A 134,933-nucleotide genomic window follows, 5' to 3' on the forward strand; every position below is an offset into this window, starting at 1 on the left:
GAGCCCTTACAAGACCCCCAGTCCCCTCAGCCCGTGTCGACTCCTCAATAAAGGGCCTTGGTGGTGGTTCCAGGTGGCCTGGCCCATGGTCTCTGCGCCTGTCGTGGGTTGCGCAGGTGCTCTTCCTGCTGGACTCCCTGTGGGCGTGCAGGACTGTCCAGCAGGTCCCGGGGGCCCAGCGGGACCCTCCAGGACAGCACGCGTGTCCCCAGGGCCGAGTACTTGCACCTTTGCAGAGGCCCCAGGCTCGTCCTCGCCCCGTTCTGTGGTTCTGGGGCTCTGGGTGCTGAGGCCAGGGTTTGTGTCTACTGCAGGGCAGGTCCGGGGTCTGTGCTGGGTCGTGGGGCTCCTCCAGCTGGCTGGGCCCCATCCTGCCCTCTGACGGTCGGCTCCTCCCACCCCGCCCCAATCCTTGACCCCTGCCCTCCCGCTGACCGGACAAGCAGGCGGCTGGGGCGGTTTGCTCAGTGAAAATCCTTTATTGAAACAGCCCAGGAGCCAGGCACCCTACCCCTGGACTGTTTCCTCACGCACTGTCGGGGGAGGCGGGACGGGCGAGGTGGACGGCCATCGGCTCTGCTTCCTCCACTCCTGCCACAGTGTCCCCATGGGTACAGGGCATGAGCACACATGCACGCACAACTTCACACATGTGCACGCGCTTCACACGCCTGCACATGTATGCACATGCTCCACGTGTCCTCACACATGCCTGCACATGTGCAGGACCCCATGCATCCCCACACTCACATGCCAGCATAGTGTGCACCCAATCCCCCCTCCCGCCCCCGTCCCTATGTTCACACATGCATACACCTGTTCACATGTGAGTGTGTGCCTCTGTGGGCTCTGCATTCACGTACTGCACGTGCCCACACGCACACGTGTCCTGCCCTTGCTGGTGTGCTCGACAGGACGTCGGTGGCCCTGGAACGCTGGGTCCGCTCACAGGCGCACACCACTGGCACGTGTCCGTGCTCCCGGGGTCCATGTGCACATTTGCACACTGCACGGCCCCTGTGGCCCGGCAGGCTCTGAGCCGGTGCTCGCCGCCGGCCCTGCACCGAGCGGGCTGTGTCCCTGCGGCCTCTGCGGCTCGTCCACACACCAGGTGGACTCCTGGACACCCTTTGACGCGTCCTTCGGCCGCGGGCCCTGAACTCGAGATCCTGGGATGTGACGCGGGCCCAGGGTGCCCGGTCACCATCTGTTTGCCCACAGGGACTGGCTCGGTCGGGGCACCCAGTGCTGCACCCTGCGGCCGGCTCCCCACCCCTGCTGGGCACACGGCCTCCTCAGGGACCCGCGGTCACCACGCCCAGTTCGGGGGCACCCTGCCGTCGGGGCCACCCCTCACCCCTGCACGCCCACGTGGAGGGTGACCGGGCGCTGCATCTGCTCTGCCTGAACGAGCGTTTGGCCGTGTCCCATGGGGGGGTGCCGTCGCCTTGGCCACTCTGACGTCACCTCGCCACTGTGGCGTCACCTCCTCGCGGCTCTGACGTCATCTCACCCCTTGCCTCCTGGCCCGCGCTGCCGCCGCCTCCCTCTCTGACGTCACCCTCGCCCGCGCTGCCGCCGCCTCCCTCTCTGACGTCACCCTCGCCCGCGCTGCCGCCGCCTCCCTCTGACGTCACCCTCGCCCGCGCTGCCGCCGCCTCCCTCTCCGACGTCACCCTCGCCGCGCCTCGCCCCTCGCCGCCTCCCGGCTTGCTAGAACATCACCTCCTCGCAGCTGCCGTAGTCGCTCTCCACCTGGTCGGAGCCGGCGTAGTGCGGGGGCGCGGGGCGCTGGCCGCCGCGGCCGGGGGGCAGCGCGACCCCCGCGTCGCCGTCGGCGTAGGCGGGGCCGGCGCGGCGCGGGAGGCGCGCGTGGTAGTAGCTGACGGCCGTGTACTCGCCCGCGTACTCGCGCGGGTACTCGCCCCCCGGGTACTCGCCCGGGTACGCGCCCGGGCCCGGGGCCAGCAGCGCGTCCAGGTCCTGGTGGCTGTAGCGCGGCGGGAGCGGCGCCCGCTTGTTGCCCAGCTCCAGGGGGAAGGGGAAGCCCCCGTAGGGCACCGGCTGCGGGGGGCCCGCGTCCTTCCTGCAGTAGGCGGGGGGCCAGGCCGTCGGCGCGTCTGGAAGGCAAGAGGGGCAGGTGAGCGCCCCCCGCCCGCGCTGGACAGGCCCCACCGGCGCAGGGTCCCTGAGCCCCGGGGGGCCCCCGCGGGATCACAGGAGGGGGCGAGAGCCAAAGGGCTGCCTGCCTGCCGGCACCGCGCGCCCCCCGGGAGGCCAGCCGGGGGCGCCGAGGCCAGCCCATCCCCGCGCGGCACTGGACCCTCCGGACCTTCCCGGCTCTGCATGGCTGTGAGCTGCCAGCTGCACCCGGCTTGCCCCGCCCTGGCCCCTGGCCCCTGCGGTGACCCCTCCCATTGGCCCCGTGACACCGAGCCCCTGGCGGTGACCGGCACCATGACCTTGAAACCTTGCTGTGGCTGTGGGCCCCGGCCCTGGCCTCGAGCACTGCCCGCCTCGCCCCGAGGGCCCACGGGGCCCGCACTGACCCAGCGCCTCGCCCGACCAGGTCCTCTTCACGCCGGCCTCGGCGCGGGACGGGGGCGCGGCGGGCGGCAGTCGAGGGGGCACGCTGCAGACCACCGGGCGGTGCCTGGAGCTGGGGCCGAAGGTGACGAGCTCGGAGGCCTTGCCGGGCTCTGCGTGGGCCAGCGGGTCCCCGGCGCCGGTGCCCAGGGCGCCGAGCTGGATGGGGGGCGCCTGGGTGCCCACGCCCACACTCCTGGCCAGCAGGTCCGGGTCCTCCCTGGCCACGGGCTTGTGGGCGCGGCGGCGGCGGCGGTAGAGAAGCAGCCCGGCGGCCGCGGCCAGCACGAGCAGGAGGGCGGCCCCGAGCAGCAGCAGCTCCTGCTGGCCCCAGTCCCCACTCTTCACGGCCGGGGTGACCAGGCAGCTGCCCGCTGCGCAACCGCGGCTCTCAGCGTCACACCTGCGGGCAAGAGAGATGCGCTCGCAGCAGCCCCAAACCGCAGGCCCGCCCCCAAACCACAGGCCCCGCCCCCAAACCGGAGCCCCGCCCCCAAACTGAAGCTCCACCCCAAAACCGCAGACTCCGCCCCAAAGACGTAGCCCCGCCCACACCACAGCCCGCCCCAAAGCCATAGCTTCGCCCCAAACAGCAGCTCCACCAAAAACTGCAGACTCCGCCCCCCAAACGTAGCCCCGCCCATGCCGCAGGCCCACCCCAAAGCCATAGCTCCGCCCCAACCGGCAGGCTCCGCCCCCCAATCGTAGGCCCGCCCCCAAACCGCAGGCCCCACTACACACACCAAGGCCTCGCCCTGCACCACAGGCCCCGCCCACACGCGGCCTCACCCAGACACCCGTGTGGGTGGAATGGCCCTTCCTGGGACCCTGCACCCAGCACCCTGCACCCAGCACCCTTTGCCATTAGAATAACTGTCACCTAAAGGATCCCGGAGAGGGAAATGCTCCCTCACCTAGCATCCCTCACCCAGCACCCTGCACCCAGTACCCTGCACCCAGCACCCCTCACCCACACCCAGCACCCTTGTTTAAGAGGTGGGTGCGCTCCAGAGAGGTTGTTTGGGACCCGGTCTCCGTGAGTCAGGCTGTCCCTGCTGGTGCCCCCTTCCCCTCCCTTACCTCTCTCCCTGCTGGGGATACGGGCAGCCGCAGGGGGCGCCCCCTGGAGGTGTGCAGGCCACTGGGTCCGGGCAGTCGGGGGAAGAGCAATTCTGTCCCTGCTGGCACTGCTGCCCCCAGAAGCCGGGGGGACACTGGCACAGGAAACCTGGGGGCACAGCAGGCAGGGCTGGGACCCGTCGGATCCCTCATGCAGCTCAGAGGCCCCTGCCCCGGGGTCAGCCACCCGGAATCCCCATGGCCTGGAGGAGGTTGGCCAGGCGGGGAGTCGGGGCTGGGGTCGGGTCAGAGCAGAGGGAGGTGGAGCACCCACGGGCCCTGGGGGGCGCCCAGCACAGCGTCCCCTTCGGTTGCGTGCCAGGTGCGAGATGCCCTCACACAGCCTGTGGGCGGGAGCGAGCCTCAGAGAAGCAGGGTGGTCCCTCGGGGCCGGGATCCAGGACCTGGGTCGGGACTGTGACCCCCGTGGGTGCCCCCCGCCTCACCTGCTGCGGGGTGCGGGGTGCACTGGCCTCCGTTGGCGCAGGGATTCGGGCTGCAGGCTCCGTCCTTGGGGTCCGGGGGGCAACAGGGGCTGAGTGCCCGCCGCTCCAGCCAGCCGGCCTCCGTCCTGCCCAGCATGTCCAGGGCTGCCCCGTTGATGGCCACCGCATCCAGGCAGCCCTGAAAGCCGTGGGAGACCCGGGGCAGCTCTGGAGGCAGCAGGTGGCCACCTAGCACCAATTCACTCTCCGGCCGGGGGCCCCTGCAGCTACCCGGGACCTCCAGGGTCGCGCTGCTGCCGTCCACCTGCAGGCTGGCCACCTCGCCGGTCACCTCCAGCCGCACCGCGTGCCACTGCCCGTCGCTCAGGCGCCGCTCCGAGGACAGGTTTCCAAGGTAGCCCCCAGGGCAGTGCAGCTCCAGTCTCAGTGCCCCGTCCGCCAGCTGCAAAGGGCCGTGGTCAGCCAGAGGCTGTGCCCCCACGAGCACCACCCGGTGCCTACGGACCCTGCTGTGCTGGGGGGGCGTTGGACCCAGGGTCAGGCACTCCTCGCCTGTGGCCCCCTGGGCTGTCCATGTGCTCTCAGTGGCTCTGTCTTTGGTTGGGGGGGGAGAGGGTGGGTGTGCGGGAGGGACCACTCCTGGCGCACTTGGTCCTGCCGGGCTTGGGGGACCCCGTGGGGTGCCGAGGATCACACCCCGGCAAGTGCCCTCCCCGCTGTCCCCAGGGCCCGCCCCCGCCCCCCCCCCCGCCCCGTCCCCGCCCCCGCCCCGCCCCAGCTCTGCGTGACGTAATGCGTGAGACTGCGCATCGCAGCCTGCGGGCGTGTGGGGGTAAGGCCTGTTGGGGGTGGTCCCCCAGCCGCCTGGCCCGGCACTCGTCCTCCTACGGCCCTGAGCGGACTCACCTGCAGGGACAGGCTCACCGGCCCCTGGACCCGCAAGACCGTGGCCTCTGCCTGCCCGGTCCTCAGGCGGAAGTGGGCGTCCCAGGCCGGGGCCCCTGGGAGGCGGTACCGCCCGATGCTCTGGCCTCTGAACTCTGCTGCCGTCCCTGCAGAGGGGCCGGGGGTCACCGCGGGCACGTGCCACAGCCCTGCACCCCCCAGTGCCGGCCGTGACGTGGGGAGGGGGCCGCGCTCACCGTTGCAGCCGCAGCGGAGCCGGCGGTGCCGGGGGCTGAGCACGCTGATCCGGGCAGTGCTGTAGGGGGGCCCCACTACTGGTTCCAGCTGTACCGTCTCGCGGCAGGGCAGCGCCCGGCAGCCTGCGCCCTGGCAGGGGGACATGGGCACGGCCGCCCGCAGTTGCACCCCCACCGCCTGCTCCAGCTCCGGGGCCGAGTGCGAGATGGCAGCCGCCAGGTCCTGAAGCTGATGGAAGGTTCCGGAATGGCCCTCGAAGACCAGGAGCATGTCCACACCGGGGCCAGCCTCAGCGGGCTGCAGGCTGGCCAGGTGGATGCCAGCGCGCCCCACGTCCAGCCGCTGGCCCAGGAAGCGCTGGAGGTTGCGCCAGTGGTCGCTGACCAGCTCCTCGGGGCTGAGCTGCTGGAAGCCCAGCCACATGCTCCGCTGCAGGGCGTCCGGCTCGGCGCGCCACACGTGCACGTGGACGCTGGCCGTGGCCGCAAAGTTGCCATCGCTGACCGTGACGTTGAAGGCGTGGTGGCCGCACGGCAGGCCTTGGGCACCCAGCACCGTGCCGTCCGCTGGGCCCACCGAGAAGTGCGTGTTGGGGGCCTCCGCCCCCAGGCTGTAGGTCAGCGTGTCCTGGGGGTCACGGTCGGTGGCATGGATCTTGCCCACGAGGCCACCCGGGAACTCGGCCTCGCCGAGGGTGATGAAGATGTCCAGGGACAGGGTGGACGGCGGGTAGAGGCTCCGCGCGATCACACGCACGCTGACCGAGGTGGAAGACGTGAGGGCTGGTTTGCCGCTGTCGGACGCCTGCGGTGGTCAGCATGGCGTCAGCCTGGGCCCCGGGCAGCCCCTCCCGCGCTCCCGCCACCGGCTGGCTCTCGGCGCATGTGTCCCCCGCGAGGAGCCACCTTGCACCCCACACTGCCGCCCTTCCAGAATTGGGTGAGAAGAGCAAGACCCCCTCCACGGTGGCCGTGGCACACCCTGAGGGACCCCAGGTGCTGTCGCTGTTTGCGACCCCCTCGTCCATGGGTCACAAGAAACGAGGGTCGGGGCATGAGGCACAGACAGGCGACGGGCAGTGGCCTGCCCAACCAGGGTGCACCCTCAGTGGCGACAGCTGTACCTGGGCATGTGCGGGGCCCAGACTGGCACAGCGAGAGTCGCCTTGGAGGCACCTGCGTCTCCCCGGAGCCCCTGCCGCCCTCACCTCAATCTGGAGCTGGTACTGGTCCTGGACACTCCGGCTCAGACTGGCAGCAGTCAGAAGCCGGCCATCGGGGGTCACCTGGAAGACGGAAGCCTCGTTCCCTCGGGTGATTCGGAAGGAGAACGGGGGTCCGTTCTCAGGCGAGTCGGAGTCACTCAGGACCAGCTGCAGGATGTGTCTGCCGATGGGGGAGTTCTCCTGAGGGACAGGACCGCCGAGAGTGGGTGAGTCCGGCCCCTTGCGTCTCCGACCCACCTCCAGGCGGCATGCACTGGGTGCCCCCAGGCACTCATGCTGCCGTCTTTCCATCCATCATTCATCTCACTCATCTGTGAATCCGTCCACCGGTGCCCCCATCCACCTCACCGTCCATCATTTCTACCTGCTGCTCACCTCTCCGCCTAATCCACCTCTCCGTCTCTCCATCCACCATCCACCCATCTCTGTCTGCCCACCCCTCCACCGCCCATCACCCACCCACCCCTCCCCACAGTTCCCCGTTTACTCATCCAGTGTCCATCCATCCATACGGTCATCCGCTCACTCACGCGTCCGCCACTCGCCCGCCCACCCGTCCATCCTTCCACCCTCCATCTGCTCTCCCATCCATCCTTCCATCCTTCCTTCCGTCCACTCACCCGCCCAGGGGTGCACCCTCCCACCCCCTCATCCATTCCCGATGCCTCCTGGCCCTGGGGCTCCCCGGGGCCAGCGGGGTCCACCTGGCAGGTGCCCCCTCCCACCTGCACTGTGGCGCTGTAGTTGAGCTGGAAGAATCTCGGCGGGTTGTCGTTGACATCCAGCACTTGGATGGTGACGCTGGTGTCCTGGTGCAGAGGGGGCCGCCCGCTGTCTGTGGCTCGGAGCCGCAGGGAGTAGCCAGAGGCCTGGCAGAGCACAGGAGCGTCAGCCGAACCGAGGCGCCCGCCCACCCGCGCTGGCCGCCGTGCTTGGTTCTCGGCTTCCTGCTCCCCGGCCATGCCTGATACGGCACCGGGTGGGCAACGCAGGCCTCCCGGGGACAGAATGTTCCAGAGTGCTGGTGGGCGTGCCCGGCCGGGAGCAGGTGCTCCTGGGGCGGGGTGAGACAGTGGGGTCCCCGCTAGCCGGCCGTCCAGTGTGGCCGCTGCACGGGCTGGAGGGACGCAGGCAAGCCCCCTGCCCTGCCGTCTCACCTGTTCCCAGTCCAGGGCCCTGGCCACCGTCAGCTGCCCGTTCTCGGGGTGGACGGCAAAGTGCCCATGCTGGTCGCCTCCCACCAGGCTGTAGGTGATGGCCCTGCCGGGGGCTCCGTCTTGGTCGACCGCAGACACCTGCCAAGGGGAGGGTGTGGGCAGGCAGCCTTGGGGTGGAGGGGCTGAGTCCAGGCGCCGTCCAACATGGCGGGGACATGCCCCAGGCACACCCCTGACCCAGACCTGCCACTTGCTTCCCCCTGGGGTTACCGGGCGGTGCTCTCTGCCAGGCTTTTTGGGCCCCCTGCGGGCACAGCCCATCCAAGCCCACCTGGGAAGTGGACGTGGGGTCTGCAGGCTCGAGGGGAGGGACCCCCCTCTAGTGGACACGAGGCCTTGCGTGGGGGTCCTGGGAGGGGGCGGGGCTGGACGCTGTAAAGAGCCATGGGAATGGTAGGGTCACCCTGCCCCCGCGACCCTGGGGCCTCGCCTGGACCCTCTGTCCAGCCATACCGTGAGCACGACCCGGCCCACGGGGGCGTCCTCCGGCACCCGCGCGTGGTAGGCGTCCTGCAGGAAGCGGGGCCAGTGCTCGTTGATGTCCGTGATGTTGACCACAAGCGTGGTGATGTCACCAAGGGAGGCCACGCCTGTTCTGCTGCCCTCAATGGACAGGAAGTACCTGGGGGTCGTCTCGAAGTCCAGGCTGCCATTGACGTACAGGACCCCTGGAGAGGAGCCGCAGGCACTGAGGGGGTGCGAGGGCCAGGAGAGGCGCCCCCAGCCTGCGGCCTCGGGTGTGAACGCCCTGCCCGGGCTCTGCCTCACCTGAGTGGGTGTCCAGGCGGAAGTGGCCCTGCTCATTCCCGCTGACCAGGCGGAAGGCCGCCCTCTGGGGGCCCGGCCGGGTGAGGGTGTCCAGCCGCAGGACCTCAGTGCCGAGGGGGGCGTCCTCGGGGAGCCGCACGCTGTGCTCGGGGCCCAGGAACACGGGCAGGTGGTCGTCGCGGCTCACCACAGACACGGTGACGGTGCCCAGCGTGGACAGCGGGATGGGGGTGCCCAGGTCGGAGGCGCGCACAGTCAGCTGCAGCGGGGCCTGCGGTGCCGCGCCTAGCGGCTTGTCCAGCCGGAGGACGCCCGTGCGGGGCTCGATGGAGAAGCGGCCGTCGGCCGAGTCGCTCAGCGCGTAGACCACCTGTGCGTTGGGGCCTGCGGGCCGGACAGCCGGACAGCCGGACGGCGGGGTCAGCGCGGCATGGCGGGAACACATGCCAGCCCGGCCGCGGCTCACGCGAGGGCTGCCCACGCCCACCCCAGTGGCCCTGCACCCCTGAGTCTGCTGGACACACGGGAGAGCGCAGACCAGGCCCTCCTGGGGGGCCTCAGGCCACACCCCATAGGCCACACCCCAGCACCAGGCCACGCCCCCAGGAGCTCAGGCCACATCCCCTGGGCACAGGCCACACCTCCGGGATCAGGCCATCCCCATAGGCCACATCCCAGTATCAGGCCACGCCTCCGGGAACTCAGGCCACACCCCTGGGTATAGACCACGCCCTCGGGGAACTCAGGACATCAGGCCACACCCCCAGACTCAGGCCACCCCCATAGGCCACATAGTCCCCCAGGATCAGACGACTCGCATAGGTCACACCCCAGCATCAGGCCACGCCCCTGGGAACTCAGGCCACACCCCTGAACATAGGCCACACCCCTAGCCCTCTCATCACACCCCAGGGCCCAGGCCACACCCCTGGGATCTGGCCACCCCATAGGTCACATTCCAGCATCAGGCCACGCCCCTGGGAACTCATGCCACACCCCCAGGACTCAGGCCACGCCCCCGGGAACTCAGGCCGTGGACCCCTGAGCATAGGCCACACCCCCAAGGTCCAGGCCACATTCCCTACCCCTCAGACCACCACCCCAGGGCCCAGGCCACACCCTCTTCCCACACCTTGGTCAGCGTCGAGGGCCAGCAGCACAGCCACCGGGGCGTGGAGGGTCGTGTTGTCCGAGACGACCACGGCGCAGTGCGGCGGGGAGAAGCGGGGGGCGTTGTCATTCACGTCGTCCACGCGCAAGGTCACGGCCGCCTCGCACCAGCGTCCGCCCCCGTCGGTAGCCTTGACCACCAGGCTGTACTCGGCCTTCTGCTCCCGGTCCAGGGCGGCCAGGGTGCTCAGCTGCCCTGAGAGGCCAGTGCGGGCTGTGTCCAGTGTCCTGAGGCCCTCTACTGGCCCCAAGACCCCCCTGCGCCCGCTCTTCCTTCCGCCCCACCCCCCACCCCACCCGGCCTTTCCTCCTGCCCCTCCAGGAGCCCCTCGCTCCTGGGCCCCTCCCATCCCTCCTGGGCCCCTCCCTCCCGCCCTCTCCTCCTCCCCTCCCGTCCCACCGCAACCACGCACCTGTGTGGGGGTCCATGTGGAAATCGTGGGCGCCCGGGCCGTGCAGGGAGAAGGACACCTGCGCATTGGCGTCCGCGTCTGCGTCGCTGGCAGACACCTGCAGGACTGAGTGTCCCGGGGCTGCATCTTCCTGGACGTGGCCGCTATAGAGAAGCTGCGGGGTGGGAGGGACACCGCAAGGGTCACGGGGGCAGGAGGGATACACTAGGCGGGGCGGGAGCTGAGGGCAGGGGGCGCCTGGTGTGATCATAGGCCTGTAAAGCTGCCCTCTGGCCAGCCACAGGTCCCTGGGGCCTGCAGTGCCACCGGATCCCTTCTGTAGCTGCTCGTGGTGCATACATGCACACGTGTAGATGCACATGTTCGTGTATACACAGTACACAGTGCATAAACATACGTGTTCACACACATGTATAAACACCTGTCTTTGCATACACGGGTGACCATGTGCACATGCGCTCTAACCTGTGCATGGTGCTGACATGTACGTGCGTGCACACAGGCTCACACACACACACAGGCTCACACACACATGCAGGCTCATACACACACACACACGCGCGCGCGCGCGCGCGCGCGCGCAGACTCGCACAGTCCTGTGTCTGGCCACGGGAGAGAAGCTCTGAGCAGCAGCCTCGTCTGCACCTGCCCTGACGGCACGAGAACCGCGGCTCACCTGAGCGCAGACGGGGCTGTTGTCATTCACGTCCAGAACCAGCACCTCCACGGGTACCGACGCCTGGAACTTGCCGTCCGAGGCTGTGACCCGCAGCAGGTGCTTGGCCATGTGCTCGCGGTCCAGGCTGCGCCTCGAGAAGACCGTCCACTCGTCCCCCACTTGGCGAATGCCGAAGAGGCCCAGGGGGTCTCCTTCTAAAGAGAAGGGGCTGGGAGTGTGAGGGGCCGGCTCCGGGCCACAGGCCACCTCCCGCCTGGGCAGGGCATCCACGCCTCCCTCCCCAGGACCCATGTCCACACGGCAGACCAAGAGTCCCTGCAAGGCGGCCAGGGGCTGTGGCCACTGCCGTGGTCAGGGGCCATGGCCACTGATGTTTCTGGGTTCTATGACCAGTTCCGTGGTGGGTACTATAGCCATTGTCATGGTGGGTACTATCACCAGTGCCGTGGCTGTGTGCCATGGCCAGGGCTGTGGCTGGGTGCTATGACCAGCGTTGTGGACAGGGGCAATGGCCAGTGCTATGGCTGTGTGCCACGCCCAGATGCCTTGGGGCCTGCCAGGGTGGGCATGGGGAACTCTGCTGGGGGGGGATCCTGGCAAGTCCCCAGCTTCCCCAGGGGTCAGGGGCTGAGTGTGCCAGGATACCTTTGCCCCCACCCAGGGCCGCAGTTTCCCAGGCTGACCCCCCACCCTGGCACTGCATGGGCTTCTCGCGCCCGAGGGATCGGGGGTCGTGCTCACCGGTTATGTAGCAGGTGACCTGCCTATGGGGGGCAGACACATCGGCGTCCGAGACCCGCAGGGCCACCACCGGCTCCTCGGGCTCCCCGTTCTCCACTACGGCACCCCGGTAGCTGCTGGCCGCGAAGCGGGGCGGGTTGTCGTTCTCGTCAGTCACAGTCACCTCCACCAGCACGCGGGAGGACAGCTGGGCCTGGCCGTGGTCATGGGCCTCCACGTGGAAGTGGTGGTGCTCTGCCGACTCGCAGTCCAGTGGCCGCAGCGTGCGCACCCAGCCCGTCTCGCTGTCCACCGCGAAGAGCTCGTGCAGGCGGCCCACAGGGTCTGCCCGCAGCCGGTAGCTCACCTGGCCGCCACGCCCGCTGTCCCGGTCGCCGGCGGTCACCTGGATGACGGCCGTGCCCGCCGGCATGTTCTCGGTCAGCACCGCCCGGTAGGGGTCAGCCTCGAAGATGGGGCGGTTGTCGTTGACGTCCACCACCTGGACGTGGACGGAGGCCAGGGCCAGCAGGCGTGTGTCACCGTGCGGGCAGTGTGCCAGCAGGTCCAGCTGGTACCACCGGGTGTCCTCGTAGTCCAGCGCCCGGCCCACCCTGAGCAGCCCGCTGTGGGGCTCCAGGGTGAAGGCTCCATCGCGGTTGCTCTCGGGCGTGGCACCCTGCACCAGGCTGTAGATGACGGGCTCGTGGCCCGCCTCCGCGCGGACGGACCCCACGGCCGTGCCCTCGGCGAGGTCCTCGGCGGCTGAGAAGGTGTATAGGGGCTCGGAGAACCTGGGCAGGGCCGCCTGGCTGGGCACCACCTGCAGGTGCAGGCGGGCCTCGGCATGCCGGTGCGGGGGGGCCCCGTCCTGCGCCCGCAGCGTCAGCCCCACGGTGTGGTTCTCCAGCCCCGCCAGGCTCTCCTTCACGCGCACCAGCCCGCTGATGGGCTCCACATCCACCACGGCGGCCTCCTCGCCGGCCACCGAGTAGGTGACGTCCGCATGGCGGCCCTCGTCGGCGTCGTAGGCCAGCACGCGCAGGACGGGGGCGCGGCGGCTGGCGTTGGCCGGGACGGACACGGTGTACTCGGGGGCAGAGAAGCGGGGTGCGTTGTCATTCTCATCCGTCAGGATGACCCTCAGGGTGCAGAAGCCGGCCCGGCCACCACCGTCCCTGGCCATCACGCGCAGGGCCACCACACGCTCCGTGGCGTTCTCGCGGTCCAGCTCTCGCAGTGTGTAGACGTGGCCTCCCGGCCCAATGGCGAACTTCTCGGCTGCCAGGCGGTTGATGATGAGGTATTCCACCTCCCCGAAGGGGCCACTGTCCCCGTCCACGGCTTGCAGCACGGCCACCTCGGTGCCCGCCGCCGCGTTCTCGGCCAGCTCAGCCTCGTACAGTGGCCGCGGGAAGGCGGGGCTGTGCGCATTGGTGGCCGTGGTGTTGATGTAGACAGGCACAGTGGCCCGGAAGGCGCCGTCTGAGGCGCCCACCCGCAGGCTGTAGGACGCATCCAGCAGCCTCTTGCACAGGTTGGGCATGGAGATGACCCCCGAGGAACGGTTGATGGCAAAGTGCCGCTCGGGGTCGCCTGAGAGGATGAGGTAGTGCAGGCGGGCGGCGTCAGCAGGGTCCGCGTCCAGAGCCTGCACGCGCAGCACCGGGTGCCCGCAGGCGGCCAGCGAGCTCACGCGGGCCTCGTACTGCGGCTGCTCGAAGGCCGGTGGGTTGTCGTTCACGTCGGTCACCTGCACGACTACCAGGGTCTCGCCGCTGAGTGGGGGATCGCCGCCGTCTGTGGCCCGCACCCGCACCTGGAACTGCGGGCGGCTCTCATAGTCCAGCTCCCGCGCGGTGGACAGCTGCCCGGTGGCTGCGTCCACCTCGAAGAAGCTGGACGCGTCTGAGTCACCGTCCACGATGTGGTAGGAGATGTCGCGGTTCCGGCCCGCATCTGGGTCGGTGGCCAGCAGCTGGATGACCGGCGTGTGCGCGGGCAGGCCCTCGGCCACGGCCGCGGTGTAGAGCGGGCGGGAGAAGGCGGGCGCGTTGTCGTTCACGTCCTCCACCAGCAGCTCCACGGTGGCCTCGGAGAAGGCGCCCAGGGCCGTGTCCGTGGCCCTGACCCTGAACACGTGTCTCGTCTCGGCCTCGTGGTCCAGGGGCCCCGTGACGCTGACCATGCCTGTCCTGAAGTTGACGGCCACCAGGGCCGGGGCCTGTGCCTCGGGGATGTGGTAGACCAGCGGGTGGCCCTCGGGGCTGCGCGCCTGCGTGTGCAGCACGGGGGTGTCACGCGGGACGTCCTCGGGCACCCTGACGCTGTAGCGGGGGCTCTGGAACAGTGGGTGGGTCTGGTTCCGCACCAGCACCCGCACCTCAGCCGATGCCCGCAGCGGGGGACTCCCGCCGTCACTTGCGACGACGCCCAGGCGGTAGCTATTGAGGGCCCGGTAGTCCAGGGGCTTCCGGAGCGAGATGTCACCCAGGAAGGGGTCAATGCGGAAGTAGGCGTAGTCCTCGGCAAAGGCATAGGTGATGGCAGCGTGGGCGCCCTCGTCACGGTCGGTGGCTGAGACCTGCAGGAGGACATCCCCAGGCTCGGCACCCTCGGGGACCACAGCCTCGTAGGGCAGGTGCTGGAACTCGGGCCGGTGGTCGTTGGCGTCCTCCACGGAGACGCGGACCAGCGCCTGGGCCACGCGTGGGGGCACGCGGCCGTCCCGCACCTCCACGGCCACCATGTGGGCGTCCTGCTGCTCGCGATCGAAGGCCTCCCCACGGGTCCGCAGCACGCCGGCCGAGCGCGCCATGTGGAAGTGGTTGGTGCCATTGAGGAGGGCAAAGGCCAGGCTGTCGTTGGGACGGGCGCCCACCACGCGCAGAAGCAGCAGCGCCCGCACGCCCGGCTCATTCTCCGGCACGGCCGCCTCGTAGGTGTCCTGCTCGAACCGCAGGTCTGTGTGCGTGGCGGGCAGCACCCGCAGCCTCAGCAGGGCCGTGGCCCGGTAAAGCCCGTCAGAGGCCCCAACTGTCAGCTCCCGCCCAGCCCCCAGCCTCGAGGGGCTCGCCACCCAGAGCTGCCCAGTGCCGGGGTGCAGGGTTAGCGCCCCGTCCGCGTTGCCGGCCTCCAGGCCGTAGGTGACCGTGGAGTCTGGGTCGTCTGCGTGCACAGTCAGGAGCCCCATGCCCGGGTGGACGGGCCCCACAACGTCCACCTCGTAGGTCTGCTGGGAGAAGTGCGGGGGACAGTCGTTGACGTCGCCGACCCTCACCGTGACCCAGGCGGGCTGAGGCGCATACAGGACGGGCATCCCATGGTCGTGGACGTACACCCGGAACCGGAAGAAAGCGGCGTGCTCATGGTCGAGCCCCGCGGCAGTGCTCAGAGTGCCCATGCCGGGGTCCAGCTGGAAGAAGCGCAGCACCTCAGGCTCCAGGACCATGAAGGTGAGCAGCGCGTCCCCGGCCCCGTCCCCATCGGCCGCCCGCAGCACCAGCGGGTTGTGACTCTCATCCGTGACCAGGCTGCCGGGCAGGGCTGCCTCGCTGACGTGGCCCTCGAACGCGAGCTGGGAGAACTCGGGCGCGTGGTCGTTGGCGTCAAGGACGGACACGAGCACCGGGATGTCGACGAAGGTGCCGGCCATGCTGTGCCCACGGACCCGCAGTCGGTGGGACGCCTGTGCCTCGTGGTCCAGGCGCCGATGGGTGCAGAGCAGCCCCGAGTAGGGGTTCAGGGTGAAGGCGGCATCCCGACCCCCATCCACCAGCTCGTAGGAGACCTGTGAGGGGGCGCTGGCCACCACACGGAGGATCGGGGAGCCCACGGGCACCGACTCGGGCACCTCGACGAAGTACTCGGCCTGGGAGAAGCGGGGGGCACTGCTGGGCGAGGGGTGCACGTGGACGAGCACCGTGGCCAGGTCGTGCCGCGGGGGCGAGCCTCGGTCCTCTGCCCGCACGGTCAGGGTGTGCTGGGCTGGGCCGGCCACGGGCAGCGTCTGGGCCAGGGTGAGCGTGCCAAGGAGGGCGTCCAGGGCAAAGAGCCCCGCGCTGTTCCCTGCAGAGAGAGAGACGTGCCACGGTCACACCCAGACCGCCAGGGGCTGAGCATGGCGGCCGCGGCTGCAGGGGTTCTCGACTGTCTGAGTGTCCGGGGGACCCCGAGTGTGTGTCGGAAGGTTCGGCCCTGATGTGTCACAGGCCAGAGGCTGCAGGTTAGGCCGGAGCTCTGGAGCCTTGAATGTGGCAGGGAGGAGGGTTCTGGAGGGTTCTATCAGCACATTTGGAAGGGACAGTGGCTATTCCTGAGGAGGCGGGGACAGTGGCTGTTACTGAGTAGCGGGGGAAGGTGTCTGTTACTATGTAGCCCTGGGGAACAGTGTTTGTTACAGTGGTTGTTACTGTGTAGCTGTGGGGGATAGTGGCTGTTAGTGGCTGTTACTGATTGTAGGGGGAGGAAGGTGTCTGTTACTGTGTAGCCTGGGGAACACAGTGTCTGTTACTGAGTAGCAGGGGGACAGTGGCTGTTATTGAGTAGCTGTGGGGGACAGTGGATGTTACACTGGCTGTTACTGTGTAGCTGAGGGGGGCAGTGACTGTTCCTGAGTGGGGGGGGGACAGTAACTGTGACAGTGGCTGTCCCTGAGTAGCACATGCTCCTGCCCTGAAGCGACAGTCCCAGATTCTGCAGTGTTGGTCACTAACTGCGCTTTTTAGGCAATTGCAAACCCGAGCCTTTTATTGCTGCAGGACTCTTAACCAGTTTTCTGTTCTGCTGTGTTTGTGGGGCACCCAGTGCTGGACACACATTTACTCCGACACGGGCACTCCTGGCCCCGTTTTCTCTGGTAGTTTCTGCAAAGTCGTTCTCATAAGGCTTATGTATCGGTTTGTTTTATTTTTACACTTTCTGTTTTCTGATTTAGTGGTGGGTCACTCCTGACGTTGCTCAGGGCTGACTCCTGGCTCTGTGCTCTCCTGACCGGTCAGGGGACCTGACAGGGTGTCAGGGCCAGCGCCTGCCACCCCTTTGCTCTCCTTCTCTGGCCCTGGTCTCACTCCTGAGACAGGATAAACCATCCCCAGATAAGAGGCAGAGCCTGAGTGTCACCCTAGACAGGGTCTGTGTCTGCCATAGCCCCGAGTGTGTGCGTCCCCGCGGAACCCCCTCCCCCCACTCTGTGCCCTGGCCCCCGTGGGCTGGGCTTCCTGCAGGCCTCACCTTTGAGGAGGGAGTAGTGGACGTCGGCCTGAGGGCCCCAGTCACCATCCAGGGCACGCAGCTGCAGCACCTCGGTGCCAGGGGCGGCTGTGTCGACCACACTGGCCTCATACTGCGGCTGGGTGAAGCGGGGCGGGTGCAGGTTCCCAGCCTCCACGCACACCAGCACCCACACAAAGTTCCTCTTGATGGGCATCTCCTGGTCTCGCACCTGGGGACAAGGGGCAATGGGGGGCAGCTTAGACTACAGCCGAGGAGGGAGAAGGGGCAGGAGGCCGCTGGCTGCCGGGCACAGGGCGGGTTCCGGAGACACTCGCTGGGCCCAGCATTGCGGGGGAGCCCGCGGGGCCTTGACACTTCAGGGTGAACCTGGTGTCCCAAGTATCACCACCGCCTCACACCCTCACACGGAGCTGTCCAGCCTGGCCGCCTGCATGTCTCAGGGACAGGCCCAGACCCCTGGACACTGCCCAGATGGCCTGAGCGTAGGCACAGTGGAGCAGTACCAAGGGTCAGCCAGAGCCAGGGGTAAAAGCCGTGTTGCAGGACGTGGCCGGGGGTCCATCCATCACTCACCATCACCGTCAGCGTGTGCTGGGACGGCCCTGGGCCCAGGTCTGCCACGGTGACCAGCGCGCCGGTGCTGGGCTCCAGCTGGAAGAGACCGCTGCTGCCTGGATCCTGGCTGCCGTGGATGGTGTAGATGAGGCCCTTGCCCGGGTCGGGGTCCGTGGCCTGCACGTGGAGCAGCTGCACGCCCGGCGGGGTGTTCGCGGGCACCCGCACCTCGTACTGGGCCTCCAGGAACTGCGGCCGGTGGCGGTTCACGTTGGCGATGAGGGAGACGTGGACCTGGGGGACAGGGTGGTTGGGGACAGGCCCTTGACTGGTGCCCTGTGTTATCCTACACTCTCGGCCCCCATTCACGGAGCAGCAGAGACGCCGAGTGGCACGAGGCGATCAGGCACTTCAGCCGCATGAGGCTGGAAGGGTCGTGGCCACAGACAGGGAGAGCGAGCTGCCCACAGGTGCTGCTGTACGCCCACCTTCCTTAGCCCCACGGGCCCCAGTTCTGGCTTTGTGGCGGCCGCCCCTTCTGGGGGGTGCACCCTGGCGGCCAGCCCTGGAGTTGGGGCCGGGCCAGCTCACCTGCGTGGTGATGCTCTGGGCACCATCGGTCACCGCCACGGTCAGGTTGTAGTTGCTTCGTCTCCTGGTGTCCAGGGGCTTGGCAATGAGCAGGCTGCCTGTGACCTTGTCCACGTCAAAGTCCATGTTCTCGTCCCCACCTGGGGGGATACACAACTCACTGTTCGGGCGGCTGTCCCCGTGGGACCCCAACCCAGGGGGATGCTGAGGCGGTCAGAGATGGGACAGAGTGTCCTGGGACACCAAGGGCTGCCCTTAGTTATGTGCCCAGGGGCACAGGGACACGGCGGGTGAAGACTGGGAGACCCCAGGGCCCCACATCCATGGTAGCAACCGGCTCCCTGACGCGGCAGTGGGGATTCCTTCTCAGCCAGGGGAGCACTTTCTAAACACCTCGTTCCCTGAGACCCACGGCCCACTGGCCACTCCGAACATGGCCTCGGCAGCCCCCAGCAGCGTGCAGGGTCAGCGGCCCCAGGGGGGAGCACATGTGTCAGGTTCTCACGGAATCGACACGTGTTCACGTGTGTGTGCACGTGTGCAGTGTGTGCCGCCTGAGTGTAACTGTGCCCTCACACCCCCACATATGCAGTCTACCCCGGACAAAAGCTCAGGTTAGAGACACAAGGACCTGAGGGACAGGTCACGACAGCCACAGAACTGGCCGTGAGCCCAGCCACAAGCGCACGTCTCCCCTGAGCAGTGCCTGCTCCTGACCTGCAGGGGGCAGCCTGGGGTCAGGTCACCAAGGGGCCCCAAGTGTCCACCTCCCCCTCTGAGGTCCTGGGAATGTAGATACTGTCCAGCTGTGATGGCCAGCAGGCAGTGCTGGGGTCCTGAGCTTCTGAGCCCTCCCAGTGTGGTAGGGGACACCCCGAGTTGCCTGAGACTGGACATGAGGCTGAGGTGTCCCGAGCTGCCCGGGGTCCTCACCCGAGATGCTGAACCACAGGAGTCCGGGACGGTCCTGGACAGTGACCACCCCCACCATGTGGTTCACGGGGTCCGTCTCCATGACGGTGAAGCTGTAGTGGGGCTCCTCGAAGGCCAGTGGGGTGGTGGAGGCCGGTGGCTGCGGGATCCACTCCACATGCAGCCGGACGCTGGCTGAGAGTGCAGGCTGCCCGCCATCCGTGGCCTTGACCTGGAAAGAGCCATGGGGAGGGGTTTCCGGTGGGCGTCGCTGCCAGGCCAGGGCAGCTCTGCCCCTGTGCCGTATCCACCTCCTAGAGGCGGCGCCAGGCCTGTGGATCACGCTGACGGGGCAGCCCCACTCAGCCCTGCCCTGCTGTGGCCATACCAGGAAGGAGGGCCGAGGTGGGCCCTCTGGCGTGCCGGGGGTGCCGTCCACCGGACACTCCCTCTCCTGCGGCAAGGCAAGGACAGAGCTCTGAGAGGAGGCTGTCCCAGGCCCCGCTGCCCCAGTCCCGCAGACCCTCACCGTCAGGATGTTGTAGTCTCCCGCCCGGAAACTGCGGTTGGCCCACACCACGCCCGTGGTGGGCTCCACCACGAAGCCGTCGGCATCACTGTCCTGGATGCTGTAGGTGACGTGGCCATTGGGCCCCGCATCTGGGTCGGCGGCCACTAGCCGGTACAGTGGCCCGGGCGCCCCCAGGCTCTCCGGCAGGCGCACGGTGAAGAGCTTGTGGGGGAAGGCGGGGGGGCTGTCGTTGGCGTCCTCCACCTGCACCACCACCCTGCAGGTGCACCTCTGCGGGGGCTCCCCCTGGTCCTGCACGGCCACCTGTGGGCAGCACAGCTGTCAGCCCTGCCCCTGCCCGCCCCTACCCGCCTGGGCCCAGCAGCTCGCTCGGACACTGCTGGACACTGCCCGTCTCGGTGCCCCTGTCTGTTTGTCGCTGTCCCCTGCAGCTGTGGGGGCCACATCCGAGTGGGCACAGGGGGCCTGGCCTCCTCTCCCACACACGGAGACACTGGGCCACACACTGGGCCTCCTGCCCAGGCCCCAGGAGGTTAGGGGATACCTGTATTCCTGGCTGGGCATTGTGGTCACAGCTGCCCTGAGCTGACCCCGTATCCTGAGCTGACCCTGTGTGTCCTGATCTGACCCCATGTCCTGAGCTGACCCTTATGTCCTGAGCTGACCCTTATGTCCTGAGCTGACCCCTGTGTCCTGAGCTGACCCCCTGTGTCCTGAGCTGACCCCTATATCCTGAGCTGACCCTGTATGTCCTGGGCTGACCCCATGTCCTGAGCTGACCCCCTGTGTCCTGAGCTGACCCTGTATGTCCTGGGCTGACCCCATGTCCTTAGCTGACCCCTGTGTCCAGAGCTAACTAAGGTGATAGTGGTGGTGCCCACCCAAGGAACGCTGGAGTTGGGGTGCATGGGGGGTTTGTCTTCTTTCTCTTGCTCAGCCTGTAGCCCCCTCCAGTGCAGCCCATGACTGAGCTGACCTGGCCTCGGCACTTGGCACTGCCTCCCTGAGGGCTTGGTCCCCACTGACCTCCAGGATGTGCTCCTCCTTCACCTCACGGTCCAGCTGTCGTGCTGTGGACAGGAGCCCTGTAGAGAGGGTGGAGGCAGGTGAGAGGCTCCCTGGGCCCAGCATGCCCGACCGCAGACACGGACCCCCCCCCACTGTAGGTGCCCCTGTGTCCCCCAGTCTGGTGGAGCTGGGGTGCGGACGCCAGGGCCCACCTGTGTCAGGGTCCAGAGCGAAGAGGCCCAGGGCGTTCCCGCCCGTGAGGTTGAACCTCAGCGTTCCCGCTAGGCCGGCGTCGGCGTCCTGGGCGTCCAGCTGCATGACGGGGCTGTGGGGGGGCACGTCCTCCCGCACCACCGGGTAGAACACGGGCCTGGACACGTGGGGCGCGTTGTCATTCACGTCTGTCACCTCGATGTACACCTCGGTCACCGCAGACCGTGGCCTCGAGCCCCTGTCCGCCGCCTGCACGGTCAGCCAGTAGTGGGCCACCCGCTCCCGGTCCAGGCGCTCCAGGGTTCGAATCACACCTGGGGACGGGGCTGCAATCAAGGGTGTGCACACACACCTGCACAGGCGTGCTGTGCCACACAACCTATACATGCATGGCACATGCCTGCACGTGACTGAACATACATGACATATCTGCACACCCACACAACCTGTGCATGCACGACACACCTTCACCCCTACACATGTGTGTCACAGCTTGCACGTGCATCAGACCTGCACACCCATGCATGGTCACACCTGCACACACCTAGACTGCATCAGACCTGCACACACCTGGAATGCAACATGCCTGCAGACAGCACATGCATGACATATGTGCCTGCTCACACATGACTCTTGCAGGTGCCGGCCTGCAGAGCCACGGGGGCACACAGGCAGCGTGAGGGGATTCCTGAGGCCACGGGATGCAGCTTGTGCCCCTCCACGGTGAAGCCCAAAGCTCCCCACAGCCTGGGACTGCGGGCAGAGCCCACTTCCTGCGGGTCCCCAGCGGTAGGTGACAGACATGACGTGAGCTTCTGTCTGCGGTGCCACTGACGCACACATGTGCTTGCACACGAACATGTAGCTGCCCTGGCAGGACGCACTGTTGCACCCGTGTGACACATGCACCTGCCTGCACACGTGTGATGTGTGCAAATCGCAGCACAGATGCATGCACGCACACAGGTGACACACGTGACACACGTCTGCATCACACACACGCGCGCGCGCGCACACACACACACACACGTTCATGGGCGTGCACCCCCGTGGGATGAGCAATTGTAGACCCGTGTGGGACCCTGCCTCCCCGCACCTCTGGCCATACCTGTGTGGGGGTCAATGGCGAAGGCGGCCAGGCTGGTGCCCGCCCGCAGGGAGTACCGCAGCTCCCCGTCCAGGCCCGTGTCCTCGTCGAGGGCCGCCACGGCGAGCACCTCCGTCCCCGCGGGGCTGTTCTCCTGCACCTGGCCCTGGCGCACAAAGGAGGCGAAGCGTGGCGGGTGGAAGTTCTCGTCCACGTCCAGCACGGTCACCTCCACGTGGCACAGGGTGCTCTGGGCCTGGGGCTGCCCGCCGTCGCTGGCCCATACGCTCAGGTTGTAGCTGGCTCGCCGCTCGAAGTCCAGCTCGGCCTCCAGGCTGAGGGCGCCGGTGTCGGGGTGCAGCCGGAAGGTGCCGTGGGCGTCGTCCTTCAGCGTGAACCGCACCTCCCCCGCGGGGCCCAGGTCGGGGTCCGGCGCGTCCAGCAGCGCCAGCACCGTGCCGGAGGGCAGGTCTTCCGGGACCCTCAGGCTGAGGAGCTCGGGCACGCACTGGGGCGCGTGGTCATTGGCGTCCTCCAGGGTGACCAGCACGTCCGCCACGGAGAACAAGGCGAGGCCTTGGCGGGGCTGGTCTCGGGCCTCCACCTTGAGGGCGTGTTGCGGCTGGGACTCCCGGTCCAGGGCGCCTGTGACCACCAGCTGCCCCGTGAGCGGGTGGACGGAGAAGTGCTCCGTGGGGCTCAGGAGCATGTAGCGGACACTACCGTTGTCCTCCGTGTCGGCGTCGTCTGCCCGCAGCTCAGCCACCGTCGAGCCCACGGCCGTGTTCTCCATGACGCTCAGCTGGTACCCGCCGGGCGGGAATCGGGGCGCGTGGTCATTGCAGTCCCTCACGATCACGTCCAGCAGCTTCCAGGAGGACCGCGGGGGGCTGCCCAGGTCGTGGACAGTCACGTTCAGGCTGTAGCCCCGCGTGGCCTCGTAATCCAGGGGGGCGGCCACTGTGAGCTGCCCACTCTCCAGATCCACGTCAAAGTGGCCGCCGTCATCGCCACCGGCGATCATGTAGACCAGCTGACCAGCAAAGCCGGCATCAGGGTCCATGGCTGCCAGGTGGGCCAGTGGGGTGCCCGGAGGTGCCTGCTCTGGCACCTCGATGCTCTGGGGGAAGGGCTCCTTGAAGAGGGGCGCGTGCAGGTTGGGGCGGGGGGCACCGAAGTCGTCGTCGTCGTCCACGCCGACTGCCGGGGGCGGCTCCTGTCCCTCCGCCGCTCCCAGGATGGCCTTGGCGAACTGGGCCAGCACCCCGGTGTTCACGCAGGACACGGGCACCTCGAGGTGGGCGTCCGGCACCACGGTGAGGTTCAGTGTCATGGGCGCAGCATAGAACTTGCCGTCGAAGGCCGTGATCTCCAGCAGGAAGCGGGCAGGGCCCGGCGGCAGGGCACGGCGCAGGGAGACCAGCCCCGACAGCGGGTGCAGGTCGAAGTAGTGCAGCTCGTTGCCCGACACGAACTCGTAGCGGAGAGGCTGCAGCTCGTCAATGTCGATGGCCAACACGGTGGCCACAGCCCCGCTGACCGGCCAGTCGCGGCGCAGAGCCCCCACACAGCCCACCGTCTGGAACACCGGCCGGTTGTCGTTGGCGTTCTGCAGCCGGAGGGACACAGACACGTCGGTCTCCCGGCGGAAGGGGGACCCCCAGTCGGACGCGCGGACGCGGAAGGCGTAGAGCCTCTGCGTGAGCTCGTAGTCCAGGGGCCGGGACGTGGTGATGACGCCCAGGAAGGGCTCGATCTCAAAGGGCACCGCGCGGCGGCCCACGATGGAGTAGGACACGCGGCCGCTGTCGCCCTGGTCCCTGTCAGTGGCCACCACGGTCAGCACACGTGTGCCCACCGGCAGGTTCTCGTCAAAGACGGCCTCGTAGGAGGAGCTGTTGAAGACGGGCGCGTGGTTGTTGGCGTCAAGCACGTCGACGAGCACCGTGGCCGAGGCCAGCGGCGGGACCGTCTGCACCTGCAGCCGGAAGTGCGGGTGCTCGCGCCAGTCCAGGGTGGCCGCCGTGCTGAGCAGCCCAGTATGCGGGTGCAGCCGGAAGAACGAGCTCCCGGGGGACGGCTGCAGGGTGAAGCGCAGGCTGGGGGGGGCGCCGGGCACCCTCAGGGCCAGCACCCGGCGGCCTGGCGGCGAGAGCTCACTCAGCTGCACCCGGTACAGCTCCTGCTCGAACCGCAGGGCCGCCAGCCCGGCCGCGGGCAGGTGGAAGGCCAGTGTGGGGGACTGCACGGCCGGCGGGCCTCGCGCCCGGGCCCGGAGGCTGAGGTTGAAGCCTTCTCGGTGCTGCAGCCAGTTCAGCTCTCTGGCCAGCAGCAGGCGGAACTCGTGGCTGCGGCCGGGCACCACGACGGCCTTAAAGTAGCCGTCAGGGTCACCGGCCACAACCTCCAGGGCGTCGGCACCTGGGGCGCTGGTGTCCAGCAGCACGGAGGCGAGGGCCCCGTCCTCTGCGCCGTCGGCGGGGGCCACGAGCACGGAGGCGATGGTGGGCGTCAGCCGGGGGGCGGGGTCCACGTGCACCGTCAGCCGGGCCGGGGTGCCCAAGCCGGGCCGAGCACGGTCCACGGCCAGCACATGGAACTCGTGATCGGCCTGGGCTGTGGCGCCCAGCCGCCCCGCCAGGGTGACCATGCCGGTGGTGGGGTGCACGGCCAACGCCTCGGGCCGGCCGGGCAGGACATAGTAGAACTCGGCGTTGGGCCCCAGGTCGGCATCCGTGGCGGTCACCTGGCAGATGGGCGTGCGGGGGGCTGTGTCCTCGGAGATGGCCACGCGGTAGGAGGGCGGGGAGAAGAGGGGCTTGAGGTCGTTGCGGTCAAGCACATGCACGGCCACGCGCGCCCGCTGCACCCGCGTGCCCCCGGCCTCGGCCGCCTGCACCAGCAGTGAGTACGTGTCCCGGACCTCCCGGTTGAGGGCAGAGGCACCGCTGCCCGCCCGAGTGCGCAGCCTCAGGAAGCAGAAGTCGCCCACCACATGCTCCTCAGCGCGGAACACGCCGCCCGTGTCCCCCTGCAGGATGCGGAACCTCACGACCACGCCTGGCCGGGTCAGCTGCACGCCCATCCGCACGGGGCTGTCCACGTAGGTCCTGGGCGCCGAGTTCTCGTAGATGGTGGCGTTGTACAGGGCATGGGTGAAGCGCCAGGCCGGCCCGGGCGCCTCCGTGCCCGCCGCGAGGGGCAGGCAGAGCAGCGCCGTCCACAGGGCGCCCAGCATGGCGGATCCCGCGACCCTGGGTGGGGAGAGAGGGTGGTGTTAGGGTGGGGGGCAGCGACTCCTGCAGGACGGGCCTCCCACCCCACCGGGCTGCGCTGTGACACAGGAGCCCAGAGTCCTCCCGCACCTTGGGCGGGGCTGGGGCCGCCCCTCCCCCCTCCCCAGACCCTCCCCGGTTCCCGTCACTGTCACCGGTGGCAGCTCCAAACCTGCCCCAGACCCCTGGCGCCGGCCCGCTATCCCCCGTCTGCCCCCGGGAGAGGCGTGTGGTGAGAGCAGAGGTGCCGGGAAATGAGCAAACGGAGGGTTTAGGGGGAGGGGAGAGAGCAGGACCCCCTGCCAGTGGCCCCTCGGAGGTGGACCGGCTGGCGCATTGGCCCTCCCACTCGCCTTAGGGCCCGCACAAAGAAAGCTCTGGAATGTTAGACGCAAGCCCTGTGCCTGCTCTTGCGGCTCAGACAGGAGAGACCCCCACACCTGTCTCCGGGCAGAGAGGTGGCAAAGGTGGGAAGTGGGGGGGGACCCGGAGCCCAGGGCCTGTCCCAGGGCACGACCCTGCGACCTCACACTGCCAGGTCAGAACCTGGCAGAACCCGGAGGAGGCAGCCCAGCGGCAGCTGCTGCCTGCTGGGATGCCACATTCCCGGGGAAGCCAGGCCGACCAGACCGGTTCTCCCAGTCCCTCAAAGGCAGGCAGCCGGCCCTTTCCCGGGAGGCATCCCCAGGGGACTTGGGGTCTCTAGAAGGTGCCTGACGCCCGCCAGGGGGTCCAGACCACAGACCACCAAGGGCCTAACCGTGGTGGGAAACTGGGGCAAGGTGGGCCCCCTCCCACTGCCCCCTGCCTGAAAGTCTGCTGCCCCCGGCCAGCCTCTGGGAGGAGGAGGAACAGAAGAGCCAAGTCACTGGGCCCTGGGTGGTGTCCGCTGGGTTCTGCACCCCACCCTACCCCAGTGACAGCAGCACCCAGCCTGCGTGCCACCCCCCGGGCTCTGGCAGGCAGCCTGGGGGCCGCCAGTTGGCTGAGTGTTTTGAGGCCACCGCGGAGAGGTCGGCACAATCTGTGTGCCCAGCAGCCCTGGTCACTGCGACTGGGCTGCCCGGGGCGAGAGTGACGCAGCTGCTTCCCAGGGGACTTTCCTTCTAGGCCCTTCCAGGCCTGTCCCCAGGGCAGGCTTGCAAACTGCTGCCCCCACACCCCCAGGCGGGCGCCCCCTTCCCACCCAAGGGACTCTGCGTGTGCCCTAGTGGAGGCAGGTAGCCCCTCTGCCCCGGCCACTCGGGGTCATGGCTGAAGTCCCTGCCGGAAAGACCCCTAACTGGGCAACTTTGAAGGGGCAGTGTCCACGCGGTATCTGTGCCCTGGATGCTCAGGAAGTTCTCAGGGACAGAGCTAGGTGTCTGGGGGCCCAAAGAGCCCCAGCTGGTCAGGGCAGCTGACCACACGTAGAGAGGACTTCCAGCTGTGGCCAGTGTGGGTCCCCTCATCAGAACAGATTAGAGTCCAGAGCAGCAGGCAGGGCGCGGCCAGCAAGAGCCGAGGCCTCGGTTTACCTGTCTGTAGAACGGGGATACTGACAGTCCGCGACCGGTTTGCTGGGAGCGGGGAGGACAGGGCAGGGGGACAGCTCGGGGGGAGCCCCAGGGCTGGAAGGAGTCAGAGGGGCAGGGCAGTCTCCCGGGGCTGGCGGTGGGCAGGGCCATGGAGGACAGACCCCGATCCCGTGACCCAGCAGCAGCCCACCCGGCTCATGGCTCCTCAGGACTCACCCATGTCAGGTCCCCACCAGCTCAGAGCTGGGCTCCACACATGTCATCATACTATACACGTGTGCGTGCAGTCCCACGTGTGCGGTCATACATGTGTGCACTGCACGCTGGGGGACATGTCACATACCATGTCATGCACATGCACACGTGCAGCCCAAGGCATGTGTCACCCCAAACACATGCGTTTACAAGCCAGGCACACGTGCACAGCCACATGTCTACCAGATGCATCCGTGTGCATAGATCACAGGTGTGCACTGATGCCATGCTACACACGCGGAAACACATGCAGGCAGCAACCACAACTCTAGCTGCCTAAATGTGCACATGCCACGTCACATGTGTTCACATACGCCGTGTGTGGCCACACAGGCAGACACAGCACGCATCCTGGCGTGTTCCCGCTTGGGGCCTGCGGGGGCCCTTGCTGCCCCTCACGGACCCCCGCCCTCAGGGAAGCCACCGGCCAGCCCTGCTGCTTTGCTGCCCAGGCTTGGGCTTCAGGGGGGTGCTCGGGACAGCAGGGACATTGGGGCAGCAGTGGACATTAGGGACAGCAGTGGACATTGGGGTTAGCAGTGGACAGTGGGACAGCAGTAGATAGTGGTGCAACAGTGGACATGGGGACAGCAGTGGACATTGGGGACAGCAGTGGACATAGTAATAGTACAGCAGTGGACAGTGGGGACAGCAGTGGACAGTGGGGACAGCAGTAGACAGTGGTGCAGCAGTGGACATGGGGACAGCAGTGGACATGGTATAGCAGTGGACATTGGGGACAGCAGTGGACAGTGGGGACAGCAGTGGACAGTGGGGACAGTAGTGGACATGGGACAGCAGTGAACATTGGGGACAGCAGTGGACATTGGGGACAGCAGTGGACAGCGGGGACAGCAGTGGACAGTGGGGCCAGAATGGACAGTGGTGCAGCAGAGACAAGCAGCGGGACAGCAGTGGACAGTGAGGGCAGTGGAGACAGCCGGACGGGGGCCCAGAGCAGCCCTGCCCCACAAAGAGGCCCGGCCGCTGCTTTGGTTTGGCCCAGTTCCAGGTCAGGGGCCACTTCCGGCCTTGGGTCCTGGGTCTTGATTGGCTCTCGGGACTGAGGCCGTTTGTGGAGTAGGGATCCCGCAGGCTGGTCCCTCAGGAGGGTGTGCCTGGACACGGCTGTGACATACAAGCCCGGCTGGGTCCATGGAAGGCCCCCTCCCCATCCCACGAGCCCACGGGAGCCAGGAGTGGACTCAGAGGCCCTGCAGTCCCTGCCGGCCCCCCGCTGACCCTGACTCGCCCCCAAGGAGACTGGCCCCTGCAGTGAGTGCCATGTCTGGGGGCTGGGGAGCTGGGAGTGTCTGCCCGTGTGCCCGTGGCGTGTCTGGGGCGCGCATGGCTTCAGGTTTAGGGACCCCTGAATGGGGCTGCTCAGGCCCAACTCAAGTGGACGCACTCGTGGGGGAAATTGGGGTGACCTGGACAGAAGTCAAGGCTCTGGGGGGCCCAGCCCTGCACTGCTCCAGGGCGCAGGGTCTCAGGGCACAGGAGGGCACTGCAGGGGGGACAGGAAGGGCACTGCCAGGCCAGCACAGCTGCCACCGGCACAGGAGCGCCCGCCGACACGCACGCACTCGCTGGGCGCCCCACGCTGCCTGCCCCGTCCTGCTCCCCGCGCCCGGCTCCCGGCCAGGTCAGCTCTCAGCCTCGTGGGGGCAGGGAGCCTCTGCGGAAGGTGAGGGAGGCCCCGCCGCCGCTCGGGACGCCAGGGCCACGCCACCCAGGGACACGGTGGACGGCATGGCCTGGGGGCCCACGGCAGGTTGATGATACCCGTGTCTGGCCCTGGACGGAGGGCACGGGGTCTGTGATGGGGACAGTGTGATGGGGACAGTCTGTGGAAGGAGTCTGTGGCACCTTCCTGCCAGGGGGCACCCCCAAGCCCAGAGGGACAGCCATGTCTGTGTGCGTGTGTGCGTGCATGCATGTGTGTGTGTGTGTGTTGTGTGTCAGTTTCAGTGGAGACAGTGGGGTTTGTGCATGTTCACAAGGTAGGGCTCTGCGGCTCAGAGAGGGAGGCGTCACACAGTGACGGGGTCACGCCGTGATGGGGTCACAGTGGTGGGGTCACACAGTGACGGGGCCCTGCCGTGCCATCACCTCCGACCACGCTGCCCCGTGTCCCCCGTCCCTGGCACCCCCCCTTGCCCGAGCGGCCCCGCCCAGCCCTGCCCCCATGGCCTGCCTTCCCGCTCCCCGCTTTCCCAGCTCCCAGGCCGGGCCCGCCCCAGCTTGCCCAGTCACCCTGCCCCGGGCATTCCCCATTCTGCGGCCGCCTCCCCCAGGTGGCCCTCTGGGTGACGCCCCGGAATTAAGCACGAAGCCGCAGTGTGCCCAGAGAGGCGGGTGTGCCCAGGGAGGAGGAAGGCAGGGTGGGACGGCCCTGCCCATGCCAGGTCAGAGGCGCCTGCGGCCCAGGCACAGGACAGACCACCGTCCCCAGCGAAGCAGGGAGACCCCAGGGGCAGTCCCAGGAGCTGGGGCTCGCGTGTGTGAATGTGAGCCCCGGGTGTACCTGTGTGTCTGTGTGTGTGCAGAAGCCTTGTGCACAGGTGGGTGATACGTGTACCTGCGTTTTGTTAGAGGGGTGAGTTAGTTGTTTGCATGTGTGTGCAGGCGTGAACTAGGTGCGTATACGTGCGTGTGTAAACATAGTGTGTAATCTGTGTGCACGTATGTGCCTGTGCGCAGGTGTGATCTGCATAGATGCACGTGCATATGTGGTGTGAGCTGAGTTCATGTGTGCATGTTATGTGAGCTTCGGTATGGGTGTGAGCTGTGTGCACGTGTACGCGTGTGTGAGCATTATGCAGGTGTAATCTGCGTGCATGTATGTGCATGTGCAGTGTGAGCTGCATGCATGTATATACATGTGTGCACATGTGAGCTTGTACGGGTGTGATCTGCATGCATGTGTGTGCATGTATGTGGGTGTGAGCTATATGTACGTATGTGCAGGTGTGCAGGTGTGATCTGCGTGCATGTGTAGTGTGCGCTGTGTTCGTGTGTGCACATGAGCTTGTGCATGGGTGTGAGCTGTGTGCAGGTGCAGGTGTGCGTGTCTGCGTGGTGTGTGCACAGTGGTGAGGTGTGTCATACGTGTGCTGTGTGTCACAGGCTGGACATTGGGCCCCCTGGAGGCAGTTACAGCCTCGGGCTCAGAGCTAAACCCCAACCTTGATCCTGATTGTGTCCAGGGCTCATGCAGGCCCCCTGTCACGCATCTGTGTGGGAGGGAACTTGGGGTGTTGGGAGGGGACCCTTGAGCAGGAAAGGAGCCTGTCACTGGACCCTGAGCCTGCCCACTGCACCTCATGGCTGCACCAGACTGCACATCACTCACGGGATGCCAGTCACACGGGATCCCCAGTCACACACGCTCTCCTCAGTCACACATGGGATCTCCAGTTACAGGGGATCTCCAGTCACATGGGATTACATGGGATCCCCAGTCACACATGGGATCCCCAGTCATACATGGGATCCCTAGTCACACGGGATCCCCAGTCACATGGGATTACATGGGATCCCCAGTCACACATGGGATCCCTAGTCACATGGGATCCCCAGTTACATGGGATTACACGGGATCCCCTGTCACATGGGACCCCCAGTCACACAGGATCCCCTGTGCAGCCCAGACGAGCCCTAGAACTCCCGATCACCCTGGGCCTTGGCACGCAGGGCACAATGAGGGCCACGCTGTCTAACACGGGTGCCCGAGACCCGGCTGCTGACTGGCTGCTGCTCTGGGTCCAGCCGGAGCTGCATGGTAGGTGGGTGGCCATGGGGCCGCTGCCCGCTGCCCGCACCTTCTGCTCTCCCCGGCCTTGGCACGCCCGCGGCTCCCGCCTGACACGGCCGCCTGAGCAGGCCTTGCCTGGGCCGTTCCCCGTCCTGAGGCTCGGGGAGGGGGGCACCGACACCAGGAGGGAGCCAGCCTGGGCACCCTGCAGCACCCGCCTCTGCAGCCCCGCGGCCGGCCTCTGCCTTGCCCACCGGCTGCACCCGGGCTCCTGCGACAGGCAGGCTGCACCCCAGCTCTGTGCCCACCTCCGACCGGGCAGCCTGCCTCTGAGAGGGGCTCCGGAGGCAGAAACGGGGAGCACGGCAGCCCCCCCAACAACACTCCCCGCTGACCTGGGGTGCAGTGCACCCCCCTTCCCAGCCTGGCAGCACCCAGGGACCCCCAGGAAGCCCTGAGAGGCGCCATCTCGGGGTGCCAGCCTGCACCCCTCCCCTGGCCCCCGCTCCCTGGGCTTCCTGTTCTCCCCAGGCTGCCCTGCCCATGCCCCGTCCCCCCACCGCCTGGGGGGTCCCGGCAGGACAGGAGCAGGACAGGAGCAGGACAGGAGCCCCACGACCCGCCCCGCCGTGCTTACCTGCAGCTCAGGAGGGAGAGAGGAGGCGCGGGCGGGCTGGGCGAGTGTGAGGGAGCTCCTGGAAGGTGCGTCTCAGCCGGGCGGGCGGGTGAGGGCAGGCGGCTCAGCCAGCTGGGGACAGGCCAGGACGGCTCCTCAGCACCGCCCCCAGCCACGCCCAGTGGGCCTGCCGGGAAACGGAGGCACAGAGGGTGGCCCCAGGCCCCGAGCCCGCCGAGGCCCCAGGCCTCCAGGAGTCACCAGGCGGGGAGCAGTGGCCCTCGGTGACCCTGGGCGCCGAGGTCAGAGCTTGGTGACCCCCACCTTGGGCCTCCGTGTCCCGCCCTGCCATGTCCCGGTGGCCACGGTTCCTATCCCAGCTGGTTTTTGCTTAGGCCAAGGCCAGGGCCCTGTGGTCGGCCCGCAAGCTCCCTGCCCCCCCATCTCTGCCGGTCCACCCGCCCTCAGCCCCTTGGCCCCTCCCCCGCCCCATGCACACCCGAGGAAGGGTCCCTGTGGACTGAGTGGCGGGCTGGGTCCCCCTCACGCCCCCTGGGTCAGCCCTCAGCTGTCTCGTGAGGAGGGTCCCCCGGGCAGCCAGCGGGGCCAGTCAGTGCCCACGGATTGGGTCTCCCCCTGTCCCTGCGCAGCCTGGAGACCCCCACTCCAGGCAAAGGGGTGGGGAGGACCTGGGCGAGCATCCAGCAGGCTCTGTGGACAGATGGACGCAGCCCTCCCGGCCCCAGGGCTGGAGCTATGTCAGACCTCCGGGGGTCCCTACCCGCCATCTGCCTCACGCGCCTCCGCCAGGCCCCTGAGCTCACCGTCCCCCAACCCCCAAACACAGCCCCAGTCCCAGCTTGGTGCCCTCTGTGGGACCACAGCACCCAATCCTCAGGCTGCCCCCCTTACCCGGGACCCGTCCCTTCCTCCACTCCCTCCTCCTACCCCCCCCACCCCCCGGTGGCGCCCCAACCTTTGTCCTTTGCTGAGCTCAGAACCGACACCTTGGTCACCCCCTCGTGGTCGCTCCCCAAGCCACGTTCTCCCTCGGGAGTAGGCACGAGTCCAGGAGGGTGAGTCCTGCCCAGCCCCTGTCCCCCTGACGCCCCCCAGTCCACCCTGCCGACCTTGGGGGGCCCGCAGGTGCGCACGCGTTCCACCCCCGGCTCTGTGCCGAGCTGGACGGAAGATGGAATCGGGGGCCGGGAGACAGGCCAAGTGGCAGAGCATGCGCTGGGCACACACAGGGCCCAGTTCCGTGCCCAGGACAAGGCCCCCTCCCGCCCGGCTGGGCATCCTGGTGGGCACCGGTGAGGTCGGAAATGACAGATTCCGGGAGTGGGCCCGGGTGGGGTGGGGGTTCCCCGTGGCACCGTCTGTCTGGAGTTGGCTCCCAGGCCTGGCCAGCTCCGTCCTCCTGGTCCCCGCCATGACGGCCTGCCCCACGCTGCTGCCGCCAGGGGCTGAGAGGAGCCTCGTGTGTGTGTTGTGGGGGGCATCATCAGGTGGGGGCGTCTCTCCCTGGGGCTCCGCGGAGACAGGCAGGGCCACCCTGTGTCCACCCTGTGTCCAGCTGGGACACCTGAGCACAGCCACGGGCAGTCTTGCCCATGTGCACCCTCTGCAGTGGCCACGGGCACAGGGGAGGGGTCTCTGCGTCTGAGAGGGGAGTCAGGGGGAGCACACGCCCGTCACTCACTTCATTAGAGGGGTCCCCGGGAGATCTGGCAGCCCACAGCCTCCTCTGGGGATGCCCGAGATCCTGAAACCACCCACTGGGGGTCACAGTCCCTCTGTCCCGCTGCCCAGGGCTGGGTGCTGGTCTGTGCACGCCAGGCTGCCGGCTAGGGGCTCCTTCCTGGGAGCCACCACACGCCCCAGCCACAGGCTTTGGCCACGCACGCTGTCTGCCCGTGTGCGTGTGTGTGTGTGTCCACGTGTGTTGTCCAGCCCCATGCCCCAAGAGTAGGAGAGCCCCATAATATGGGGGTCCCGGAAGGCCGTGGCTCCCACTCAGGAGAGAGCTGCCCTGGGCCAGACCCAGTCCCTGTGTGTGTGTCCCCCACTGCCAGGCGGCGAGGTCTCACTGCACCTTGTCCCCCGGGCAGAGGCCGGGCGCCCCTCTCTCCCGAGACAGCACAAGGGTTGTCTTATGGTGACCCCCGGTATGGCCCCTTCAAGGGACGCAGGCGGCCTCCTGTCAGGGCTCACGCAGTCTCCATCCCCGTCAGGGCACTGGCCGCGGGAGGAAGGCTGGACTGGGGGTCAGGGACTCCGCATCTGAGACGGGCAGGAGTGCAGGTGCCCGGCCCACGGCTGGCCCGTCCAGGCCCGGGGTGGGTCAGGCTTGTCTGGAGCTGCCCGAAGACCAGGTCCCCCCGGAAACATCCCTTGGGAGTCCAGTGCTGCAGTGTACCCATTGCAGGGGCCAGTGTGATGCCAGGGGCAGTGTCCAGGGGGCCCAGAGAGGCTTCTGTGCCGGCACCGCGTGGCCCCAAGCAGACAGGCCAGCTGTGAGCAGGCCGGTCTGGGAGGAACCCAGCTCGGGGCCCCGCGGCCCCCCCCGCCTCCACTGAAGTGCATCGAGGGGCAGAGAGCGGCCAGTCCACGGCACGCTGGGGCTGCGTGGGGTGGCCTGCAGGCTCATGGACCTGGTCAGTGTGGACACAGCAGGCGGGGCTTGTGGGCAGCGTGCAGGGGTGGGTCCGGGCGGAGCCCGTGGGCAGTGTGGGGGTCCAGGTGGGGCTCGTGGGCAGCGTGGGGGGCCGGGCGGGGCCCGTGGGCAGCGTGGGGGCTGGGCGGAGCCGGCTGGGGCAGGATGCAGATGGCCCGCACAGGCCCAGCCCCGCCGAGCAGTGACAGTTGCCAGCCCGTGAGCTCATCAGAGCGGCAGGGACATCTGTGGGCCGGGAAGGAGCTGCCCGCCGCGGAGCCAGGCCCACCGGGCGCCACCTGCCTGCTGGCCGCCCACCTGCCCCTGCCGCCCCCCACACTCAGGGCCTTCGGGGGCGCCCGGAGCACAAGGGGCAGAGGCGGGAGCAGGTGCTGGGACATGGCCACAGCCGCCAAGTTCCCAGCCCGTCCCCCGCTCACGGGGGACCCTCAGCACCAAGGGGCCCCTGATCTCGGGCCAGGCCTCAGGAGAGAGCTGAGGGCCAGGCCCGGAGCTGAACCCCCTCTCGGGGGACCCAGAGGCACAGTGCTGTGTCTGGATGGCCCTGGTTCCTGCGTGGCCTCCGAGCACTGAGCTGGGAGCAGCTGGGAGCACTGCAGCCCCGAGCACTGCCAGGTGCGGCCCAACCTCCTTCTCCTTTTTGGGAAGCTCAGGCCGCTTTCCATGGAGTGGGAGAAACACCAGAGAGTGAGGGGCCTGGCCCCCCCGCGGCTCCTCCCCCTCCCCCTCCCTCCTCCCTCCTTCCCTCCTTCCCTCCCTCCTCCTGTTCATCCTCCCCTCCCTCCTCCCCTCTCCTCCCTGCTCCTCTCCCTCTTCTCTCCTCCCCTCCCTCCTCCTTCCTCCCTCCTCCTTCCTCCCCTCCCTCCTCCCCCTTCTTCTTCCCCTCCCCCTCCCCCCTTCCTTCTCCTTCTTCATCCCCTTTCACCCCCTTCTCCCTCCTCCCATGCTACCTGCACTTCACCTGTGCCAGGTGCAGTCGTAGACCCTGGGGGTGAGAGCACGCATCGCCCAAGTGTGTGCACATGTGTGTGAGGCGTGTGACTGGGGTGTGTGCACGCATGTATGAGTGTGTCGGTGTGTGTGCCATGAGCACTTGTGAGAGTGCATTGGGCTGCCAGAGGGGGTGGGGGGCGGTCGTGAGTGGGCACAGGTGTGCGGGAGACGCAGGCAGTGCCCTGGTGGCCGCATGGAGCTGGCGCTCCTTGCGGCTGACCGGCCCTCGCAGGCCCCCACGGGCGCCCAGGGCTCTGGCTCCGGCAGTCGCGGTCAGCGCTGGGATGAGGCAGTGTCCAGGCACCCACCCGCTGGTGGGCCGGCCACCCCGAGGCTCCGCCCCTTGCCCGCCCCCCAGGCGTGCACAGGGAGGCAGTGTGGGGCTGAGTCTGATCTGCCCCCGCGGAGCCCCCAGGCTCCAGCAGGTGGCCAGGGTCCACCTGAGGGAGCGGAGGGGGGTGCAGCCTCGGGACACCCGGCCCGACGGGGGGGGGGGCTGCCGGGGGCTGTGGGGGTCGCTGGGGCCCCGCCCCCACCAGGCCCGGCAGAGCTCACCTCCTGGTGACCCCACCCCCACCCCCACCCACCACCCGGCTCCCCCCCCAGGCCTCCGAGCCCCGACTTGTGCAAACCGCAGCGTGAGCTCTGCCCAGGCGGTGAGTCAGGGCGCGGGCGCCAGCAGGAAGCGGCAGGCGGGGGCAGGCGGGCGCGGCGGGCACAGCCTGGTCAGGACCCCGCTGGCCCCGGGAGGAGCCTGCCCAGGCCCGGAGCTGGGGGAGCGTGTTCTAGAACAGTCCGAGGGCCCGTCTCCTCAGCCTGGGCTTCTGGAGAGAGCGTGCGTGTGTGTATGTGTGTGTGCATGTGTGTGCATGTGTGTGTGTGCATGAGCAGGTGTGTGTGCGCACGTCTGTGAGTGTATGTGCGTGCGTGTGTGCATGTGTGTGGTCGGGGCTGCAGGTGTGTTCCTGAGTGAATGTAGCTGGGTGTGCATGTGAGTGTGTGTGCGTGTGTCTGTTCACTGTGTCCGAGGGCATGTGTGTGCATTTGCACATGGCCAGGTGGCCCCTGTTCGCGTGTGTGTCTTTTCTGCGTGTGAGTGTGTGTGTCATGCTTCTCCCGGCGGCCGTCCACCTGCCCAGGCCTTCAGCTGCTGGGGTGGGTGGGTCCAGCCGAGCTCTCGGCTCTGTTGGGGCGCCCAGACCCTGAGTCAAGCCCTGGGGAGGGGGTTGGCAGGGCCGCTCACAGCAGACTTCTCTGCCATTGTCGCCCTCCATCCTGGGGCCCCCCTGGCCTGCTGTGGCCCCAAGGTGCGGGGACGGGGGTGCCCACGGTTTGCTCCCGGTCATTTCCTTCCTGAGCTGTTGGGGCCGTCTTCTCTGGTGACAGTTGCAAGTTGCGTCGTCCCTTCCCTAGTGGGTGCTCCCAGCTGCAAGAGGCCTGGGGCGCAGCCTCAGGCTCCCAGAAGGTGGTTCCCGGGGTCCGGCCGGTGCCGTGGAGCTGTGGGTCCTGGCGTCTCTCGCTGAAGCCTCTTGGCTGTCACTGCCCCCAAGCGGCCAGCGGGCGGCCACCTCCTGGTCAGGGTGCTGAGCCTGCTTCCCGCAGGCCGGACATCCTCGGGCGGGCGTGGTGGTGCTGCCTGCCCTGGGGCTCCTCAGCCGGATGCTCTTTGTCCTCTTCTCTGTGCTTATCTCGACAGACGAGTGTCAGGTCTGTGGGTCCCTCGCCAGCTGCAGACGACTTGGGTTCCGCAAGAATGGAGTGACTCACTCCCAAGGATTGTCAAGTAGCAGAAAGCCCGCGTTCCCGTGGTGGCTTGAATGCATAGGTGTTTGATTCTCTCCCGGCACAAGGAGCTCAGGGCCGGCGGCCATTGCCCCTAGACGCAGAGGCCCTGCCCCATGGTCACAGCAAGGCTGCTGTGGTCCAGCCGTCACATCCTCTCTCCACTCAGGAAGAGGGTGAGAGCACCTTCCCCAGAAACCTGGTTTCTCCTGGCTCCAGGGTCCAGATCAGGAGTCCAGGATCCCAGTCCCTGTAGACAGCTGGACAGCAGGATCCAGGGGGCCTGCCTGAGCTCCGGCCACACTCCTGCCCACCACTGTCTCCAGGACGGCAGCTGAGGAAGGAGCAAGGGGCTCCCAGGGGGTGTGGGCTCTGCCCTGAGACCCGGGGTCTGTTCTGGCAGTCCATGTGGTGGAGTCCTGGGAGCAGATGCACCATAGCCTCTGGTTCCTTCCTGTCCCCGAGCCCCATCCCCGCTCTCATGGCCCCGGAGGATGGAAGGGGCAGGGATGGACCCTCGAAGGAACCTGGGTGGGGCCCGAATGAGGGAGGCGTGTGTGGGCCGAGAGCGAGGACACTTCCCCTGTGCCAGGACACTTCCCGCTGCCCGGCCCCGAGCTCCCAGAGCTGCGCCCTGCAGGGCCCGCGTGAGGCTGAGCGGACCCCTGCCACCTGCAAGAAGCCCCCTCTCCTCCCCCCAGCTCTGTCGCCTCCAGGCCCCCCCCCACACCCGCCATGGGCAGAGCCTTTGCTCCCAAAACCAAGTATCTTGCAGGAGCTGCGCCGGAACTTTCTAGAAGGAAGAGCCCCCGGGCGGCGGCAGGCAGGGAACGGGCAGGAGCCGGGCAGCTCCACCCGCGCAGACGGCGAGAGCAGGGCCATGAGCGGGGGGCTCCAAGGAGGGTCCCTGCACTGCCGTGTGGGCTCGTAAAGTTCCCACCCCCCAATTAGAAGGAGGAGGTTGAGGCCTGTCCCTCCTCGCCTGGCCGAGGGTGACTAACTCCCCGGGCCGGGATCAAACCCACCGCAGCCGCCAGCAGGGGCCCAGCGGGCGGGGGCGGGACCGCTGCCCAGAGAGCCAGCCCGGGGCTGCGTTTAATCAGGAGGAGCCGGGGACCCTCATTTCCGCAGGCGTCCCCTGCCAGCCGAGACCCGTCAGCCCCTGCCGACGCCCCTGGGACCCGTGGGGGCGCACAGCCTCGGGATGGGAGGAGGGACCCCCTTTCCCGCTGGGCATGGGCAGCCACGGAGGGCTGAGGGGATGTCCCAGGGCCTGGCGAGGTGAGGGTGTGTTGGACCGTCCCCCGATTCTCAGCCTGTGATTGGGGGAGTGTGGCACAGCCATGGGCACCCACACAGGGACGGGTGCAGCCTCCGTGCCCTCAGCCCCTTCCTCCCCTCCCCCTTCTCTCACTCACTCTCCCTCCCCCACTTGGTTCTGGGGCTGGTGTTGAGAGGCTCCTCCGGGCTTCGCTCCTCCCTGCCTTGGGCAGGGCTCCTGCTGGCCGTCCTCCCTCCAGTGACAGAGGCCCAGTTCCAGTGCCCATCCGCGCCCACCTGCGCCCACCTCTGTCCGCCTATGCCCACCTGCGCTCACCTGTGCTCACCTGCGTCCACCTGGGCCCCACCTGGGCCCTGCCGTCTGCCCCTCCTTGACAGTGCCCGGCTGCCCAGAAGCCACCCACATACAGGTGCGGGGTGGGCGTCCAGCCCCAGGCCCACCGCCTGACCCCACCCTCATTCCCCGTTCACCTGCCAATCTGCGATGTGCCCGCACCCCCCGGCCGGGCCAACTGGGATCCGGGCAGGGGCTCTCTGGGGAGCAGAGCAGAGGAGGAAAGGGGAGGAGCCGGGACCCTCCAGCAAGGGGTCCTGGGGTGCCGGCCGCCCTCAGCGCCCTCCGCTCACTTCACTGTGCAGCTGGGGGGGGGCGGGCCACACACCCACGGGTGAGACAGCAGGTCCCTGGGCACTGCCCAGCCGCCCACCCAGCCTCGTGTCCAGCTCTCCTCCTCGGTTCTGGGGTCCCTCCACCTCCACCCGCCACACCACAGCACCCGCAGACCTGCCGGGGAGGCAGCCGGGCACCTCTGGCACCGCCCAGGATGGACGAGGCCGAGGCCACGCAGGACACTGGCCATCCCGGGGCCACGGGGGCAGCTGCAGGACAGGGGACAGTGTCGGGAGCAGGGGGGACAGGCCAAGACCACAGCAGGAGGTGGCCCAGACGAGGCCGCTCAGAGGGACAGCGGGAGAAGGCACACATGTGAGCACATGTGTTCACGTGTACATGTGTGCACACGCGTGCTGCCACCCACTCTCCAGGCAAGGCTTTCACTTACAGGTGTGCACGCGTGTGCTTTCACCCGCGTGCACATCCACGTAGGGTCACACTTGTGGTTTCACCCGTATGTGCATATGCACAGGTTCACACACAAGCTTTCAGCCACCTGTGCCTGTACATGCGAGTCACACAGGCTTTCACCCATGTGCACACGTGCACATGGGTCCACATACACGTGTACTTTCACCCATGCATGTACCTACACACACGTGGGTTCATGCACACGTGTTTTCACGTATATAAAGGTGGTCGGGGACGGGGGGGGGGGTGGCCTCACCTGTCCCTCCTGTCCCGTGGCCAGGCGGCCTGGACAGCCCACGGCACCTGTCCCTCCCGTCGCCCCGTGACCTAGGGGTGCCCATCACAGGCGGGGGCTGCGGGCAGCCCGGGGCAGGCACCCAATCCCTTGTCCTCCTTGCAGGGGGGACCCTGCGAGTCCGCGCCCGCGCTGCCTTCCTGGGAACCTTCTGGAAACCCCGTCTGACTCATGGGCAGAGCTGCCCAGGGCGGGAGGCTGAATGCAGGTCTGCCGGCCTCCTGGGGGGCCCTTGCTGGGTTCACGCCGCAATGTCTTCCCTTTGGGGGTCTCTGTTTCCCGCAGTGGGGCAGCACCCCAACAGGCCTGGCCCTAGGCACCGCTCCTGAGCAGTGGGGGGTCCGTGCGGAGCCCCTGGTGTGTTGGGCACCCCCGTGGGCCCTGCAGTTGGGAGGGAGACACAGGAAGGGGGTGGCCCATCAGAGGGGCCGGGGGTGAACAGTGAGGCCGGGAGGGTGAGAGAAGCCCCTTGACAGGGTGTGATGGAGAGGGCGTGGCTGTGCAAAGGTCCAGTGGCAGCACAGCTTTCCCCAACGGTGCGGGAGGGGCCCGCCGGGCAGAGGGACGGGGTGAAGGGCTCAGGTCCCCCGCAAGCAGCGCCAGCCCCTGCCTCTGTGAGGAATTCGGGCCTCTCAGCTTTCTTGGCAGGAGCTCCCAGGACAAGCAGAGACTCCTTCCAACAAGAGAAAACAGTTCCTCCCAGGGGCAGAAATCGGCTTGCTCCGGGCTAGGAGCGCGATGTTATCTGCAGCCCCGCCCCGCCCCGCCCCGCCTGCCGGGAAGCCCAGAAGGCGGGAAGCCGCCAGACCGGACCGGACTGGACCGGACCGGACCGGACCCCGGCCCGGGTGGGGGTGCAAACCCGGCCCCTGCCTGGGTAGCCCAGTTCACCCACTGCGCAGGGCGGAGGGGAGGGGCCTCGTGGAGCCTGGGGGGTCTCCCGCTCACAAATCCCCTCTGATCCCGCCCGCCCGCACTGGCCTGAGGTGCTGCGGGAGTGAGGGACAGACCCGCCCACATGCACACACACGCTCACGCTCAGGTGTGCACGCGGGGTGGACACGTACGTGCATGCTCGCACTCGGCTGGGGGCGGGGGCGGGGAGGCACCAGCCAGCGGCCCTTGCAGTCTCTCTGTCTCTCTGTCTCCCTCTGTCTCTGTCTCTCTGTCTCCCTCTGTCTCTGTCTCTCTGTCTCCCTCTGTCTCTGTCTCTCTGTCTCCCTCTGTCTCTGTCTCTATGTCTCCGTCTCTCTCTCACTCTGTCTCTGTCTCTGTGTCTCTGTCACCCTGTCTCTCTCTTGCTCTTTCCGTCTCTGTCTCTCTCTGCACGTCTCTGTCTCTGTCTCCCTCTGTCTCTCTCTTGCTCTGTCTCTCTCTGTTTCTCACTCTGTCTCTGTCTCTCTCACTCTATCTCTCTCACTCTGTCTCTCTCACTCTGTCTCTGTCTCCCTGTCTCTCTCCACCTCTCTGTCTCCCTCTGTCTCTTGCTCTGTCTCTCTGTGTCTCTCTCTCACACTGTCTCTTTGTTTCTCACTGTCTCTCTCACTCTGTCTGTCTCCCTCTCTCTGTCTCTCTGTCTCCCTCTGTCTCTGCCTCTCTCTGTCTCCCTCTGTCTCTTGCTCTGTCTCTCTGTCTTTCTCTCTCACTCTCTTACTGTCTCTGTTTCTCTCTCTTGAGGGCAGTGGAGGGGAGGGTGTGCCCTGTGTCTGACGTCTTGCTGGGGTGACTGTGCCCTGTTCCTGTGGTCACCGTTAGGGTCAGGAGCTGTGCGGGGCCCGTCTGTCGTCGTCTGTCTGTCTGTCTGTCCCTAGTGCTGTTCCCAGCCCCTGTTCCTGCACCCATCTGTGGGCACCTTCCCTGGAGACTCCCTGTCTGAAGGGGATGTGGGGGCCAGGCTCCGGGGGACAGTGTGTGTGTGGGGGGGGGGGAAGGGGCGGGAGGGCCTGCTGAGCCTGGTCTGCTGCCCCCTGGTGGCCCCTGCCGGGGCTGCACTGGACATCCTGGGCTGTGGGCTGCCAAGACCCCCCAGATGCCGAGGGCCCTGACCACCAAAAGGGCGTCGGTGCACCACCCACCCGCTTCTGAGAAAAGCCCAAACGTCCCCGGCTCCTGCGGGGCCACTCCAGGGCCCGCCTCGCGCACGGCTGAACCACGTCCCCGTCCCCGTAGGCCTGACGCCGCCGAGCTAGTCCTGGCCCCTCGCACTGGGACCTCCTGCGGGCTTCCTGCTGACCACCACACGCAGCACAGGCACACATGTGTGCGCGAACCCTGCTGTGTGCTGACATGACATGCTAGCACACGTGTCCCCTGGCACTCGGCAGCACGCTGGTTGGTGTGTGTGCGCCCCCTGCTGGCACATGCGTGTGTCTCCCCCCCCCCACACACACACCAGCCTGACACACGAGTCCATGTTCCCTACTGACAACTCGCCAGTACATGTGGCATGTTTCAGCATGTCTGTTTGCTGGTATCTGACACGCACTAACACACGTTAGCTGTGTCTGAGACCAACATAGTGTGTGTGGTCAGTGTCTGGCGTCCACATGCTAACACGTGTGCACGTCTACTGTGTCCGACATGCACGCTTACCTGGGGTCCTGCGTCTACCCCGAGCCCCTCCTGTGCCTGAGAGTCCCCCCACGCCTCAGTTTCCCCATGTGGAGAACATGGGCTTCGACTGGGGCTGGGGGCACCTGCAGGGACCTCCCTGGTTTGAGCAGGGGGCGCCCCACCGTCCATGGGGTGAGCTGGGGCAGCTCCCTGGCCAGGCTGCTCTCCACGGGTTGCTCGTCCACTTCCTGCTCCCCTACTTCGCGTACTGATTTATCCCTCGCTGGAGCCACATGCTGGTGCTCAGGACTGACTCCTGGCTCAGTGCTCAGGGAGCACTTCTGGTGGGGCTCCAGGAGGGAACCCCGATGCTGCCTGTCCTGCAGCCACTGCGCCAGATGCCGGCAGTGGCCAGGCCCACCTGAAGCTCTGATGGGTCCGCGATGGGGGCAGCAGCCACCGTCCGAGGGCCATAGCTGTCCTCATCCACACCTCTCCCTTCTCCCCCCCCCGTGAGGCTGGCAGGGCCCCAAGAGGGGTCACCGCTGAGGCCAGCCCAGGGGACAGAGTGGGGGGGTGCCCTGGCCTGCCAGCAGGATGGCACACGTCTGTGCTGGGGACCCCAAGGGTCTCAGGATCTGCACCCGTTCACAGGACAGAGGCACCACCCACAGGGCAGCCAGGTTGGAGAGGGACAGGTTTTCAGTTCCCTACTGATCATCCAGTCTTCAGACAGCTGCTTGTGTCCAGTGGGCCGTGGGGTACAGGCACCCGCAGGACCGTGGGGCAGATGGATGGTGCAAAGGCAGGTGGGAGGCAGAAGGATGGGCGGGTGGGCAGATCAGGGGAGAGGTGGGTGGGTGGCTGGCTGGTGGATGGGTGGGTGGGTGGGTGGATGGGTGGATGGGTGGGTGGATGGATAGGTGGTTGGGTGTGTGGCTGGGTGGGAGGGTGGGTGGATAGGTGGATGGATGGATGGGTGTGTGGATGGGTGGGTGGGTGGAAGGATAAGTGGATGGTGGATGATGGCTGACCAGATGAATTTACATATGGGCAGATGTATGCACGGATGGACACATGCACACACCTGCCAATGACTGGGTGGATGGGTGAGTGGGTCGATGGTCGGAGGGACAGAGACATGGATGGGCGGATGGGCGTGGAGATGTTGGGCTGAGTGAGCACAAGGATGGAGGGATGGATGGATTCGGGGCGCAGACTGGCCCAGGGGTGAGTAGGTGGGGGGTGGGTGTGTTTATGGCCAGATGGACGGCGGCGGCTGCGGCCCGGGTGGGTGGGTGAGCAGTCGGAGGTCAGGCGGGTGGGCCGGCGGAGGTCACTCGCGTGCGGCAGGGCAGATGGAGGCGGTTCCTAAGTCATGACTTTATTTGGGCAAACTCCAGTTTTGCGGAGTTGGCACGATCCATCGGGAGCAGCTTTTCCATGAAATGCTTGGAGGCCGCGGGCTCAGCCCGGAGACACTTCGAAGGTTCTCGTGATTAACAGAAGGAAGGGGGGGAGGGCTCATGCGCGAGCTGGAGGGAGAGACCCCTCGCGACAGAGCGTGAAGGGAGCACGGCCGAGCAGCCCACAGGCCAGTCCTCTCGTCCATCTACTTCCTCTGCCCTCGACGTGCCCAGCGTGGGGTGTGGTGGGCACCCCAAGGCGGGCATTTTTGGCAGCTGCTGCTTCCAGGTCCCAAACTTGGAGCAGAACCCCCAGGTGAGAGACCCTCTCCGGCCACCGCCCAGGGACCCCAGGGAGCCCCCGGGTGCCTGAGCACCTGCCAGCTTCTCTCTCCCTTTCCTGGGCCGCCGCCCCTCCCTGGCTGGGGGTGGGGCCGTGCGTGAGCAGGGGTGGTGGAGCGTTGGGGTGGGGGTTAGCACCAAGGAGTTCTCGTTAGATTAGCACCTTCTCGGGCAGAGCCTTCCAAGCGTCTGTGGGGCACGGGGAGGGGAGGTCCGGGGCCGGCCCCGCGCCTCAGATCACCAGGTCCTTGTTGATGTCCTCTGCGAGGGAGGGAGAGGGCGGTCAGCATCCCCGCCCCTAGGCCCCCCCTCCCCAGCTCCTACACCCCGCGTCCCCCTTGGGGCTGCCCCGGCCGGGAATAGCACAGGGAGCGGATGTGAGGGCAGGAAGGGGAAGCAGGGCGGATGGGGGCCGGGGGAAGCGCCCCTTCCCGTGCCCGTGGGGCGCTCACCGGCCCGGATGCCGAAACAGCCGGCCCACTCATCCAGGGCGATGTACTTGTCGTGGTCCAGGTCACAGGTCTCGAAGAAGCGCGTGGTGCAGTGCTCCATGGGGATGAGGGGCGCTCGCAGGGGTGCCAGCTCCGTGTGGGACAGGTACCTGCAGAGACGCGGCTCAGCGGCCACTCCCGCCTGCCCCACCCCCACAGAAACCCCTGGGAACACACAGTACAGCTGGGGACCGGCAGCTGCCCACAGCTGTGCCCCCCCGCCCCCGCTCGGGGAGCCTGGGGACAGCGTGAGAGACACACAGAGGGGACTTTCTCACGGCCTCAGGACACAGCTGGACAGCCTGCACGGCCAGAGAAGGGGGCCGGGAGACCCCAACTGGCGGCTGGCGGCTGGCAGCAGCGCACACACACATCATACGTGCACATACACCCGCAGTCACGCACGCTCACCTGTATACATCCATGCCCTCGTGAGTGTGCACGTGCACATGCGGTCCACTCACCCGTCCACGGGGTGCTGGTCCAGCTGCCCGAACTGCCAGTGCACGGGGAAGATGTACATGTTATAGTTCTTCTCGAAGTCCCGGGCCAGCAGCTCCACGGGGTGCTCCCCGGCCCCCAGGCGCTTCTCGTCCTCGTGGATCTTCTTCACCTGCACACACGGTCGGGTCAGGGGGCCCCGCGGCCGCTCACCCGCACACACGGTCCCCCGCCCCGCGCCGGCAGGGGGGGACCACTCACCCGCAGCTTCTGCTTCTCGGTCAGGAGGCTGTTGTCCTCGTCGCGCTCGTACAGGGTGACCAGCACGTTCTTCAGCCAGTCCCGCATGCGCAGGGGGAACTCGCCCAGCTCGGAGTCCAGGCACGGTGGGATGTCTGGGGGAGGGGGCGTAGGGTCAGCGGGGATCAGCGCGGCCCTTGCCCCGCCTCGCTCCGGCTCAAACCCTTGGCTGCAGCCTCGGACCACTGCCCGGTGTGCTATGGGGCCCGGAGGAGCCGGGGGACGGGGTGGCCGCCCCTTCCCACACGTGGGGACCCTGCCGCGCCGTGCCCCGACCCCAGGCCGGGTCAGAGGTCAGAGGGTGTCACCCCGGGGAGCCAGAGTCTGCCGGGGCGGCCATCAGAGGGTCAGCCTGGAGAGTGCCCTGCAGTGCTGCAGAGCGAGAGCCCACCCTGGCCCCATCCTGGCGCTCACAGGGCAGGTCAGGCCTGGTCCTGGCCCCGCCCCACCCAGTGTAGCCCCGCCTCTTCCCACCCTGGCCCCGCCCCTATGGATGTAGCCCCGCCCCCATAGCCACATTTGTGTGCCTGGCCCCGCCCGGCCCCGCCCTAGCCCCGCCCCAGCCGGCCCCGCCCCGTGGGCTCACGTTTGCACGGCCCGATGTAGTCCAGGTGCAGCTTGTGGCCCTTCTTGGTGCCCTCCAGGGTGCACTTGGTGGCAAAGAAGTGGCAGGAGGAGTCGAAGGTCTTGTTGTCGTTGCTGCACACCTGCGCACACCCACAGCGCCCCGTGCTCGTCTACGGCCACTCTGGTCCCCTGGACTCCCGGCCCCACTGGCCCCACCGGCCCCCCCCCTCACCTTCTCAAACTCGCCAGCAGGCGCGGGGCAGCTGGTGGGGTCCTGGCACACGCACATGGGGGTGTTGCTCTCGTCCAGCTCGCACACCTTGCCGTGCTTGCAGTGGTGGTTCTGGCAGGGGTCTGGGGGCGAGGGCAGGGGTGAGGGCGCGGGTGGGCCGGGCCAGGGCTCATGGGGTGTTGGGGCCGCTGTGGGGCCTGTGGCTGAGCAGGGGGTCCCGGGGCGTCCCAGAGGCGAGCCCAGAGTGGAAGCGGCCAGACCCCTCACGTCCCCCATGCCCCCCAGACCCTCAGCCCTCCCTGCACTTACTCTCTGCCACCAGCTCCTCGGGGGCCACCTCCTCGGTGCCATCCTCGAACTCGCCCACCTCCACCTGCACGGGGTTGGCTCCCACGGGCACCTGCGGAGCGGGCAGTGAGTGGGCAGCGACGGGGAGGGGCGGGGACAAGGGCACGTGGAAGACAGTGGTGACCCCACCTGCATGTGGGACCCTGTCCCCCCATGCAGAGTCTTCCCCAGTGGTGCTCCCCAACCCACGCAGTCTCTCCGTTGGTGCTCCCCCACCCACGCATGCACAGTCCTCCCCGGCGGTGCTCCCCCACCCATGAAGTCCTCCCCGGCGGTGCTCCCCCATGCACACACAGTCCTGCCCGGCAGTGCTCCCCCACCCATACATAGTCCGCCCCAGCGGTGCTCCCCACCCATGCACTGTCCTCCCCAGCGGTGCTCCCCCACCCACATAATCCTCCCCGGCAGTGCTCCCCTATGCACGCACAGGCCCCCCAGCCGTGCCCCCCGACCACCTCCCTACCTCGGCCTCCTCAGCAGGTGCCGTGTCTTCCAGCACCACCTCCGTCTCGTCTGGCAGCGCCTCCTGCTGCTGGGGGGGGGGAGGGGGTCAGGGGCAGGAGCAGGGTGGGCTCCTGTGGTGGGTGACCCGGCTCTGCCCCCGCCCCCTGCTGAGGACTGAGCATGTGACCGGGACGGGGTCTTACCGGGGCAGCCAGGGCCCTCCCGGCCAGGCAGACGAGGAGCAGGATCCAGGCCCTCATGGTGCTGAGACCCTGCGGGGTTGCAGCTGCGTCAGGAGAGTGCCTTCTAGAACCTTCTAGAAGCCGGAGCAGTGTGTGTGTGGGGTGGGGGGGAAGCGTTCAGACCCGGCAGGCATGTGGGCAGCTGGGGGCTGTGGGCCACCCCTCCCGCCTGCGCTGTCCCATGGCCTGTGGCTACTCCCCCGGTGGCTCTGGCCTTTGACCCTGATGCCCCAGCGGCTCTGGCTTCTGCTCAGGGCCTCACCCAGGGGTGCTCAGGGCCTTGCAGAGGCCCCGTGAATCGAGGCCTTTGAGCCACCTCATGGCCCCCTGGGACCCGTCTGATCTACGCCCTAGTGAGCAAGCAGGCAGCCGTCCCCTGCCCAGTCCAGGACAAAGGCGCCCCGTCCAGCTAGGCAGTGGGCGGGGGCGTGGGCGGGCCCTGCCAGGTCCACGCTGACGACTCCCCCCTTCGGCCCCTTCCTGGTGGTCTTGTGACCCTCTGGTTTCTGCACGACTGACCCACCGAGGCGCTTTCCAACACATGGGGCACACGGCCTGCCCTGCACTGGGCCTCAGTGTCCCCCAAAAAGGCCGGGGCGGGGCGGGGACAGGCGGGTGGGGGGCTGCTTCCCCTCAGCGCTCCCTGCAGGGGCCCGGAGGATGGACACGGCACGTCCTGGGCTCCAGCCTGCAAAGCTGCTCCCAGCTCAGCCACACACTGGGCCCTGCCCTCGCCCCTGCCCCCACCCCCGCCCACCCCCTGCCCGCCCCGGGCTGTCCTGCCCTACACAGGCTCTGCATCTTGGCAGGAGGCCCAGCCGACTCCCTGGCACTGCGTGAGGGCCCCTTAGCACCACCCAGAGGGGGGGGCCCCAGCACTGCACCAGGAATAGCTGCTAAGCACCAACAGGTCTTACCACCCCCCCAAAAAAAACAAGGAAAACCCAGGCTGGATGGTAGGATAGCAGGGAAGGTTCTCGCCTTGCACACAGCCAACCCGGGTTCAATCCCCGGCACCCCACAGGGACGCCCACCCCACCAGGAGTCGGCCCTGAGCACAGAGCCCGGAGCCGGCCCTGAGCACAGAGCCGGAGTCGGCCCTGAGCACAGCCAACGATGTCCCCGTGTGTGTCTCCCACAGAGCCTGTGCTGGGGCCGGGCCTGGACACAGCTCCGGGACATTTCAGCTGGACTCCGCGCGTTAGAAAGGGGCCTGAGAGTTCTCCCCGCGCCCCTGGGGAGGTTTGCCTGGCTCGCTGCCTGGTTTCTGGCCTTTATCGGAGATGAACGGATCGTAGCCCTGTAGACCGCAGACCCGTGAGAAGCTGCATCTCCCCTCCTGGGCCCACAGCCGGGACGGGAAGGAGGGTGAGGCCCTGAGGCCCTGACTCAGGTGTCCCAAGGGGTTCAGGCCGGCAGGGGCGGCGTGGGCACCCCTAGAACCCCCTTGGAGACAGAGAAACTGAGGAAGGAGGCAGCCCAAGGCTCAGGGGAGATCTGCCCCCGCTGGGAGGGTGCCAGGCCCAGGGCCAGAGAGGAGGGTCTGCCCACGCCCCTCCCTGCCCATCCCGCATCCGCCTGCTCGGGCCTGACCGCAGTCTCATTCCACCGCGCTTCCTCCAAAGGGCTCTGGGCGCATTGAGGAGGGACAGGCAGCGCCCGGGCTTCAGGGAGGGCAGGGCAGGCCCCGCTGACCATGGGTGTGGGCGGTGAGGGCGGCCAGGCTGGCAGGGAGCGGTTGGCCACCGCTTCCTTTTTTACTTTTGGTTTTGGGCCACACCCTGTGCTGCTCCTGGCTCCGTGCTCAGGGTCCCTCCTGGTGGGTTCGGGGGACCCTATGGGGTGCCGGGAATAGAATGCAGATCAGGGATCTAAGTACAGCGGCCGACCCGGGTTCAGTCCCCGGCGTCCCCTAGGGTCCCCTGAGCACCGCCAGGAGTGATTCCTGAGTGCAGGAGAAACCTGAGCTTCTCCGGGTGTGACTCGAAAAGCAAAGCAAAAAGGGACCCTAGATCAGCCGCCTACGTGGCAAGCGTCTCCCTGCTGGGCTAGGACTCTGGCCCTGCCGTCCAGTGTCCAGTTTCAGGCCAGTGCACCCACCCTAGCCTGCTTGGCAGCTGCTGTCCTCTCTGAGGGGTGCACAGATATGTGTGCCTGTCCCGCCCCACCCGGCTGTTGGGTGCACACGGTGGGGTGAGGAGGGCAGGGCCCGAGCAAGCGTGTGTGTGCGTGCGTGTGGGTGTGCATATCGGGGCCCTGGGTGTGCGTGTGCTTGTGTGTGCATTGGTGCATGTGTGTGTGTGATTCTGAGACCCCAGAAGGGAAACTGAGGTCCCAGTGCAGGGTCTTGCCCCCCCCCGTCTCGGCCCTGGGGGCATGTCACCCCAGGACCAGCACCCCAGGCCCGGCCCCGGGCACGGCCAGGGGAGGCACAGGTTACGGTACCCCTGAGCCCCCAGACAGGACCCACAGGGGCGCTGGCCTCCCGGGAGGGCACTCAGGGAGAGCAGGACAAAGCCCGAGTGGCCATGGGGTGTGGCCAGCTCCACCTCCGAGGCCTCCCCCTGTGGGGACGTGGCTAAGCCTTGGCTCTGAAGCCCTCCACTGAGGTGGCACAACTGGGAGGGTGGCGGGTGCCCGGGCCAGGCTGGCACCGTGCCAGGCGACCCTCTGTGCCCCCGCGGCCCCCACCCCGGCCGCAGGGAGCAGAGTCCCCATAGGGTCCTGCAGTTTGGGGAGGAGCTGAGACCCAGGCCCCTCCCATCTGGATGCAGCTGTGGGGGGGGTCGGCTCCCCCTCCCAGCCCTGAGGGCGGGGCTCCCGCCTCCTGTGCCCGCCCACCGGCCCAGCCCTTTGTCGATGTGGCAGCCCCGCTGGCAGTCTCCGCCAAGCGGCATCTCCTGAGGCTGAGGGACCCCTCCCCGTGACCTCCCCTGTCCCCCCTCCTCCCCCTCCCCCACGCACACGCATGCACACACCAGTGCGCACACGCATGCACACACCACAATACACACACTTAGACCATAGCAATGCACACATCACAGTACACACACATCGCACACAACACACATCACAGCAGACACACGTCACGGTGCACATGTATGCACACACATAGGCACGCACACACCACAGCACACACACGCACATGCACACGCCACAGCACACGGCACTACGGCACACACACACACACGCACACACATGCACACACCACAGCACATACCAGCACAGAACACACGTCCACACACAGACACGTCACACAGGCCACAGCCGGCGCAGGTGCAAGCCGGGCCGAGGGGCCTGCTCTGCCTGTCTGGTCGGCACCAGGGTCCTCCAGCCGGATAGGTGGGGAAACTGAGTCAGAGACAGGGTCACCCTCAGGCCCAGTCCATGTGTCCTGGGCTGCCTGCAGGTGCTCCTGACCACTTGGGGGCCCTTTCTCGTGTCTCAGACCTGAGACATTGGGGGAGCACTCAGGCAGCCCATGGGTGGGGGTCTCTGAGGCAGCAGCCCCCCCCAGGGTGTGAGTCTCTCCCGGCCTGCCCCACCCCTTCCCCAGCCCCCCGCCTTATCAGCCTGTGTCTGTCTAACAATGCTCAGGGCCCCCAGAGCATTCCAGAGGATTCCAGGCCTCCCGGTCTCCCCCCCACTGCCGAGTGCTCCCGGCAACTTGGGGAGCGGAGGGTCCAGTGCCCTGGGCTCCCCGGGAAAGGGGAGAAGCGCCTCCCCGGCCCGCAGCCACAGTTCTGCAGAACTAACGGGCCCTGGGCTCGGGGTGCGTGGCGGGTGAGCTGGGCTTGGGGGCTCGGGGGTGCGTGGCGGGTGAGCTGGGCCCTGGGCGTGTGGTGGATGGGGGTGCGGTGCCCGGCGGGCTCCCAGGCAGGCGGGCGGGCGGGACGACGTACCTCAGGCGGCGGCAGGCGGCAGGCAGCGCGGCTGTGCTGTGCTGGTTGGGCTGGGCTGGCTCTGGAGTCTCCAGGAATGCGAGAGGGCTTTAGAAGGAGCAAGGCCGGAAACCGGGGGGTGGGCGGGCCCCCACGCCCCTCCCCGTCCCCCTCCCATCCCCGTCCCCCGGCGGCGGTGGCGGCTCCCTTTCCTTCCTCCCTCCGGGCCGCCGTCCTGACCCCAGCGTCAGCCCCCCTGAACAGTCTCCTCCTTGTTCTGGGCCCGGCCGCGGCAGGAGTCCCCAGCTCGCCGCTGGCACCGGGTGCGGGAGGGGTCAGGGCGGTCAGGCCCAGCTCAGGGACCCCCACTGGCCACTGCCCTGCTGAGCTGCCGTGCGTGCCCCGAGGGCCGGGCCGTGGGCCTTACATCGACGGGGTGGGGGTTAGGGAGCGTTCTCAGGAACCACGGCCGCCTGCCCCCCGTAAGCCCTGGCCTGGCTCTTGGCCCCACACCGGGGGCCTCCCTCCTGTCTTCCACCTGCCTCTGCTCTTCCTGGGGGCCACACAGGGCCACGTGGCTCCCCAGACCAGGGCCTGCATCTCAGCCCCGGCACCCGGCACCTGTCACCACTCTCTGGCCCCAGGGCCCAGGGCCGGAAGCCGCTGCCCCAGCAGAGGGAGAGGAGCCAGCCAGGAGCCCCGAGCCCAGGCCCCGGCTGCCCAGTGCTGGTCAGTGGGGCGAGGAGCTGGGCTGGCTGGCCGCTGCAGTGGCCCCCAGACTCCCCTGCGTGGACTCACTCTGTCTCGGGGAAGGGGGCTTGAGGCCTGGGGGACCATGACCGCGGGGTCCGAGGAGGGCCACAGCCCCCCCTCCCTGGGCCGCCCCTGCCCGCCCCCGCCCCTCACAGCTCAGCGTGTCGCCTGTTCTTAGCGAGCCCAGGGACCCCTGAGTGGGCTCCAGACTGGGGGACCCTCGGGAGCCTGCAGGGCCAGATCGGGTGTCAGCTCTGAGGCACCTCTGTGGGGCGCAGCATAGGGGCGCCTTTGTCTGCACCCCTGCCCAGGATGGGCCCACTGTCTGGCACAGGATTGGGGCGGGCGGCCAGTTTCCTGGGAAGTGTCCAGCTCACACGGTGCCAGGTGGAATGGACACAGGCCACTCCAGCCACAGAGCTCCGTGGACCCGCTCCCGGGGTGGGTCGGTTCTTCCCTGTCTGTCTGTCCGTGCCTCGACCTGTGAAACCAGAGCCCACGCTCTGTCCATCCTGGGTGGCCCAGGGCTGTGTCCCCTCACCACGAGGGCCCAGCCCTCCATGGTTCCAAGGATGTTCCACAGGAAAGGGCGCCCGTCTGGAGAGACCGTGTGGTGTCCAGCCCCGGGCATGGCCCCCAAACCAAAACTTCGAACAAAAAGGAAGGAGGACGACCACGCAGGAAAGGGGGCCAGCTCAGCCGCCACGGCAGCATCTGGGGACCATCCTGATGCGGAGAGCAGGAGCACCACCCCGATGCAGGGAGCACCACCCCAAGGCAGAGCAGGGAGCACCAACCCGGTGCAGGGAGCAGGGAGCGATGCTTCCGTGGGTGGGCGCCTGCCTTGCACGGGGCTGACCCAGGTCCCTTCCCCTAGATATCACCATCCCCTGCTCCAGGCCCGGCCCCCCCAGAGGTGCCCACAGACGTGACTGGGGAAACTGAGCCCCACTTTGACCCCAAATGGTCAGGAAAGGGTGGCTTCCAGGGTCCCTCGCTGGAGGGTGCGGGGGGGGGGGGGGGGCGGAGGGGAGGCCCAGCTAAGGAAGAGTCTCACAGGGAACCCCCGGGCAGGGGCAGGGCTCCAGGCAGCCTGGCTTGGTGGTGACTCAGCCCTCCCACTGGCCTGGCTGCCTTCCCCTCCGGCCCTGAGACAGGCTAGGGTGCGGGGGCTGGGGGCTGGCAGGGTCTCATAGGGATGTGGCAGCCGGATCCTGCCCAGGACCCCCGGGAAGCCCCCGTCTGACCCCACCCTGTGCCCCCAGTTCCTCCTCCAGAGCCCCGCCCTGCCATCCCCTGGGACTGGGGGTCTCCATCTGCTCCTCTGGGGGCGGGGGGAGACCAGCAGGATCTGGTGGGGGGGCGGCCAGTTCTCTGTGGAGGCCTGCTGGCCTGTCCCCTGTCACTGTCTCCCCAATTCCCCACAGCCCCTGCCCTGGGCTCACTGTGTGTGTGTGTGTGTGTGTGTGTGTGTGTGTGTGTGTGTGTGAGTGTGAGAGTGTGTATGTGTGTGTGAGTGTGAGAGTGTGTGTGTGTGTGTGTGTGTGAGAGTGTGAGAGTGTGTGTGTGTTGGGGGGGCCTGTTTCCTTCCCGAAAGCCCCATTCAAGGCCACAGATGCAGCCGGCGCCCACCTGGCCTGGCCCCAGCCCCCGCCCCTCTTCCCTCCCTCCAGCTGCCGCCCGCCCGCCCGGTGCCTCCCAGACATTCCCGAGGGCTGAGGTCAGCTCCCGCCTAGGCCGCAGCCCCCTGCCACGCCGCCACTGCTGCAGCCCCAGTGCCTGCCCCGCCCCCACCCGCCCCGCCACGTCCCCACTCTCCGCCCCCCATGGCTCTCTCTCAGGATCCCTGCCCGAATCTGGAGAGAAACATGAAGGCCTGGGCAGCCGGCCTCCACCTCCAGCACTGACTGCACAGGGTTCCCAGAGCCCCTCCAGGGGTCAGCCCTGAGCACTGAGCCGGGAGTCAGCCCTGAGCACAGAGCCGGGAGTCAGCCCTGAGCACCTTGGGCCTGCCTGCTTCCCTGGGGTTGGGGCAAAGTCGTGGGCGGGTGGCGTGGGTGGGGGACCCGGACCCAGGGAGAGTCAGGAGACCCGTGGATTCGGCCGCTCCTGGGGACGGCCCCAGCACTATTCCCCGACCCGTCTTCCCTGGGCTGCCCACCCCGTGGCCCGCCCGGGGTCCCCGTCTCCCGGTGGCCCTGCCCCAGCCCCCAGCCCCGCCCTGCAGAGCTTTGCTTGGGACTTTCTAGAAGCAGGTTCTGGAGAGACAGCAAGGATGCCGGGGGCCGCCCAGATTCCTGCCTCGGCCACACCCAGCCAGCCCGCCGCTACCTGCCCGGGCCTCTCAGGCCTGGCGCGGCTCCCACACGGCCCGGCACGGCCCGGCACAGCCCCAGCACAGCCCCAGCACGGCCCCAGCATGGCCGGCCGGAGTAAGAAACCTCAGTGCTCTGCAGTGTCCACGGGCGGAGGGACTCAGAGCTCAGCCCCGAGACCCGAGCCCGGGTGCGACTCCTTGGCCTCCGAGGCCTCCTGCGCTTCCTGACCTGCGTGCCCCAACGCGCCTGGTCTGTGCCACACGTGGAGGGGCCTGGCACCGCGGGCGCCTCTGGGGCTGTCACCTGCCAGCCCGGGGCTGAGCGCGGCACGGCGTGGCCCACAGCTGCTGGCCTGGGCCTCTGTGGGCCGAGGAGCCTGAGAGGGAGCCGGGCTCAATCCGCGGCAGGCCCAGTCCCTCCCCGCACCCGGCCAGCCGCAGCCCCGGGACGTGCCCCACGGCCCCACAGGAGAGAGGCTGCTGCCCCCTGCTCTGCGCTGACACCCCAACGCTTTCCGAAGTTCGTGGCCACACCCCAGTTCCAGCTCTCACAGGGTCCCTCCCCTGTGGTGTTGTTTGTGTTGTTTGGGGGCCACACGGGGTGGGCTGGGGACCCCGTGTGGTACTACTGGGAGTGGACCCTGGGCGCCTTGCTGTGGCGCGGCACCCCTGCCCGTGCCCTGTGACGTAGACACAAGCCAGATCCGTTTCCCCTGTGGGGGACGTGGTAAAGGCAGCAGTGACCCCCGCCTCCCCCGGACGTCGGTGGCCAGCCCGCCTCGGCCCACCTGCTTCTGCCCGGCGACACCCGAGAAGGCACCAGCCTTTCTGTAAACAGGCTGTGTGTGTGTGTGTGTGTAGGGGGCTCCGTGTGTGTGTCTATATGTGCTGTGTGTGTGCGGATACGCTGCGTGTGTGTGTACGGGCTGTGTGTGTCTGGACAGTGTGTGTGTGGATGGGTTGTGTGTGTGTGGACGGGGTGTGCATGTGTGTGTGTGATCAGGCTATGTGTGTGTCTAAGGGGCTCTGTGTGTGTATACGTGTTGTGTGTGTGTAGTGGGCTCCGTGTGTGTGTCTATACGTGCTGTGTGTGTGTGGATACGCTGCGTGTGTGTGTACGGGCTGTGTATGTGTCTGGACAGTGTGTGTGTGTGGATGGGTTGTGTGTGGACGGGCTGTGCGTGTGTGTGTGTGTGTGGTCAGGCTGTGTGTGTGTCTAGGGGGCTCTGTATGTGTATACATGTTGTGTGTGTGTACGAACTGCGTGTGTGTGTGTGCATGCTGTGTGTGTGGACAGGCTCTCTGTGTGTATTGGCTGTGTGTGTGGCCGGCTGTGTGTGTATGGGCTGTGTGTGGCCGGGCTGTGTGTGTGTGTGTGATTACGGGATGTGTATGTGTGTGTGTGTGGACAGGCTGTGTGTGAGTGTGTGTGTGCGTGCTGTGTGTGTGTGTGGACAGCTGTGTGTGTGTGTAGACAGGCTGTGTGTGTGTGTGTAGGGGGCTCCAAGTGTGTGTGTGTATACGGGATGTGTATGTATGTGTGTGTGGACAGGCTGTGTGTGAGTGTGTGTGTGTGTGCTGTGTGTGTGTGTGTGGACGGGCTGTGTGTGTGTGTAGACAGGCTGTGTGTGTGTGGACGGGCTATGTGTGTGTGTATGGGCTGTGTGTGGCCGGGCTGTGTGTGTGTGTGTAGGGGGCTCCGTGTGTGTGTGTGTGTGTATACGGGATGTGTATGTGTGTGTGTGGACAGGCTGTGTGTGAGTCTGTGTGTGCGTGCTGTGTGTGTGTGGACGGGCTGTGTGTGTGTAGACAGGCTGTGTGTGTGTGTGTGGATGGGCTATGTGTGTGTGTACGGGCTGTGTGTGTGTGGACAGTGTGTGCGTGTGTGTGGACGGTGTGTGTGTGTGTGTGTGTGTGTGGACGCTGTGTGTGTGTGTAAGGGCTGTGTGTGTGTGGGTGCTGTGTGTGTGTGGACGGGCTGTGTGTGTGTGAACGGGCTGTGTGGTGCATGCATGCTTATGTAGATGGGCTGTGTGTGTGCGTATATTGCTGTGTGTGGTTGGGCTGTGTGTGTGCATGTGTGTGTGGACCGAGGTACCTGCCCCATGACTCCCTCGTCTCGAATTGGGGCCCAGAGGGCTCTACTGAGGGTCTCAAAGACCCTGAGAAGGGAAAGAAAGGAAAGTCTGATTTACACCCAGCGATCAAGGCTGTTTTGTTCGAGGGGCCGCGAGCAGGCCCGGGGTGCGGAGGGGCCGTGGGGTGCTGGGAGGGACTTGAGCTCGGCCAGCCGGCCTCACACGGGTTTTCTTGGCCCGCCTGGGCTGACCCGCAGCCCCTCGTCCCCGTCTCTCTGCGGGAGGGGCTGGGAGACGAGACCGCCCGGGCTGGGGTGCCCAGCCTGGACGCCCCGGCTGTCCCGCTGGAAAAGTACTGGCGCCTGCAGGCGAGGGGCCGGGGGGCGCCAGGAAGCCGCCGCGGGCTGTGACCTCACCTGCCCGGGCGCGGGGGGCTGCGGGCCCGCCGGGATCACAGTGCTGGCCTTTGTCGCCCGCTGGCGCTCCCAGGCGGGTTCCCTTCCCAGCTGGCCGACACCCCGCTGGAAGAGGCCCAGTGCCCGCCTGGCGGGGCGGCCGCGGCTCCGTCCTGCACAGGAAAACCGTATTTTCAAAACACCTTATTATGGGGCACTGCAGCTGGGGACAGGCCCAGCGGGGGCGTTCCTGAGCAGCGGGAGGGCCCGGGGCCTGACCCGAGTCAGGGACAGGGTGGCCGGCAGGGCCCCTGCTGCCTGCTGCCCCATCTTGCCAGCACGCAGGTGACGGGACACGGGCCTGTCAGGGGGTGAAGGACCCCCACCAAGGGAGGGCTCGCGTGCGGGTGGTGGCGTGCAGGGGCCGTGAAGCTGGACAGCAGAGACCGAGGAGATGGGTGGACAAGCCCGAGGGTGTCCGTCTGCACCTCTCGGGGTATAGGGGCAGCTCGGCCCAGGCGGGTGGGCTTAGCTGGCCTCGTCTGTCCACACTTGCTCTCATGCTGCATCTGTCCACCCGTCCACCCGCTGTCCACTCGTCCACCCGTCTGTCCACCCATCGTTCACACGTCTGCCCACCCATCCACCTGTCTGTCCACTCGTCCACCTATCTATCACCTGTCTGTCCACCCATCCGTCCACCCGTCTGTCCACCCATCCACCCACTGTCCACCTGTCCCCGTCGTCCACCCTTCCACACATCTGTCCACTCTTCCACTCGTCTGTCCGCCTGTCTGTCCACTATCACCCGTCCTCCCATCTGTCCACTCGTCCACCCATCTGCCCACTCGTCCACCCGTCTAACCACTTGTCCACCTGTCTGCCTACCTGTCCACCCATCTGTCCACCTGTCCACCCGTCTGTCCACTTGTCCACCCGTCCACTCGCCTGTCCACTCATCCACCCATCTGTCCACCCGTCCACCCAGCTGTCCACCTGTCTGTCCACTCGTCCACCCGTCTGTCCACCTGTCTGTCCACTCATCACCCGTCCACCCATCTGTCCACTCATCCACCCATCTGCCCACTCGTCCACCCGTCTAACAACTTGTCCACCTGTCTACCCACCTGTCCACCCATCTGTCCACTTGTCCACCCGACTGTCCACCCGTCTGTCCACTCATCCACCCGTCTGTCCACCCGTCCACCCATCTATCCACCCATCTGTCCACTCATCCACCCGTCTGCCCACCCATCCACCCATCTGCCCACCCGTCCATCCGTCTGCCCATCCATCCACCCGTCTGTCTACTCGTCTGTCCACCGTCCATCTGCCTAGCCCGGCCTCTCGCAATCTTGCTCAGGGCAGTTGCTGCACCCGGCAGTGGCGTGTCCGGTGGGCCGGGGCACCCAGTGGCCCGTGTGGGGGTCCTGCCCTCCCGAGGTGGGCCCTGCCTGCCCGGCCCCTGGAGCGTGTGGGGACTGCCAGGCAGCTGCCTCCTTCCCTAGGAGAGAGCCAAGGTCGGTCTTTTGGGAGGCCCCATCCTCCCAGCTGGCCACAGGCTCACCGGTTCCGGGCCTCCCTGCAACCTCCATCCCCGCGGGCCTGGGAGGGGGTGCCCCATGGAGGGGTGGCTCGGGGAATGTTCTAGAAGGCACATCCCGGCTGGCTGGGTCCAGGGCGCCCCTGCGGGAGGCTGCCCCCAGAGACGAGGGGCTGGGCCCTGGCAGTAACTGCAGGGGACGCGCTCACGTGCCCCGGGGCCCTGAGGACGGGCTTTTCCTTGAGGGGCCTCCAGTGTGGGGCAGGCCCACTGCAGAGCCGGAGGGAGCCCCCTGCCCTCTGCCCCCTTGCTGTCCTGGGCCCAGTGTCCACCCCCACCCTGTCTCCCCTCAGCTGTGCTGGTATAGGGGTGGCGGTGCCCGCACCTAGTGTCCTCCAGTCCTGCCTGAGTGTGTCCAGCTGCCCAGCATCTCCATACCCTGGGGAGGGGCGCTGAGACCCTCTGCTGGGACCCCAGCCCAGGTGACCCCCACCCTGCCCCCAGCCCCATTCACTGGCTGGCTGCTGGCAGAGTGCCCGTCCCACTGGGAAACGCCCCCCACACCCGTCCACCTCAGGCTCCCTCCCGGGGCCCGGACCCCCCAGGAGACGAGAACTCGGGTGGGTGTGGGCTGCCGGAGAAGGCCGAGCGGACAGACACTGCTGGGTCTCAGAGGGCTCCTGCCTGCGGGGCCGGCCAGGGATCACCCGAAGGGCCAGGCACTGCTGCCCAGCCTCCTCCCTGCAGAGGTGCAGGGGCGCCACCTAGGGGGGGGGAAAGGCCCGGGCAAGGGGCCAGCCCTTGAGGCCAGTCCTGTGCCCGCATGGCCCCAATTGCTAAGGCAGGGGAGAGTGTGAGGCCCCTCCTGGCCGGCTGGCCGCCCGGCTGACACCCAGAAGGGCGGTCAGTGGCCAGTGGCGTTTGCGGGCTCTGCTCTGTTTCGGGGCCCACCCGGGAGTGGCGTGGGGGCTTCTTTAGCCGGGGAAGATCTCACTTTGGACCCCGAGGCCATGGCAAGAATGAGGGAGGGTCAGACTGAATCCAGCCTGTCCTGCCACGCTCACAAGCGGACACCCCACCTGAGGGCAAGGCGGTCAGTTGGGGACACTTCAGAGGTGCTGACCCTCAGAAAGGAGCAGGGCCGGTCACACCCCCACCCCTACCTACAGACAAGCATACATGCCCCACCCCCCGTACACACACACACACACACACACACACATGCAAGTCCACACCCCATACCTAGACTCATACACGCAGACACACATGCACACCCACACCCCATACCTACACACACACACACATACTCACACGCATGTACACACACTGCCCCCTGCCCAGATACACATGCATGCACGCACACTGCCCCCACTGTACCCACACCCGCAAATACACAGTCTCATACTCACAAATACACCCCCCCCACTCCATACCCAAACCCTGTACCCACACATAGACACCCCTTGTGCCCCCCCACCCATGCACACACACACACACACACACACACACACACCTGCACTCGATGCTGTCCACTGTGACTCCCAGGACAAGAACAGAGGGGCTGTCCAGGGGGCTTGGGCACCCCATAGCCCGACCCAGGCCCCCATGTGAGACAGCACAACAGAGACGCGCCTCTGGGCAGGGCGGCTGGACTTTATTGCAGGGATCCCAGGGGGGTGCGGGGCACATCTCTGCAGGAAACACGTCTGCTATTCCTGGGGTCCAAAGGACCAGCGGGCAGGCGGGCACGGGCGGGCATCCTGGAAGACAGAGGTGGTGGGCAGGGGCGCCACCTGCTGCTCGCCACCTGGTACTGCAGGGGGTTGACGCTGGTCTGCAGTGTGGACACTGGTCCCCAGACTCGGTCTAAACCTGGATTCAGGCGGGCACAGGCTCCAGGCAGGGGCGACTGGTGGCCATCACCCTGAGCCACCTGCCCTGGAAGCCGGGGCCTCGAGGGTATGGAGTGAGGGCCGGGGAGCAGGGGGTCCCTGTCCTGCTGAGCTGCAGGCAGGGGACTAAGGGTGGCCTCAGGGTAGCCATTGATGAGGTGAGCCGGGGGCAGGGGCTGGGCTGGGGCGCTGGCCACAGTGCCCAGAGGTGTGGCCAGTCCTGGCCTGCAGGCTGATCCACCCGTCCGTGGGCAGAGGCCGTGGGGATGGGGGGCAGTGCGGGACACCCCAGGCTCGGGGGGAGTCACAGCCTGGAGACGAGGGGCAGAGTCACAGGCAGAGAAATGCTGTTCGGGGCCGACTGGGGCAGGGGGCGCTGACCTCGTGGGGAGCAGGGGCGCAGTGGGGCCTGGCCGGGCGCCCACACCCACCTGCTCAGCCCGGACCCTACTTGGGCCCCAGGTAGGACACAGCCTTGCCCGTCTTGCCCAGGGTCTCCAGCAGCTTGTCCACGCCGTGCTCCGAGTCGATGCTCACCTTCTTGTTGGCCAGGTCAATGTCAAACTGCACCCCTGCAGGGGGATGGGGCGGGGAGGAGGGAGCACCCCTGCAGGGGGGCAGGGCCAGGGGAGGGAGGACCCCTGTGGGGAGGAGGGAGCACCCCTGGGGGAGGGAGCACCCCTGTGGGAAGGAGGGAGCATCCCTGGGGGAGGAGGGAGCACCCCTGCAGGGGGATGGGTCAGGGAGGAGGGAGCACGCCTGTGGGGGAGGAGGGAGCATCCCTGGGGGGAGGAGGGAGCACCCCTGGGGCAAGAAGGGAGCACCCCTGTGGAGGGAACAGGGGTGGGGAGGAGGGAGTACCCCTACAGGGGGCAATGGGGGCGGAGAGAGGAAGCACCCCTGTGGGGGAGGAAGGGGCAGCCCTGCAGGGGGGAACAGGGGCAGGGAGGAGGGAGCACCCCTGGGTGAGGAGGGAGCACCCCTGTGGGAAGGAGGGAGCATCCCTGCAGAGGTATGGGGCAGGGAGGAGGGAGCACCCCTGGGGCAAGAAGGGAGCACCCCTTTGGAGGGCACAGGGGTGGGGAGGAGGGAGTACCCCTACAGGGGGGAACAGGGGCAGGGAGGAGGGAGCACCCCTGGGGAGGGACTGTGTGGGGAGGATCCTGGTGCTGGGCCAGGCCCTGCTCACCTCCCAGCTTGTTGAGCACGCGCGTGACGGCGCTGGAGCAGCCCTCGCAGGTCATGTCCACGGAGAACTCGTGTCTCTGGAACAGAGGGGCGGCTGCAGCCGAGGGCAGGCAGGCCTGGAGCCTCAAGCGGCCTGCCGGGTGTGGCTGGACTGGGCAGGGGATCCAGGGGCGCGGGGACATCCCGCCCCGGCTAAGGCCTCGGGTATTGGTGTCCGCCCCAGAACTGGCGGCCAGGGGGCCTTGATCTCCAGCTCTGGCGTGGGGGTCGGCCGGCCGGGAGAGCGAGGCCGGGCGGCTGCCCTGCCCTTCCCCGCCTGCCCTCCCACTGAGCAGGGCTGAGCTGGCCGGAACTGCTGGGGACAGCAGAGACCCCCGTGGCCTTGCCCCTCCCCACCGGGCAGGGGCTTGGGGGGAGCAGGACCCAGCAGAGGATAGCCGCGGGGACACCTCCAGCCCATGTCCCACCCCTGGTGGGGGACACTCCCACACCAGCTTTCCACTCCCGGGCTGAGCTGCTGGTCGGGGCCTGGGTCAGGCTGTGGTCAGACCACAGCCCCAGCCGCTCTCAAAAGGAGGGTGTGCGGTGGACGCCTCTGGACCTGGCAGGGAACTGAGGCACAGATGGGCAGGGTGGACGGGCCTCACACTGCCCTGCCCTCGGGGCCTGGCCACTCAGCAGGCTCAGAAGCAAACAAGTGTAGACAGCAGGCGGCTCCTGGGGCCCCACAGCGGGGCGGGGCATGTGGTCTGACCCGTCTCCTGGCACCTGGCAGCCCATGGGAACGGTTACCTGAGCCAGGGCTCACCTGGGGCTCCCCAAGGGCTGGCGCTAGGTCACGGGGCCGCGGGGAGGAGCAGGGCTGGTCTCGGGCGGCCCCAAAGGCTCGGGCTGGACTGCTGGCTGCTGTGGCCACTTGGGCCCAGCACTCTGGTGGGGTCGGGGAGTGGGGGAAGCAGGGGGGCGCTGGCCCGGCTCCGGGGGCCTGTCCACCTGGCTGAGACCTGCAGCGCCTGCTGACCCCACGGACTCTCTTCCGGGCTGCCCCGGGGACCCTCTGCCCCGCGGATCCTCTCCCCGGCTCCCTCTGGGACCCTCTCCCAGTCTGCCCCAGGGACCCTCTCCCAGGTTACCCCACGGACCCTCTCCCGGGCTGCCCCAGGGACCCTCTCCCCGGCTGGCCCGGCGGGCCCCTTGTGCCCAGCGGGGTGTCCTGCGCCGATCGGGCTGGGGTCACGCGCGCTGGGGCCTCCCTCGGTATGTCCTTTCCGGTGGCCCTGGACACACCCGCAGTCCGACTCGCGGGGCCACACCGGCCACTTACCGGCATGACGGCAGCGCTCCGGGCTGGGGCTCGGGCCGGGGGCGGTGCTTCCGGGAGTGCTCGCCCGGGCCCCGCCCCCGCCGGGCCCACCCAATCGACGCCGCGCCCGCAGGCCCCGCCCCCACTGGGCCCGCCCAATCGGCGCGGCGCCCGCAGGCTCCGCCCCGCAGGCCCCGCCCGCCCGGCCGCGGCCTTCCGGCCGGGCCCCCGCGCCCCACTCGGCTCGGCGGGTTCCGCGCGGCGCGCAGGCTGCAGCGGGGCCGCGTCCGCCTTGGGGGCGGGAGCGAGGGGGATCGTTCCAGCAGCACGTGGTTTGCAGGAGACGGTCCTTGTCCAGGTTCCGGGGGGGCTTGTGTGCCACGCACGGCTGCCCTGGGCTCTCCCCCCCCTCCAGCTTCTCTCCCAGGGGTGCCCGGGGACCACGCGGGACTCCCAGGGCCCTGGGGTCAGTCCCCACCGCCGCGTGGTCCCCTCAGCCCTGCCAGGAGGAACCTCTGAGCAGCTGGCCGGAGGCGGATCTTTGGAGGTGTGAGGCTCAAAAGTTCAAAGTTCAAAGCTGAAAAAGAAACCCCCCTTCAAAATGATGAATTGCTCTGGAAATTTCGGTCACATAGGTGTAATATTTAAACATGTACTTAAAAGTGTATGGCTGTATAGAAATACCCCAACAGGCATGTACATTACATCTGTGCACTTGCTCAGTCGTTAAAACCACCACTCAAGCCGGGCAGAGAACAGGGCTTTCAGGCTCACCTTTCATGTGGCTGATCCTGGTTTTAACCCCTGGCACCACATACTGTCCCCTGAGCACTTCCAGGGGGTCAACTGAACGCTGAGACAGGAATAGCCCCTGAGCACTGCAGGATATGGCCAACCCTCTTCCCGTAGCTTACCCCAAAATAAACCTACCGTGGCACTGCCAGGATGGGGCATAGGTGGCCGACCCAGGCCCAGAGGATGGGTGCAGGGAAGGCACTTGCCTGGCACACGGCCAGCTCAGGTTCAAACTCCAGCACCGCTCATGGCCCCCGAGTCTATCCAGGAGGGATTCCTGAGCACAGAGCCAGGAGTAAGCCCTGAGCACTCCCGGGTGTGGCCCCCAAACAAAACTTACAAGTGGCAGAGCTCCTGCCTCGCGTGTTTGAGGCCCTGGGCTTGACCCCAGCACTGCAGGCACCCCTGAGCATTGAATGCTGTGCCCCACAACAATAGCGAAATAGATGAGTGGAATGAATTCCTGCATGGAATCAGTTCTCCGGTGCGGCTCACATGTATAGAGTCTGGCTAGCTGGCTGGTACACGGTCGCACGAGTTTTCAGCATTACAAACAATACAGCGTGTCCCTTTGGTGTGCCTGCTGCCCTCTAACCTGTCACTGGCCTCACCAGGACCGTTCCCCAATGGCCTCACCAGAACCATTCCCCCAGGGGCTCCTTGTCCCCTCGGCTTTCCTTAGTCCCTGGCTGCAGCCAAGGTGGAGATCCCTGGCTGTCTCTCCTGCTGTTTGTGTAGACTTAGGAGAGGGGACAAAGAGAGATTTGCCTTGCTGGGGGCTTCCTGTTATCTGCCCCTACCTCCCCACCCCAAGCATCCCTTTGTCTGCCTTGGCTGGATATAAAATGACCAGTTAATCACCCTTCCACACTCCCCTCCCCCCGTCATTTTCCTTATGAACCATCCAGTAGCTACTGAACTTCTTTTGCCTTAGTTTCCCATCTGCTGGGACCGGCACTGTCATAAATTCCAGGAGCCTTCTGCCTCCTGGCTGTGTCAGGCGGCCGAGAGGGCTGAGCCTGAATACGGATTTAGCACTGAAGCGCCTGTCTGGAGCTGCTGGGTCAACCCCAAACAACAGACCACCCAAAATGGACAAACACTTCAGCAGCATCTGGGGTCGCTGTGGGTCAGGAGGAGGGTAGATCAGAACTCGGAAGTCTTTTAAAAGTTTTTTTTTTGGGGGGGTAGGGCCCTTCTGCGGTGCTCAGAGCTTATCTGCACTCAGGAATCACTCCTGGTAGTGGTTCAGGACTAATATGGGGTGCTGGGGGTTGAACCCGGCTGGCTGCACGCAAGACAAGTGCCCTACCCCCTGTACTCTCAGCAGCCCCTTTTCCAAAGCTCTACCTGAAGGAAGAGTGCTGGGATGGGGTTGTTCTTGGGGTACCCCAAGTGCAGTGCTCACTCCACGGAGTGCTGGGGCTGGAACCTGGGCTCCAGCACGCAGTCAGCCTGGCTTCAGCTCATTGAACCATCCCCAGCGCGCCCTCCCCTTGGGACCACTTTCCTTTCCTTTCTTTTTTTGAAACTGAATCACTGGTGAGATACACAGTTACAAAGTTGCTCACCATTCCCTTTCAGTTATACAATGTTCCAACACCTTCAGCACTGCGCGTTTCCCACCACCAATGTCCCCAGTTTCCCTCTGGCAGACACTTCTTCTTTCTCCCCCTCCTTCGGGCATTAGAGTTTGCAGTTCGGGTATTGAAAGGCTATCATGTGTATCCCTTCGCCTCCTTTCAGCCCTCAATTCTTGTCCAGAGTGACCATTTCCAAGGATCGTGGTCACAGTCGTCTCTTCTCGGTCCTAACTGCCCTCTCTTCTGGACTTGTGGCAAGCCCCCATCTGTGGACCGGTCCTCCTGGCCGGGGACTGTGGGACCCCCTGACTGCCGGCTCCTAACTGGGAAACACCCTTTGCTCCTTCCCTTGCCCCAGGCACCTCCCTTTCCTGTGGGCAGCCTCAGGCCTTGTGGTTAGGTTCAGAGGTGAGAGGTTAGGAGAGCTACAGGTCCGAGCTTCCGTGGCCTTTGCGGAGATGCTCTGAGGGCCCTTCCTTCCTCCCCGGGCGGGCGGGGTGGGAGGGGCTCGGCCGGGCCCTCCCCCAACCCCTCCCCCCCTTGCTGATGCTCTGCCGGGGCGGACCGGCCCTCCTCGGCGCTCCTGCCCGCTGAGAGCGACTGTGGGGCCTGACCGTGCCAGTCCGCGGGCCGGACAGCGCCCGAGGGTGCTGGGGTCCGAGGCTCCGGGCACCGCCGAGTCCGGGCCGCTGGCGGAGCCTTCCGGAACGTAAACCCACAGAGCAGAGCCGGCGTGAAGCCCCAGCCCGGCGCGGGGCCCCGACTCGGGCCCCTTCCCCCGGAACCCGGCCACCCGCAGGGGTGCTGGGGGACCCCCGGTAAGCCCACCCCGCCCGCCCTCTCCCCGTCCCGGGGGGCGCGCGGGCGTCTGAGGCCCTCCAGCCCCAATCGGGGCGAGAAGACAAAGAGCGCCCGCCCGGGGGTCGCTGCGGGAGCGGGTCCGGCGTCCCGGGCGGTCGGCGCGGCCCTCGGCCCGCACGTGGCTGCGCCGCTGCAAGCGGGTGACAGCTGGGGCGCCGGGTCTGCGCGCGGGGCCCGGCGGCCGCGTCCGCCCGTCAATCAGCTCCGCTCCGCGCCGTCATTGGCTGGCCGGCCGCGGCCTTCCCGCGCCCACCCCCTGCTTACTTGGGGTTTACTTCCCCAAAGTACACGGGCCCCACCTTGTGGAGCAACCGCTCCTGCACGGAGAGCGGATCTCCGCCCGGGGAAGGCGCCTGAGCCAATCGGAGCCGCTCGATGCGCTTATTGGCTGCGACGAGCATCACTCGAGCGATTCCCCGCCCCCCTCCCCCGTGCCCGCACGCCATTGGTCGCGGGGCCTGCCAGTCCGTTACTAGGGAACGGCGAGCCCTCTGGGTCCATAGGCGCGCGCCGAAGCCAATCAAGAGCCCCGCCTCCGCCCCGGCGGCGCGGCCAATGGCAGCGCGAGGAGCGCGGAGGGCGCGCGCGGATTGGCGGGCGGGGGCCCGCCCGGCCGCAGCAGGTTGGGCTGCGCGCGCATATATAGGCCGGCGCCGGAGCACGCGTGTGTGCGGACGCCGCTGCGTGAGGGCATTCCGCGTTCCCGCGCCCGGAGCCTCGCTCGTCGCTGCCCCGTTCAGCCGCGCAGGTGGGCCGCGGGCGGCGGGCGGGCGGGCGGGCGCGCGGGGCGCGGGCCGGGCGCGGGCCGGGCGCGGGGCCCAACGGCCGGGGCGCGGGCGCAGGCGCAGGCCCGCGCGTGGCCGCTTCCTCCCGCGCGCGCCCAACGGCCACGCGGGCCGGGGCCGCGCCCACGCGCCCGCCGGGGCTGGGGCGCGGGCCGGGGGCCGCGGGCGCGGGCGGGAGCGCACCCCACGCGGGGGGCTCGGCCGGGGGCGTGCGGCGCGGCCGACAGGTGCGCGGCCTTTGTGCGGGCCGGGGGCGCGCGGCAGCCCACTCGCGGCGCCGGGGCCGTTCCCGCGCGCCCACCCGTGCACGCCGGAGCTCATCCCCGTGCCCCCCCACCTGTGCGCGCCGGAGCGCCCATTCGTGCACGCTGGAGCCCCCCACCCGTGCACGCCGGAGCTCCCACCCGTGCACGCTGGAGCTCCCCGTGCCCCCCACCCGTGCACACGGGAGTCCGCGCCCCCCACTGCACGCCGGAGCCCCCGCCCCGTGTCCCGTCCCCGGCGCGCGCCGGGGCCCGCGCCCCTCGTGTCCCCAGCCGTGTCCCCTTCTCGGCGCGCGCCCCGCGCCCGCCTGCGCGCTCGCGCCCGGCCGCCGCAGCTGCCCGCACGCCCGGCCTTTATTCCCGCACTGACCGGCGCTCTCCAGGGCGGGCCGGGCCGCCGTGGGCCGAGCGGGACGCGTGACCGTCCCAGGCGAGCGGGTCCGGCCCGGCCGCCCGCGTTTCCGTCGCCCCGGGGCGCGCCCGGCCAAACAAAGTAGCGCGGCCGCCGGTGACATCCTTAGGCGCCGGGTGACCCGCGCCGGCCCCTCCGGGCTTAGCTTTCGAATTGGTCACGTGTCGGGCTCCGATCACCCTCCTCTAAACTGGCAGTCGAAGGTCCGAGTTCGGGATTTTTAGGCCGGTGAAGGGCCGTGCCCGGCACGAAATTACCTTTCGTGTTAACTGGAAGAAAACTTGGGGCCGTTTGCCCGGCCACGGTTGAGAAAAAGATCCACAGCCTGGTCTGGGCCTCCAGCACACGGCACGTGGGGGGATTGAGGGTGCGTGTAGGGGGGTGCACGTGTGCAGGTGTGCGTGCGCGCCTGTGTGCCTGCCTTCACTGAAGGAGCCTGCCATCCAGGGACGCCCCTGCTCCTTCCGGCCCCACCAAGGTTACTCTGGTCTTCAGTCCATCCAGCCTCTATCCCGCCGTGGACAGCTCACAGCGTGCAGTGCCCTGGTGCGGTCCACTCAGCCCTCTGCAGACACTGAGGAAATCCCCGCCCCGCCAGGGAGGCTGCCGCACTTCCAGTACTGGGTCTTTCTAAGCGTTTTATTGCTTTACATGGAAACCATGGGCAGAGGTCCACCGTGTGTGTGTCTCTGTGTGTGTGTGTGTGTGTGTGTGTGTGGTTGGGGGGGGTTCGTCATAGGCGTACTGGTGAGGTAGAGAACACTCCACTGTTTTCCTTAAGCATTAAGTAAAATTGCCCACTTGATTTTTCACCATTTTATTCAGGTGGTTTCAAAGTATTTGAGCGTTCTGATATGCCTTACATGTTGGTTTGATTCTGTGTTCTTGTCTTGGATGAAATCGGAGCTGATAAAGGGGGAAATTTAAGTAGGTAAAAACCAAAATGGCTGGCAGCCAGGGGGATGGTGCGGCAGTCAGGCCTTGGATGCACCCTGTAAGGTCCCCCAGGCCTGACCAGGAGTGTCCCTGCGTGCGGAACCTGGAGTCAGCCCTGACACGCCCCATACAGGCCAGTAGATGCTCGGCTCAGGGACAAGCCTCGAGGCGGTTTGGTCCCTGGCCCTGTCCTGCGAGCTCGTCTGATGACCTGTGAGGTGTTTTCTGCCTTTGGTACCTGGGCTGCTGGGCCACACCTGGAGGCGCTCAGGGCCGCTCCTGGCTCTGCCCTGCCCCGGTCCTGTGAGTGAGAAGCCCAGCTGGAGGGATGTGGGAGCCCAGACGAGCTGGCGACTAGGTTTCCTTCTGCTTCCGGAAGCCCTCCCGAGGTGACTGTCCACTGACCTCCTGCCAGCTTTCTCCCTTTTGCTCCGGGGCCTCACCTAAGGGGCTGGACAGAGCTTGCCCTGGCTGGCCTGTTGGCTAGTGGTGTGGGCAGGGGGATCGATGGGCATGCAGCAGCTGGCCCTGATCAGAAGGTGATGAAGTGATCGGCCTCTGGGTGTTCCCTTAGCTTTCCTACCGGTCAGGACTCCTGACCTTCCCCCTGGAGCCCAGCTGGGTCTGCCTGGTGTCCAGTGGGATGACTCACTGCCACCATGGCTGGACACGGTGCCCGGGCTGCTGTGGCCCTGAAACCGTGCCGCCTGGGACCTGCTCGTCCTAGGGGTGGCCCCCGCGGGTCAGCCCCTGCTTGCTCCTGGCCTGACCAGTGGTGGCTGTTGCCTGTTTCCTCATTCACGGTTTGTCAGGAAGGCTGGTCTCTTTTGGGGGTGGGGGGAACCCCGCGATGCCCAGGGTTCCTCCTGGGTCTGCACTTGGGTCGCTGGCAGCTCAGGGGGTGCCGGGGTTGAACCCGGCGGCTTTGTGCCGGGCAGGCGCCCTCCCCTCTCTGCTGCCTCTCTGGCCCCGTTTCCTTTTAAGTAAACCAGGTTGGGAAACTTGCTCGAGTCGGGCCGCTCGCTTTTTCCGCGTCCAGAGCTGGTGCACGTGCTGTCTGGCGTGAGCTGGCGCTCTGCCCGCCCGGCTGCAGGCTGGGTTGGGGCCACACCTGGCGGTGTGCGGGCAGCTCTGAGCTCTGCTCCCGAGGACAGCGGCTGGTGTCCAGCGAGGCGGCTGCCCCTACGCTGGGTTCTGTCTGCCTCCCCTCACTTGGCTCTGAGCTTATTTATCGCCCGGGCCTCTCAGCCATACCCCTGTGACGCCCCCAGACCGCCTTTCCCTGAGGCCTGCTTGTCCCTGCCCTTCCTCCCCGGAGGTGGCGGGGGTCGTCTGGTCCCTGCCGTTCCCCCGGCACCCCATCCCCCCCAGCAGAGTCTGCGCTGGCGCAGGGCTCTGCGTGCACTTCGCTGCTCGGGCCTGGTGTCGGGGCCACACCGGGGCTGGCCCCTGCTCTGCTCTGGGGAGTCACCCCTGGCAGGTCGCCGGTGCTGTCCACTGTGCCCTGCTGATGGGCTCGGAGCTGACCGCGGTTGGCGTGGCCTGTTGAGGTCTGCTTGACTCCAGCGTCTGGTCCAGCGCTCGGAGGCTGCTCTGGCTTCTGGGGATGGGTTCCTTTTTTTTCTTTTGGGTCACATCCAGCGATGCTCAGGGTCTACCTCTGGCTTTTTTTTTTTTTTTTTTTAGTTTTTGGGTCACACCCAGCGGTGTTCAGGGCTTAGTCCTGGCCCTGCACTTAGAAATCCCCCCTGGCAGTGCGTAGAGGACTCTGGGCTGCTGGGGATCAGACTCCTGCGAGGCAAGTGCCCTCCCCGCTGTGCTGTCTCCCCAGCCTCTGAGTACAGGTTTTCTCTCAGACACGCTCCAGAGCACTGTCTGGCCTTTTTTAAAAGAATGTTTGGGGAGGGGGCACACCTGCCGGTGCTCAGGGATCACTCCAGGTGGGACTCGGGGGACCCTGTGGGGTGTGGAGAACAAGCCTGGGATGGCCGCCTGCAAGGCTGTGTCTCCCCCCGTCCCGTCACTCTGGCATACTGAGTTTAAACAGTGAAAGCGAGCACTGGCCAGCCCTGAGGAGGGGGACACAGGTAGTCGGACGCTGCCCAGCGGGGCCCCAGCACCCTCTCTCGGGCGTGCCGTCTGCCTGTCCACCCCCCTTGGCCAGGGCTTCGTGTCCCTGTGTTCATCTCCCGTGTGTGTCGGGTCTCACTTGCTTGACTTGGGGCCACACGGAGCGTGTGCTTGGGCCTGTTTTTGGCACTGCCCAGGGACCCCCTGGGCCGCCTGCAGGGGGTCTCGGCCCGCTGTGCCGTCTCTGACCCTGTCGCACGTTTTTCATTTCATCATGGGGGCTCAGAGTTGTCTGATCGGTTGTTTCGGCATTTGGGGTCCCCGTGCCAACCCCCCTACCAGTGTGACCTTCCGCCACGTCCCCGTTTGCCAGCTGCCCCCGAGCCTGCCCCCTCGGCAGGCAAGAAGAAATAAGTCACTGTATCCTGCTTGTTACAACAGAATGGCAAATGGAATTATCAGGAACTAGATCCATAAGTCAGTTCGCGGAAATCCTATTTCACGGGGATGCTGCGTGCTGAGCCGCCTGGGGTCCGCCCTGGGGGTCCTGCCCGGCCCCGGGAGGTTCCTGGGATCTCTCTGGGATGGACACTCGGTGACAGTGAGGTGGCCCTCTGGCTGTCGGGGGTCCCTGCCGCTGTCCAGGGGCCGGACCAGCTCACCCTGTACTGGCACAGAACCTGGGGGCTGTGCCCGCCCAGACCCCTGCCCCTGCCCCAGGCAGTGCTCAGTCCTGGGCTCCACTTCCTCTGTGGCCTCGCCACACCTTCCGGAGTCCATGGCACTCCGGGAAGCTGACCTCTCTAAGATGGACTTGCCCCGGCCCTTTGGTGGTAGAACAGGACTGGGGGGCTCGTGACCCTGCCCAGCATCCTGACTTCGTCCTGACAGGTTGAGGGCCCGAGCTGGGGGACCCTCAGTGAGCGTCTCCCTTGCCCAGACCCACTAGCCGTCTCTGACCCATGCGTGGTGGGATAGCCCCTGCCCACACCCGCAGTCTGAGCATACCAGAGCGTACGGGCCAGCCCCCGTCCACACCCGCGGCCCGCCTGAGAGATGGTGACCCAGGCCCAGAGGTGCCTGCTGGAGTGAAAGCCCAGCTGGGACCTGCCCGGCGTGGCCAGGAGGCTGCCCTGGAGGGCTGCGAGTGGGGGGGGTGAGCGTGCAGGGAGTTTGGGAGGGACCAGCCCCCGGGGGAGTCACTGGACACAGAATCCCATCGAAAATGGACGGTGTGCTTAATAGAAATTCAAGTATTTTGGATCGATTTCGCATTTCTGCCAAGATGGCGCTGAGGTCAGGGGCCTCAGCTTCCCTCGGGGTTGAGTCTCTGCATCACTGCTGGGGGCGGGTGCCACGACACCCTCACCTCGGGCGGGAGGCGCCCGGTGACCCCTGGGGTTGGAGATGCTGTGTGGTCGCTCGGCCCTGCCCTGCGCTCGGACCGTCCAGGGTGTTGGGGATGGAGCCGCGACCCCTGGGCGGCTGCAAACTCCCTCCTGCCATGCTGTCTCTCTGGCTCGCGGCAGCGGTTTTTATTTCTGTAAAGGCCTTTTATTTTGGGCCCACTTGAGGGTGCCCAGGGGTCCCTCCTGGCGGGGCGCAGGGGATGCCCTCCCGCCCCGCGACTCCGGTCCTGATACACTTAGCATAGTTTGAGTTCTGTGCTGACACTGGGGTTGGCACTGACGCTCTTTTCGTTCGGTGGCATCTTTTTGCTTTGTTCGGGCCACACCTGGCAATGCTCGGGGCTGACTCCTGGCTCTGCCCTCGGGTGGGCTCAGGGGAGCGGGTGGACACTTGTAATTGAGCCTCGCTGCTGCTACTGTTCCGTCATGCCCCACCCCCGTATTTTATTTTATTTATTTCGCTTTTTGGGTCACACCCAGCGATGCACAGGGGTTACTCCTGGCTCTGCACTCAGGAATTACTCCTGGCGGTGCTCAGGGGACCAGATGGGATGCTGGGAATCGAACCCGGTCGGCCGCAAGGCAAACGCCCGACCCGCTGTGCTATCGCTTCAGCCCCTGTATTTTATTTTTTTCCTAATGTTTTGTCCCTAATTCCTTGACTCTGCTCTTCTGTGGGTCCCCTCTGTGAAGTGGCACTAATCTCTGTATAGTGGGGTCCCCTCCAGGCGGGCCCAGCTTTCTGCCCAGGGGTGCCCGTGGGCGGGTCCTAGCCTTCTGGAGGGCAGATACCCTCTGGGCGCGTCTGAGCAGCCCAACCACCAGCCGCAGGGCCCGGGCGTTGGGCCGAGGCAAGGTGCTTCCCTGCGGTGTCCGTGCTGGTTCCCAAGTGTCAGGAACGTTGTTCTTATTGTCCTTCCTGTCTGCTGGCTCGGGTCACTCAGGGATTTGACGGGCGCCCTCCCGGAGGACTGTCCGGACCCCGACCTGATGGCCCTCCTGGGAAGCCGCTTCCTCCTGGCGCTCTTTGGGCTGGCCTCACCACCCGGCCTGCCGCTCTGCTCACCACCCGCCCCTCTTCCCCACGCACCACCCTCCTCCGCCTGGGCCGTGTGTTCCGTGGTCAGATTTTGGGCCTCACACTGGCTTTTCTGGCAATGCTCTCCCAGGGTCTGGCGACTCTGGGTGGGACGCGCAGGGTTATCTCGAGGCCCTCCCAAGGCTGGACCTGGTGTCAGCATGTGCAGACACGCCCTCTCCCGGGCCCTGGGCAGTCCCGGTCACCCTGACTCGGTCTGCACTGCCTGAGGTGTGCCTGTGCAGGCCAGGTGGAGTCAGGCTGCCCCGCCCTGAGCAGCGGGTCATCCCCGCATCTCAGGCGGGAGAGGCAGAGGGTCCGATACCACCTGGTCTCGGTCCTTGAGTTTGCTTCCCAGCTTTGGGCCACGTCTGTGCCTGCCTGGCTGCTCCTGGCGCAGTGCTCGTGGGGGGGGTGGCAGGCGGTGGGCTCGCGCCCTGCCTGTGCCCACCCTGGGCCAGCGCCCAGACGCCTGAGGCTGACCTGTGACCTCTCCCCAGGTCGACTTCGTCAAAGCGATGGTGATGGAGAAGCCGAGCCCCCTGCTGGTCGGGCGGGAGTTCGTGCGGCAGTACTACACGCTGCTCAACCAGGCCCCCGACATGCTGCACCGGTAAGTGCCCATGCCTGGGATGGACGGATGGACGGACGGACGGACGGCCAGTTCCCCGCAGGCCCTGCCCCGACCACTCAGGCCACACCTGGCTCTGCCCACCGGTCCAGTGACCTTTGCTGGGGGTCTGCGGGGCTGTGGCAGCGCCGTGGGGGTTGGGCGCCTGTGCTGAGACCCTCCCGCCACACAAGGCAGAGCGGCTGGCGGTGGCCCCTGGGTGGGCTCGGTGCGCCCGCTCTGGCCGCTGCTCTTGGCTTGGTGTGGGCCCTGGCTCCAGGTTCAGGGGTCACTCGGAGGGACTCAGGACTGTGGGGTGCCGGGGATGGTCTCTGCCCGCCCTGCCGGCCAGTCACTCCAGCCGTCCACCTCACTGTCTGAGAACACACAGGACTGTGGCTTGCGGGACACTCGGGTGTGACGCGTCGGCATTAACTCAGTTTGCCCTAGGGTTGGGCCACACCCTCTAGTGCTGGGCGCCCTTCCCACTAGACTGCCATGCTGACCCGGGGCGAGGGCACTGCTGGCGATGCCCAGGACTTCCAGCGGTGGCCCTCGTACCCTCCTGGCAGTGCTCTGGGGACCACAGGGGAATGAGCCCGTGTTGACCACACGCAGGGCAAGTGCCCCTTGCACTGTCTCTTGGGCCTCTAGAATCATTATTTGTTTTGGGTCACACCCAGCGATGCCTGGGGGCTACTCCTGGCTCTGCACTCAGAAATGACTCCTGGTGGTACTCGGGGGACCCTGTGGGATGCCGGGGATCGAACCCAGGTTCGTCCAGGAGGCAAACACCCTCCCCGCTGTGCTATTGCTCTGGACCAAGTCACGTCATTTGGAAGTAGGGATGCTCAGGATTAAAATTTTGCTTGTTGTTGTCACGTGATTATTTAGAGTCAAGCAAGGTTTGGCTTCTTTGAAGGTTCCTTGTGTTTTAAGGTTTGGTTCTCCGGCCTGTGGAGCTGTGAGCTTAGAGCAGTGCAGAGGCTGCCCAGTGCACGCGTGTCTGCTGTTCTGGTCGCTTCGTCCCAGGGGTCTGGGGCAGTCGGTGATGGCTGCTTCTGCTGTCTGGCAACCTGGGCGACTGGCCCCCATTCTGGAGAGGAGGGTCAGGCCGTGGAGAGTCTTGCCAGGGGCCTCAGGGGCTTATGTGCTAGGCGGAACAGGGGGACCCTCGTGGCCGACACGCACCTCAGGGTCCTGGAATGGTGTAGTTGAGGCAGTTGACGAATGAAGGCCACGGGAAGTTCAGCCCTGGGACTGCTGACTGCTGACTGTGTGGGCCGGTCCTGGGGGCCGGCTGCTGTGGGCGCTGCCCAGGAGGCTCTTGGCGGTGCCCAACGCCTCCTTCCTGCCTGGGCGCATCTGTGCACCCAGGGAGCGAGGGGAGGGCAGGGGCCGTGACACCGACCGTGCCCGGCAGGTTCTACGGGAAGAACTCCTCCTACGTCCACGGGGGCCTGGACTCCAACGGGAAGCCCGCGGACGCCGTCTACGGCCAGAAGGTGAGCTCGAGTGGGCGCGGACGGGGGCTCCGAGGGCCGGGTCGCCGCGCGGTGGCGTCACCCTGGGCTGGGCTGTCCCCAGGAGATCCACAGGAAGGTGATGGCTCAGAACTTCACCAACTGCCACACGAAGATCCGCCACGTGGACGCGCACGCCACCCTCAACGACGGCGTGGTGGTGCAGGTGATGGGGCTGCTGTCCAACAACAACCAGGCGCTGCGGCGCTTCATGCAGACCTTCGTGCTGGCGCCTGAGGTAGGCACGGCGGGCCCGGGTCCCAGGAGCGGCGGGCGGGGGCGGGGGATGCCCCGGCGCCCGAGCGCAGGACTGTCTCACCACACACCAGCAGCAGAAAATGGACCTTCCCGTTTCCCTTTTTGACCTCGGCTCTGGCTGGTGCTCAGGGTTCCCCGCGGCCGGCTCGGGACCTCTCCGGGCCCTTGTGGGCTGTGCGGGCACCTCCCCGCTTTCCTGACCCTCGGCGGCTGTTGGTGGTGTCCCCCGTGGTCCAGCTATTCCTGCCTCCTTCCTCGGCCCTGGCACGGCGGGCTCCTGGGCAGATGCGTGTGGTCGCTCGGGCACCAGCTGGGGTGTGAGTGGACGTTGCATGGGCTGGCGTGGTCAGGCCTGGCCCCATCGAGGTGCCCGGTCCCTCTGAAGGGCCTGTTCGCTGTCCGCAGGGCTGGCTGACTCCTGGCAGTGTCCGGGTGCCTGGGTGGGGAGCCGGGATTTGCCAGGGTTGGCCTTACGGTCCCTAGCTCCCTGTTCTTGGGGGGGGGGGGGGCGCGGTAATGCCACCATGCGTGCTGTGTCCTGGTGGGCAAGTCTGTGGGTCCCTGTGGCTCCCGTGGCCTCTCACGTGGCACCTGTTGCCTCCCAGGGCCGGGCGTGGGGAGGGGTCGTGGGCTCCAGGTCGCCCTGTGCCCGGGTCTGCCATGACATCTGGCCACACTGTGCCTGGGACCTCGTGCCGCCGCGTGGAGCGTGCTGAGGCCACGCCGCCAGCAGGGGGCTCAGGCTGAGGGGCAGCGGCCGTGGACAGGCCTGAGGTTGCCCAGCAAGAGGTTAGCCCCACCCCTCACTGTCCCAGGAGTGGGGACAGTGGCCGTGGGTCCCTCGCCGGGGCCCTGGGTGCTGGCCCTCACCCCCACCCGGGTGCCCGAGTGTCCTGTGCGGAGCTGGGAGGAGACGGTGTCCATTGCGTGGCCGGTGGTGATGTTCCCGTGGTGCGTCCCCACACCAGGCGTCTGTTGCATTGCAGGGCTCCGTGGCCAACAAGTTCTACGTCCACAACGACATCTTCAGGTACCAGGACGAGGTCTTCGGGGGCTTCGTCACGGAGCCGCAGGAGGGTGAGTCTGGGTATCGGTGGTGGGGCCGGGCTCTCCCTGACGGGTGAGCGACTCGGACCGGCGGGTTTTGTCTGGAGCATGTGGAGGGCAGCACTGGGTGAGGAGATGCCCTGCCTGACCAGCCCCGGGGGTGCCGCTTCCACGGCCGTCTGGGAGGGGGTGCTCAGGGCTTGTGCCTGGCTCTGCTCAGGGATCCCAGGGGACGTGGGGGCCGAACCTGCCTCGGGTGTGCAAGGTGAGGTCCAGGCACGACCGGGTGTGGCACAGGAACAGACTGACTTGGGGTGTGAGGAAGCACATGCGCTTCCCGGCGGGGCTCAGGGCAGGTCGGGGTGGGGGTGGGGGCGGCCCAGCCGTGTCCGGCTCCCACTGGCTGCGTCCTGCCGGCTGCGGTCCTCGCGTGCAGATAGGGCGCATCCGGCTGGGTGGGTTTCAAGCTCGGTTGGGTTTCTTCTCGAGCAGAATCCGAGGAGGAGGTGGAGGAGCCTGAGGAGAGACAGCAGACACCTGAAGCCGTCCCCGATGATGCTGGAACGTTCTACGACCAGGCCGTCGGGTAGAGACCTTGTCCTTCCCGTCCTTTCTGCGGAGGCCGGGTTGGGTTATCATCACTGGAGCTGACAGTGGCGTCGTCTGAGTTTTTCAGAGATGGACCCTGGGGAAGGACTGGCCCGTGCCCAGGCCTCGGTGCACCTGCACGCCCTCCCCGTCCGGAGTGAGACCCCGCCCCTCGGCTCTGGGCCTGCCTGGGGACCGTGGGGGCAGAGTCTGTCCTGACCTTTGTCCTGGCAGTTGGTGTCTGACAGTCCACCACTGCCGCCTCCCCTCCTCCTCCGTGTGGGGCTCACAGTGCTCAGGCACGGGGCTCCCTGGCAGTGCTCGGGGCTCCCCTGCGGTGGTGGGAAGTCTCTGGACCCTAAATGAGCCCTGCAGTGCCCTGTCCTGCTGGTGGCCAGGCCCCATGTACTCCGGGAGCTGGCCTGGTCTTGCCTGCCCCTGTGCGTGGTCAGGAGAGGCACCGTGTGACCCGACAGCCAGGTCCCCTCTGTCCCGCGCCGAGTGCCCCTGTGCCCCTGTGCCCGTGTTGGTCTGTCCTCGGGGCTCCAGCCGCATGCTCGGCTGAGCGGAGCAGTGAGAGCTAGCGTGGGCCTTGCGGTCACGGGGCAGAGCGAGACACTGGGGCTTTTCCTTTGAAAGCAACGACTTGGAGGAGCACTTAGAGGGGCCCGGAGCCGAGCCGGAGCCGGACCCTGAGCCCGAGGGGGAGCCAGAGCCCGTGCCAGAGCCCCACGAGGAGAAGCCGGAGGCCGCCCTGGAGGAGGCCGCCCCCGAGGATGCCCAGAAGAGCCCCTCGCCGGCCCCCGCGGATCTGGGCCCTGCCGCCCAGGAGGACCTGCGGGTGGGTGGGCATGTCTGGCCCTGCTGGGGCGGGGAGGGGCTGTCCCTCCGCTGGTCAGCTGGTCAGCCGGAAGAGACGCCGCTGCTCTGAGGGGGGGGGTGGCTGGGACCTGGTGACCCCTCCTTCAGCTAGGGACAGTGCTCGTCCACCCGGGCAAGCAGCAGCATGTCCCAGGAGGGTCTGTCCTCCCCGCTGCCTGGCGAATGCCTGAGCGCGGGGGCCCAGGGGCGGGGCGGGAAGGTCTGGGAGGTCCCAGCAGGCTCGAGGGGGCTGGGCGTCCCGTGGCATCGCGGCTCAGGCGGCCTCTGTTTGCAGACCTTCTCGTGGGCCTCGGTGACCAGCAAGAACCTGCGTCCCAGCGGCGCCGTGCCGGTGACGGGCATCCCGCCGCACGTGGTGCGGGTGCCGGCGCCCCAGGTGCGCGGGGTCTGGGTCGGGGTGGGCCGGGGGTCCCGCCCGCGCCCGCTCGGGCTCACTCCTCTCTCCGTCCCGCAGCCGCGCCCCGAGTCCAAGGCCGAGCCGCAGGCGCCTGCGCAGAGGCCGCAGCGGGACCAGCGGGCGCGCGAGCCGCGGCTCAACCCGCCCCCGCAGCGGGGACCCCGGCCCGGTGAGTCCGGGGGTGAGTGCGGGGCGGGGTGCGGGCGGGTGGGAGGGTCTCAGCCCCGCCTGTGCCGCAGCGGGGGCTGGGGCGCGGGGCGCGAGGGTCTCAGCCCCGCCTGTGCCGCAGTGCGCGAGCCCACGGAGCCGGGGGACGTGGAGCCCCGGCGGATGGTGCGGCACCCGGACAGCCACCAGCTCTTCATCGGGAACCTGCCCCACGAGGTGGACAAGTCGGAGCTCAAGGACTTCTTCCAGAGTAGGTGGCCCCGCCCGCCTCCTCCCCGCCCCGCGCCCCCCTGCGCCCCCGCGCGCGCTCACGGCGCCTCCCCGCCCGCCCGCCCGCAGCCTACGGCACCGTCCTGGAGCTGCGCATCAACAGCGGCGGGAAGCTGCCCAACTTCGGCTTCGTGGTGTTCGACGACGCCGAGCCCGTCCAGAAGGTCCTTAGCAACCGGGTGAGTCCCTGGCCCCGCGCCGGTGGTCGGCCGGTGTGCCCGCTGCCCTCCCTGGCTTCTGCCTCCGTCCATCCATCCGTCCGTCCAAGTCTGTCCTCTGCAGCCCTGCTGTGGCCACACCCAGGCAGAGCTGTCCTCAGGCCTGGGCAGAGCAGTGGCCGTCTCCGGACCACTGTGGACTCGCCTGAGTCACTGGTCAGCAGGCGAAGGCCCAGTGGCCAGTCCCTTTCCTGCGTGAAAGGAAGCGGCCCTCACGGTGCCAGAGAAGGGCAGGGCTAGCCCGGGGCACACGCCTGCACTGAGCACTCTGGCCCGAGCCCCTCCCCGGGCTCCCCACTCGTCCCCACGCTGGGCCTTGGCTCTTGGTTCTTCCCTGCTGCTGGGGGCTGGCGCCTAGGAGACGGGGGGCCCAGATGCGTGTGCACGCATGTGCGTGTGCACGAGTGTGTGTGCGAGATGTTTGCCATTTCGGGGAAAGGAGCACTCGGGCCCGAGTCTGGGGATGTCTGAGCCCTCCTGGCGATGCACTGTGGGACCAGCTTACGGTGCTTAGGGGCTGTCATGATTCCCTGTGGGGTCGCTCCCGGCAGTGCCCAGCTTCCTCTTGCCTCTGCCCAGGTTCCTGTGTCTGCAGCCCCGAGCACATGTGGGGTCAGGAGCAGCAGCCGGGGGTGTCCGCCTGCACCCAGCGCTGCTGTCAGGCAGGGTCGCGCCCGGCTGCTCCCCACCCCACCCCTGCTGCCGGGGTGCCTGCGCCCAGTCTCACCTGCCTCCCCCCCCCCCCCCCCCCCCCCCCCGACCTGCGGGCGGCCTCCTGGGCCCGGCTCCCCTGGACCTGCTGTGTGCGGGCAGACCTGTGCGGTGGGCACTGCCCAAGCCTGGCTCGTGTCCCTGGGCCCAGGCCTGTTTGCTGTCCCCACGGAGGCAGGCCGCCTGCCCCGGTGACGCCCCTCCCCTCTTCCCTCTCGCAGCCCATCATGTTCCGCGGGGAGGTGCGCCTGAACGTGGAGGAGAAGAAGACGCGGGCGGCCCGCGAGGGCGACCGGCGCGACAACCGCCTGCGCGGCCCCGGGGGCCCCCGTGGGGGGCTGGGCGCCGGCCTGCGCGGGCCGCCGCGGGGGGGCCTGGTGCCCAAGCCCGGCTTCGGGGTGGGCCGGGGCCTGGCCCCCCGGCAGTGAGTGGCATGCCGCTAGCCGGCTGGCCGCTGGCCCGTGGCCCCCCCGCGCTGCCGGCCCACCGCCCCGAGTCCTCACTTCGATCTCATGGAACGTGTTTTAGGGAAAACGGACTTTTCGGAAGAGAACGAGAGCGAGTCTCCGCTTCGTGCTGCGCGCGTCCCCACGACTCCGGGCGCCTCATCGTCATGCGTTGGAATATTTCTTCTCATTTTCTGCATTTTAAGAGCCTGTGAGGAAGGCAGGATTGGGTCAGCGTTTTTGAAGGCAGGAATAACCCGATTTGTTTCTTCTTTGCAAGCTGTGGCCGTCTGCGGGGGTGGAGACGCCACCCGGGCCAGCGTCCGGTGCTTTCTGCGGGTGGCGGAGCGCTGGACGGGGCGTCCCGCCTCTCTGCTCCTGACCACAGGACACTGGACCCGTTCGCCACGGAGGGAGGGCCCAGCCGTTGGACTGCCCGCGTGTGTGGAGAGCGAGGGACGTGCTTTCTCTGAACGCTTAGGGTCCTGTTGGTAGTTTTTCCATGTTTAGTTTGTATTTGTAAAAAAACAAGAACAAAACGAAAAAAAAAGACAACCCTGATCCAAATAACACAAACCCAGAGCAAAACTGTTGTGCCTTCTATTTATCTGGTTCCAGCCCTGGCAGTCGTTGGAAGGAAAATAAAAAGTACCTAGATTTGTTGGCGGTTCAGTGTGTGTTGGGGGTGCCCCCGGCTCCTCCTGCCCGTTGGCCTCTGGGGGCGGCCGTGCCGTGCCGAGTGACACCCGCGTCCGCCCAGCAGGGCTGCGTGCGTGAGTCTGCTAGATTTTTGCCCCTGAATCATCACCGTGTGGTGGATGTTCTATTTTGTTACAGTTCCCTCGGATCGGTGGCCCTGCCGTGGGTATTTCTTGCAAATGGCCGATTTTCATTAAACTGTTTCTGGACGAACGTTTGATCTGCCGGTGTAGACTGACCCTGCTGTGGCCCCAGGCGTGCGGTTGTGTTCCGGGGCCAGATGGGGCTCGGCTGGGCCGGTGTGAGGGGGCAGGGCGTGAGGGCCTCCTGCGTGGGGCATCTCGGGAAGTCGGTTTCAGAGCTTGGCTCTGCGCGACGTTCAGTCTGAGCCCGGGGCGGCCACGTGGCCTCTGCCCAGCTCGGATGAGGCCTGCTCGTGTGCGGCTTGGGCGCTGGCTACAGAGCTGTGGCCCTCCTTCCCCGAGGCTGGGTCTGTCATTGGCCCTGGGGACGGTCCCTGTGCCGGAGATGGGCTGAGAGCCGGTGGCAGGGGCAGGAACAGCCCCGGCCTCCGAGCTCAGACCTGAGTCCGGCTGGACGCTTGGGCCATGCTAAGGAGCAGGGGTCAGTCTGGGCACTGACTGGCTCCTGGGCAGCCTGGGCTGTATGTAGGACCCTTCCCGCAGCCCTGGCCCCCGGAAGGCCATGCCTGGGGCCTTGGTGCCTCTAGCTGCGTGTTGGCTGGCGGCAGTGGGGATGGGACCCTGCAGGGACAAGCCGGTCACTGCGTGTCGGGACACAGGTGGTCAGTGTCATTCTCACTGGTCACGTGCATGTTTCTCAGCCCAGCAGCTTGGTGCCTTCCCTTGGGGCCCCGGCAGGGTGCGGCCACCCTGGGAGCAGGCCCGTGCTGCCCACGGCCCCTCCTGGCCATCTCCTTGTCTGCGGGGCGCGAGGGCTGTTCCCCAGCGATGGACGCGGTCACGGCTCTTTCCGTTTATTCAGAGCTGTTGCCAGGAAGTGGCCTGGAGGTCGGCTGCCGGTCAGGGAAGGGCCCTGCCTGGCGTGGGGCCTGAGGGTCTGCGCGGGGCTCTGCAGAGACGTGTCTGTGCCCACCCGCCTTCCCTTCGCCCACCTAATGGGGGGGCCCAGAGTGTGTTTTTGTGCTGAGCTGTGCAGGGCCGGGGAGCCCTCGGGGACAATGTGGCCGGAGCTCCCATCGCCCCTGTGGCTCCCGGACGCCCTCGTTTCACCAGCCGGGCACGTGGCAGACGTGTCCACGGAGCTGCCGGGACCCTGGACAGCTGCAGAGGCACTGGGGGTCGGGGTCAGGCTCCAGCCTCTGTCCTGCAGGGACGTGCCAGGCCCTCGCTTCTCTGTAGGTTCCAGCTTGGGCTTTCCTCCCGCCCCTCCACCTCTCCCCTGGCCCTGGGGTCCCCTGCAGCTCAGCCTGCGGGCGCCCGGCTGCGCCCAGGGCTCTGTTTGGTCATTATTGGGGGCACTTACGGGCTCAGCGGAACCAGGGTCGGCCCCGCCTTGGTCCTGGCCTTTCCTTGTCTTTGTTTGGGCCACACCTGGGATCTGGCCGCACTGTGCAGCCCACTCGCCCGGGTTGTGGGGGTCTCCCCTAACGGGCGGCAGCTCACAGTGCGCTCGCTTGGGCCTTGCCCCGGCTGGGGTGCAGATCTTTGGCAGATTTCTCTGTCTTGGGAAGACTTCTAGGAGTGACGGCAACCCTTCAGGAATTCCCTCAGCCGGGGTCAGGGAACCGCAGGAAGGGCCCGCAAGCCACCCACCCGGCCCTTGGAATCAGCACGGAATCAGCACGTCTATGGGTGGTTCGATAAATATATCTTTATACACATGTGTCACAGAAATTTTACATTCCGTCTTCAAACTGCAGAAATAGATTTTTTTTTTACAAGCCAAAAATAACTGCCATAACTTTGGCTCCATGCAAAGAGGACGAGGGCGGCCCAGGGCGATGGTTGACAGCCAAGAGACCCATGAGACGTGGGGACCCCGTGAGGGCACAGCACCCCTGCAGTCAGCGTGAGTGTTGTGTGGACGTTCCTGGGAGGACAGGGCTGGCTCCAGGCTCCCTCGCCCAGGACACGCTGCCTTCCCGAAGTCCACAGTGTTGCGGGCAGGCTCTCGAGGGCCGGTGACTGGGGTTGGACGCGGGTGATGGCTGTGGTGGCCACGTCTGTGAAGGTCCCCAGAGCCTCCCGCCGCGCATGAGTCGGCACACGTGTCCTGGAAGGAAGGGGAGGTGGGGGTGGCGTGGAGCTTGCCTTCCTGCCTCGACCTCCCCTCCGCACCCCCCCGGTGGGCAGCCTGTCAGTGATGGGGGCTGACCCCCTGCTGACCTTGGCTCTGCTCCCAAGAGGGGCACGTTGGCATGGCGCACACCATGGCTGGCTGGCACTGCAGTTGGCGCATACCATAGTAGGTGCGTACCACGGTTGGCGTGTACCACGGTGTGCGCCACGGCTGGTGTGTACTCAGATGTGGCTTCCCAGACCTCAGTGGGCACATCAGCATGTTTCTAACATGATGTGTTTCAACTTTGGCATCAACATAGGGGGGGCGTCCCTGGGGCCTGTGGCGACAGTGGGTCTGGGGGACCCTGCCACTGTCCAGGCCGTGCTCTGGCTCTGGGCCGCCCCATTTACCAGGGCAGCTCGCTCTTCCCCGAGGCCTCTGGGCTGCTTCCGGCCCAGCTGTCCTCCCCGGCCCGTCTGCTGGTGTCAACTGCGGCTCACAGAACACGAGCACCTGCACACTGATGCGGCCAGGGTGGGGGACGCAGGGCGGGGGTCAGGTGGGGACACCTCTGTGAGGTAGACACAGGCCGAGTGGGAGTGGGCGAGACGGCAGCAATGTTGGCTCGGGGCTGCCGGGGCGCCACCTCGGGGAGCGTGGGTGGCCTTGGTTCTCAGCTCGAGGGACTGTCCTGGTCCCCGTGCAGAGACTCAGATTGGGAGGGGACAGCAACGGCAGTCCCCGTGTCCCCGAGGCGGCCAGCTCAGTCCTGCCCTTGGCCCTGTCGTGGTCAGCCTGACCCCCGCCCAGTCCCGCAGGGTGGCCGCCCAGGGCCTGCACACCTGGCTGCCTGTGGCAGGCCCTGCACTGACCCCTGAGCCCTGGCTCAGACCCAGCGTGGGCCAGGACAGGGCCAGGGGCAGCGGTGGCAGGTTCTGGAGGACAGACTTTCTGCCGGGCCTGGGGTCTGTGCCGTTGCTCCCTGAGCCTGCATGGGGGGTCGGAGCTCCCAGGAGCCGGGTCAGGCGTGGCCCCTGCGCCAGGCTCCTTGGCAGTCAGTGGCTTTGTCCCGGCCCGACTGGGCCAGACAGCCCAGCCGTGGTGGAAGGGACGGGGCGTCGGTCTCTTTGCGCCTCGCAGCTCTGGGGTGAGAATCAACCCCGTGTGTCTGACCACGGCTCCCAGCAGCCCCGTGGATGGCCTTGGAAGGCCCGAGGGACAGGCACCGGCTGCCCCTTGGCCCGGCCCGGGTCTCAACCCCAACGTCCCGCGCTGGCTGGACAGAACCCGCGGGACTCAGAGGTGGCTTCTGCGGGGTCAGTGGGGGCTGCTGGGCTGGGTCCCCCCAGAGCCGTGGGCACAGGTGCTGGTGCGGCCCCGTGGGAGCGGGCAGGGGCCCTCTGCATGCTTGAAGGTGGGTCCCCCGCATGGCGTCCCTGTGCCCGGTGAGGATGGCTGAGCTGTGTGGGTTCCGCTCAGGGAGCCGGAGGATGAGGGATGCTTCATGGGCTCCAGCTGGCGCTGGGCATGTGTCGGGTGCTGGACTGGGCTTGCAGCAGGGTCCAGCCCGGGCAGGTGGAGGCCGGTGCTTCGCAGAGGGCAGCCCGGTCCATGAGGGGCGTTTGGCCAAGCCAGAAGTCAGACGTGTGGGGCGGAGCCTCGGCAGAGGTGAGCTGGGCTGGGCCCCAAGAGGACCTGCGATGTGAATGGCACTGCCTGAGCATGTGACGGTCAGGGAGGCCGACTCAGGGCGCAGCTTCCTGGATGCCACACACACAGGCCTCTGCCGCTGGCTCAGTGGTGGCGCCCTCTTGGGTCTGTGCCCACAGGGGCAGTCTGTGGAGGGACACAGCTTCTTGTCCGTGGCTGGGCTCCGGCTGCCTTCCCGGAGCTCAGGAGCGGAAGCAGGCTGGTGGGATGGTGGACGGCGTGGGTGGTGGCATGGGTGGCAGGCTCTGTCCCGTCCTATGTGGCCTTCGGCTTCTCAGCAGGGCGGCAGGGGTGTGCAGGCTCGGCTGCAGTGGAGGGCGGTCCCTGGTGGGTCGAAGGCCCCGGAGAGACGCGGGCTGTGGGTCTCCTGCAGCCTGAGGGCTTGCCGGGCTGGGCTCAGGCGTCCCCACGTTCTCAGCTGTGTCCCTGCTCACTCTGCCTCCAGGAAGAGGGTGGCCATGTGCTCCCCGCACAGGTGCCGGGACCCCTACACTCTGCAGGTCCGGCCCCTCCCAGGGCCCGTGTGGGCCCCGGCCACGCTCTGTCCTGCCCGCGGGCTCTCGCTCTGATGTCCAGCGGGAGAGGAACCACGGCTTTCATGCTGGCACACCGTTCCTTCCTGCAGGCTTCTGGTGAGCAGCAGTGAGCTGGGAGAACCTTCCGGAACCTCGTCCCCACCCCCAGCGCCCCTCCCTCATGCCCCTGGACATTACTGCCTGGCCAGCACTCGCTCCACTGCTGCCTGCCTCTACCTGCTGCCTTTCTGCCTGTCTCTCTTGGCTGTCTCTGCCTGACCCTGCCTGTCTCTGCATGCTGTCTCTCTGCCTGTCTATCGGTATCGGCTGTCTCTGCCTGACTCTGCCTGTCTCTACCGCCTGTCTCCATCAGCTGTCTGCCTGTCTCTATCGGCTGTCTCTGCCTGTCTCTGCCTGCCTGTCTCCAGGCCTCTTCCTGCCCGGTCCCCTCCGAGCGATAGTCACTTGAGCCCTGGGCATGCCTCCCTGAACACTCCCAGTTGCAGTTCTAAGAAATTCTCCAAAAAATAGACATTTGAAAAAGTGCATCAGTGTATACTCTAGCTGCATATTGTCTGAGATTATTACTTTTCCTAACCGTAAAAAAGATTGCATATCGCCCATCATCGTGAGGAACTGGGGGGTGGGGGGTGGGCGGGGGGGCGGTGCAAGCAGCAAGGAGGACGCTCGGCAGCGCTCGGACCCGGGCGAGGACCCCACTCCCTTCCCGCGGCCCCTGCCCCCGCCCGTGCCCGCCGAGGGGACGCGGAGGGGAGGGGCGGGCGGGCGGGCGGAATGGGGGGACACGCCACAGCCAAGCAAGCTCGGTGACTGTCTCCGCGGGGGCCGGGCGGGGTGGGCGGGCGCCAAGCGGGAGGTGCGCCCGGCCCCCGCGCCGTGCCCGTCACTGGTTGTGCACGTCCTCGCGGCGCACGATCTTGTAGATGATCCAGTAGAACATGTTGAAGATGAGGAAGGCCATGGGGAAGCCGATGCGCGACACCTTGTCGATCTTCTTGGCGCGCTGGATGAAGAGTTTGCGCATCTCCTCGGGGGTCTTGGAGGGCGCCGGCGGGTTGGCCGAGCTGCTGTTGGGGCCCTTCACCGAGATGCCGTCCTTGGCCTGCAGGCACGCGGGGCCCATCCCGTAGGCCGAGAAGTGGAAGCGGCCCTCCCCGGCCTCCTCCTCCTGCAACACACACGCTGCTCGCCCAGCCGCTCTGCGCGGCCCCGTGGCCCCCTGTGCGGGCCGGGCCCCGCGTGCACGCTCAGGGGGCTCCCCCCCCCCAGATGTCCCGGCTCCCTCCTACCCCGTCCCCACTCGGGGCGGTGGCTCTGCGGGGCTGGGCCCCCTGAGACTGGCCCTCCTACCCCAGCCCTGCAGTGGGTGGGGACGTGCCTGCCCAGGGATCTGGGGGGCTTTGGGGCAATCTGAAGTGGTCTGTGTGCACGCACATGTGTATATGTGTTCATGTGTCGTGTGCGTGTGCATACATACGTGCATGTGTCATGTGCGTGTGTGCATGTGTGCATGCGTGCGTTATGTGTGCGTTGTGCGTGATGTGCATGTGTACATGTGTGTGCGTGTGCGTGCCTGTGTGTGTGCCTGTGTGATGTGCGCTGAGCAGGCCTGCAGTTCCCCTTCTCTCCAGCAGGCGGCAGGGCACGGCCAGGCTGGCACCTCCAGAGGGCCCTGGGGTCCAAGGACTTCTCTCGGGCTAGCTGAGGAGAAGCCCAGCCCGGGCACCAGGAGCACCAAGCCCATCCCGGGCCCTTGGTTTGGGGCTTCACCCAGCAGTGCTGGGGGGTCGGTGGGTGCTGGGGACCGAGCCCAGACCTCGTGTGGCCAGGGGTGCTGGCCGCTGGGACCCCCGGCCGCGATCTGCAGTCTCCAGCCCCGGAGAGAGGGGTGCCCCCGCCCCTGCCCGCGGCGCACCTGGGACCCGCCCTCCCCCAGACCGTCCCCCTCCCCCCCTCCCCCGGCCCCACCTTGTGGTGCCTCCTCTTCCTCCGGAAACGCAGCAGTTCCTTGTGCTGCCGGGACACGAAGTTGACGGCCGCATACTCGAGCAGGGCCGAGAAGACGAAGAGCAGACACACGGCCATCCAGATGTCGATGGCCTTCACGTAGGACACCTGCGGGCCGCAGCGTGCTGGCAGGCTCGGCCCCTCCCGGACCCCACGTTCCCGACCCCCATGCCCCGCTCCCGGGCCCGAGCCAGGGCTACCTTGGGCAGGGACGCGCGGGAGCCCGAGCTCTGGGTGGTCATGGTGAGCACGGTGGTGATGCCCAGCCCCACGCGCGCGGGCGCCGCGTCCATGTTGATCCAGAAGGAGATCCAGGAGAGGATGACGATGAGCAGACTGGGGATGTACATCTGGATCAGGTAGTAGCCCATCTGCCGCTCCAGGTGGAAGCGCGCCTCGATGCACGTGAACTTGCCTGCAGGGCGGCCGGGCTTAGGGGCTGCGGGGACCCTCCCGGTCACCCGCCCCCCGGGGCATGGGACACGCGGCGGGACCCACCCGTGTTGTAGTGCTTGGTGCAGTAGCGAAGGTCTTTCTCCTCCTTGAGGATGAACTGGGGCAGCGTGAGCCCGTCGGCCACCTGCACGGCCCCTTGCTCCTGCCACTCGAAGATCAGGTCGTTCATGGTGTAGCCGACTGGGGGTGGGGGCAGTGGGGGGCATCAGTGGGGCCTCCACACAACCCACCCGTCCCCCCACCCCCCGCTGCCCAGCCAGGTCAGCTCACTCCCCTGACTCCTGCGCCTGGACTACCCTGAGCACCCCCAAGGCCCCTCGGGTGGGTCTGGGACTCACAGCTCTCGAGCTGCATGATGCATGTCTGCACGTCCATGGGGAAGTTCTTCAGGTCCATGGGGCAGGCCAAGGTCAGCGTGATTCTGCAGGGGAAGGGCACGGTTGCTCGGCGAGCACTCCCACCCTGGGATGGGCTCTGGCTACCCTGCTGCCACTCATGCCAGGAGCCCCGTGGGCACAACAGTGTTCACCGGATGCCACAGAGTGCGTCCAGCCCTGCCCATCCGCCGGACACCACAGAGAGCGTCCAGATTGCCCACCCACTGGACGCTATAGTGTGTGTTCCTCCCTGCCCACCTGCTGGACTCTGTAGAACACGTCCAGCCCCTGTCCACCCGTCGGATGCTGCGGAGCGTGTCTAGTCCCTCCCTGGCTGCCCACTGGATGCCTCGGAGAGTGTCAAACCCCTGCCCACCCCCCCGGATGCCGTAGCGTCCAGCCCTGCCGCCCGCCCACCGGATGCTGTAGAGCACGTTGCCGTTGCGTGAGATGCGCAGCAGCTTGTTGTCGGTGGTGATCTCGTGGAAGTGCGCCCCCTTCTCGTTGGCGAAGAACAGGTCAGGCTTCCAGATGGAGTCCAGCATGGAGGGGTCGAGGTCCAGCGAGTCGTCAGGGTACTCGTTGTAGGCCAGCCGGGGGTCGTTCCACTGCTGCCGCAGGAAGATGTTCACCCTGTAGTCCTGGGGACACAGCGCTGCGTCGGGGGCGGTGCCGGCTTGAGCAGCGCCCCCTGGTCTCCGGCCACACTCTGGGAGGGGTGGGCGCTGGGCAGTGCCTGTCCAGCCCTGCCCAGCCCTGCCGGCCCCCCGGAACTGAGGCTGGCAGGAATGCCCGGGAGCCTCTGGGCTAGTAGCTGTGTCCAGCTGAGGGCAGGGCAGAGTGGACACTGAGGACAGGAAAGGGGCTCCGAGCGTGCCCCCCGGGAGAGGAGGCGTGAGCCTGGCCAGGGCACAGCTGTCCTGCTGATGCGTCCCTCCTGGACATGAAGTGGGAGGGGCTGAGCTGTCCTGAAACCAGTTCATTCCCGGGCCCAGGACTGTCCTGCTGCAGGGTCTTCGGTCACCTCTTTCTCTCAACTCTCCTCTCTCTCTCTTTCTCGTCATCTCACTCTCAGACTGTCGTCTCTTTGTCTCTTTCTCGCTTTCTCTCTCTTTCCTGTTTTGGCTTTATTTTGGGGTCAGGAATCACTCTTGGCTGTGTTTGGGGGGAGCGTATGGGGTGCCGGGGTTCGAGCCCCAGTTGGCTGCACACAAGGCAGACACCCCGTGCACTGTGGTACCGCTCGGCCCTTCTTTCCCTTTCATCTTTCCTTCCTCCCTCACTGCCCGGCAGTGCTGTCCCACCTCGGGCTGAGCTCAGGGGGTCGGACCTTCTGGGCCCCCCAAGGCCGAGTCTCAGCCTGCGTCTGCTCCCCGACTTCATGCCCCAGCTTGGGTCTGGGCCCCTGAGCACAGAGACTGAGGTGCTGGGGTCCCTCTGGTGAGGTGCCCCTTGGGTATCCCTGTCTGGGGCGGGGGGGTCAGGCTGAGACCCACTTTGCTGCTGGGCTGTGGGTTGGGGACAGTGGGGCAGCCGTCACCCGCACGGGTCCAGGGAGCTGCCGTGAGCATTGCTGGCTGAGCCGAAGCGCATGTCGGGTCTGCTGGACACACCGGGCCGGTGTCAGCCAGGCCAGGGGCCAGGGGCTCCATCCGCATGGGTGGTGGGGAGCAGGGAGGAGCAGTGGGTCCCCCTGTGCAGACCTGCGGGGCCTGTGGGAGCCGGGGAGCAGGAGCTGGTCTCGGGCGGACCCCAGCTCCGCCAGGGAGGGACCGTGCCCTGGAGAGCCCTGGCCTCGGGGCCAGCCTCCGGTGGGGGACCCTGATGCCCACGCGGGCTCAGCTGAGATGAGGGAGGGTCAGGCACCGAGGCTGTGTCCCCCTCTCAGTCTCTGCCCTCTGGACCTCCATGGCCACGGGGCAGGCCCGGGGCTTAGCACGGGCTTCGTGCCAGGGACCCTTCCCCACAACCTCATGCCTGAGAGGAAGGGGCGGCTGGGGGAACATGAGGGGCTGAAGGGCTGGGGTGTCTTTGAGGGACAGGGTGTCCGTGAAGGATATCTGTGAGGGGCAGTGTGTCTGTGATGAGCAGGGTGTCTTTGAGGGGCAGCATGCCTGTGAGGAGAGTCTGTGAGGGTCAGGGTATCTGTAGGGGGTGTGTGTGAGGGGCAGCGTGTCTCTGAGGGGTGTCTGTGAGGATCAGGGTGTCTGTGAGGGATAGGGTGCCCATGAGGGTTGTCTCTGAGGGGTGGGTGTCTGTGAGGGGGTCTGGGGATTGGGGTTCTGAGACATGCCTGGCTCTGCTCTGTACCCCAGCTGTGTGAGGGGTGAAGCAGGTTCTTTCTCAGCGTGGACCCCAAGCCCCCTGTCATTCCCCGAGACGCAGCTGTGCAGCGGGGGCTTGGCTGAGGAGATGCGGCCCCACTGAACCGGGCGCTGCTGTTCCTGTCCCCAGGTGACTTTGCTCCCTGCCGTGCTGTGGGTTTGGGCCCCTGACATCCGACTGCTCAGGAGCTGAGGACACGGTTGAAGGATGTGGGACCTCTGTGCCGGCCCAGGCTGCCGCATGTGCACACACAGATGCATACACACTCACACGCACAGACTCACAGACACACACAGACACACATACAGACACACAGACTCACAGTCATACACACACAAACATAGACACACATAGATTCATACACACAGACGCAGGCACACGAGACTCAGAGACTCCGAGAATCAGACATAGATGCACACAGACTCCCAGACACAGACTCACAAACAGGCACACAGACACAGACAGACTCTTGCACACAGACAGACACAGATCCACACAGACCCACAGACTCAGATACAGACTCATACACACAGGCACACAGACACAGACTGACTCTTGCTCGCGGGCACAGACACATAAACACACAGACACAGACTCACAGAAACACACAGACTCACACAGAATCACACACACAGACTCATAGACACACATGGATTCACAGACACACACAGGCTTATAGATACACATAGACACACACAGACTCAGACACAAGGACACACAGGTGCATACATAGACTCACAGACACACACAGATTCACAGACGTACACATACTCACGAACACAGACACACACACAGACTCACAGACACAGAGACACACACAGACTCACAGACAGAAACAGACTCAGACACACACAGACTCAGACACACAGATACGCATAGACACACACACAGACTCACAGACACGCGACTGTCGGACACACACCCGCACATCCTGTCTCTCGGGAGTTGCCGCGTGTCCTCGATGGCCCCAGCGCGGGCACACATGCAGCTGGCTCTTCTCGGCCAGGCAGACACCTCCCACACTTACCTCGCCCACGACACCGCGCACTCGCTCTGCGGTGCCACGTGCGTTCGTGCCACGCAGCTGCGCGCTCACAGCCACACTCGCTCACAGCACACGGCACCTGCAACCACAGAAACACGCGTGCTCGCCGCCTCCTGCAGGCCTCGCGTCTGCACACTCAGCCACAGCACACACGTGTGCACGCACGGGGGGGGGGGGGGGCAGGTGCCACTCTGCCCTGGCCGGGGGGGGGGAGGGGCCCCGGCGCTTGCCCAAGCCAGTGTGTGTATGGGGAAGCGCCGTTTTCTGAGCTGATGCTTTTGACAGTCCGGCCTGGAAGCTGCAGCTCTGGGCTGCGTCCCTGCAGGCCTGGTGTGAGGAGGGGGTGTTCTCCAGGGTGGGGGGCAGGGGGACACACCTGCGGCCCACCCCGCCCCCAGCAGCCCCCTCCTGCATCTCAGGGCATTTGCCATCAGGGCTGCGGAACCAGGAGTTAAAGCACCCAAGTGTTTGGAATGGCTGGTGTGGCCTTGGCTCACTGAAGAAAGGGGAAAGGAGGAGGAGCCCTGAGGGAAGGCGGGTGGGGGCGGGGGGGTCCCTCATTCCCACATGCTCTCGGCTTCCTGTCCTCAGAGGTGAGCGCCAGCCCAGTTCCTCTGTGGGCCTGGTGCTCGAGCTTCTGACCCGGAATTGTCAGCCAGTGACGAGTGCTGGTGGCGAATGCTGGTGGCCCTTGGGGCGCCGCCCCCAACCCCTGGGCCTGTCTGGCTCTTGGGGGGCCATATCCGGTGCTCCCAGTGGTGCTTGGGCACCCACCGAGGGTGGGCTGTGTGCCTGGCAGCACCTGAGCTCCCAGCAATGTCCCCTGGTGCGGGGGTGGGGGTGTCACTCACCATGGTGGTCTCGGCGATGGAGCCAAAGCTGTTGATGAAAATGTTGCAGCTGACGTTCACGGGGGGCCCTGTGTGTGGGGGGGATGCTCGCTCAGCCTCAGCCCACCACGCCCGGCCCATGTGCAACCCCTGCCCCCTCGCCCACCCCGGGCTGCCAGCAGCTGACAGACCCTCAGCAGCCCCTTTCGGGACAGCCTGGGAATTGCAGCTCGGGGGGCGTGGGGCTGTGTGAGGGTGTTGGTGGGCACCTGCCGGGCACGGCGGCTGAGCGTGCCTGTCTCGCAGCCGGGACACCTCTGAGCCAGAGCTCAGGGGCGTGCACTCTGCCCCGTCTGTCTGTCTGTCTGTCCATCCAGGCTGCCACTGCACACAGAGACCGGCCAAGGGACGGGGGGCCCCTCACCATGGCCCTGGGTCTGGGCAGGGGCCGCTGAGTCCGAGTCCAGATTTGCTCCTTGCCCATGGAGCATCAGGTAGGCTTGGGGGGACGAGGTCGTGGCCCAGGGAGGCCACAGGGTGATGAGGAGCGCTGAGGTCAGCCCTGGCCTTGCCCGAGGTGGGCAGGAGGCAGCAGGCTGGGCGCAGGGCACGTGGAGAGCTGGTCGGGGCGGCCTTGGGGGCACCGCGCCCCTCTCGCTGTGTCTAGCTCTCAGCCCCCTGTGGCACCCAGGGCTTCCTCCCAGCTCTGCACTCAGGGATCACTCCTGGCTCCATGCTCATGTGGGGTGCTGGGGATCGAACCCGGGTCAGCCGCGTGCCAGGCCAGTGTCCTCCCCCTGCGCTTCTCCTCAGCCCCCACCCAGTCTTCTCATGGGGCGGCGGTCACTGTGCTGACCCGGCTAGCTCCCCCTCTAGGAGATCTGGGCGGGGTGAGAGTGTCCCCAGGCCCAGCCCACCTGGCCAGTGCATGTCCGGTCCTGCATGCGTCCCTCCCTCTCCTGCCTTGGCAAGAGCCACAGGAAGCGTGTTCTGGCGGGGCCCTTAGTGCCCAGTTGGGCACCCTGGCGCTGGGTGCCCCCCACCTGCCACCATAGGAGGGCCTGGTGAGTGTCCAGCCAGCCAGGAGCGGCCAGCGGTGGAGGGAGGCAGCTTCCAGCGTCTCGACTCCTTGCCAAAGGGGCGTGGTTGGGGGCCTCTCTGGGGCTGGGGCTCGGGCCAGCTGCCTTGGGGCCCCTGAGGGCCCTGCCGCCGTGACCTCCACACTCATGTCCCCCTCAGGAGAGGCGCTGCCCCAGCCGCAGACGCTGTGTGCTTGGCTGATTGGGTCTCGCTCTCTGGGCAGGGGGCGCCTGACCCAGGGGCAGGGTGGGCCCAGACCCTGGGGGTTCTCCTGGGTCAGCAGGCTGAGCTGGGGGGGCAGCCCCCAGCCTGTGGCTCAGGATGGGCCCCCCTCGGCCCCCAGCGGCTTAGGACTGGCTGTCACGGGCCCTGGGGTGCCCCCGCCTCTCCCGCACACGCCCATCACACCCCACTCTGAGGGGCTCAAGTGTGGGCCGGCAACCGCCACCTTGGAACAGGCGGAAGGGCGGAAGCCTGTGCCAGTGATGTGGGTGGGCGGGACTCGGTGCAGGGCACCTACGGCCGGGAAAGACCCCACCTGCCTCTCCTGTCAGGTGTGGGGGGTGGCCTCTCACATCCTGGCCGCAGAGGCTCAGTGGGGGTGGGGGGAGCAACACTAGCCCTGCAGAGCCCCCCGGGCAGTCGGGACCAGTGGGGCCATCCCTTCCTTTTTCTTGGTTCTTTTTTTTTTGGGGGGGGTCACATCCAGTGATGCTCAGGGGTTACTCCTGGCTCTGCACTCAGGATTTACCCCTGGCGGTGCTCGGGGGACTGAACCCAGGTTGGCTGCATGCAAGGCAAGCACCCTCCCCGCTGTGCTACTGCTCTGGCCCCCTGGCCCTACCTTTAAAGTTGGGCCTGATCCGGGCATCGTACCCCGACGTCCGTCCCATGAGCTTGTCCAGGAAGTCCGAGGGCGACATGGCTTTGGGCGTCGAGCGTGCGGCGTCCGCCTCTATGGAGGCCGCCAGGCTGTGGGGAGAGGAGGACGGTGGGAGCCTGCACCCACCCTGCTTTCCCCACCCCAAGAGGGCCCAGAACGGCCCCTCTCGGTCCCCAGGGAAAACACTGGGAGATGCTGAGGGGAGGGGCTCACTCAGCTGCCTCTGCCGGCTGCCACAGGGAAACTGAGGCATCGCCGTGGCACAGCAGAGGGCTCGAGCAACTGTGGGAAGCATTTCTCCTCAGCCGCCCGGCCAAGGTGCTGGTCAGAGCGGGAACAGTGGGGGACAGGCGACCCCGTCCCTGGGCACAGTGGCTGGCCAAGGCTGGGACACTCGTGTCCGCTCCCTGGTGCGGCCTGGAGAGAGCAGGGCTGGCCATGGCTGGGGGTGCCCGGGGGTGTCCTGGGCAAGGACAGGGCACAGTGTGGTGTGCGCTGGTGTGGGGGGCTTGGGGGGCGCTGAGTGTGCATGAGTGTGTGCATGTGTGGGGCAGGAGTGTGACCGGTGAGTGCATGAGAGCACGTGAGGGGGTGTGTGAGCGTGTGTGTGCACAAGACCACCTACGCGACTGGTGTCAGTGTGTGTGAGGATCCGAGTGTGAGTGGGTTAGTATGTGTGTCAGTGTATGTGAGAGTGGGTCAGTGTGTGTGTCTGTGTGTGAGAGTGGGTCAGTGTGAGTGTGAGGTTCTGAGTGAGTGGGTCAGTGTGAGCATCAGTGTGTGTGTGTGAGGATCTGAGTGTGAGTGTGTGAAAGTGGGTTAGTGTGAGTGTGTGTGAGTGGGTCACTGTGTAAGTGTGTGTGAGTGTGAGTGGGTCAGTGTGTGTGTGTGAGGATCTGAGTGTGAGAGTGGGTCAGTGTGAATATCAGTGAGTGTATGTGTGAGAGGAGAGTTGTCAGAATGTGAGTGTGTGAAAGTGGGTTAGTGTGAGAGTGTGTTTGTGACAATCTGTGGGAGAGTGGGTCAGTGTGAGGGTGTGTGTTTGTGAGGATCTGAGTGTGAGTCTGTGAGTGTAAGGATCTGAGTGTGTGTGAGTGGGTCAGTGTGTCATTGTGTGTGTGGAGATTGAGTGTGAGTAGGTCAGTGTGAGCATCTGTGTGTTAGCACCTGAATGAGTGTGAGAGTGGGTCATTGTGTCTGCATGTGTGTGAATGCTCAGTGTGTCTGTGTGTATGAGAGTGGGTCAGTGTGTGTGTGAATGGGTCAGTGTGAGTGTCAGGTGTGTCTGCGTGTGTGTGAATGGGTTAGTGTGAGTGTCAGGTGTGTCTGTGAGGGTGTGAGAATGCATCAGTGTGTCAGAGTGTGTGTGAGAGAGAGAATTGGGTCAATGTGAGAGTGTCGTGTTTATGTGTGTGAGGGTGTATGTGTGTGAGAACAGGTCAGTGTGAGAGTGTCGGTGTGTGAGTCTTGAGTGTGTGTGTGTGTGTGTGTGTGTGTGTGTGAGGGGGTGAGGGAAAGAGTGAGTGACAGAGGGAGAGGGAAAGAGATGCAGAGAGAGCAGGAGGAGAGAGAGCGAGGGAGAAGGAGAGAGAGCGAGGGAGAGGCGTGGCCTGTCGTTCCTCTTTCTGACCAGGGCTGGCTGGTCCCTCAGCCACTGTCCCCGCAGCATCCCTGGGAGCACCATGAGCGAGCAGCCACCCTGCCACAGACCCCCCTGCCCCCCGGTCTGCCCCCCAGCCTGCTGGAGCTGGCCTCGGGACAGGCTGCCGTGGGGAGCCATCTGAGCCGACGGACACTCTGGCAGTGCTGGGGTGCCAAGGGGCTCGCCCACACCAGGCCTGAGCTCTAAGCTCTCCTGCCCTCCTGGGTACATCCAGGGACCTGAGCAATGCCACCGGGCTGCTCTGTGGGACCTGGCGGTGCATTCTTGGGTGCCGGTGTCCCATTATCACCACTTCTGCTCCCCCTTCTGACTGCTGCAAGGAGCCTCCCCATCACCCCTGCTCTCGGACACGGAGCTTGGAGTTGTGGTCACCGGGCGATGGGGTGAGTGTCGGTGTCCGTGAGCCCCCGAGCCAGCCCCCAGCCCCAACCTCTCGGGCCCCGAGTGGACAAGGCGGGGAGAATGAGGCTGGCCGGCTCAGCAGTCCCTCTCGCCACCCATGAGTAGTGCCCAGGCCTCCGCCGGCTCACTGGGCTGAACCCCGGAAGTGGGGCTGGCACCACAGGCTGTGGGGTTCCACCTGGCGTGGACTGGACAGCTGGACCTCAGTGCCCGCTCCCAGCACCTGCTCTGGGAGGTCCGTCCTGGTCCTGGCCAAGGGCTTCCCGCAGACCCCAGCCACCTGTCCTTTCATGACCTCTTTCTGACCACAGGAGAAGGGGTTCAGGTAGGGGTAGTGAGGGCAGCTTGGCTTAGGGCAGAGGGCCTGGAGGAGGGGTCTGGGCTAAGACCGGGAGGGTCGGCTGGGGGGGTTGGGGAGGGAAGGGTTCCCGGGGTGGAGGATGAGCTGAACTTGACTCCTCAGCCTCGGCTTCCCACGTTTGTCCTCAACTGCAGTCACCTGGGGAACCGGGTGCAGATGGCCCGAGTGGGGGGGGGGGGTTGGCTGGGTCAGGTGGGAAGCGAGGCCCTTGGCAGGGCTGCAGGCCAACAGCTGGCTCCCTGGGCAGCTGTGAGCTGGGTTTGATTTGATTGCAGACGGGCTTAGGCTGAGCTCACGTTGGGTTAATCCCCCCTTTCCACCTGCCGGAGCCCCTCAGAGCCGCCCCCCCATCCGCGCTGCTGAGGGGACTGGGAGTTGGGCCTCAGTTCTCTGCGTGCTCCCTGTGGCTGCAGGCCGGGCCGCCCAGCCAGGCACACGCCTCCAGGACCACCATCCCCAAGGACTCAGAGCCTGCGGCCGCGCCCCCTACAGCGGCCTTAGCCCAGGGCGCTCTGGGAAGAAGCCACGTCCCTCGCTCACCCCTGTAGGTGCCTCTGCCCACTGCTCTTCTTTCAAGGGTGGGGGCGCCCGTGGGAGCTGGGGGTCGGCTCCAGCGTGGGGGGCATAGCGCGGCTGTGCAGCTGTTTCAGGGACCCCTCAGCCTCAGCGCAGGTGTTGTTTTGGATTTATTGGCGTGGCCCAGGCGGTCACGACAGGCTCCCATGGACAGTCCCTCCTCGGCCGGCCAGCCCTCCCACACCTCTCGACGTGTTCCCGGGCTGGGGCGGGGCCGGGGGGAGAGGGGCTGCCCTCTGCGTCCCCCACCCCACCCAGGCTCCAGGCCATCACGTGTCGGGTGGCCGGTGGATCCCCAAAGGAAAGTGCAAGCGGTTCCCTCAGTCAAAGCAGAGACTGGTGGGGGTCTCCACGCGCCCCCCGCACCCCACGTTCCGCTCAGGAGGCTTGGGGCTGCCTGGGGGCTGCGCCCGAGTCCCCTCGTAGCTGGGCGGCCTGGGCGGTGGGCGCCTGCAGGGCGGGGAGGGGCATGGGCCCGGCCTGCACCCTAGCCGCCCCTCAGCACCGCGGGCACCCGGTGCCCCGTCCGAGACCGCCGGGGGACAGGTCACCACTGGCCTGATGCGGGCGCAGCAGTCCGACGTCTGCTTAGACCTGCCTCTAAAGCGGGGGCGCGCACACGGAGACCGGCTCAGCGCTGATTGGCTGTGAGCTGTGGGCGGAACCCTGTGGTCATGAGCGCTTAGCTCGGATTGGTTACAGGATGGGGGGGGTCGCCCACGTGGGAACTCAACTCTGATTGGTTGTGGAATAGGGTGGGGTTCTACCCACGTGGAAGCTCAGCTCTGAATGGTTACAGGAGATGGGTGGAGTCTGGCCAACGTGGGAGCTTGGCTCTGAGAGGCTTTGGGTGATAGGCGGGGCTCTGTTCCCATTGGAACTCAGCGCCGATTGGCTGCAGGGTGGGCGTGGAGCCGTTCGTATGAGTTCATCTCTGATTGGCTGTGGGATATGGGTGGAGCCCTAGTCACCTGGGAGTTCATCCCTGATTGGCTGTGGGATATGGGCGGAGCCCTAGTCACCTGGGAATTCCTCTCTGATTGGCTGTGGGATATGGGCGGAGCCCTAGTCACCTGGGAGTTCATCCCTGATTGGCTGTGGGATATGGGCGGAGCCCTAGTCACCTGGGAATTCATCTCTGATTGGCTGTGGGATATGGGCGGAGCCCTAGTCATCTGGGAGTTCATCTCTGATTGGTTGTGGGATATGGGTGGAGCCCTAGTCACCTGGGAGTTCATCTCTGATTGGCTGTGGGATATGGGCGGAGCCCTAGTCACCTGGGAATTCATCTCTGATTGGCTGTGGGATATGGGCGGAGCCCTAGTCACCTGGGAGTTCATCTCTGATTGGTTGTGGGATATGGGTGGAGCCCTAGTCACCTGGGAGTTCATCTCTGATTGGCTGTGGGATATGGGCGGAGCCCTAGTCACCTGGGAATTCATCTCTGATTGGCTGTGGGATATGGGCGGAGCCCTAGTCACCTGGGAGTTCATCTCTGATTGGTTGTGGGATATGGGTGGAGCCCTAGTCACCTGGGAGTTCATCTCTGATTGGTTGTGGGATATGGGCGGTGCCCCAATCACCTGGGAGTTCAGCATCTATTGGCTGTGGGGTGTGGCTGAGCCCTTTCCCACGGGGGCTCAGCTCCGATTGGCTGTGAGCTGTGGAGCTCAGCTCAGATTGGCTGTGGGGTGTGGGTGGTGCTGGAGTGCTCAGAGCGCTCGGATTGGCTGTGGGAAGGTGGCGCTCAGCTCGGATTGGCTGTGAGCTTGGAACCCTGTTCCTCTGGGTCTCAGCTCAGGTTGGCTGTGGGGCGTGGGTCCGTCGTCTCTTTCCTTCTTTCCCGGGTGTAGGAGGCAGGGCGCCGTGGTGCGCTTGTCCCTCCGCTGTCCCTCCGCGGGTCCTGGTGCGGAGAGTGGGGCAGGCGTCCTGCGTGCACCCGGGGCCCTGTGGTGGGGCGGCGGCGAGCGGGCCTGGCGGGCCAGGCGACAGTCGGCGCTGTCCACGGCGCTGTCCCGTGGGCCGTCCTCCCTGCTCCTGCGTCTCTCCGCGTGGTCACTGTGAGTCCGCTGGCTCGGGTCTTGGTCGAGGCACGGCCAGCTTCTCCCCGCTCCTGCAGCCTCTCGCTTCCTGCAGTCTCGCCCAGGGCTGCACTGTGGCCCTGGCCCTGCCCTCCCGCTCACTCCCCCGGGAGGGACGCTGCGTGAGCAGGGGAGGGGGAGGTTGCTCCGTTCTGCGGGCCAGGCCAGGGCCAGTGCTGCCGTGTGTGGTCCCCAGACTCCGCCACGCCGGACAGAGTCCCACATGACCAGGATAGGCCATGCAAGAGGCGTGTCTGCGGAGCAGGGCAGGGGACCCCAGTCTGAGATGGTCCAGCAGATGTTGGCGTGAGGAAGGCAGCCGGCTGGACCCAGCCAGTCACCTGGCGGCCTCTAGTTGCTTGTGGCCCGTGGGGACCTTCATACTGCGTGGTCCAGGAGAGCCGTGCTCTGTCCAGTGTGGCTGAGGCCAGGGTGGGACTGTCTGCTCTGTGTTCAGATCCCACAGCTGCTTCCTTTCTCACAGGCCACGAGAGGCAGACTGCCCGCTGCATTTGTGCTCATGGCATACGCATGTGTGCCCGTGTGCAGCCTTGGTCCCCCATCCACACCACCCTCTGTTCTCTGTTGAGGGCAGGAGTTCCTTCTCATACCCTTGCTCCGGGGCTGGTGGAGCCAGCGTGGGTGAGGGGCTCTGCCGGGCCTGGGGAGTTGGTGGTGGTGGTCAGGCCTTGAGTGGTGGGGGACAGTGGCACCCCCACCCTGCCTGGTCTCAGGATGGGGGGAGGCACAGGCCTGGGCATGGGCAGAAGAGAGGCACCAGCAAGGCTCTCGGGACAAGGTGGGGACTGAGGCCCGTTGCTCTCTCCCCTCGGGGGAACCCCAGCTCCAACCCCACTGGGGCACAGCAGCCAAGGCCTCTCCAGGGGGTGCTTGTTTGAGGGGGCGGGGAGGATGGCCACATGGGAGGGCGTGGGGGATTGCGTGGGTTTGGGGTGCTCTGCCTGGTGCTGTCTAACCTTGAGGGCAGGTGCCTGCAGAGGTAGAGGGACAGGTTGGACCAGTGTCTTCCCGACTTGGGGTGCCTGCACCCCGAGTGTGGAGGTGCTGACCTGGGTACAGGGCGCCCCTCCTGAGTCTATCCCTGCCGTCCACCAGGGTCTCTTGGGAGGTGGGGGACGGTGGGACCAGGCCCCACTGCCGCATCTCAGTGGCAGATCCAGAGTGGCCAGGAGTCCTCCCTGCCCTCTCCTGCTCTGGGGACACTCCATGACCCCTGGGGGAAGGGACGAGAGGCTGACCCTGGGCAGTGGCGTGACTGTCCTCAGCTCCTGAAGGAATAGCTCAGACCCTGAGAGGTGCAGGGAGGGCACGGAATTGCCAAGGGTTAGCCCAGGAGGCTGACACAGTGCCAACTTGAGGGAGCTCAAGGGGTCACCCTGCCCTCCTGCCAGGCCTTGTGTGATGGCAGAGACCACCACCCCCCCAGACTGGGCCCTGTTCTGGGCCTGCGCATGACCCTGCCCACCTCTCTCCCCGCTGTCTCCCGGCCCCCTTCTGCCGCTCTGTGTCACACACACCCGGGCCCCCTGTCAGGGTCCCACGCGTTCTAGGGGCCCTGCGCTCCTCTGAGGATCAGGGATCCGAGGCGGAGCTGGCCAACCCGCTGTGGTTTCCGCTGCCTTGATGTGACCCCAGCCCTGCCCGCACCCCTGCACCAACCCTAGGCACGCACAGCCTGCCAGGGAGGGCGGTCTAGGTCTGCTCCCCGCCGCCCACCCCGCGGGGCTGCTCCCCTCTCCCTGGGGAAGGGGCAGCGTCCAGACCTTGGGCAGCCGCGCGGTGCCCGGCGTCCCTTGTCAGCGGTGATGGATGGCCCGTGGGAATGGGCCGTGAGAAACGCCGGTTCATGGAAGAGGCGCCTTTTGTCAGTGGAGGAGAAAGACAGGCGGGTCAGCGGGGGCGCAGGGGCCCCTCCGGCCCCTCAGCCCTGCCGGGGCACTGCAGGGATAGCTGTGGGGTTCAGGCCTCGGGTAGCCGCATCAGGGCCGGCCCGTGGGGGCTGGGCAGCCGCAGTGGACGACGAGCGAGCGATGGGCACAGCTCCTTATCCTTGGGCACTGCGGCAGCTCCCTGCACCCCACAACTGGGGAAACTGAGGCCGAGCATGACACCCCCTCCCCCCAGGCCATGGCCGGGGTCAGGGTTGCACATCTGCTGTCCTCGGGGCCAAGGGCAGCAGATGGAGAGATGGACACCAGGGCCAGTGCCTCCTACGTCTACCCGCTGACCAGGGGGGTGATTGGTGATGCCGTAGTTCTGCATGCCGGCGTGACCCGCCGGGTGAGGACAGCTCTGCAGTCAGCCTCCAGGCAGGAGAAGGGCCTGGATGCCCTGTCAGGGGACAGCCGCCCCTCTGCTGGGCGCCTCTGCCCTCTCACTTTCCTGGCACCACCCCGCGAGATCATATAGCACCCGCGGGCACAGAGAGACGCAGGCGCAGGGAAACAGGGATGTGTGGGCACAGGGCACAGGCACATGAGCACAGGGACATGTCGACAGGGCACGGGGAATCAGGACACGCGGGCACACGTCACAGTGGCCGTCACGCAGTGCAGTGTTGCTGGCAGTGGGGAGGCTGCTGGCCGGGGCGTCCCCTGCGCCCTCGGGCGTGGGTCTGTCTTTTTTTGGAGTCTGAGGTGGGTCCCCTGGAGGGAAGGGTCTGGCCAGGGCTGCAGGACACTCTCTGTGGGGGCCACTGCTCTGCATTGCCCCAGGGACCCTGGGTGAAGCCCCTCCTGCTGTCCCTTGCCCAAAGGCGTGCGGCCCCTCAGGGAGCGTGTCCCTGGGGACAGACCAGCCGCCCTTGACTCTTCCTCCAGGTCAGGTCCCACGTGACAGGCTCTGGGGTGAGGGGAGCAGGGAAGACTAGGGGGCAGAGCCCACTGTACTGCCAGCAGGCACGGGACCCCCCAAGCTCGCTCATGCCTTCGAGCAGGGGCGGTCTCATTCCCCGCTCAGGCAGACGCCCCTGCTGCAAGGTCTGGGTGACCTCCAGGCCGGGTCGGGCAGCATCTGTGAGGCGGGAGCAGACAGGGCCCGGGGGAGGGGGTGGTCTCTGGGGAGCCCCCAGGCTCAGGATTCCCTCCTCGCCTTTGTCCCCTGCCCTGGCCTCCCCAGGGAGTGAGCCTCACTCCCACACCTCCTGCTGGGGGATCCGGGCTCTTCGCGACCCCAGGGTGGCCGTCCCAGCCTGCGGTGTCCAGGCATGCATGAAGCAAGAGACTCTGGGGTCAGCCCTTCCTGAGCAGGCTCCTGTGGGGCCAGGGGGTGTGCGCGGGCCCCCATGCCAAGGCCTCCTACTCCCCGCCCTGGCAGGAGATAGAGGCAAACGGGGACGCATCACTCATTTCAGAACCCGCCGCGGCTCCAGCCTGTCTCCTCGCCCTGCGCAGGTGCTCGGGACCCCGCGAGGCTCCCCCTCTGCCGGCTACTGTCCCCCCTCGCTGGCTCAGGCACTCGGCGCCACGTTATCGTCTTGCTGCTGTATGCGGCTGCGGCTTCTGCGGCGGGCCGAGACTTTCCCGCCCCCCTGCTCCTGCTCACCACTGCCACGGAGCCTTTGGGAGAGCTGGGGGCCCCCTCGGTGCCTGTCCCCAGGGGTTGGGACTGTCTGCACGGAGCCTGCCCCCTGGCCGCCCGGCTCTGTCCACTGCGGCCTCTGCACGCTGCCAGGCCCAGACTCCACCACTGCTGCAACCTCACCGACAAGCCCAAGAACCAGAGAGTAAACGTGTCCCAGGCACAAAGGCCCCTGCCGCCCGTGGCCCTTTCTGTGTGACGCATCTCCCCAACCCCACATCATGTGTGTGTTTCTGGGTCTCCTTTGCGCCTCGGAGGCTGCCCTGCCGAGGTCCCCGGCACTGCCCCGCACCCTGTCTGTGGCCCTGGTGTTCCTCTGAGAGCTCGGAGTCGGCCTGACCTGGCACAGACCTGAGACGGGGTGGCTGGAGGCTGCCTGGGGCCACTGTGTGCCCAGGGAGGGAGCCCAGGGCATGGGGCAGGCCCTGGAGAGACAGTGGTGAAAGGCCAGGCAAGGGGGCACCACGGCAGAGAGGGGCAGGAGGGGCGCGGTGTGAGCCTGGCCCCTGCACCCGACCTGCTTTGGCCCCCGGGTGGGCCTGAGAAAGTTGCAGGCAGAGGCTTCCAACCGCATCCCCATGCTTGCCGCAGTCCACTGTGGTGACCGCGGGGGACACTTTGCTCTCCCATAGGTGCTGAGGGCTGACACGCGCCCGGCTGCCCACTGCTGGGCCCTGTGTACCAGGAGCCCGGGGCAGAGCCTGGGCAGAGCAGGGTCAGCTGTGGGGTTTGGAGCCCCGCCAGGGCTGCTCAGTGAAGGGCAAGGGTCTCGCTTCACCCTAGAGGCTGTAACAGGGGGCGGGCGCGCTCACCTGAGCCCCCCATGACCATCTGGCCAGCAGCTCGCATGCGGGCCCGCCGACTGCGCAACACGGAGAGACAAAAGCCCCCGTCCCCCACATAGTCTCACGCGGCGGGGGTGGGTTGGGGGAGGATTTGTTGTTTTGGGTGTTGATTTGGTTGTTCAAATGAGCGGGAGTGGGATTTTCCGAGGCCTGATAAATCCACTGCCAGTAAGGCGGAGAGGCAGGAGGCAGAGGAATGACTCCTTTAGGCCGCGCTTGCATGTGTGTGTGTGTGCGTGTGTGAGTGTGCGTGCATGTGTGCATGCACGCGTGCGCAGTGGGGGGAGTATTTTCCATAAACGAATGTGCCAGGAGCCCCTCTGGAAAGGGCTCGCCCACTGCCATCAGGAAGTGTGGGTTTCTCACCGCTGCCCGCAGCCGACCCGGGCTTGAGGGCCATGGGCAGGAGGACAATGGGGGGGGGGGGGATGTACATGCAGCCTCTGAGTCGGGTAGAGACTTAAATCGGGCATGGCAGGGTCAGGGTCTGCAGAACGCGGGAGGAGGCTCGGGGAGGTGAGTGGGGTATGAGGGAGTGAAAGTTTGAGGAGGGGAACCCGTCCCCATTCTGTCCTTACACAGTCCACCGCACTACTCCCCCCACACACACACCCCACTGCAGGCCCCTGCAGACCCCAGCCCCGCTGTGAAGCCAGGGCACAGACCCCAGGGTCCACACATCGCGGGGGTACCCGCAACCCCAGAGCAGTGGTCAGCAGCAGCAGGCGAGAAAGCCTGTGTGTGTGTGTGTGTCCGGAGCGGCAGTGGGTGAGTGCAACCTCCCTCGTCACCGCTAGTTGTCATTTGGCTCCCAGACAGGGGAGCAGAGGTTTCGGCACTGCGGTTAGAGAGAATGCAGCCTAATTAAGCGGAGTAACTCCCGTCGCCCCCCTTGCGTCCCGGGCCCCCTAAGGGCTGCTCTGCGGGGGGGCCTGGGGGGGCTGGGGCTGGGGTTACGCGGGCGAAGGGCAGCGAGTGACAGCAAACAGCCGCCCCAGAGCGGCCCCGGGCGCAGACCTCCACGCACCAGCCCCAGCCGGCCAGACGTCTGCGGGGCGGGGTGCGGCCGGCGGGGAGGCTGTGGGCCAGGCCGGCCCGAGCTGCTCGGCACCCCTCCCCCCCGGGGCCCCGCCACGCCGCCCCCCGCCCCGGCGCGCTCGCGCGTACCTGAAGAATACAATGGTCTTCCAGAGGTGGAGGCGCAGGGTATCCAAGCTGCACATTTTCCCGGGTCCTTGTGCTTTGTAGTCCACGAGTTCGGGGGGAGGACGGAAATGTTTCAAGTTGGCGCTTAGAAAACCCAGCCAGAGCTATTGCGAAAGGCAAAAGCCCCTCAAAAAAAAAGAAAGAAAGAAACCCCCGAAGAAAATCCACAAGGGTCCAGCGGCTCCGGGCTCGGGGTCCAGCGGCTCCGGGCTCAGGGTCCAGCCGCGCCGGGCTCGGGGTCCAGCCGCGGGCTCCCGGGTGGGCGGGCGCGGGGCGCGGGGCTGGACGCGGCACTTCAGGACCTCGGAGAGCGGCCGCGGGGTCCGCGCGGGCCGGGCGCGGGGCGCGGGGCGCGGGGCGCGGGGCGCGGGCGGGACGCGGCGCTTCAGGACCTCGGAGAGCGGCCGAGCCCGGCGCCCGCTCGGGGCCGGGGGCGCGTCCGTCCGTCCGTCTGTCCGGCCGGGGGGCCCTGCCGCTGGCCCCCGCTCCCGCTGGCCCCCGCCTCTGCCCAGACGTCCAGCTCCCGCGAAGCCCAGCCGCGCCGGGCCGAGAGGAGGACCCTGCAGCTGCGCGCGGGCCGGCGGCCGGCCGTGCTGCCGTCAGGCTGGCGCGTGGGGACCCGGCCCCCGGGCGCGTCCCCCGCCTGCGCGATCCCGCCTCCCCGTCCCCGCCGAGTAAGTTATGGGCGCTGCGGGGAGGCGCCCGCGGCCGGGCCGGGGGGTCCCGGGCTGCCCCGCGCCGTGGGCCCCGCGCCCGCAGCGCGCCCGGCGCGGCCCCGCGCCCCACTTTGTGACTGCATTAATTTAACAAACTGGCGGCGCGGGGAGGGCCGGGGAGGGGGCGGGCTATGCGGGCCCGGGCCGGGGGAGGGGGCGGGGAGGGGGGAGCCGGGGGGAAACTCCTCGGGAGCCTCGAACCCTCCCACTTGCGGCGCTCATTGGCCTGCGGCGGCCAGCGCGGGCGCCGTCCGCGGCCCAGCCAATGCGCGCGGGCCTCGCGCCGGGGTCCGCGCTCTCCGCGCGGGTCCCAGCTCCCCTCCGCTCTGCGGCCGGCCCGCCGCTGCCCCTGGCCGGAGCGCCCCGCGCAGGGCCGGGTCGGGGCGGGCGGCGGAGGGGCGCCCTGAAGGCTCTTGATAAAAAAAAAAAAAATTTTTTTTTTTAAACCAGGCAGGAGCCGACCCAGACCCCGACTGCCTGCAGCTGGGAAGTGAGCGAGAGGGGAAGGTAGCGCCGGTCGAGGAAGGGAGAGCCCCTCCCACCCTGTGCCCCCACCCCGCCCCGGCCCGAAACTGGGGAAGCCCCCACCCGAGCCAGCGCGCAGGGAGACCTGTGGGTCCCGAGCTCGTGGGGCCAGGCCTGCACTCGGGGGCCAGGGGCCAGCAGCTTCCCGGGGGCTTCCAGCCGCTTTGCTGCACCCCGGCCTAAGGAGCCAGGGGACCTGGCCGTGCTGCGCCCCACAGCTCTGGAAGTCCCTTCTCTGGGGTGTTTGGAAGAGTTCTTAGCTGCCCGTCGCTCCTAGCCCCGCCAAGGCCCTCGGTTCTCCCCAGCAGAGGAGAGGGAAGCCGGAGCCCCCATCCCCGGTGCTCCTGCCTTTGGCTCCGACACCGCAGACAATGACGGGCTGCTTAGAATTTCCGTCAGGTTTGGAGGAGAGCTGGGAAAGAGAATTTTGCCTTGGAAGTGGCTCTTCATTCGGATCTGATACAAACATCACCCATCTCCCTCTCCCTCTCTCTCCCTTTCTCTCTCCCTTTCTCTCTTCCTCTCTTTTCCCCTCTCTCCCCCTCCCTCTCTCTCTCTATGCATCTTTCTGCCCACCCAGCACTCACCTGTCCACCCACCCCCACCAGAAACTGGTCATTACGTATCCACCCGCTACACCTCCACCATCTCCCCCAGATCCTTACCGGCCACCTCCTGTGTGACTAGGTCTGTCCACGGAGGCGTGCCCCCCCGCCAGGGCCAAGGCAGCCTGGGCTGGGTGCGGGCCCCCTGTGCCCGCTGTGGAGGTGACTTCTGTGGCTGGGTGCGGGCGGGTGTGGTTCCTGGCCGTGGGCCTTTTGGGGGCGCAGCATGGGGGACTCGGGCCTCTGTCCTAGCACAGACCCCCTCATCCACCGCAGCCCTGAGCGCAGCAGCAGGGAGCCGCGGCTGGCCCGTGCAGGGCTGGGGGCCTGGGGGCCGCCTTCACTCCGGAGACAGGCTGGCCACAGCTGCTCCCTCTCTGCAGGAAGCCCCCCGGGCTGGGTCAAGCTGCTGGAGCTGTGTGGTGTCCAGGGCCCTGGTGGACAGCACGGCCCAGGGGTGTGTGTGATGGATAGGCCAGCCACGGGGGCACAGAGAAGCAGCTGGGGCAGCCGCGGGGGACGGTGAGGGCTGTGGGCTGGCCGCAGAGCCGGGACACTGGGACCACTGGTGAAGGGAGTGGGGGGAGGTCCAGGGGGCTGCGGTCTGAGGGGTCTGAGAGGCCCGGGAGGGGAGAGACGACAGTGCCTGGCTGTGCCGCCCGCAGCGGCCTGGAGGGAGCAAAAGGCTTGGCAGCCGGCCAGTAGCCAAGAGCTGGATTCCCCCCCCCCCCCCCCGCACCGGCCCCCGCTCCGAGCATCTCCGGGAGGGCCCCTCCATCCTGGAGGGCTTGGAGCTGAGGAGTAACAAGATGTGACTTAACATCTTAACGAGATTAGCCGGCTGCTGTGTTTGGCATAAAGGTGCAGGGCGGGGAGGGAGCACTGCCAGGCTGGGAGCACTCCAGGACTCGCTCCTTCCCCACTTGCACTTACAGGTGAGAACCACTGGCCCAGGCTGGGGTGGGGCATGCGGCCTCGGAGCCCTTGGTGCCAGGGATGCCACAGGCCAGGGGGTCTGGAGGTGGGGAGGCCAAGTGAGCTTTTGAGGGGGCCCTGTGGGCACGGGCAAATACCAGCCTTGGGCCGGCCGCCAGGAGCGGGGGGCGGGGGGGGCTCTCGGGAGCGTATAGGGACCCTCCACTCCCCCTCCCAGTGTGCATGGCAGCAGGCGTCCGTGGGGCGTCCAGTCTCCTGGGACATCCCCACGCTCGCCACAGCCTCGTCTTGGCCACCCACGCCCACCCTCGAGCCGGGCGTCTCATTGCCCTGCTGGTGAGGAGATGACAGAGTTTCCACGCCACAGCCAGGGGACCCAGTGCACTGGGCTCTGTGTGGGGCGATGAGGCTGGCAGCGCCCGACGACGTGCTTCTGTTCGTGACAGCGCTCATCAGCACCTCGTTTTCGCATCCCGAAAGCAGCCCAGACAGACCTTGGAGCCAGGGGGTGGGGGGCAGCTTTGGGTGCACCTTGAGCGAAAGTCACTGACCACGGGTCAGGTGTGGTGGCACCTGTGCCCATGGGGACTTCTGGAGCAGACTGTGCCTGCCACCCTGCCCCCTCCCCTCCTGGTGTAACACCCTTGTGGGTCGCTCGGATGGGAGGTTCCTCTTCACCCCTGCAGAGGGCTCATCTGTCTCCCTGGGACTCCCCTTTGGGAGGCGAGAGAGTGGGGGCCTGGGGGGTGAGCTGGGGGCATCTTCTTTTTCCTCCGTCGGGATGCTGGTATGGAGCTGGGGGTCTCCTCTGGGGGCTCATTCAGTGGGTTTTGGGAACCGTTAGCGGGAGGTGCTTCCTGTGTTGGCTTGGTTGTTGTGGGGGTCCTCCCTGCCAGCCTCTGCATTTTTCTGGATGATCACACAAACCACAGCCGTTTGCTTGAAGCCTCTTACTCCCCTCTCCAGCATCTGTCTCGGTGTGGGGCTTCGGGGTATATTTGTAATCTGTGTTTCCTTTTTTTCTTGATGGTTCTGTCACGGGGGAAAAAAACCCATTTTGTGGGTCATTTCAGACAACTGGCTTTATGAAGTGTGTTTTCTTTCTTTTTTCGGGGAATGCAAGTGTGTTTCATTTTGTCTTGCTCTCAGGGCATGTCCTTTCAGTTCCTTCCCCCTGGCTTTTCCAAACGGCTGCCTTGGTAGTTGATCTTGGGGCCTTCCTTTCTCAGAGACCGTCTGAATTCTAGGGGCTGTGTCATGCCAGCCTCTGCACCCACTCCGTGCTTCACATGCCCCCAACTTTGCTGGGGCTCCCAAGATGCGCAGCCTGCCCGTGCCTGGCCTCTGGTCCTCAGTGGCATTTGGAAGTGGGTGCCTGTGCCCCGCCGCCCCCCACGAGACATCAGCTTTCCAACTGACTTTTGATGCTTTAAAGGTGATGCACACCCCCCCACCCCGTGCCCCTGGAGCTTCTAAACATTTGGGTTTTAAAAATCAGTTTTCAATGGTATATTTAGGCTTGTTATTTTTTTTTCGTCCCCCTAAGCCAGCAGACAGCATTTCTGGTAGCTCTACAGAGGATAGGAGAGAGGAGAGTTCTGTCCTGAGCCTTCCCCGCGTGCAGCTCGTGCGAGGGCGCATGCGCACCACCCGGGGCCATCTTCAGCTCCTGCAGGACAGAGCAAGTGTGCCCTTTCTGCCGCCCAGCCCCAGGCGTCTCTCCGCACCGCAGAGCAATTCTCAGAGCGTCTGTCCAGCTTGCAGGCGTCCTGTTCCACATCTCTCCTGTCAGTTGGGCGCCTCGGAGGGGAGCATGCCCCTCCCAAACTGCAGCACTGCCAGTGGGGGAGACTGGCACTGCCCAATGCTTTCCCCATGTGTGGTCCTGGGCTGTCCTTTCGGGAATGTTCCTGGCTACGCAGCCCCCCTCCTTCCTGACCCTCAGGCACATGTCCCTGGCCTGTCCTTCTCCCTGGGTTCCTCCTGCAGCCTCTTGTACCCAGCCACGTGCCAGCCTCGAACGGAGCCTTAGCGGTAGCTGTCCTGCGTCCTGCCTGGATTGGCATGGCTCTCGGCCTCCTTTCTGCTGTACGCACAGACCCACCGACTATCGGTTTTCAGCCTAGTATTCCCACTTGCTCCTGTTTCTTCTTGTAAAAATAGGCTCTGTTCTCTGGAGAAAGCTTCCCCTATCTCCTAAAACATATTTATCAGCACTTCTGAAGACGTGGCCTCAGAACTCAAGAAATGTGGGTTATCCATTGCTCTGTCTCCAGCGCCTGGAACTTTAAAATCGGGTTTGGGTTATGGAATCTGGTTTGTGGCTTTTTTTTTTTTTTTTGCATTGAACACCTTAAATTGTATATGAGAGAACATAGAGGCTTCAAATCTTGTTATCTTCTTCTTTTTGGGGGGCAATGCTTAGGAGTTATTCCTGGTTCTGTGCTCAGAACTACTCCTGGTGGGCTCTGGGGACCCTAAGGGGTGCCAGAGATCGAACTTGGATTTGCGACATGCAAGGCAAGCACCCTGCTTGCTGTACTATGTCTCTGGTCCCCCAATCTTTCTTTCTGGAGGTCCACTGTGGACAGTCCACCTGGATCACCAGGACAGAGCCCCCTGGAAGTGCACCTCCAAGCCTGGGGCGTGCATGTGTGTGTAGGAGCCCCACGCATGTGCTCAGGGACATATCCACACATTCTGTGGTTTGGGTTGTTTGCTTGTGTACCTCTTGTGTATGGCGGTACAGATATATGCCTATGTATGACCTGTGCGTGTGTTTTGGGGCCACACCGCGGTGCTCAGGGCTTACTCCCGGCTCTGTGCTCAGGGATCACTTCTGGAGGGGCTCAGAGAACCACTTAGGACGCCGGGGCAGGGATCGGACCTGGGCTGGAGGTGCACAAGGCGAACGCCCTCCCCGCCCCGTGCTGTGCACGCGTGCTGGTGCGGGTGTGTGTGACACAGTGCCCGCCGCCCTCGGCCAACCCGGGGCCAGCCTCGGCTCCCGAGCTGTGACCACGCTGGCTGGGGGTTCCTGCCCCTCGTTGCAGAGGAGAGGGAACGGGTGACTCCGAGTGGGGAGGCCTCAGAGCAGGGGCTGGGGCTGCCCTGCACTGCCTGCAGCTGAGCGGCCCCGCCCCAGGCTCCGCTGCAGCCTCAGCAGCCAGGGAGCACCCACCGGGGTGCCGCTACAGCCCCCGACCCGGGTACCCGGGGCGCCTGAGCCCCGCCCCAGCACGAGCCGCCCACGTGTAGGCAGGCAGGCCGGAAGGAAGCGCTGTGTCCTGCGCTCTCATTGGCGGCCACCGTGGGCCCGCCCCTGCACGTGCACGCGTGGGAAGGAACGTGTGTCTCGCGCCCTCCGATTGGCCGCCTTAGCGGGCTCAGGCCTGATCCCGCCCCTGCGTGGGCACGTGACCGGAAGAAAGGGCGTGCCATGAATTCTGATTGGCTGCCAGCACCGCTCGCACCTGCTTGGCCGTGGCCTTCCAAGGGTGGGTCCTTGTCGGTGTGACTGTGCACAGGTAGGGGGTCGCAGGTAGGGGGTCACAAGTAGGATCACAGGTCGGGTCAAAGGGTCGGGTCACAGGTAGGGGTTACAGGTGTACAGTGGGCAGCGGCCAGGTGACGGGTACTGGCCTGGGCACACGGTCACCTGCTGACGTCAGCGTGCCTCAGTTTCCCAGCCTGTCTGAGGGTCTGGCGAGACCCTTCCTCAGCTGGGCGGCCTGCTGGACCATCCTCCGTAGCCTTCAGTGCTGGTGGGGCCGCTGGTGGTACCTCCCTGAGCCCAGACATGGGCCTCTCTGTGTGGCCACTCTGCTGCCCGGACACTGGCCTCCCTCTGCTGTGGCTCTGGTGTCAGGACACGGGCCTCCCTCTGCCGTAGCCCTGGTGCCTGGGTCCCTCCCAGGAAGTTTCCTCCTGAGCAGCCAAAGCCAGGGGCTCTCCTGGTTTCAGATGTCATAGAGGCAGATGTGGAGAATGTGGATAATGGTGGCCGGCCGTCACTTGGTCACTGGTTGTAGCCTGGTTGGGTGTAATGGGGTTGGTTGGTGGTAGCCTGGCGGTCAGTTGTAGTGTCGTTGGTTGTAGCATGGTAGTTGGTGGTAGCATGGTGGTAGACGGTTGTTGGTAACGTCATTGAGGAGTGGTGGTGGTGGTACGGTGGGAAATGATTGCGCTGTTGTGACAGTGTAGTGGTTGGTTGTGTGATAGTTGTAGGGTAGAGGTAGGTTGTCATGCTGGTAGTGTGGTTGTAGCGTGTTGGTGGTAGTTGTAATGTTGTGGTGTGGTGGGTTGGTGTAGTTGTGCGGTGGCTGATGGCTGTAGTGTGTTGGTCGGTGTCGTGTAGTCGGCCACTGGGGTGGGGTGCCCAGTGCTGTGGGGGTCGGTCTGGCCCAGGTGCGTGGGTGGGGGTCAGCGTGCCCCTCATGGCATTGGGGGTGGATCAGCAGTCTTTCCCTGGGGTCTTCGTGGGCCTGGCTTTGGGGGTGCATGGGTGGGAGCCATGTGGAGGCTCAGGGCTACTGGGTGCAGCCGTGCCAGGTGGCTCCAGGGGACAGCATGGTGGGCTTCCTGGGGGAGGCCCAGCTCGGGGTCCGGTGTTCAGTGTCTGGGAGCTGCTGTCTCTGTCTCCCCAGGACACAGGCCTGAGGGACAGAGGGTCCTGGGCGATGCAACTTGCCTTTCTGGCCGGACATGCTGACCCCAGGCCTTGCTCACGGGCTTTTCCTGGCCTAAGTCCTGTGTGGGGAGTCCTGGAGGCTGCGGTCCCTGCCATGGACTCATGTGTGGGAGGCGGGGCGGGCAGAGCTGTGGGGGACGCAGAGCGATCTGGACCCCCCCACGGCTGTGACTCTGGGGTCACCTCCCAGGGGTGGTGCCTTGGCCATCTCGTCCTGCTTCCCTGCGGCTGAGGGGCCCCTCCTGGCTGCAGGACCCTGGCGTGCTTGTCCTGCTGCTCTCTGGGGTCTGTGCCAATGGTCTGGCATGAGCGAGGGTCTCCACACCACCATCCCCCCCCCACCTGGGTGCTGACCGATCCTTGTCCCAGCCCAGGAGCCAGCAGCCCGCAGAGGGGCTGGGACCCAGCCGGGCTGAGGGTCGGATGCTGGGTGGCTTCAGGTTTTTTTACACTGACTGTGCTCTGGGGTCCCTCCTGGCTCTGCACCCAGGGGTCTCTCCTGGCGGTGCTCGGGGACCTTATGGGATGCCGGGGCCCAAACGTGGTCGGCTGCGTGCAAGGCCAATGCCCTCCCTGCTGTGCTATTGCTCCGGCCCCTGTGGGATCCAGGACTGCTGGCGGACCCCCTGGTCTTAGTGGGTGGGTAGCTGCTCCCTGGGGTGCGGGGGCGTCCTGCGGCCGGTGGGGGAGGGTGCGGCAGTGCTGCCTCGCGTCCCCTCGGCCGGAACATTGTCTTCCCGCACTGCCTCGTCCTGCCCCAATTCACTCACTGCAAAACCCACATAATTTATCTTCTGGACCCGGGAAGGACGCGCCGGAGACTTCAGCGGCTGCTTTTTTTTTTGGCTCAAGTAACAGCTCAGTGCGAGTCCCTTGAAGGAAGGGGGGAGAAATCAGGCTGCGGAGGCTGGGAACGCCAGGGCCGGGAGTCGGGAGAGGCCAGTCCCCATGAGCCCGGGTGCGGTGGTCGGATCTCGGACCCCACCCGCAGGGCAGCATCCCTGAGCCCGAGCCCGCCGGCAGTCACGGGTGGTTGCAGGCCCAGTCCCCACCCCGGGTGGTGTCTCACTGTGATGGGGCCTGCCGCGGTCCCCGCCCCTGCCCTGTTTGGTCCTGGGACCCACAGCAGGGGGATCCTCCTGTCACTGGGATCTGCACCCGGATGCCCTCTGTGCCTTTAGGTTGGGTTCCGAGCAGATGGCGTGGAGCTGTGCAGCTCTGAGGTCAGGGCTTGGGGCAGGGGGCCCCTGCTGACCAGCCCACAGGGGCCCTGGCTCTGTGCAGGCCGCACCGGCTGAGCTGATCTGGGCGCTGTGCAGGGGCTGAGGCGGGAGCAGGAGGCTGGTGGGTGTGGGGCGGCAGCGCCCGCTCCTCGGGGTGCGGCAGGGGCCCAGGTGAGCGGCCTGTGGAGGCGCTGAGCTCCCCGCAAGTGGCCTCAGTGTCCTTGGCCGGGCTGGTGGCTGTCGGGAGTGTGGTGGAGCCATGAGGGTCCCAGCCACCCCCACTCCCGGACAGGCTGCTCAGTCCCTGGAGTGCGCAGGGGTCGGGACCCCCCTAGCTCTGCCTGCCGGCTGTCTCCTGCACACACGCCCAGGGCCCCGCGCCAGGCCAGGCTGCCCGTGGGTGCCTGGGACCCCGTTCCCATGCCCGGGCTGCCCGTGGGTGCCCGTGCGAGCCCCGAGCCGCGGCCCTCGCAACTGTGTGCATGCCGCCGCCTGGTGGGTCCCGCTGCCCGCCCGCCCCTCTCATTACGAGCTGCCAGCAGAGGATTTGGCAGGATTAGGCTCGACATGGAACATTCAATTACGGCTCCCGGAGGGCGGGGCGGGGCGGGGGCCGGATTTCCAGGGAGAAGCCCAGAGGGATGCTCGGCTGGTGGGGGGGGACCTGGAGCTGACCTGTCTCGGCAGGGCAGGGGGTCCCGGGAGGGCGGGGCCACAGACACATGAGCCCTGCGCCCTTCCCTGGGGCGCCCCCGGCAGCCCCCATGGTCCCGTGGGCTGATGAGACCCAGCCCAGCCGACTGTCCCCAGCGCTGCGGGGCTGTGTCACTGCTGCAGAGAAGCCCTGGGCAGGGTCCCCAGACCCCCGCAACGGTGGCCAGAAACCCTGACGTGCAGGGAGAGGGAGGGCCTGGGGGACCTGCCGTGGTATAGGCATTGTGGACCATGGGATCCTATGTGCCGCGGACAGTGTGTGCGGGGGACTCTGTGTGCTGTGGGTGGTGCATGGGATGGTTGTGTGTGCCGTGGACAGTGTGTGCAGGGGACTGTGTACACCATGAACGGTGTTGGGGGAACCCTGTGTACCGTATATGGGAGGACCGTGTGTTCCGTGGACAGCCCGTGCAGTGTGGAGTGGAGATGTGTCCCACATCCCGAGGGCCCACCACACTTCCCACCTCCCATGAGGAGCCGGTTCGGGACTCTGCCCAGGGGGTAGGTGCAGGTGGGACACGGGTGCCCCAGGCCCCAGTTCCTGCCTCTCCCTGGGCTCAGCACTCAGCTGGATGTGCTGGTGGGATGGGCCCGGGTCCCAGGCCACACACGCACACACCCCTCGGCCCCTCTCCAGGCTGTCTGTAGGGCTGCTTGTCTTACTCTAGTCGTGGGTGTTGGTAAGGTGAGCACACGGGCCTGCCCACCTCAGGGAGATGTGTGTGTGTACTTACACACACACTCAGACACACACACGGCTCAGACACGCATACTCAGCTCAGACATGCACACGCACAGCTCAGAGACACACACTCAGAGACACACAAGTACTCAGTTCAGACACATGCATGTATTTAACTCAGTCACAGACACACACACACACACACACACACATACACGTGCGCGCACTCTGCCCGCCTGCCCCTTGCCGTCATCCTCACCGAGCTGCCCGTGCCAGCCTTTGACATCACCGCATTCTCTTCCGTTTGCGAGTCACGGAGCTTCCCCGGGGCGCCAGCGCCCTCGTGGCCTGTGAAGACTCGAGGCTCACCTGTGTCTCCTTCCTTGCCGTGGGGACGGTCATTTTGAGTCCTCGCGTGTGAATCTTGCCGACCCCCGTCGGGGGCAGCCTGCCGGTGCCTGGACCTCGCGGCGGGGCGGGTGTTCTATTGGGGACGGGCGCTCGGCGTGGGGACGGGCACTCCCTCCTGCTGCTGCTGTGGCTCTTCTCAGGATTTCTGGGCCGACTTCGTCTCTTCTCCCGTGGAGACGTTCCTGGGCGCATGTGCCACATCAGTTCGCCCGACAGTGAAATGGCCCGTTTGTGCCTTTGGGCCATCTGTGTGTGTCTGACTCTCGGGGCTGTCGGCTTCTGCTGTTGGACTTGGGCACGTGGACGGGGCGTGGCTTGGACCCAGTACGGCCAGCGGGCGGCAGCCGGCGACACTATGGTTCTGACACGACGTGGGCCGACCTGGGCTTCCACCTGCCTTCCCCAGACCTGAGTGTTCCTGGAGCTGCAGGGATAACTCCCCGGGGAGGGCATTTGCCTTGCACGCGGCCAACCCGGATTTCATTCCCAGCATCCCATAAAGTCCCCCGAGCACCGCCAGGAGTAATTCCTGGGTGCAGAGCCAGGAGTGACCCCTGAGCATCGCCGGGTGGGACCCAAAAAGAAAAAAAAGATGGGTGTTCCAGGCACAGGTGCTCTGAGCACTGTCACCCGCGCTCCCCTGTAAGGTGAGATGTGGACTGTCACTCCTTCATACGCTCACACCGGGGTGCGGGCTGGGGCCCATGGAGAGACCTGTGTTCCCGAGCATCTCCCTCCCTCCCTCTCTCTTTCTCTCTCTCTCCCTCCATCTCCTTCTCTCCCTCCCTTGCTCCCTCCTTCTCTTTCTCCCTCCCTCCGTCTCCCTCTCTCCCTCCCTCGCTCCCTCCTCCAGCCCCTCCTCAAACTGCCTTTCCTTCTCCAGGTGCTTCTCCCTTCCTGGCACTGATGGGCATCTCTAGCTGCGTGCTGTGAGCTTCTCCGCAGCGTCTGATGCCTGTAGGAGGCGGGTTTGCCGTGTCCTGCCCGCCTGGTGCCTGCTTCCAGCCGCCTCTGTGCGCTCCTGGCGTCTGAGCCTCCAGCCCACTTCTAACTTACTTTCTTTTTTTCCCCCCAAATTAATTTTTTCTTGACCACTTTTATGGAGGGACTGGGACTGGAAATGCTGATGTTATTGTTATTATATTTTGGTTTGTTTTTCGGGCCACACCTGGCGATGCTCAGGGTTACTCCTGGCAAGTTCAAGGGAACTTTGGGGTGGCGGGGATGGAACCCTGGTTGGTGACACAGGGACGCGCCCTCCCCTCTGTGCTATCACAAGAGATGCTCCCTCCACAGTGGACGTCGGGCGCCTCAGGGGCCTTCACCCCCGCCGGGGAAGCTCTGTTCTGGAGAGAGAAAATCCGCAGTTCCAAAGCTTCTTTTCGTCCCCTGTGTTCCTTCAGCCCACGCTGGAGACAGGGACGTATTTTACCACCCACATGGTAACCCCCCGAAGTCCACGAGTTGGGAACCAGTGGCAAGTTGAAAGGTTTTTCCCCCCAAACTCTGTAGCTTCCGTCCGTTTTCTCAGGTGTATAAACCAAGAAGTTCGTCACTCGAATGACCATGCAGGCCTGTCACAGGTTCCCACGGGACGAGGCCGCGGCACACGTGGACCTGGCAGGCGTCCGTCCCTCTGGCTGCTGTGGGCTCGGAAGGCGCGTGCCGCTCGCCCTGGGCCCCGCGAGAGCTGCAGCACATGCGCCCGCACCGCACTCCTCGGCCGCAGCTCTGCCCGTCCGTTGATCCTGGGCTCGGATCTGTCTGTCCGTCTGTCCTGGGTTCAGCTTCGTCTGTCTGTCCTGGGCTCAGCTCTGTCCGTCTGTCCTGGGCCAAGCTCCATCCATCCGTCTGTCCTGGGCTCAGTTCTGTCCGTTTGTCCTGGGGCTGGCTCCGTCTGTCTGTCCTGGGCTCGACTCCGTCTGTCTGTCCTGGGCTCGACTCCGTCTGTCTGTCCTGGACTCAGATCTGTCTCTGTCCGTCTGTCCTGGGCTCAGCTCTGTCCATCTGTCCTGGGCTCAGCTCCGTCCATCTGTCTGTCCTGGGCTCAGCTCCATTCATCTGTCTGTTCTGGGCCCGGCTCCGTCCATCTGTCCTGGGCTCAGCTCCTTTCATCTGTCTGTCCTGGGCCTGGCTCCTTCTGTCTGTCCTGGGCCCATCTCTGTACGTCCGTCTGTCCTGGACCCAGCTCCATCCATTCGTCCTGGGCCCGGCTCTGTCCTGGGCCCAGCTCCTTGTGTCCCTTCCGATGCCCACATGCTGGTGCTGCCGTGTCTGCCGTGGCTCTGGGGTACAAGGTGCCAGTTCTGCCCTGGCCGTTGGGGTGAGCAGCCCTTCTGCCTCAGCCCTGCCATCCCTGTGCCGGGTTCCGGGCCGCGGTGGGTTCCAGGCACCAGGTGCGGGTGACACCAGCTCCTGTGTGTGCTGACCGGAGACTCTGGGGTCCCTGTCATGTCTCCCTCCAGCCCTCCTGGGCCTGCTGCAGCCCCGGTGATGGGAGGGGCTGCGGGGCCGGTCCAGTCTCAGGGGGAGCCCCTGTAGGCCCCGCCTCCTCACCACTCCTCCTCCAGGAAGCCCACAGGCCTTCCCCATGCTCTGGCATGGCCCCCAGTGCATGGCCACTCCCCAAGGAGCAGGATGTGCCCCCGTGGGAGACAGACCCAGGAGCCCTGTCCTATGGCCACGACTCTGAGACTCTTCCTGCTGCCCCCAGGGCCGTGGCCTCGGGCTGTGAGCATGGCAGGGCCCAGAGGTGCAGGACAGCAGCTGGGCCATGGCCCGAGTGTGTGTCTGCAGGGGACAGTGGCTCGTGCGGGTGGGGAGCCCAGAGAGGCCCCTGGCCACCAGCTGGGTGAGCCCGGGGAGGCCAGAACCTGCCCCGGCCCCCACGTCCCTGCCCCTCTGCCCGCCCCAGCCCCCTCGGCCCCGCACTGTGGCCGCTCTCAGGCTCAGCTCCCCTGAGGCAGGGATGGGGGTCTCGGGGTGCGGGGGCTGGGTCGCGTCTGTCCCGGCTGATGGGGGCAGACCTGGGGCCCGGGGGGCTGTGGGCGGCGCCAGCGCCAAGCTGCGGGCGGGCGGGCGGCGTGATGGATGGCGGAGCCTGCGCAGAGGCGGCCGACGTCACGCCAGCAGCGGCACCCCGCCGGGCTCTGGGCCCCCACCCAGTGCCCGCACCCGCTCTGCTACCGGGCGGTTGGGGCTGGACAGGGCAGCGGGAGGGGCAGCCCGGCCGCCCGGCTCCCGGGTCAGTGCTGACCAGCTCATCCTGCTTGCATGGCTGGGGGTCTCAGCCCCCTGTGTCTGCCCTCCTGTGCCGGGCGCTGCTCCAGGCCTCCCACTGCCGTGGACACTGGGCTCCCAGGGGGGGTCGCGGCCTCCGGTGGGGAGCGGGCATAGGTAGAGGGGCCCGTGTCCTCTGTTGCTCTGGTAGGGCAAACCCAGCCCCCCGTACATGGTAACAGCCTTAGGCATGAGACCTTGGGCCGGCCAGGTCACACGGGCACGGCACGCCATCCCTCCCCATCAGGCCCGTGTCCCGGCTGCGGGCAGAGAGCGGGTGCAAGGGCTGGGCACAGTGTAGGTGGACAGGGGGACAGTCAGTCGGGTAATGCTCAGGGTGCAGGAGGCGGGACGGCCTGTGCCCCCCGTCCCGGCTCCCTGCAGGACCCTGAATATTCATGTGCGCTCTGCTCCCCTGGGCCATCCCAGGGGACTCGCCCTGTCAGCGGAAGACGGATGGCAAGGCCAGACTGCACCAGGCGGAGTCGGGGTCCCCCCCCGGCCGCCGCCTTTGTCCTTCCGTGGGGCCGTGATTGATGGTCGGGGCGGACAATGCAGCCCAGACACAGCTGCCGTGGCTCTGGGTTCTCACGCCCGGGCAGGGCCGGGCACCCCTCCTTCCATCCGCTTTGATCTCGCCGCTGGGCTGGGCCGGGCTGGGACCGCCGTACCCAGTGTCCAGCGCCGGGGGCCAGGGTCGGCCGGGCCCTCCCCTGTGTCCTCGCAGAGGCTGGCCCAGGGCTGTTCCTGGGGGTCCCGACCGGGAGCGTCTGGGCATGTTGTGAAAGCACAGGCAGTGGGGACATCTGTGTCCACTGCTGTGGGCTGGACGACTGACTGCCCCCTGTTGGACCCCGCAGCTGACCACCCCACCCTGCACTCTGTGCTCAGCTGATGCCCAGGACTGGGGCCTACCCCACGCCAGACCCCGACCCCAACGGATGCAACCCGATAGGGGAGGGGGACACAGGCTGCCCGTGGGGATGGGGGGGACACGGGCCTACTGTGTTCTGGCTGGTCTCTGAGGCCCAGGGGTGCCCATGGCTCAGGTGCCCCTGCCCGCAGCCTGGCATGTGCTGTTGGACACGCAGCCGCGTGGTCTCTCATGGACTCAGCCCCTCCGTGTGGCCGTAGGAGCTCGGGGCTCTGGTGGGCGCCTGCGTTTCACCCAGAGACGCTGAAGCTTCAGTGAAGAGCTTGTACTGGCCCCAGACTCGGGCCAGCCAGGGGTTGGGGGGCAGAGTGCTGTGACTCGTGCCGTGAGCCGTGGCGCCCAGACTGCAGGCTGGAGCCGGCCGCACCCCCACTGCTTCCAGGGCGACTGGTGCCATCTCCCCACGAGGCCTGGCCACGCGCAGTTCGGGAGCTGAGTGGCGGCTTGGCACTGCCCGGGGCCCCTGGGACCCGCCCTGTCCTGCTCCTCTGCGTCCCCAGCTCAGATCCCCGAAAGGGCAGAGCCCGTTTTAGCCGAGACGCGGGGAACAGGCAGCGTATCCAGAGTCACGAGGCCTGTTCCCGGTGATTCCTTCTGGAAAGACTCTGGGGGCCGTTCCCGCTTGGCTGTCACGCGCTTGCCTGGGGTGGGTAGGTTGATCTCCTTCCCAGCCGGGACCCCCAGAGGCAGCTCCCCAAGCGTACGGGGATGGGAGATCTGCGCCTCATCCCTTCTTAAGGGCCGTGATGGGCTGAGCTTGCAGACCCCCACCCCCGGCCTGCCGCCCCTCTTCAGGAGGAAGTCCCTCGGCCCCTCGGAAATTCCTTGACATGAACAAACGGAACGTCCCCTCCCCACTGCACCGGGTCAGCTGCTTGCTGCCCCCGCTGCTCCCTGGCCGTCAGCCGATGCTAGGGCCAGCCGGCTGGGCACCGCCTCCTTCCAGGCCTGCCAGGCAGCGTGGGGCCTTGGTAGAACCCACGTGTGTGTGTGTGTGTGCGTGTGTGCGCGCGCGCCTGTGCAGGTGTGTGCTTGTAGGTGCGTGTACGTGAGTGTGCATAAGGCTCCATGTATGTGTGCGCATGTGAACATGCATGTTGATGTTTGCATGTGAGCATGCACGAAATAGACGCTTGCACACACGTGCATGTGAGAGCGTGCATGTGAATATGCACGTGTGTAAGTACGTGAGCACACACGGACATGTGTGTCGAGTGCATTTGTGTGGGGCATGCTGGCGTGCGTCTTGTCCACACTGGCGTGTCTCTGTGTGTGCACACATTCCATATCATGTCCGCACATGTGCATGGGTGTGGCGTGTGCGTGTGTGTGTGACACGTGCCTATGGGGCGTCCCCCTCTGCCCTCTCCTGATGTCCTCGGGGACTCAGCGCATGGCTGATGCTGTGGCCTTGGGCAGGACAGGCGTCCCCAGAGGTGTGCGCCGAGACTGCGACCGCATGGGGCCCAGCTGCTGGGTGGGCCTGTGGGTGGAGCTGGGCCCCCCTGTGGACATCTGCCCCCGGACGGCGCTGTTTTTCCTGTGACCTGGGTTCCACCCTGGCCCTGCCTCAGACCCATGGGGCATCGTGCGGACAGAGCGCGGAGGGACGCTGAGCGAGCCTTCAGGGGACGGGCAGGACCCGCCCAGCACTGCCGCCTCCTTGGTGTGGCCACACGCCCCAGGACAGGCAGTGGCCGTGAATGGCCACGGCCCTGGGGAGGACACTACCCTGTCATGACGGGTGCTCACGGGTCACGCGTGGGGGCTGCGCCCGCTGCAGCTGGTCCTGCCTCTGCTCTCTGCTCGCACCATGCCCTGCCATGCTGGGAGCGTGGGGACGGGATGGTGCCACGGACAGGTACCTGCCCAGTCAGGGCGGAAGATGGACTTGAGGCTGAGCCGCTGGACATGCCGTGTTCTGGACTGCCTCCCGTGAACCCGGCTCCGTGTCCCTCTGGGGGTGTCATGGGCAGAGGTGGGAGGGCGCAGTTTGGGGCGCAGTGTGGGGACCTGCTGCCGGGGCCTTTTGCCTCAAAGTGTCCCCTGCCCTGAGCCCCTTGTGGCCCCTCCAGGCCTCTGGGCCCCCCTTCCCCAGCCTCTCTCCTGGGGAGGTGGGTGTGGCCGGGGACCCCACCTCAAGCCCAGCCTGTGTAGTGGTCTTCAGGAGCCCCACAGCATGGGGGTGAGTGTCCCCCTGCTCATGGCAGGAGGGACTGGGTGCCGTGGCTGGGCCAGGCGGGGTCCCTGTGCTGTCTGCTCCAGCTGGGGGCTGGGCCACGGGACGCCTGTGTGCTGCAGTGTGTACGGGGGGCCGGAGTCGCACCCCAGAGAGGCGAGGCCGTGTGGCCAGAGAGGGGCCAGGTGGGTCTGTGCTCAGGGCCCACCAGGGCGTGCCAACGTGTGTGCTCAGGCAGGGCCTGCGACGGAGACACAGACACACGTGTGCTTACATGTTTGTGCATCACAGGCGTACATGCATATGATGTGTTTATGCAGCAAGTCCAAACCCGCAGTACTCACGTGTCTCATTGTACACATGTGTAGATGTGTGTGCACACATGTGACCTGTTTACACAGCACCTACTCCGCACCCACAGTGCTTACATGTGTCTCATGTGCACACATGTAGATGTGTGTGCATACATGTGATATGTTTACACAGCATAGTCCAAACCTGCAGTGCTCATGTGTCTCATTGTGCACACGTGTGGATGTGTGTGCACACATGTGACATGTTTACACAGCACCTACTCCATACCCGCTGTGCTCACGCCTCATTGTGCACACGTGTAGGTATGTGCGTGCATGTGACATTTGTACAGCACAGTCCACACCTGCAGTGCTCACATTGTGTGCCTTTGGAACGCGTGTAGATGTGTGTACGTCCACACAGTGATACGTGTTCATGTGTGTTGGGCTCCCCACAGGGCCACCCCAGACTGCGCCCCTCCCGTCCTCCCTCGCTGCAGAGAGGCCTCGCCTGCCCTGGGCACGCGTCCCAGGCCTGTGCGACAGGGAGGGGCGGCCCCCTGCATGGCCGCTGGGTGGGCGGCGCTGGCCCCGGCCCCTTTGTTGCGGGTGGCGAGAGCCCCGGCCAGTGGCGGCAGTTCTGGCGCGGCTGCCGCGTCCAGGCTGCGTGTGTGGGATTTTCCACAGAGCCGGGAGTTTTCCACTGAAGCAGCGGCCGGTGTTTGCTCTTCGATGGATCAATCACCACGGCGCGTCTCCCGCGTGCCGGGGCTCAGCTCGGAGCAGGTGATCGGGCTGTGGCAGAGACAGAGCCCAGGGCCCCTCCGCCCTTTGGGGAAGCGGCATGGATGCAGGACCCCCCCTGAGACCCGGTGGGGGCAGCGCAGAGCCCTGGAGGTCCAGCAGGAGACCCGCCTCGGGGAGGCAGACCAAAATGCCAGGAGTCACCGGTGAGGCCCTGCGCCACACGCAGACACGTGTACACATACACACACAGTCACACAGACACACAGTCACAGAGTCACACCTGCAGACACCCAGAGATACACAGTCACACAGACACACACAAAGACACAGTCACAGACACAGTCACACAGAGACACAGTCACAGAGTCACACACACAGATACACATAGACACACATAGACATAATCACACAAACACAAAGACAGTCGCAGAGAGTCAGACACACAGAGATATACACAGTCACACAGACACACACAGAGAACTACACATAGTCACACACACACAAACACACTGTCAGACACACAAAAACAGTCACAAGATATAGACACATAGGCACATACATAGACAGTCACACACACAGTCACAGAGACACAGACACTCAGACACGGAGACACACGCACACATACACACACACACACACACACACACACACACACACACACCCGCGGTCCATGCTCCTCCCTCTGCTCTCCCCGCTCAGGGCTCTCTGCAGTCGGGATTCTCGGGAGATTCAGTGTTGGTCCTGGGTGGGTGAGGAAGGTGACTCTCCAGCATGTGGACTCCCGTGCTCAGTGCTCAGCCGTCCTCCCCAGACTCTCGGCTGCAGGCTTCCCTGCACGGCTCCTCTCAGACGGGGACGTCGATGCGACTTGCCCACACTCGGTCCTGACGCTCAATTCAGACCATCAGACGTGTGATTCCACACGCAGTTCCAGACCAGTGTGTCAGCGTGTGATGTTCCCGCGTGTGCGGGTGGGTCCCGGCCTGTGGCCCTCAGACGCGGCCCCGGGAGCCTCCCCACACCTGGCCTCATCTCCGGAGGAGGAGGGGCGCGAGCGGCTGCCTGGGGCGCGGTGGGATGAGCTCCTGAAACATTCATGACTCAGCACATGACAGTTTTAATATCGGCGCTAATTCCCGCGGCTGCCTGAGGGAGGAAGGGGGCAGGCGGGGGGGGGGGGGGGGGGGGGGAGCAGCGGCCATGCTGGGGCGCCCTCGGGCTGAGTCAGTTTACTCTGGTTGCATGTGCTGGGGTGGGGGCTCCCCCTGGACACAGGCCAGGCCCCAAGCAGAGGCCAGCCGCACCTGAGCCAGCCTCCCCCCTACCCCTTCGCTGAGTGCTGGCGGGCTGGGCTGGGCGTGGGTGCCCCCATCCCTGCCAGCACTGTGCCCATGGACCCCAGGCCCCTGCTCCTGGTGGGGCTGTTGTGGGAGGGGCCTGGGTCAGTGGGGGAGGCTGGCCGTCTGGCTCTCGCCTGGCTCGGACCTGGGGTCTCTGGGTGGACTCGGCCTTCCAGGGTCCGTGTACTGCGTGCTGTCTGCGTCTACATTGCCTGGAGTCCAGGGGCCAATTCCATCTCCTGCATGTCTACCCTGTGGCCGTGGCCCCGTGGGAGCGTGTCCACTCTGTGGCTCCGCGGGTGTGTGTCTTCCCTGTGGCCATGGTCCTGTGGCTGCGAGTCTTCCAGGGCTGACCGCCTGTGTGCCCATGTGTGTTCTGGGTGCAGAGGCGTGTATGTGAGCACCTGTGTCTCCTTTGGCAGGTCACTTCCAGGACGGCATGGTGTGGGGACATGCTGCCGCCAAGCAGGGAGTGAGGGTCCGCAGAGATGGTGCAGGGGTCAGGGGCTTGCCTGAGGGTCCCAGCATCATGGATGAGGCCTGGAGGCCCTGATGTGGCCCAAGGGGCACCTGGCATCCACCCTCTCATCCCTGCCTGGCCAGGGGGTGTGTCGAGTCCCCCCCCCCATGCCCATGTTCTCAGACGCCTCTGGCTCTGTCCAGCCCCCGTGCCCAGGCTCCTAGGAAACCCCGCGGGAAGAGGTAGTCAGGCCCGAGCTCACCTGGTGCTGAAGGAAAGAAGAAATGAATGACACTGACCGAGGCCAGCAGCCCTGCCGCTCCTTTCTCCAGGCGGGCACCCAGAACCCCACCCCCGCCCCCATCCCCGGCCCCTCACTCTGTCTGGCTTCCAGGAACCCTGGGCTGGTCGCCGTGCGACCCCCACAGACCTGCCCACGTCCCGGGTTTCTCCCACGGGGGCGAGGGGGTTTGCATTGGAGCTCAGAGGAGGTCTCGGAGCTTCCAGCCAGCTCAGCACTGGCCTGCGACCCTCTGTCCCCGAGAGCCGGCCTGGTCAGCGCTGCCGCTGCCATGTCTATCTATGTCCCGTTGGTGTTTGTCCCTTACACTCAGTGTCTGGCGCAGGACACAGGTGTTTACAGTGGTCCGTCAGCCTGGCTCTCGTGCGGCCGGCCTGCCCATCGGGGGTGTCCATGCCCGGGTCTGGCCTCTGCCCCTGTGTCCTTGGCTCACTGAGCTTGGTTCTGACCCACCCGGACAGTCTGGGCTTGGTTGTTTGCCGCCGGGCTGTCCTCAGGAGAAAAGGCTCCTGCACCACGGCCGCTTGGTTTGTGATTCTCCGGCGGGTCTCCCTCTGCTCGTGTCTCTGTCTTCTTGGTGTGGCTCTTCAGGCAAGTGTGCATGCAGCACGGTCTTAGCAGAGCCTCAGAAGGAGCCGTCAGAGGCTTGGGGTGAAGTTCTTTCAGTTTTTGTTTCGGGTTTTGGACCACCCTGGCAGTGCACGGGGCTTACTTCAGGCTCTGTGCTCAGGGATCATCTTGGCAGTGCTCCAGGGACCCTCTGGGGCCCTGGGCAGAGCCAGGTGGGCTGCATGCAAGGCCAGCCCCTCCTCTGTGCCGACGCTCTCTGGGCATCTTGAGCCGGGCATCTGCTGTCACTTCCCTGTCCAGTCCCTGCTGCCCTTCTCAGCCTGACCCTGCCTGCTGTCCCGTCTCCCGGTGTCCTGCCTTCACTGGCCGTGCTGATGGGGCTGGGCCTGCCATCCGCAGCTGCCGCCAGGGCCCAGGGGCGTCTCCCAGTTGGGCGACCGCTGGATCCTGGTCTCGGCTGCACACAGAGCAGGAGCTGACCTCAGAGATGAGGAACTGGCCAGTGCGGGTCCACTCAGAGGGTAGGCGGCCAATGGGCCCAGGCAGAGCTCAGTGACCCGGAGCCAGTCGTCTCTAGATTCTGTGCTCCTCTGGCGGAGACTGGGGCCCCTGGGCTGCCATGGGCATTCACTGCTGTGCCCCAGGCGGGGTGGGGCCCAGCGGAGCCGCCCTGGGGGTTGAGCAGGTGGCAGCCTGGTGCTGGGCCCTGGGCAGAGCCCTGGGCATCATGTGGTTGGGCGTGTGCCCAGTATGGGCTCTGGGGGTGGATCTCCCCACCCCTGGCCCCTCCACACACACCCCTGGGGACCAAGAAGGCGTCTGGGCTGGCGCCAGCCCCCAAAGTGACGGTTGCTTGGGTTTGTCCACAAGAAGATGCGTCTAGGCCTGGCCTGCACTGTGCATCCCCCCACCCCCCCGCGTGCCTGAGGCCACCTCCCCCCTGTGCCCGAGGCCCCCTTCCCCCTTCTGCACTGTCTCACAAGCACTGTTGACCACCAGGCATCTTATTAACAAACTGTCTAATGATCGCATGTCTCAGCGTCCTCGGCGAAGGTCCTGCAGGCTGTTTCCAGGGGGGCTGTGGTGGGCGCAGACCCTTCTCCCCAAAGCCACAGCCCTGGTGTGGGGCCTCTAGAGAGGAACAGCTCGCAGGGGGGCCCAGCTACAGGGGTGCAGGGCAGGGGGCCCCAGGGCTGGGTGCCTGCAGCCTCTCAAAGGGCTGCAGATCAGAGCCCATGCGGACCCCACCAGGCACGGGTGTGGCGGGCGCACCCTCTGCTGGCTTCCAGGGGAACTACACTGTGCCGCTCACTTTGGGGGCCTGCACCCTGGTTGGAACCTTATGGAGCCTCCCAGGGGTTCAGCGTGGAGCCGGGCAGAGAAACGGGTGTGAGAACCCTGCAGGGCTGTGGCCTGTGCACCCGCCCCTCCCTGCATCCTCCTTCCTGCCTGTGTCTTTCTCCTGTGCCGAGAGCAGAGGGTGTCCGGAGCTCACGGCCCCCTGCCCCTGGGCTGGGGACTGCCGAGGGCCAGTCACTGGTCTGGGGTGACCAGAGCCGCTGGGGCCTTTTCTTGCGTGCCCCTGACCTGGAGTCTTCCAGACCCATCCATCCCAACCCCAGCCCTGACGGCCAGCGTGGGCAGGGGCCACGGGCCTGCGTTCCACCCCCCACGGCCCTCCACAGCCCCCCATGCTCTGAGCCCTGCGCCCTGGGCCCAGGGCTGGGCAGCCATCTGGGGTGCATGACTCTCCCCAGCAGAACGGAGACTCGTCTTGTGACCAGGTCAGGGTGCCCTGCACACCCCCCACGCCCCTGTCAGACACTCAGCTGCAGGGAGTGATGTAGACATTCATTAGGATGAGTGGAGGGCATGTGGGGGTGTGACCTGAAAGCCCACCCCTGGGTGCTGCCCCCCAGCATGCAGGGCCGGGGGCCCATGAAGACGTGTGTCCCAGGCCTGGCTCTCAGGGTGCTGGGTATGGCTGAGGGGACCTGGGCCAGCCCGGAGGCCGTCAGACGTGGTCCTCAGGAGGCAAGAAGCTCGAGCTTGCTCTTCTGGGATGCAGCCTGCATCCCTCTCACGGTCCCGAGCCCTGACATGAGGGTGTCTGGTTTGCAGAACATTGCTGGAACGTTTCTTCCCTCCTGAGCCCCCACCTCCGAGGGAGCATCCTGCCCCTGCTGACACCCTCCCTCAGCCCCTCCCCATCACACCCTCAGTGCCCAAGATCGTGCTGACCTACCTGTGCTGACCGCAGGGTTTCTGCTGTGCTTCCTGTGGGAGCCTGACCATGAAAGCTGGCAGCTGGGCCCGAGGCTGTGGATTTCAGGACGGGACACCATAGGCCCCAGTGCCTTGGGCCTCAGTTGCTTCTCCCCTGACCGCCTGTCCCTCCTGCAGCCCTCTAGGGGCAGCGAGCTTTCTCGCACACCCTTGAGTTGACAAACGTGCATAAAGTCCCTCCTGCCCCGCTCCTCTGCACCCTGGACACGGGTACCCCCACCGCCAGGCCCATGGGAGAGGTGGAGCCAGGGGCAGCTGTGTGGGCGTGTGCAAGCCAATTTCCCCTCTCTGGGGAAGGAACAAGCGCCCTTGCAGGTTCTTCTCTGCGCCCCGCTCCCTCTGATCCACCCACCCAGGGAGGTTCTCGGGAACTGTCCCCCACCGCAGGGCACGAGACCCTCCACCCCACCGAGTTGGGGACAGGACACACAGCTGTCAGTGTGTAGTTTGGTTTGCAGAACGTTCTGCAAACCAGACCCCCACCCCATCACGTGCCTGTTTCCCTGGGGGGCACGTGATGGGGTGGGAGTGTATGGTGGTGGGGATATGATGGTGTGTATGATGGGTGTGCATGTGTGTGCATGTGTGTGCGTGTGTGTGTGTGAGAGATGATAGGGGAGTCTGCGTTGGGGCGGGTGAGCTGGGGTTTGAGGGTGGGGGTTCCTGTCCTGAGAGTCCCCAGACTCCCTCTCTCCCGAGCGCAGCCCTTTCTCCAGACCCTGCCAGCCTCCCTCTGGGGTCCCCACGCCTGCGGGGAGGGGAGGCTGCATCTTCTCACTCAGGGGGCAGCGCCTCTGGCTGTTTGGGAACAGACGTCCCTAACGAGACGGGGGTCCCACGCCCCCGCCCGCGGAGGGAGCCTCGCAGCTCGCGGGTGGGAGGCCACAGGTGGCGCATCCAATAGCAGGTACCCGGGGGACGTCATTCTGGGGTTTTGGGGCTTCTCAGATTTTCCCTTTGGGGTCAGCACCTCCTCCCTGACCGGTGGCTAGCAGGCAGCAGAGATGCGGATGGCTGTGAGGGGCGGGAGGCCCCAGGGCAGCTTCAGTGGACAGCAAGGTAGAGGGGGCGGTCCGCAGCCAGGCCTGCGTGGGGGCTCCGGGACAACCTTCCGAGCGGCGGGGACTCAGCCCTGATTGGACGGTCCCGGTGAGAACTCAGCCCTGATTGGACGGTTCCGGTGAGGGCTCAGCCCTGATTGGACGGTTCCGGTGAGGGCTCAGCATTGATTGGACAGTTCCGGTGAGGGCTCAGCCCCGATTGGACGGTTCCGGTGAGGGCTCAGCCCTGATTGGACGGTCCCGGTGAGAACTCAGCCCTGATTGGACGGTTCCGGTGAGGGCTCAGCCCTGATTGGACGGTTCCGGTGAGGGCTCAGCATTGATTGGACAGTTCCGGTGAGGGCTCAGCCCCGATTGGACGGTTCCGGTGAGAACTCAGCCCTGATTGGACGGTTCCGGTGAGGGCTCAGCCCTGATTGGACGGTTCTGGGGAGGGCTCAGCATTGATTGGACAATTCCGGTGAGGGCTCAGCCCCGATTGGACGGTTCCGGTGAGAACTCAGCCTGATTGGACGGTTCCGGTGAGGGCTCAGCCCTGATTGGACGGTTCTGGGGAGGGCTCAGCATTGATTGGACAGTTCCGGTGAGGGCTCAGCCCCGATTGGATGGACCCATCTCACCAGTGGGGACTCAATCCTGATTGGATGGTTCCGGTGAGGACTCAACCCTGATTGGATCGCTCCGGTGAGGGCTCAGCCCTGATTGGACGGCTCCGGTGAGGGCTCAGCCCTGGTTGGACGGCGCCGCCAGAGCTCAGTGCTGATTGGGTGGCTCTCCTGGTGGGACTCCAACCCTAATCGGGACCTTTAGGGTGGCCCGGGAGGAGGTTGGAACGGGGAGCTCGGGGTTTAGCTAGGACCAGCCCCGCTCCGTTCTCAGCATCAGGAGGGGCAGTGGGGACCCCAGCCCTGAGCTCCCTCGCTCCATCCAGCGCCCCTCCCCGCCTGTCCCACACCCAGGCCTGTGCTGGCTGGATGGAGCGCCCAGCCCCGCTGCTGCCCAGCTGTTTGCGGGGTAGCATGCACGTGTGTATGCATGTGTGTTCGTGTGTGTGTGCGCGCCTGTGCATGCTTGCGTGCATGTGCATGTGTGTGCATGCGTGCGTGTGCATGTGTGTGCGTGCCTGTGTATGCCTATGTGCATGCATGCTTGCGCGTGCCGGCATGGTGTGTCTGTGTGCACGTGTGTGCCTGCATGCTGTGGGGAGGTGGTCTGCAGCTTGAGCTGCTGTGCGCGGTTCCCACCTCGTTTCCTGGTCCCCTGTGGCGGCTGTTTCCAACCTGGCGGCCCCTAGATGCGTCTTCTTGAGGTGGGGAGAAGCAGTTATGTCTCCCAGAGGCCCGAGTCCTTTCCTGCGTCCAGCAGAGTTCCCCTCCTGCCCCGCCCACGCGGGGTGGCCCTGGGCAGTCGGGGGTGCCCACAGGAAACTCTACATGGGGCTTTATTTCTTTTTGCAAACGGCCCTCAATTTTCTTGTTCTAAATCATGTTCTGCTTGTCTCCATGCCGTGCTTCTGTGTTCTCAGCTCAGCTCCGTGCCCAGCTTTGGCCACACCCTGGAGGGGCAGGACCCAGGAACTGGCCTTGCACTGAGGTTTTAGGGATCCCCGTGTGTGCTCTCACCTGGGGTCTGCGGCCAGCTGTGACGCCTTCCTCACTTGGCGAGAATGCCTGAGTTATAATGTCACTGCCTGTGAGTGTATGACGTCACTGCCTGTGAGTGTATGATGTCACTGCCTGTGAGTGTCTGAGGTCACTGCCTGTAAGTGTGAGTGTCTGCCGTCACTGGCTGTGAGTGTATGATGTCACTGGCTGTGAGTGTATGACATCACTCCCTGTGAATGTATGAGGTCACTGCAGCGGGAGACCTTGAGTCATTCCAGGATGAGGACTTGGTGCAGCTTGAAGTGTGTCAGGCCAGAGAAGGGCAGTCATGAAGAAGGGAGGGGTGGGTGTTTTAACACGGCGGGCGTGGCCATGCAGAGACAGTGGGGCACATGCTCTGGAATGCTGCTGGCATGAGTGAGGGTTTGGAGAAGGGGTCCAGGGCGGAGATCCCAAAGGAAAGAGGACAGGGAGGGGCTGGAACCCAGACTCCCCGTGCCCCAGGACCCTAAGCCCTGGACAGTGGGGGGCAGGCATGGCCGGTGGTCCCTGCCTGAGGCAGTGCTGGCCAGTGGCCTCCGCTGAGGCTTTGTCCCGGGGAAAGCTGAGCTAATGGGATTAGCGGCTGGAGAGGGTTTGGGGGATTAGCCCGGTTTGGTGAATTGGCTCTTCCTTTCCCCTTCTCTTCCTGACTTGACCTTGGACAGAGCCTGGGGGCAGCGGGGAGTCCCCTGGATTAGTGACCGCCCACGCTCCACCAGACACCAGACCAGACTCAGGGTGCGGGCGGGGGTCTCCTTGCAGGCCCCCTCTGACTGGGGCTTGTGGAAGTTGGAGGCGGGGCCGGGGCCGACCTTTCCTGAGTACCCCAGGCCCAGGGCCCTCTGCGTCCCCTCCCACACAGTGGGAGGCCCGGCCAGAGGCGCTGTCCCTGGGGTGGGGGCTGTGGCCCAGGGCCCCTCCTGGGGCCTCACCGCTGCCCCTGGGGCCCCGGGCGCACCTGGGCACTGTGGGTGGGGTCTGCTGGGGCAGATGGGCAGACAGCGTCAGGGCCGGCACACGGCATGAGGCGGCAGTGCTGCGTGCAGTGCTCAGGGTTCGGGCAGGGCCAGCGCTTGGCCGGCCTGGTGCTGCTCAGGTCTGCGCCCCCGTGAGCGGGCCTGACCCCACATTGCCTCCCGTCGGCTGGTCAGTGCACACGTGGCGTGTGAACACGGCTGAGCACGCTCAGGGACCAGGGAGGTGGCAGCCCACAGAGAAAGCCCGTGTCTGGGGCCAGAGCACAGCGGCCAGAGCACATCGGCCTTGCACGCGGCCCACCGGGTCCCATCCCTGTCACCCCGTGGAGTCCCCCCAACCCACCAGGGGTGATTCCCAGCACAGAGCCAGGAGGAACCCCTGAGCATCGCTGGGTGTGGCCCAGAGGCACAAAAGCCAAAAAAAGCCGGTTGCTCCCTGCTGGGCTGCGGCCCTTTGTCTCACTCTCACAGGGCCCCGTGTGACTGTGTGATGCCAGGTGGCAGGGCCTCTGCGCTCTGGCGACTGGCCTGGGGGAGGAGGCCGAGTGGCGGCGCCCACCTCTCTGAGGGGGCCACGCAGCACGGGGGTCATGGGGGGGAGGGGCGCCGGCGGAGGGGGCCCAGCCGGGACCTGCCTGGCTGCGGCCCCAGGAAGCTGCTGATTCATCTTCCAAACTAGGCCAGGTCGTGAGCACAGATGTAGCCTCCCGGCCAGCAGCCCCCACCTGCCCGGGCGCTGATGCCTCTGTGGCTCTGGGGTGGGGGAGGGACAGATGGACACTCCCCTCACTGCCCACAGCCTCGCCTTTCCTTCCTGACCGAGAGCACAGAGCCCCCAGGGAGGCGGGGTGCGGCCAGACACCCACTGGGCCAGGGTCACCGGCAGTTTCCATGTTCCTATTCTTCCTCCCGTGACAGCTGGCACAGGCGGGAAACTCACCCCCTCCCTGTCTGCTGTCTGTGGTCCTGAGAGCTGCTCCTGCCCTGCCCTGGTGTCCCCGTGGCCGTGTGTGTGACCGAGGGAACTCAGTGTGTGACTTCCTCCTGGTCTCCGTCACCTGCCCAGCGCCCTGGGCTGGGTGCAGGCACATGTGTGACCCTCCGAGGAAGGTGGGTGCGTGTCTGGTGCTGCCCGTGGGGTAGCGGGTGTGGCATGTGTTTGGACCGGGCTCCCTGGGCTATGCCCCCTCCTGCCCCCATCATAGAGCTGTGCTTGGGGGAGGGGCTGCGTCTCAGCCCCCGATGAGGGGCCCTGGGAGCTAGGAATCTCCTGACGGGGCAGAAAGGCACCCGGAGCCCAGCAGGGCAGCTCAGGGAAGGAAGCTGCCCGGCGGGGCCACCCCGTGTCCCGCAGGCCCCGTCTCCTGGCATGGGCTTGGCACTGTGTGTGGGCACTGGCACGCACAGGGGACACAGGGCTTCCAAGATTCTCTTTCCAGCTCTGGCCCCACCCGGCAGTGCTCAGGGCTGGCTTCCTCCCAGCAGGGCTCGTGGGGAGCCTATGGGGTGCCGGGGATTGAACCCAGGCCGGCCACGTGCAAGGGTCCTGTGGCTCTGGCCCTCTGCCTGCTCTCGGGACCAGCACCCAGAGGTGGTGCTTCTGACTTAGGGTTGGGGCGCCCTCGTCCGCGTCTGTTTGGTAACTCGGGACCTGGGCCCTTCCCTGTGTTGGCCCTTCACTCGAGTCAGACGGTTTGTACGCGGCTTCTCCTACTCTGGAATACGGCAGCTCGGACACTTTCCTCCCTGCGTGCTTGGAGACCTTGTGACTTGTCAAACCGCGGGTCAGACCCGGGTCTGCGGGGTGTGGGGGGCACGGTGCGGCCCATCTCACTGAGTGCAGCCCCCGCCCCAGAGTCTGTGCACAGTCCGTGCTCTGGCCCCTGGAAACGGACGGCAGAGGGGGCTCGTGGGTCCCTCCACCTGGGCCGGACACGGGTCAGCGAGTCCTCGAGTGTCCGGGCACCCATCCCGGTGTCCTGAGCAACCCCAGCGACGGCCTGGCCACGCGCTGGCGGGAAGGGCCTCATCCTCCTCCTGTGGGCCTAGCCCCTGATGTCACGCCTGCTGGTCAGTGCACCACACCCCCCATGAGGCCACCCCCCCTCCTGCGGCTCCTACCAAAGGCGCCTGAAGGTCAGAGACCCCTGCTGTCGCCCACCCCCTCCACTGGTTGGCCCGGGGCCGGCACGTGACTGCGTGACTGCTCCCGGCCAACGGGGCCCTGCGGTGCAGCCAGGCCGGCCTCTGTGACGCCCAGGCTGGCAGCCGGCCGGGTGAGTCACCGTGCCAGGCCCGCGGGCAGAGACGTGACGTCAGCCGCCTGCCGGGACACACCGGGGACATCCCGAAATAGAGCGGCCCGTGTCCCCGCCCCACTCCCCAGCCTGGGGACCCCAGGGGACGGGCTTGTGTGCTGTGTGTACTCTGCACTCTGTGTACATGTGTGTGCTGTGTGCCTGCGTGTGCCTGTGTGTTCTCTGTGTACCCGTGTATGCTGTATGTGCTGTGTGTATTTGGTGTACCTGTGTGTGCCATGGGTGCTGTTTGTGCCTGAGTGTGCCTGTGTGTGCTGTGTGTACTCTGTATGTACTCTGTGTATTCTGTGTACCTGTGTGTGCCCGTGTGTGCCGTGAGTGCTATGTGTGCCTGGGTGTGCCCATGTGTGCTGTGTGGACTCTGTGTAACCGTGTGTGCTGTGTGCCTGTGTGTGTTGTGTGTACTGTGTGTACTCTGTACCCAGGTGTGCTGTGTGTACCTGTGTATACTGCATGTACCCATGTGTGCCTGTGGATGCTATGTGTACCCATCTGTGCCTGTGTGTATCTGCATCTGTTGTGTGTTCCCATGTGTGCTGTCTGCCTGTGTGCATTGTGTGTAGTCTGTGTACCCATGTGTGCTACACAGGTGCTGTGTGTACTCTATGTGCCCATGTATGCCTGAGTGTGCCTGTGTGTGCTGTGTATACTGTATGTACCCATGTGTGCCTGTGGATGCTGTGTGTACCTGTGTGTGTGCTGTGCTGTGCTGTGTGTACTCTGTGTGCCCACGTGTGCCTGTGTGTACCTGCATGTGTTGTGTGTACCCATGTGTGCTATGTGCCTGTGTGTATTGTGTGTAGTCTGTGTACCCGTGTGTGCTGTGTGTACTCTATGTACCCGTGTGTGCCTGAGTGTGCCTGTGTGTGCTGTGTATACTGTATGTACCCATGTGTGCCTGTGTATGCGGTGTGTACCTGTGTGTGTGCTGTGCTGTGTGTACTCCGTGTGCCCACGTGTGCCTGTGTGTACCTGCATGTGTTGTGTGTACCCATGTGTGCTATGTGCCTGTGTGTATTGTGTGTAGTATGTGTACCCGTGTGTGCTGTGTATACTGTATGTACCCATGTGTGCCTGTGTATGCTGTGTGTACCTGTGTGTGCTGTGTGTACTCTGTGTGCCCACATGTGCCTGTGTGTACCTGCGTGTATTGTGTGTACCCGTGTGTGCTGTGTGCCTGTGTGTGCATGTGAGTGTCCCCCAGCCCTGACTCATTCCAGATGCAGGTACACGTGTCTGTCCCGCAGCCCTGGGCCCTGGGAGCTGTACTGGTTGTGTCATCAGTGCTGCCCTCTCTCTTGGCTGGCAGCACCATGGTGCCCAATTGTGCGGTGTGGGCTGCTCCCTCCCACCCCCGTTGCTGACTGTCCCCCACAGGCAGCTGTGGCCGCTGGCCCTGGTCAGTGGCTCTGCTCTGGAGCTGAGGCAGCCCCAGGGGACTCCTGGCCTCTGCAGTGGCTGCAGCAGTGAGTGTCCACGCATATCCCAGCCGGTCTGCCTGCCTGCGTCACCCCTGCTCCCCACGTGCCGGATGTGGGGACCCCCTGAGTAGGGCCCTCAGGGAGCCCAGGGGGGCCCCGGGCGCTGGCAGACTTCCTGACTTGGCTGCCGTTTGGTCCCTTGGGGGGGGTCCAGGGCCGGCCCGTCTGCCTGTGCATCTGGGTCCCAGGGTCTCCCTCTGCACCTCGGGTGGGCAAGGCTGCTGCTGGTAGGGGGGCTCTGGGAAGCAACCCCGAGGGAGAGGCCCCCCCGGGGGACAGACGGGGGTGGGGGCTTGGGGCCGGAGTCTCTCTTGGCACTGGGCAGCCCCTCAGTGCCCCTGGCCTAGCCCGGAGGCGGAGGCCAGGCTGCTGTGTCTGACACGCCCCCAGACAGGAGCGGGCAGGACGGTGCCCTGGGTGCCAGCTGGGCCCCCC

The 134,933-nt window shown here is 66.3% G+C and overlaps 5 protein-coding genes across 6 annotated transcripts; 1 reads left to right on the forward strand and 4 right to left on the reverse strand.

Annotated features, from left to right (window-relative positions):
• Nucleotides 1-1,713: 1,713 nt before the first annotated feature.
• On the reverse strand, nucleotides 1,714-24,857 carry FAT2 (FAT atypical cadherin 2). Its single transcript, XM_056112359.1, has 23 exons — nucleotides 21,641-24,857; nucleotides 20,532-20,846; nucleotides 20,338-20,396; nucleotides 19,309-19,614; nucleotides 18,801-19,011; nucleotides 17,868-18,007; nucleotides 17,295-17,570; nucleotides 16,719-16,929; nucleotides 11,508-15,554; nucleotides 10,764-10,960; nucleotides 10,088-10,241; nucleotides 9,637-9,870; nucleotides 8,505-8,888; nucleotides 8,190-8,404; nucleotides 7,677-7,814; nucleotides 7,245-7,388; nucleotides 6,502-6,699; nucleotides 5,294-6,098; nucleotides 5,058-5,203; nucleotides 4,152-4,593; nucleotides 3,667-3,814; nucleotides 2,550-2,989; nucleotides 1,714-2,120 (listed from the first exon to the last, which is right to left on the reverse strand). The coding sequence occupies exons 1-23, from the start codon at nucleotides 24,855-24,857 to the stop codon at nucleotides 1,714-1,716; spliced, it is 12,834 nt and encodes a 4,277-aa protein (XP_055968334.1).
• Nucleotides 24,858-43,087: 18,230 nt separating this feature from the next.
• On the reverse strand, nucleotides 43,088-50,462 carry SPARC (secreted protein acidic and cysteine rich). 2 transcript variants are annotated; one of them, XM_056112288.1, is made up of 10 exons: nucleotides 50,420-50,462; nucleotides 46,479-46,547; nucleotides 46,295-46,363; nucleotides 45,793-45,883; nucleotides 45,484-45,605; nucleotides 45,271-45,391; nucleotides 44,646-44,779; nucleotides 44,408-44,556; nucleotides 43,905-44,053; nucleotides 43,088-43,713 (listed from the first exon to the last, which is right to left on the reverse strand). In XM_056112288.1, the coding sequence occupies exons 2-10, from the start codon at nucleotides 46,533-46,535 to the stop codon at nucleotides 43,685-43,687; spliced, it is 921 nt and encodes a 306-aa protein (XP_055968263.1). In that variant the 5' UTR covers nucleotides 46,536-46,547; nucleotides 50,420-50,462; the 3' UTR covers nucleotides 43,088-43,684. The 2 variants fall into 2 exon arrangements, with proteins under 2 accessions (XP_055968263.1, XP_055968264.1); XM_056112289.1 differs by lacking the exon at nucleotides 50,420-50,462 and having other exon boundaries at nucleotides 46,295-46,360.
• An 8,663-nt stretch (nucleotides 50,463-59,125) lies between these two features.
• ATOX1 (antioxidant 1 copper chaperone) lies at nucleotides 59,126-61,954 on the reverse strand. The gene is made up of 4 exons (XM_056112301.1): nucleotides 61,889-61,954; nucleotides 60,566-60,641; nucleotides 59,808-59,948; nucleotides 59,126-59,244 (listed from the first exon to the last, which is right to left on the reverse strand). The coding sequence occupies exons 1-3, from the start codon at nucleotides 61,892-61,894 to the stop codon at nucleotides 59,824-59,826; spliced, it is 207 nt and encodes a 68-aa protein (XP_055968276.1). The 5' UTR covers nucleotides 61,895-61,954; the 3' UTR covers nucleotides 59,126-59,244; nucleotides 59,808-59,823.
• A 3,762-nt stretch (nucleotides 61,955-65,716) lies between these two features.
• G3BP1 (G3BP stress granule assembly factor 1) lies at nucleotides 65,717-79,186 on the forward strand. Its single transcript, XM_056112267.1, has 12 exons — nucleotides 65,717-65,854; nucleotides 72,560-72,672; nucleotides 74,093-74,174; nucleotides 74,257-74,430; nucleotides 75,437-75,527; nucleotides 75,990-76,083; nucleotides 76,725-76,926; nucleotides 77,242-77,343; nucleotides 77,422-77,533; nucleotides 77,654-77,782; nucleotides 77,872-77,981; nucleotides 78,953-79,186. The coding sequence occupies exons 2-12, from the start codon at nucleotides 72,578-72,580 to the stop codon at nucleotides 79,157-79,159; spliced, it is 1,398 nt and encodes a 465-aa protein (XP_055968242.1). The 5' UTR covers nucleotides 65,717-65,854; nucleotides 72,560-72,577; the 3' UTR covers nucleotides 79,160-79,186.
• A 6,037-nt stretch (nucleotides 79,187-85,223) lies between these two features.
• Nucleotides 85,224-104,475, reverse strand: GLRA1 (glycine receptor alpha 1). Its single transcript, XM_056112270.1, has 9 exons — nucleotides 104,086-104,475; nucleotides 93,352-93,479; nucleotides 91,449-91,516; nucleotides 87,645-87,868; nucleotides 87,189-87,271; nucleotides 86,893-87,030; nucleotides 86,595-86,809; nucleotides 86,356-86,502; nucleotides 85,224-85,555 (listed from the first exon to the last, which is right to left on the reverse strand). Exons 1-9 carry the CDS (start codon nucleotides 104,139-104,141, stop codon nucleotides 85,271-85,273), a joined length of 1,344 nt encoding a protein of 447 aa, XP_055968245.1. The 5' UTR covers nucleotides 104,142-104,475; the 3' UTR covers nucleotides 85,224-85,270.
• Nucleotides 104,476-134,933: the final 30,458 nt, after the last annotated feature.

The sequence above is a fragment of the Sorex fumeus genome, unplaced genomic scaffold (genome assembly GCF_029834395.1).
Source record: "Sorex fumeus unplaced genomic scaffold, SorFum_2.1 ptg000017l, whole genome shotgun sequence".
Lineage (NCBI taxonomy): Eukaryota > Metazoa > Chordata > Mammalia > Eulipotyphla > Soricidae > Sorex > Sorex fumeus.

What these genes read in the sequence shown, in the direction of transcription:
- FAT2 (XM_056112359.1), bottom strand. Translation starts at nt 24,857, where the DNA reads ATGCTGGGCGCCCTGTGGACGGCGCTGCTCTGCCTGCCCCTCGCGGCG. An exon ending in CGCCATTGACCCCCACACAG is followed by an intron (nt 20,847 to 21,640) that starts GTATGGCCAGAG and finishes CCCCGTCCCCAG; the next exon opens with GTGTGATTCGAACCCTGGAG. An exon ending in CTGGTCGGGCGAGGCGCTGG is followed by an intron (nt 2,121 to 2,549) that starts GTCAGTGCGGGC and finishes CTTGCCTTCCAG; the next exon opens with ACGCGCCGACGGCCTGGCCC.
- SPARC (XM_056112288.1), bottom strand. Translation starts at nt 46,535, where the DNA reads ATGAGGGCCTGGATCCTGCTCCTCGTCTGCCTGGCCGGGAGGGCCCTG. An exon ending in CTACATCGGGCCGTGCAAAC is followed by an intron (nt 44,780 to 45,270) that starts GTGAGCCCACGG and finishes CCCCTCCCCCAG; the next exon opens with ACATCCCACCGTGCCTGGAC. An exon ending in CTGTTTCGGCATCCGGGCCG is followed by an intron (nt 43,714 to 43,904) that starts GTGAGCGCCCCA and finishes CCTCCCTCGCAG; the next exon opens with AGGACATCAACAAGGACCTG.
- ATOX1 (XM_056112301.1), bottom strand. An exon ending in CGTGCTCAACAAGCTGGGAG is followed by an intron (nt 59,949 to 60,565) that starts GTGAGCAGGGCC and finishes ATCCCCCTGCAG; the next exon opens with GGGTGCAGTTTGACATTGAC.
- G3BP1 (XM_056112267.1), top strand. Translation starts at nt 72,578, where the DNA reads ATGGTGATGGAGAAGCCGAGCCCCCTGCTGGTCGGGCGGGAGTTCGTG. An exon ending in GCCCCCGACATGCTGCACCG is followed by an intron (nt 72,673 to 74,092) that starts GTAAGTGCCCAT and finishes CGTGCCCGGCAG; the next exon opens with GTTCTACGGGAAGAACTCCT. An exon ending in GCTCAAGGACTTCTTCCAGA is followed by an intron (nt 77,783 to 77,871) that starts GTAGGTGGCCCC and finishes GCCCGCCCGCAG; the next exon opens with CCTACGGCACCGTCCTGGAG.
- GLRA1 (XM_056112270.1), bottom strand. Translation starts at nt 104,141, where the DNA reads ATGTGCAGCTTGGATACCCTGCGCCTCCACCTCTGGAAGACCATTGTA. An exon ending in CCCGCGCGTCCCTGCCCAAG is followed by an intron (nt 86,503 to 86,594) that starts GTAGCCCTGGCT and finishes TGCGGCCCGCAG; the next exon opens with GTGTCCTACGTGAAGGCCAT. An exon ending in GGAAGAGGAGGCACCACAAG is followed by an intron (nt 85,556 to 86,355) that starts GTGGGGCCGGGG and finishes TGTGTGTTGCAG; the next exon opens with GAGGAGGAGGCCGGGGAGGG.